Raw genomic sequence first — 121,797 nt, 5'->3', positions numbered from 1 at the left:
TTCAAGGTTAGTGATTAATTTTATCTCTATTTTGTCGGTTTTGTGAAAGCTATTTTGGCGGGGAGTAAATGGCATTGTGTGTTTGGCTATTGTAGTGAGCTAATAGAAATATATATTATGTTTTCGCTGTAAAACACTTTTTAAAAAAATCGGAAATATTGGCTGGATTCACAAGATGTTTATCTTTCATTTTCTGTACACCATGTATTTTTCTTAAATGTTTTATGATGAGTATTTATGTATTTCACGTTGCTCTCTGTAATTATTCTGGCTGCTTTGGTGCTATTTGTGATGGTGGCTGCAATGTAAAACCAGTATTTGTAGCTATAAATATGCACATTTTCGAACAAAACATAAATGTATTGTATAACATGATGTTAGATAGATAAAGATATTTATCTTTCATTTGCTGTATTGGACTTGTGATTTCATGAAAATTATATTATATGATATCCCTGTCCCGTTAGGCTAGGCTATGCTAGTCAGCTTTTTTGATGAGGATGCTCCCGGATCCGGGATGGGTATTAAGTAAAGGTTTTAACAGTGGAAATTATTATGGTACAGCAATATTGACACTTAATCATCATTGTGCTTTTTAATGGTAAGTTTACAAACATTGGTTGTGGTAAGTATAATTGAAACTGGGTATCATTATGGTAAGTGGGGAAATAAGTATAGCAAGTTATGAATGTAATGGCTTAGCTGCATACCACCCTGCATCCCACTGCTGGCTTGCTTCTGAAGCTAAGCAGGGTTGGTCCTGGTTGGTCCCTAGATGGAAGACCAGATGGTGTTGGAGGGCCAGGAGGAGGCACTCTTTCTTCAGGTCTAAAAAAATGTCCCAGGGACACTGCCCTGTGTAGGGTGCTATCTTTCGGATGGGACGTTAAATGGGTGTCCTGACTCTCTGTGGGCACTAAAGCTCCCATGGCACTTATTGTAAGAGTAGGGATGTTAACCCTGGTGTCCTGGCTAAATTCCCAAGCTGTCCCTCATACCATCATGGTCACCTAATCATCTCCAGCTTACAATTGACTCATTCATCTCTGTAACCATACCCCAAATTGTTGCTGTAAATGAGAATGTGTTCTCAGTCAATTTACCTGGTAAAATAATGGTAAAATAAAAGATACATTTTTACATGGCTAAAAGAGAAAGAATATAATATCTATTGTTTACAGGAAAATCATTCAACAAATATAGATGAGTTTGGGTGGAAAAAGACTGGAAGGGAGAAATATATTTTTGTCATGGTCAAAAACTCAAAAGGGGTGATTATACAAAATAATATAAATTTTTATCCGATTGTGCAAACTGATCCGCAAGGAAGATGGATTATTTTAAATTTGCTATTGGGTCAAAAACAGATCTGGCTAATTAATCTATATGGGCCAAATAATGATCCACACTTTTTCAAAAATATATATATAATAATCTATTGAGCTCACAAGCAACGGAAGAATCTATTATTATGGTGGGAGATTATAATACGGTTTTAAGTACCTCAATGGATCGCAAAGGAAATCATTCTACAAACTATCACCCTCAAGCACTTAAGGAGATAAAGATCATGGATACATTAGAACTTGTGCATAAACAATTGAAAAACCCTGACCTCGTGAGATATACATGGAGGAGGCTTAAATCAAGCTAGCCGTCTTGATTACTTCCTAATCTCGTTCTTGCTGGCATCAAAAGTTTAAAAAAATTATTATTAGATCAAATGAGATCGGAACACCATCTAATTGGCCTCCAGTTAACTCTTACAGAATTTCCACGTGGACGGGGATATTGGAAATGTAATCAAAGCCTATTGGATGACAATTTGTTCTTAACAAAATAATTCAGAATTTACTTTTTTTTGTACAACATAGGTACAGCAGATCCCCTTATTGTATGGGACACTTTCAATACAATACTCATGAAAACAAAAGCAGTTTAGGTCAAAAGAGAGACTAATAAAGGAAATAGAGGAAGTAACAGCGCAAGTAGATGGTAATGGAAACTGTACTATAGAGGCACAAAATAGGTTAGAGGAATAACAAAAAGAAATGGATGTAATGTATTACAAAAATAAAGCGAATTGGATGGAAAATGGGGGGGGGGGGGGGGGGGGGGGGGGAAATGGGGTGCATTATCTTTTACCAGATCTAATGTGTTATATTCTCCTACAATAATTTCACATTTCCACAAACTTCAAAGTGTTTCCTTTAAAATGGATATATGCATTAAAATATGCATATCCTGGCTTCAGGTCCTTAGATTACAGGCAGTTCTTCTGTGGTAATTTCAGTACTTCAGCATGACGTTTCCTACAGGTTTCCTCATGTTTCTATTTAGAGTCATGTTCTCAAATTTTTCCAAGAACGTTATTAAGAAAACTTTCCATGGAAACCACAAGAAAACTTTAGTAATGTTCATAGACCGTTCCAGTAATGTATATCCCGGTTTCAGCATCAACAAACTATCCTGTTATGTGTGTTCAGGTGTGTTGGCCTCACTCCCTAATTGGCCACAGCTGAAATTAGTGCTTGTTTCCTTTGAAATGGGGTCTGTTTGAATCATAGAAAATGATAGAGGCCTCTAGTGGCCCAAAGGACATTTTAGCATGGGCAACGCCATTGAGGGCTTCGACCATTTAAATATAGTCAACTGGGTGGGACTTCCAACTTCTTTGGCTGATCCCTCCTGGTGACCCTGTTGGTGTCAACCGGGTCATCAGGAGGGATCAGCCAATCGTGAAGAAAATTGACTGCTTCAAAATGGAGATAGACTCAATGGCGCTGCCCGTGCTGTTACAGACGCTATAAATGGCACAGATAAAGATTAGTCCTCTATCTAATCTCTATGGTTTGAATAAACTAAAATGAGCAGTTTTCTTATGAGTTTAAAAAAACATGGCATACTTGCTCCATCCTGGTGGCATAGTGGACTAGTTCCATGGACAGACAACAGAATATCATAGGTTTGAATCTCACTGATGCAGTGTCACAATCCCCAAAACAATGTGTTTGTATGATTAATGCCTAAGCAAAGGAATTTCCATGTCTGCTTGGAGTTCAAAACAGTTAACCTAAGCTAGCAGTATTATTAAAAGTCTTGCTGAAACATGATGTTCACTTCCATTCTCAGAACATTTAAAAAAAAGTTATCGGTGAGGAAACTTACGGCTTCATTCACAGAACCAATGGGAAACCAAAAACATATGTTCCCACAACTTCCAAGGAACCAAATGTGTTAGCTGGGCTCTTAAGTTAGTAGCACATTACTCAAACTCCTCATATTGGGCTATTAAAAGCAATGGAAGATTTACATGTACGCAGGAGTTATACACACTCATCTCAAGTCAGAAAAACCATGCTGTTCATAAGTGTGACGCTTCATTCTTTAGCCAAAACAACTAAATGGTTTACAACAGCACAAGAATATAATTTTTATTTTATTTAACTAGGCAAGTCAGTTAAGAACAAATTCGTATTTACAACGACGGCCTACACCGGCCAAACCTGGACGATGCTGGGCCAATTGTGCGCTGCCCTATGGGACTCCCAATCACGGCCGGTTGTGATACAGCCTGGATTCTAACCAGTGTGTCTGTAGTGATGCCTCTAGCCTTCAACCGCTGCGCCACTTGGGAGCCCCAATACTGAATCACATCCTAGGTAAGCCATGAAAATGATCTGGAACTCCCTTTTGTGATTCTATCAAGTCCAAAAGCACAGGCACAATACATACATTAACAATTTATTGCTGGATACACAAAATTATTTTACAAATATCTTCTAAAGTACACATGCCGTATCTTAATTTGACCCAGTTTTTCACAGCAGGAAATGGGAATTATGTGGATTATAATTCATGGATGTTTTTTGTAGGGGTTAATACACTTTTCGTTAGGGCAAATGATGTCTGAAATTTAAAGTGGAAATTACAAACCATAGAAGTCTTTTTAAACCTGGAATACACTACAAGTTTGCATTTCCTGCAACAAGGATCAAATTAATATACAGCATCTGTAATATCTGAACATTCGGCTTAGCTAATACTACTTTGCTACTGGGTCGTTCCATACTTGCGGGTAGTAGGGGTGCTGAGGGTGCAGCACCCCCTGAAAAAGTAGTGCACTAGGCCTTTACTAGTCCTGTATTAGCAGACCGATATAGCTGTCTTTAGCCCGGGTAAAACTCCCCCACCCCCAAACGTAAGTGTAGGTGAACGGATGATCTCTGCATGTGTGGTTCCCACCGTGAAGCATGGAGGCGGCGGTGTGATGGTGTTTTGCTGGTGACACCGTCTGATTTATTTAGAATTCAGGGCACACTTAACCAGCATGGCTACCATAGCATTCTGCAGCAATACGCCATCCCATCTGGTTTGCCCTTAATGGGACTATCATTTGTTTTTCAACAGGACAATTACCCAAAACACACCTTCAGGCTGTGTAAGGGCTATTTTACCAAGGAGGAGAGTGATGAGTGCTGCATCAGATGACCTGGCCTCCACAATCACCCGACCTCAACCTAACAGATGGTTTGGGATAAGTTGGACCGCAGGTATGAGGAAAAGCAGCCAACAGGTGCTCAGCATATGTGGGAACCCCTACAAGAATGTTGGAAAAGCATTCCTCATGAAGTTGGTTGAGAGAATGCCAAGTGTGTGCAAAGCTGTCAACAAGGCAAAGGGTGGCTACTTTGAAGAATCTCACATACAAAATATATATTGGTATGTTTAACACTTTTGGTTACTACATGATTCCATATGTGTTATTTCATAGTTTTGATGCCTTCACTATTATTCTACAATCTAGAAAATAAAGAAAAACCCTTAAATGAGTAGGTGTGTCAAATCCTTTGACTGTACTAATATATAATCTCTCTCTCCTGACAATGGATACAATCAAATATACTTGGGGAAATTCAACAGAGCCACATTGACTAATCCCATCTATACAAATTCTGGTTATGTAAACAAAATGAACTCATCACCATACACTATATTCAACAATCCCAAAATGTTAGCATTGCTGCTTACATTAGAGGAACTTCTTATATGACAACTCAGCATTAAAATATGCTCTCAGTCACAGGTTAACACGATTACTGATATATGAAGTCAATATCAAAAACCATTGTCTCCTTGTCTAAGAGCAATCAAACATTTACATACAAACACACCTGAGAATAACTAATTTAAAATCTCTCACCACTACTACAATAATAAGTACCTTTACATCTAAATCACAGGTTAACACTATTACTGTAATACAAACAGAAAGCAAACAACGCTTTATATAGAAACACACCAGAGCTCTACTTTAAACTGTGTCAGCACACTAGTCTAGAGTAGCTTTACCGCTACCTGAGTAGCTTTAGAGTAGCTTTACCTCTACCTGTCTCACAAGCCCACATGCCACCCATTGTCAATGTACCTGTATCAGAGCAGTTGTCCGTAGGCCTTCCTGACGGTGATCTGACTGTTGCGACTGTCGGTGTGTGTGAGACTCAGTATGGGAACCTACTGTCTTGCCTTACATGGCAGGGTGAGGCTCAGTCACCAGCCCAGCCCTGTTCCACCAGACTATGCAGCTCCCACCTACAACCCAGACAGGACTAGCTCCCCCTACAGGGAGAAGAATGACGGTGCACTGGTGAACACAGTAGATGGGAGAAGAAATAGCCAGCCTCTTAAGGATCGGTGTCCCACCCTCAGGACGGTTGAAGTAACAACATTTCCCAGGACATATACATCTTATTTGGGCAGAAAGCTTACATTTCTAACTGCACTGTCCAATTTACAGTAGCTATTACAGTGAAAACATACCATGCTATTGTTTGAGAGGAGTGCACAGATATGTACTTGAAAATATATATATTGACTAATTAGGCACATTTGGGAAGACTTGATACATTTTGAACAGAAATACAATGGTTCTTTTTTTCATAATTGAAAAAAGGGTTCTATCCTTAAGGGGATTTAACGTGGTTATAGACTGGCCATATTCAGATAGGCCTGGTAAAGATAAAGGTCAGGGTTGGAAGGCCACTAAAGGCAAGGCTTTTCTTTTTCTGTCACGTTGTCAGCGGAGTTGAGTGTCAGAGGGACTAAATGCACCTGTCAAATTATTTGAGTCCATGGTGTTTCTAAGTGTCCAATGTATTAATAATTCAAGAGGAGCTTTCATACTTGGTTTCGGACTTTATTGACGTGAAGGAGTGCGTAGGTGCCTTTGTTTGAGAGCGTCTGTGTCTCTTAAAACATCCCTTGAAACAAGCTGTAAATTGGCTCGTTAGGCTGTTTTCAGTTGTTATACCTGGTAAAAGAAGAGTTAAAACGTGATCAAATCAAAGGTGTTCCATCGCTACATGGTGGCAGTGGTACCGCCATGGTGCAGAATGTGGTTCTGTCACATACGTGATTAATGAAGCATCTTTATATAATAGCCCTCTGTCGTGAGATGTGCAGTGTAAACAGGACTGTGCAAGCAAAACATGTCGTCACGGTGTCCAAGAATGTGTGTGTACCAGTATGTGAATTTAGTCTGTCTATGCGTTTGCATGAGTTTCTTTGAATCTGTGTTGAACTTTCCATTCTTGCATGTCTGTGTGTTTAAGCATTTTATCACTTGTTAACATTTTAGCTGACTACACTCAACAACATACGTTGGAGTTTAGCAGCGACAAGTGTGGGCGGATTGCACCTCCGACTACATTGAGTCGCTGTCAGTCGATACTTGTAAATATTTCCATTCTTTAATAATTTCCTTGTACCTGTTTGTAAATAATGCAAGTCTACAGCAGAAGCACCGTTTAAATATTATCGAATGACCACCTACAGTAATCGTATCATGCAAATGAATTCTAGGTAGAATGTTCATCTTGGCACGTGACCATATGCCACGTAGCAGTGTAGACCCAGCCACCCTAGTGTGGATGCAGGGACAGATAGAGAAGCCGTCAAAGCAGCGCCGACGCGAAATGAATGGCTGGGTATAGCTCAGGAGATACCCCGCAGCGTCAGCAGAGACGGAGCTGTGGCGAAAACCAGTATCTCGTCATTAGTGATGATTAAATGGATCGCCTGACGTGAACAGCGGTCGCCATTGCAGGTAGCGTAACATGGAAGACAGGACAGAAAGCAGCGCTAGTTTGAGCAATGATACCTGGCCTACCTTTACCCTTCCTATTAGTTTGGGAATGCTTTACCAACAATGAACATGCGAGTGGCCATAAATCAATAAAAAAATCGTGAGATCATGCAATTATTAAAGAAATTAATATGAATTGTATTCCCCAACCGTAAAATACCAGGAGAAAGCCATAAGCAGCTGCTTCTAATTAAAATAATTGTACGAGCCAAAACGCCCTTCCCTCAACATGAATATTTTTTTTTTTGCATAGAGTGGGTAACCTCTTGTCATTGCCCGAAGATTGCAATTTTGAAGCCCATGAGGTGGAAGAAGCCGTCATCTTGGTGTATGAGGATATTCTACCTATGCAAAGTAGCTAATGGTCCACTGGCTGACAGAATCATGATCATATAGCAATCCCGCAAGAACTCCGGTAGGTTTCGCAATCCTCAGAATAAATTGTAACACCAGAGGATCAGAGTGAAGCCAGGATCAATTGAGGAGCAGTAGCAGATGCAGAATTGGGCGCCAATAGCTCAGAGCTAGCCGTCAGCGCTGACGAAGGAACCAGAGCCGTGATCCAGTATCTTGTCATTGGTAACCAGCATCAATGATGGACAGAGGTTCGTCGAGTGCTGCCCGAGCTCAGCATGCAGGCAGCATAACATGAGGACAAATCAGTGTTAATTATGGTGATGATGACAATGTTCCACATGTGAGAGGCCATAATGCAAACAGAATTTAAGAGATCATGCAAAATAAAAAAAGGGAAGGAACATTTAGTGTATTCAGACTGAAGAACGCCTAAAGCCATCATATGGACCTCTGGAAAAGAGTAATGTAAACTCAACACCGTTGCCTTAAACATGCTCAAACTTGTGCTACCGAGAGAGAGGAGAGATACTCTGAAGTGCATGTTTGTTCCTTCTCCGTAGGCCATGAAGAGTAGGCAGGCAGATGGATTCTTGAACAGACTGCACGCTGAAGGGTCCTGACGCCCAATATGAACTGAATCCCTGCTATTTGAGCCTGATAAGCCATAATTTGCCTGACTGAAATTAGAATAGAAAAGGCACGTGGTTCTATAACAGCCTGCATAGTACAGAGAGAAGACAATACAGTAGACTGATGCAGAGCGGCACAGCTCAGCCATGATATACCATCACATAGTAATAATGTATGTTTTATGCTAACAAACTGGAATTGCTTAACAGTCAGTAGCAGATGCATCTTCAGCATGCACAGTGAGAGTGACCTGATAATCCAAACCTAGACCTACAAAGTCTACTTGAGCTAAAGGCTAATGTTTATTATTATATCCTGGCAAGCCATGAGAGAAGAATAAATTATAACCTGATCATGAAATAAATAGACCCCATAGAGTACTAGATAAGCTTGCATATAAGAGTGTCTGAATAAGCTCTAACAGATCTTTCCATAAGAGGCAATGAACGCTTGATCGCCAACACTGATTGCCATGTGGGTGTTTAGCAAGCGGGTGTAGGTAATGCTAGTATCAACAGCCCATCCAACACGCTGAAACTATAGTAAGCCTTGATTAGTCATCGAACAGCTATATGCGTCAGCTTCCCCACTAAGGTCCAGGGTGACAACTAAAATATGCTCGTCATAAAAAGACCCAGTAAATGTTTAGCCGACGACAGACTAACGCCATTTGAGAGTAGCACAAGATATCACGCAACTTGACTGCTGAACATTTCATGTAGCGCCCACACGTTTGGACCAGCACAAGTTGGTAGATTTGAGTCAGGCTCAGTGAGCTGCATCAGGATATAAGATGCCTGCACACGCACTGTACAAGCATGCATGATAAACGCACATAAACTTGCTTTCCACTCTCCTAAAATGATGTGCTGTCGTACTGCAATGCTCCAGCATATGCTATGGAAGGAATAGCTAGTGTTGCCCTCTAAGTACCCACAACCTCACTGTGTGCTCTTGCAATAATAGCAACCATGCCATAACACTATGTGCAGATGATACAGAACATAGTCAGCCAATGCATGAATAACACAACATCCACCTAGGTGATGTATACGGAGCCTAACCACCATGTGCTCCCATGATGAAATATTGGCAGCCATGCCAGAGGCATACTGTGTGCAGAAAATGAAACATGGAATATCATCTTACACCTGAATGTGCCAGCATTCACCACAACATTAAGAATTGCAGCCTAAACACATAACTAGTATTTAAGACATGAAAATAACAAAATTAATTAATACCAGTACTAATATATGATTAGAGTGAAGTGAATGCCCAGAGCGCACTCGAAGTGCACTCTAGATTGAATTTACAAACACACTTTTCGTCTCGGGCCTAACATCTGTGCCAATATCCTCCAAACAGCGGCTTCTCAGGCGTTATCACTTAAAGGGAAACTGGTGACAGTTTTTCATGGTCATGGATAGCGTAGAAACTCTGATTAATTTTTTAAATTGTATTTATTTCACCTTTATTTAACCAGGTATGCTAGTTGAGAACAAGTTCTCATTTACAACTGCGACACACAGAGTTACACATGGAATAAACAAGCGTACAGTCGTGGCCAAAAGTTTTGAGAATGACACAAATATTAATTTCCAAAGTTTGCTGCTTCAGTGTCTTTAGATATTTGTCAGATGTTACTATTGAATACTGAAGCATAATTATAAGCATTTCATAAGTGTCAAAGGCTTTTATTGACAATTACATGAAGTTGATGCAAAGAGTCAATATTTGCTGTGTTGACCCTCTGCAATCCGCCCTGGCATGCTGTCAATTAACTTCTGGGCCACATCCTGACTGATGGCAGCCCATTCTTGCATAATCAATGCTTGGAGTTTGTGGGGTTTTGTTTGTCCACCCGGCTCTTGAGGATTGACCACAAGTTCTCAATGGGATTAAGGTCTGGAGAGTTTCCTGGCTATGGACCCAAAATATCAATGTTTTGTTTCAGAGCCACTTAGTTATCACTTTTGACTTATGGCAAGGTGCTCCATCATGCTGGAAAAGGCATTGTTCGTCACCAAACTATTCCTGGATGGTTGGGAGAAGTTGCTCTCGGAGGATGTGTAGGTACATTCTTTATTCATGGCTGTGTTCTTAGGCAAAATTGTGAGTGAGCCCACTCCCTTGGCTGAGAAGCAACCCCACACATGAATGGTCTCAGGATGCTTTACTGTTGGCATGACGTTGGGGACAGAGAATAAAAGGAGCAGGTTTCTGGGCATGGTAGAATAGATTCAGGGCATAATGTACAGAAAGGGGTATGGTGGGGTGCGGGTACAGTGGAGGTAAACCCAGGCATTTTGTAACAATAGAAGTTGCATCTCTGGATGTACTAGTTATGCTGGGTCAGATCACCGCATGTGTGGGAGGTGGGACAAAGGAGGTATCTGAGGCATGTTGAGTGGGACTAGGGGCTCCGCAGTAAACTAAAACAATGATAACTATCCTTAACAACAATATACAAGACATATTGACATTTGAGAGACTTAAAGCGAGGCATAAAGCAATCACAGGTGTTGATTGGGAGAGCTAGCTAAGACAACGGGTAAGACAACAGCTAATCAGCTAAGACAACAACAGGTAAAATGGCGATGAATGGGCAGAGAGGGTCAGTTATCTACACACAGGGCCTGAGTTCGAGGCTGGGGCCGACAGATAAACAAAGAATAAACAAAACAGAGTACCGTGATTAATGAACAGTCCAGCAGGCATCAACTATGTAGCCAAGTGATCATAGGGTCCAGTGAACAGCAATAGATGAAACAGGGAAGCCGCTGGGTATTCGTTACTACCTAGCAAGCGGGAGATACAGCGTTTAAAGTTAGCAGGCTGGGGCTAGTAGAAGCGCCTGCTCCGATGGCAAAGGCCGGTTGGTGGCACAGCGGATGGAGTTACGTCTGCAGACCAGTCATGGTGGAACGGTGGCGCTTCCTGTCGACAAAAGGGTCCAGGCCAGTTGGCAAAAGAGGTATTGCGGTTGTAGTAATTTCGTTTGCTAGCCGGGAGATGCGCCTGGCTCGCGGCTATCTTGGCGTAGCAGTGCAGCCATCTCTATTAAATTAGTTACACTTTATGGAAAAATAACTTATGGTCACATCCACACAAGGTCCAACATTTATTTGAAATACCAAAGTGTCAAAATACTGGTAGAACTCGAGCAGATTTCTACCACATCAAGTGTTACAATAAACAGTAGAAACTTCATAACCTGGGCAAAGTTGCCCCAGAAAGACATCTGAAAACTACCACATTCAAAGTAAAAATCTCAGCAAATGTACTTAAGGGAGAAAAGTTCATTGTACATTCACTAAAAAGGCAGACATAATGAGAAGAAATGTACTATTGCACTTCCAATCATATGATTACTCTGTTGGTAGGAAAGCAGATTCAAGCACTGACAAGTTACTCTTGAAATAACCTTTAGCTGCATCTGAAGGAAACATACAAACGCTACAAACGACAATAGTAGCAATTACAGCATCAGTATTAATAAATAACCACAACAATTACGGTAATAATTTTAAGGCATTCGAGTGAAAACATTAGCACAGACCAGCGAGATAAATACTTAAAGGAACAGGATAGAGAAAGGCTATTAAGTGAGAGGTAATGGAAAGAATAGAGATGGAGTGGGATTCACCCACAATTCAAACCATTGTGCATGTAAGCAGATTGTCATAAATATCTGATGTATACAGCAGGAAGAGTAGGAAAGTGTAAGCCCCAGAAAAGTATACAGCTCTTTGTTACAGTAGTCAATAGTAAAAATAACCACAAAGAATACCAAAACCAAAGGAAGGTGAATGTGAGCACCTGCATCTACCACCTGAAGCCACTGTACGATAAAGTACAGCTTAACATGCCCATGTAAATACAACAACATTGTACCGAAAATATCTCAACGGTCATAACAGTGACCAATATGTTTGCCACCTTTTGGTTTGAGAGTAGCATGTATCTCTTTGGTCTATCTATGTGTTGTCTCTCGATTTATGTGTGTTTTGTCCTATATTTTTATTTTATTTTTAATCCCAGCCCCCGACCCCGCAGGAGGCCTTTTGCCATTTGGTAGGCCGTCATTGTAAATAAGACTTTGTTCTTAACTGACTTTCCTAGTTAAATAAAATAAAAAGTATCGAGAGAGTGCGTGTGAACACGCATGAGCATGTGAAAAAGCTTGCCTAGAATTTAAACTATGTACTGCATTGAAACACTATTTCTGCTGTGTTTAATATCCCACCACAAGTCATCAGTGTAAAGGTGCCGTAAAACACTCAAGCAAGTATTCTTATAAAACATCAAAGTCAAGTTGAGGCACAGCAAAACCCTGTGATTCCAAGTTCATGAGTGTGTCCCAAATGGCACCCTATTCCCTATACAGTGCACTACTTTCGACCAGAGTTCATTTGGCCCTTGGCTTAGTCAATCTACAAAAGATCTCATATTTCATATTTTAACTGACAAAAGAAAATAAGAAATGATGGTGCCAGGATGACAGTTGATTGTACTGGCAACCAACCTCTGACACAGCAATCTAGTTCTCATAAAACCAGAAAAATAACTGCAAATCAATTTCGTAGTGCTTGGCATGTTAGCTACTTCATGTCGAGTCCTGAGTACCTCCCTCTAACCAGCTATATTTCAATCTATTAATTTACTATATGAATAAAAATCTCTCCCTAGCAGTTGGTGGTATGTAATTGTCCCTCAGTGAGGATGGATGTGATGCTGTTGTCGTAAAAACCGTCCTCGTCCTCAGAACTGAGGTTGGAGGCTCCCAGGACAGGTCGACGCGTCTGATACACCTTCCGCCTGAGCGAGGAAACAAGACACGGTTGTCATTAGCTCATTGACTGTAGTTGTTACTAAAAAAAAGGGACACAGTTCCTACTGAATGTACTGGAATTTGAGTGTTTTTTTTGTTGTTCACTGAACCATTCCAATGTCTGCTAATGCATTTCAATAGAGGACTAAAACAAGAAATAGGTATTTCTAAATTTGAGCAAGTTTGAGCAGTGGGCTGAGTGACATTGAAGCACCACCTGCTGGCACCGAGGGGTTTGACAACACTGGTGAAGGTGTCTGTACAGGAGTGTGGATTATAATACACTGCTCCAAAAAATAAAGGGAACACTTAAACAACACAATGTAACTCCAAGTCAATCACACTTCTGTGAAATCAAACTGTCCACTTAGGAAGCAACACTGATTGACAATAAATTTCACATGCTGTTGTGCAGATGGAATAGACAACAGGTGGAAATTATAGGCAATTAGCAAGACACCCCCAATAAAGGAGTGGTTCTGCAGGTGGTGACCACAGACCACTTCTCAGTTCCTATGCTTCCTGGCTGATGTTTTGGTCACTTTTGAATGCTGGCGGTGCTTTCACTCTAGTGGTAGCATGAGACGGAGTCTACAACCCACACAAGTGGCTCAGGTAGTGCAGCTCATCCAGGATGGCACATCAATGCGAGCTGTGGCAAGAAGGTTTGCTGTGTCTGTCAGCGTAGTGTCCAGAGCATGGAGGCGCTACCAGGAGACAGGCCAGTACATCAGGAGACGTGGAGGAGGCCGTAGGAGGGCAACAACCCAGCAGCAGGACCGCTACCTCCGCCTTTGAGCAGGAGGAGCACTGCCAGAGCCCTGCAAAATGACCTCCAGCAGGCCACAAATGTGCATGTGTCTGCTCAAACGGTCAGAAACAGACTCCATGAGGGTGGTATGAGGGCCCAACGTCCACAGGTGGGGGTTGTGCTTACAGCCCAACACCGTGCAGGACGTTTGGCATTTGCCAGAGAACACCAAGATTGGCAAATTCGCCACTGGCGCCCTGTGCTCTTCACAGATGAAAGCAGGTTCACACTGAGCACGTGACAGACGTGACAGAGTCTGGAGACGCCGTGGAGAACGTTCTGCTGCCTGCAACATCCTCCAGCATGACAGGTTTGGCGGTGGGTCAGTATTGGTGTGGGGTGGCATTTCTTTTGGGGGCCGCACAGCCCTCCATGTGCTCGCCAGAGGTAGCCTGACTGCCATTAGGTACCGAGATGAGATCCTCAGACCCCTTGTGAGACCATATGCTGGTGCGGTTGGCCCTGGGTTCCTCCTAATGCAAGACAATGCTAGACCTCATGTGGCTGGAGTGTGTCAGCAGTTCCTGCAAGAGGAAGGCATTGATGCTATGGACTGGCCCGCCCGTTCCCCAGACCTGAATCCAACTGAGCACATCTGGGACATCATGTCTCGCTCCATCCACCAACGCCACGTTGCACCACAGACTGTCCAGGAGTTGGCGGATGCTTTAGTCCAGGTCTGGGAGGAGATGCCTCAGGAGACCATCCGCCACCTCATCAGGAGCATGCCCAGGCGTTGTAGGGAGGTCATACAGGCAAGTGGAGGCCACACACACTACTGAGCCTCATTTTGACTTGTTTTAAGGACATTACATCAAAGTTGGATCAGCCTGTAGTGTGGTTTTCCACTTTAATTTTGAGTGTGACTCCAAATCCAGACCTCCATGGGTTGATACATTTGATTTCCATTGATAATTTTTGTGTGATTTTGTTGTCAGCACATTCAACTATGTAAAGAAAAAAGTATTTCATAAGAATATTTCATTCATTCAGATCTAGGATGTGTTATTTTAGTGTTCCCTTTATTTTTTTGAGCAGTGTACATAATCATATCTGGCATAACTGGTATGACAAGATGCAACGCTGTACAGAACAGCCATATAGAGGGTATGGGATACTAAAGAATACATTTGGTGTATACTGCTTGTATGTACTGTAGATAGATATCTGTCAGGGAGGGAACTCACTTTAGCTCACTCTCCAGTGCTGTGACTTTTGCCTGCAGATACTAAGGAATTTGTTTGTGTGTATATATTTATCAGGGAACTCACTTCTCAGACTCCAGTGCTGTGACTTTGGCCTGCAGTGCTTCCTGCAGCTCCTGCTGCTCCTCCAGGTCCCTAAGAGCCTTCCTGCGGACCCCCTCTAGTCGTTCCACCTCGCCTTCGCTCTCGTCCAGCTGACGCTTCAGGGCCTTCACACGCAGGGACAGCTGGGGACAGAGGTGGACAGGTGGTTAGGATACTGTCACACAGCACAAGGGACCAAGGAAAGGTAAAAAGGTCAGCAGGACACAGCAAGTCCGCTATTAAATGCATAGAAAAGACAACGTCCTGAAGAAATGTGCGCCTGCTTGACTAAGTATTTATGGTATGTAGTTGTAGAGTGAGGAAACAATAGGAATCTCCACCAAAAACCACCTAGTTCTCTGTCATTACATTCATTTTCATGTTATAGTACACATACTGTATGTACATAGACATGAATGTACTAAGGGATAATCAACAAGGGGCTATGCGTTCCCTGGAAAATAATGAACATGGAAGGTGTGCTCCATGACGCGCTAGCTTTCAAAAGCAACTCAAACATACAGTAGAACATGTAAGAACTATAGCCATTGAATTCTACTGTGTGTTATAGGGAAATAATGCACGTTCAAGAATGCCCTTCAAGCCAAGCAAAAACTAGTATTCAACAATGTCATGCTTTGAAATAATAATATAAAAAAATAAATACCATTTAGCAGATACTTTTATCCAAAGTGACTTAGTCATGGGTGTATACATGTTACATAATGGTGGTCCCGGGAATCGAACCCACTATCCCGGCGTTGCAACCGCCATACTCTACCAACTGAGCTACAGAGGATCAACCATATCCATTAACATGTACCTGTTCTAGTTGCTTAGCATGCTGGTTCCTCTCAAACCGTTGTGCATGAAGCAGATTGTCATAAATATCTGATGTATACAGCAGGAAGAGTAGGAAAGTGTAAGCCCCAGATAAGTATATAGCTCTTTGTTACAGTCCAGTCAATAGTAAAAATAACCACAAAGAATACCAAAACCAAAGGAAGGTGAATGTGAGCACCTGCATCTACCACCTGAAGCCACTGTACGATAAAGTACAGCTTAACATGCCCAAGTAGATACAACATTGTACAGAAAATGACTAAACCGTTAAACATAAGTCACCAATACGTTTGTCACTTTTTGGTTTGAGAGTAGCATGTATCAGAAGGAAGAGTGCATGTGTGTGAACACATACAGTACCAGTCAAAAGTTTTCAATGTGTAGGTGTGTCCAGAGTTTTTATTTGTACTATTTTCTACATTGTAGAATAATAATGAAGACATCAAAACTATGAAATAACACACATGGAATCATGTAGTGACCAAAATAAATAAATTAAAATCAGAATATATTTTATATTATTCAAAGTAGCCACCCTTTGCCTTGATGACAGCTTTGCACATTCTTGGCATTCTCTCAACCAGCTTCATGAGGTAGTCTCCTGGAATGAATTTCAATTAACAGGTGTGCCTTGTTAAAAGTTAATTTGTGGAATTTCTTTCCTTCTTAGTGTGTTTGAGCCAATCAGTTGTGTTGTGACAAGGTAGGGGTGGTATACAGAAGATGGCCCCTATTTGATAAAATACCAAGAACAGCTCAAATAAGCAAAGAAAAACAACAGTCCATCATTACTTTAAGACATGAAGGTCAGTCAATATGGAACATTTCTAAAACTTTGAACGTTTCTTCAAGTGCAGTCGCAAAAACCAAGCGCTATGATGAAACTGGCTCTTGTGAGGACTGTCATGGTCGAATTGCTGCAAAGAAACTACTACTAAAGGACACCAATAACAAGAAGACACTTGCTAGGGCCAAGAAACACGAGCAATGGACATTAGACCAGTGGAAATCTGTCCTTTGGTCTGATGAGTTAGAATTCGAAGCACACTTAACCAGCATGGCTACCACAGCATTCTGCAGCGATACACCATCCCATTTGGTTTGTGCTTAGTGGGACTATCATTTTTTCCCCAACAGGACAATGACCCAACACACCTCCAGGCTGTGTAGGGGCTATTTGACCAAGAAGAAGTGATGGAGTGCTGCATCATAAGACCTAGCCTCCACAATCACCCGACTTCAACCCAATTGAGATGGTTTGGGATGAGTTGGAAAAGCAGCCAACAAGTGCTCAGCATATGTGGGAACTCCTTCAAGACTGTTGGAAAAGCATTCCAGGTGAAGCTGGTTGAGAGAATGCCAATAGTGTGCAAAGCTGTCATCAAGGCAAATGGTGGCTACTTTGAACAATATAAAATATATTTTGATTTGTTTAACACTTTTTTGGTTACTACATGATTCCATATGTGTTATTTCATAGTTGATGTCTTAACACTATTATTCTACAATGTAGAAAATAGTAAAAATTAAGAAAAACTCTTGAATGAGTAGGTGTGTCCAAACTTCTGAGTGGTACTGTATGTGCATTTGAAGAACCTGGCCAAGAATTCAAACTATGTACTGCATTGAAAACACTATTCCTGCTGTGTTAATATCACACCAAAATTGTCATCAGTGTAAAGGTGCTGAAAATCGAATTCAACAATGATGTTTTCAATTCGACTTTTGCTTTCAAAAGCAGCTCAAACACAGAACATGTAAAAACTATAGCCATTGAATTTTACCATGTGCTATAGGGAAATAATGTACACTTACAATGCCCTTCAAGCCAATCAGAAACAAGTATTCAACAATGCCATGGTATAAAATAATAATATATGCCATTTATCAGACTATTTTCTCCAAAGCAACTTACAGTTATGCGTGTAAACACTTTACATACTGGTGGTCCCGGGAATCGAACCCACAATGCTGGCATTGCAAGTGCCATGCTCTACCAACTGAGCTAGAGGACCACCAGTATATATTAACATGTACCTGGTCTCGTTGCTCAGCGTGCTGGTTCCTCTCCTGGTCCAGAGTGACGATTATTTCCTTCAGCTTTCTCTCTACTCTCCTCTGGGAGGCCTGGATACTCAGCTTCTCTCTGAACACAGAGACATATCATTACACACAATACTCATACTATTCAGATCAACTATAGTATCCACAAAGCCAGGACTACTGCTAGTCAATATTATGGTGCTTGGCATGTTAGTACTTCATGCTGTGTCCATAGTACTTGAGCAGTTACTGTACACACCTCTCTTCACTGTGTAGCCTCTCCTCCAGCTCCTGCACTTTACCCTCTAACAAAGTGATTCCAGCGGAGGGACGGGACTGTGTCTCCATGTCTGCCACACGGGACCTCAACTCCTTCACCTGAGGAGAGCGCGTTGGCATATCAAGATGTGTTTGAGCAAAAATGTTTGAGGGTGATGACACTTAGAATTAGGCATTTTCTGTTACATAAAATGTTGGATATGAAAAGTGAAATCTGTACCTGTCTCTCTAGGACACTCTTGTCCATCTCAAGGTCGTGTACGGTTGAGCGCTCCTTCATCAGTTCTCCACGCAGCTGGTCAATCTGAGAAAGAATGGAAGAAAGAGAATAAGCAAACATTCTGAGTGACTTAGTTTGTATGGAAATCAGTACCTGCTTGTGTGTGTGTATTAAAGTACAGTACCTGTTCTCGACTGCGTGCAACACGATCATTGAGAAGCTCCACGCTGCTCTTCTCCTCATCCAATTCAATTTCCATCGTCTTCACTTTGTCCTGACACGCATCCACCCAAGTTGTAAACAAATTAGTTTGACCATGTCTTTTCAAGCTCTCCTCCCCTTCCCAACATCATATACTCCATGCTGATAGTCCCAGGCTAGAAGTCTTTCACATACAATTCCCAAAGCTCTCAGAAGAACCCTTGACCTCTAACCTCCATTTCCCAGACATACAGTATTTCCACACCTATAATTCACCCCAAAATCTTTGACATTTAAAGGTAATGACCTTTGACCCCTCACCTCCAGGCCTCTGAGTTCCCTGTTGCGGTCCGTCTGAGAGCTCCTCCCAGAGTCCAGTTCGCTTTCCAGATGTTTGAGGCGGCTGCTGAGCAGGTCTCTCTCCAGCTGGGCGCTGTCCCTCTCCTCCCCACACACCAGCAGCTCTTTCTTCAAACGAGAAACCTGGACCACGGAATGGGGATGGAGTCAGTGGTTCAACATTTGGAAAGGGGACATAAAATTCCCAATATATTGATAAGCCACATAAGGATCACCTCAAGTTTGTCTAAACAACTGTAACTCACTTCATACCGTATCTTTATATTTTCTTCCTTCTCTTCCCTCAATCCTTTTACTCTCCTTCCTGCTTTCTCTCTAAAATACACCTGCAAACTCTCTCTCTCCACTGTTCTCACTCCTTTCTTTGTACCTGAACACCATCTTCCTGTCATTTCCTTTGCTCTGCTCTCCCTCCCCTCATCCTGAAGTGTCCTTAGGTTGGCCTGGGGCCTCTGCAGTTCAGCCAGTCTGTCCATTCCCTCTCCCTACATCTCCTCCTCCCGCTCGCTCTCTCCCTCTCACCTCTTCCTGCAGTGTCTTCAAGTTGGCCTGGGCCCTCTGCAGTTCAGCCAGTCGGTCTTTGCCCTGCCGCTGGGCATCCTGTAGGTCTCTCCTGGAGCGCTCTCTGTATTCATCCATCTGGCTCTGCAGGGCCTGCACCGACTGACGGGAGTCCCCCAGCATCACCTCCATCTGACGGGTAGAGAAAGGGTGGGTGGAAAGGGCATGGATGGGAAATAAGGTTAGGGTGATCTTTGTTAATTCAGTTTTAAAGCAATCCAAAACTCATACCAGGGCAATAGGAAATAAATACATAAAAAAGCAGATGTGCGCACACACATGCGATGCCGCACCTCCTTGCTAATCTTCTCCAGGGCCCGGTCTAACAGTCTCTTCTGCTCCTCCAGGTCACTCTTGCCCTTGCGCAGCGCGTCTCTCTCCAGATCTCTCTCCTCCAGCCGTTGGCCCAGCACCTCCCTGTCCTTGCCCAGACGGGAGAATCCTCGCCTGGCTTCCTCCAGTTGGGACCTCAGGGAGCGGTTCTCATCTTCCAGTGCCTGCTCAGCCTCTGAGCTCTGGGGCACGCTGGAGTGAAGCCTCGTCTGTGGAACAGAAAAATACCCATTTATTTAGGAGTATGTGTATTTAGGTATACCTTAACGTAATAACAGATCAGAGTTTATGAATCCATGCATTACTGTGTAGAAATTATGTGTCCTTTTCTAAGATATAAAAGTCTCACACTTGCATTTGTGCCTAGTGGTGTAGCTTATGTTTGCCGAGTGTTACTCCTGTGTGTTTTTCCATAGCTATACATGCATGCTGCGGTTTTGGTAAGTGTATTTTACCATGCGAGTCAGTCTTTCTCTCAGCCTTGTGTTGGCTTCCTGAAGCTCCAGACTCCCCTGATCCAATGGTGAGGACCCACCTGACGACTAGAGACCGCGAGAGAGAGGTAAAAGAGTTCAACCTCACATCCATCCCACACTCAGTCAAAGTTTAGATGTATCAAGTTGATGACACCTCACCTGCTTTGCCTTCTCAAGTGCCATCTCGAGCTCATCTTTCCCCTGCCGTGATTGGTCCTTCAGCCTGTCATTCTCTGACCTCAATTCAGACTCCCGTACTTGGCTAGCCCTCCTCAGGGCTTGAAGCTCCTCCTCCTTCTCATTTAGCTCAACCTTTTGTCTGTCGACCTCCGTGCGAGCCTGCTTGATATCATCATTACAACGCTGAAGATCCTTGGAAAAAGCAAATCGTGACCAAGATGAATAAAGAGGATGAGGAACAGAATGTGTGCAACTGCCTTTTGTGCGTGTGTGTGTGGGAGAGAATGAGTTAGAATGTGGGTGTATTTAATTGTGTACAAAAAAAAGTATTCATACCCCTTGACTTAATCCACATTTTGTTGTGTTACAGCCTGAATTCAAAATGGATTAAATATACACTGCTCAAAAAAATAAACGGAACACTTAAACAACACAATGTAACTCCAAGTCAATCACACTTCTGTGAAATCAAACTGTCCACTTAGGAAGCAACACTGATTGACAGTAAATTTCACATGCTGTTGTGCAAATGGAATAGACAAAAGGTGGAAATTATAGGCAATTAGCAAGACACCCCCAATAAAGGAGTGATTCTGCAGGTGGTGACCACAGACCACTTCTCTGTTCCTATGCTTCCTGGCTGATGTTTTGGTCACTTTTGAATGCTGGCGGTGCTCTCACTCTAGTGGTAGCATGAGACGGAGTCTACAACCCACACAAGTGGCTCAGGTAGTGCAGCTCATCCAGGATGGCACATCAATGCGAGCTGTGGCAAGAAGGTTTGCTGTGTCTGTCAGCGTAGTGTCCAGAGCATGGAGGCGCTACCAGGAGACATGCCAGTACATCAGGAGACGTGGAGGAGGCCGTAGGAGGGCAACAACCCAGCAGCAGGACCGCTACCTCCGCCTTTGTGCAAGGAGGAGCACTGCCAGAGCCCTGCAAAATGACCTCCAGCAGGCCACAAATGTGCATGTGTCAGCATATGGTCTCACAAGGGGTCTGAGGATCTCATCTCGGTACCTAATGGCAGTCAGGCTACCTCTGGCGAGCCCACGGAGGGCTGTGCGGCCCCACAAAGAAATGCCACCCCACACCATGACTGACCCACCGCCAAACCGGTCATGCTGGAGGATGTTGCAGGCAGCAGAACGTTCTCCACGGCGTCTCCAGACTCTGTCACGTCTGTCACGTGCTCAGTGTGAACCTGCTTTCATCTGTGAAGAGCACAGGGCGCCAGTGGCGAATTTGCCAATATTGGTGTTCTCTGGCAAATGCCAAACGTCCTGCACGGTGTTGGGCTGTAAGCACAACCCCCACCTGTGGACGTCGGGCCCTCATACCACCCTCATGGAGTCTGTTTCTGACCATTTGAGCAGACACATGCACATTTGTGGCCTGCTGGAGGTCATTTTGCAGGGCTCTGGCAGTGCTCCTCCTTGCACAAAGGCGGAGGTAGCGGTCCTGCTGCTGGGTTGTTGCCCTCCTACGGCCTCCTCCACATCTCCTGATGTACTGGCATGTCTCCTGGTAGCGCCTCCATGCTCTGGACACTATGCTGACAGACACAGCAAACCTTCTTGCCACAGCTCGCATTGATGTGCCATCCTGGATGAGCTGCACTACCTGAGCCACTTGTGTGGGTTGTAGACTCCGTCTCATGCTACCACTAGAGTGAGAGCACCGCCAGCATTCAAAAGTGACCAAAACATCAGCCAGGAAGCATAGGAACAGAGAAGTGGTCTGTGGTCACCACCTGCAGAATCACTCCTTTATTGGGGGTGTCTTGCTAATTGCCTATAATTTCCACCTGTTGTCTATTCCATTTGCACAACAGCATGTGAAATGTACTGTCAATCAGTGTTGCTTCCTAAGTGGACAGTTTGATTTCACAGAAGTGTGATTGACTTGGAGTTACATTGTGTTGTTTAAGTGTTCCCTTTATTTTTTTGAGCAGTGTATATACATGTTTCTCACCCATCTACACACAATACCACATAATGACAGTGAAAACATGTTAGAAATTTCAGCAAATGTATGGAAAATGAAATATGTAAAATACATTTTGTATATCTATTCACACCCCAGAGTAAATACTTAAAAACATTTTTTTTAAATTTTAAATATTTTTTTTGCACCTTTGGTAACAATTTCTGGGTAAGTCTCGAAGAGCTTTACACACCTGGATTGTGCAACATTTGCCTATTATTCCTTTCAAAAGTCTTCAAGCTCTGTCAAATTTGATGTTGATCATTGCTAGACAACCATTCAGGTCTTGTAGATTTAAGTCAATTTTAACTCGCCCACTCAGGAACATTCACTGTGTTCTTGGTAAGCAACTCCAGTGTAGATTTGTCCTTGTGTTTCAGGTTATTGTCCTGCTGAAAGGTGAATTAATCTCCCGATGTCTTACGGGAAGCAGACTGAACCAGATTTTCCTCTAGGATTTTGCCTGTGCTTAGCTCCATTCAGTAAATGTTTTATCCTGAAACTCCAGTCCATAACGATTACAAGCATATCCATAACATAATGCAGCCACCACTATGCTTGAAAATATGGAGAGTGGTACTCAGTAATGTGTTGTATTTGCACCAAACATAACACTTAGTATTTAGGACAAAAATGTAATTGCTTTGCAACTGTAGTGCCTTGTTGCAAACAGGATGCATGTTTTGTAATATTTTTATTCTGTACAGTCTTCCTTCTTTTCACTCTGTCAATTAGGTTAGTATTGTGGAGTAACTACAATGTTCCTGATCCATCCTCAGTTCTCTCCCATCAAGCCATTAAACTCCGTAACTTTTAAAGTCACCATTGGCCTCATGGTGAAATCCCTGAGTGGTTTCCTTCCTCTACGGCAACGGAGTAAGGAAGGACACCTGTATCTTTGTAGTGACTGGGTGTATGCTCAAAGTTGTATTCAATGTCTGCCGTTTTTAGTTTTACCCATCTACCAATACCAATTCTTTGTGAGGCATTGGAAAACCTCCCGTCTTTGTGGTTGAATCTGTGTTTAAAATTCACTGCTCAACTGAGGGACCTTACAGATAATTGCATGTGTTGGGTACAGAGATGAGGTAGTCGTTCAAAAATCATGTTAAATACTATTATTGCACACAGATTGCATGCAAGTCATTATGTGACTTAACCTTTTGTCAATAGGGGGAGCAGTTAGCATTTTTTTTTTTCTGGGTGTCGCCAAATTAAACTGCCTCGTACTCAATTCTTGCTCGTACAATATGCATATTATTAATTCTATTGGATAGAAAACACTCTCTAGTTTCATAAACCGTTGGAATTATGTCTGTGGGTGACCCAGAACTCTTTCTACAGCGAAATCCATGACAGGTACTGCGAAGGTCTGAGAGCGAAGCTCTGGTCTCAGATCAGTTTTAAAGGTCTGTGTGTATCCTATGGAACGACATGAACTGCACCCGCCTTCCCCTGGATGTCAGTAACCAATGAGAAGTGGAATGGGCTTTATACGTAGCTCTCAGAGGTTATAAAAGTCCAAGGAGTGAGGTGCGCCTTCTTTTCGACGCTGACCATTGCGCAGAGAGGGACCTCAGGATGCCATTTTCAAACGCTCAGTTATCAACGTTAGATGTATCCGTCTGTAATTTAATTCGATATAGGTGTTAGACACATCATAACGAAGCTATTTTAAACCGAGTTATATCAGATTATGCGAGTATATTGCTATTTTTCGGAATTTCCTCAGTATTGCGTCTTGAGGATTTGGACACGTTGGGGCAAAATAGCTATTGTTAGCTATTGTTAGCTGCTATATCAGAAGTTGAATGCAACGTTTTACAACCAAGCAACGATTCTTTTGGACAAAGGACCACTTGGCCAAGATTCTGATGGAAGCTCGTCGAAAAGTAAGAGCTATTTATGATGTTATTCCGTTTTTATGTGGAAAAATGTAAACTCAATAATGGCGACTAGTGACGCCATTATTGCGGCACTAGTCTGGCTGTAACGCACACTGTATGTCTAGTAACGTTAATTTTAAAAATCTAACTCAGCGGTTGCATTAATAACTAATGCATCTTTCATTTCATGTCCAACCTGTATTTTTTTAGTCAAGTTTATGAATAGTTTTCGATAAGATTAGGTGCCTTTCCAAAATGGCGCCGGGCAAATTGCTTGATTTTTTGCCCACTAATCACGTTGTGTAACCACGAATTGTGCGGCTAAATATGCACATTTTCGATCAAACTCTATATGGATTGTGTAATATGATGTTACAGGAGTGTCATCGGAAGAATTCTGAGAAGGTTAGTGAAAAAATTAATATATTTTGGCGATGATAACGATATCGCTCTCTTTGGCTTGAATCAATGGTCGGGTAACGTTTGCATATGTGGTATGCTAATATAACGATTTATTGTGTTTTCGCTGTAAGACACTTTGAAAATCTGAAATATTGTCTGAATTCACAAGATCTGTGTCTATCCATTGCTGTGAGCTGTGTATTTTTAAGAAATGTTTTATGATGAGTAAATTGGTAATACACGTTGCTCTATGTAGTAATTCTAGTCGCTTTGGGGAGATTTGTGATGGTGGCTGCAATTGCAAACTATGATTTATACCTGAAATATGCACATTTTTCTAACAAAACCTATGCTATACAATAAATATGTTATCAGACTGTCATCTGATGAGGTTTTTTCTTGGTTAGTGGCTATCAATATCTTTATTTGGCCGAATTGGTGATAGCACCTGATGGAGTAAGAAACTGATGGAGTTAGAAAAGTGGTGTCTTTTGCTAACGGGGTTAGCTAATAGATTTACATATTTTGTCTTCCCTGTAAAACATTTTAAAAATCTGAAATGGTGGCTTTATTCACAAGATCTGTATCTTTCATTTGGTGTCTTGGACTTGTGATTTAATGATATTTAGATGCTACTATTTAATTGTGACGCTATGCTAGCGATGCTAATCAGTGTGGGGGGGGTGGGGGGTGATCCCGGATCCGGGTTTCTGAGGCGGTAAAAGTTAAGCAATTTTTTTACTCCTGAACTTATTTAGGCTCGCCAGAAAAAGCATTCTACTTTGACATTATGGGGTATGGTGTGTAGGCCAGAGACAAAAAAAAAGGTCAATTGAATCCATTTTAAAATTCCAGTGTCAACAACAAAATGTGGAAAAAGTCAAGAGGTGTGAATACTTTCGGAAGGCACTGTGTGTAAGAATATGTGTATGCTCGATCTGTGACATTGTGACCATGAAGAAGCTTACCTCTGCATAAGAGTCTGCCTCGTCAAAGCCAGGCATCTGCTTCTTCATGGACATCAGTGAATCCTGAAGCTCCTTCAGCTCCCCCTCAAACTCTTCCTTCTCCAAACGCGCTCTCATGAGCCTACACAAACACAGCCAATAATTATTAAAACACACAGCATGTACGATCATCATGTGAACACAACAGCTAATGCGCAACAAACAATGAACACTTTTTTGAATCTTCACACCGTCACAAACCTGTTGCTATCTAGGAATCTAAACAAATCTCAATACATAGGAAATTGTATCATGTTTCATTTCAATAGTTTAGATCATATGTCGGTTTATAACATAGTTGATATGATTACTTAGATGAATCATTTGTCAAGATGGCTTGATTAATAAAAATAGCTTGAGATTCATTTGAGAAGTTATAGAAATTGGTAAATAAATCTTGATTGATCATTTGCTCAGTAGATTGTAGTTAGTATTTATTCTTCTAATGATCAGATCATTAGTCACATCAAAACTTCAGATACGAGCATGTTATTTGAGTGACGTGTTATTTGAGGAACAGAACTCAAGTTAAAGATTTGGCCCCATGAGACTAAACTATTCTACTCAAACAGAGTCCGTTTGAGTTTCTCGCTCACGTTGGTGTGTTGCTCTGCTCCCCGTTCCTGCCCAGTAAAAAAAAAGTCAGGGATAAAAAATAAAAAAGGTACATGCATTAAAGGGAGGGAATAGAATAACATTTAACATTTCAGGTCAGAACCAAAGCCACATTACAGTTTCAACAAAAAATTGAAGTATTCAAATGCAATCCAAAATAAATAAATGAAAAAGGTGTGACCATCGGCAAACATCTTAGGAAAGTGTGACAATGCAAACTCTCTCGTGTTCTGAAACTGAGACTCCTATTCAAATGAAAATACTCGGGAGCAAACGGTCTCCCTTTAGCAGGGCTGGGAATTGCCAGGGACCATACAGTATTATCACAATACATAGGTGCCAATACGATACGTATTGCGATTCGCATGACTCACGATTCTATATGTACTGCAATTCGATACTCCGATTTTGTTGCAATTTTATGCTACAAACATAGTGGTTACTATGTCTGCTGGAGAGAGAGCATGAAGAAATTTGTTTTGATCAGTCCTGGAAACAAAAGGTGCTGAAACATATGGGCTCACTACTTAGAAGACGGAGAACAAAGCTATAGGATGAACATTACAGGTGTTTTGGAGCAGGTACAGCAGACTAGCGCTAGCTGAAAAGATACTATCAAATCCAATTCTATTTGTCACATGCACCGAATACAACAGTTATTCACCTTAGTGAAATGCTTACTTACAAGGCCTTAACCAGCAATGCACTTAAGAAAAAAAATATATAAGAAATATACAAATAATTAAAGCGCAGCAGTAGAATAACAATAGCGAGGCTATATACAGGGGGTACTGGTACAGAGTCAATGTACGGGGGCACCGGTTTGTCGAGGTAATATATACATGTGGGTAGAGTTACGAAAGAGGGGGGGGGGGGGGGGGGGGGGCAATATGGAAGTAGTCTGGGTAGCCATTTGATTAGATGTTCAGTAGTCTTATGGCTTGGGGGTAGAAGCTGTTTAGAAGCCTCTTGGACCTAGACTTGCCCTCTGGTACCACTTGCAGTGCGGTAGCGGAGAGAAAAGTCTATGACTAGGGTGGCTGGAGTCTGACAATTCTTAGGGCCTTCCTCTGACACCGCCTGGTATAGAGGTCCTGGATGGCAGGCAGCTTGGCCCCAGTGATGTACTGGGCCGTACGCACTACCCTCTGTAGTGCCTTGCGGTCGGAGGCCGAGCAGTTGCCATACCAGGCAGTGATGCAACCCGTCAGGATGCTCTCGATGGTGCAGCTGTAGAACCTTTTGAGGATCTGATGACCCATGCCAAATCTTTTCAGTCTCCTGAGGGGGAATAGGTTTTGTTGTGCCCCCTTCACGACTGTCTTGGTGTGTTTGGACCATGATAGCTTGTTGGTGATGTGGACACCAATGAACTTGAAGCTCTTGAACTTGAAGCTCTCAACCTGCTCCACTCTCAACCTCTCCGTTGATGAGAATGGGGACGTGCTCGGTCCTCTTTTTCCTGTAGTCCACAATAATCTCCTTTGTATTGATCACGTTGAGCGAGAGGTTGTTGTCCTGGCACCACACGGCCAGGTCTCTGACCTCCTCCTTATATGCTGTCTCATCGTTGTTGGTGATCAAACCTACCACTGTTGTGTCATCGGCAAACTTAATGATGGTGTTGGAGTCGTGCCTGGCCGCGCAGTCATGAGTGAACAGGGAGTACAGGAGGGGACTGAGCACGCACCCGAGGAACCCCCATGATAAGGATCTGCGTGGCGGATGTGTTGTTACGTATCCTTACCACCTGGGGGCGGCCTTTCAGGAAGTCCAGGATCCAGTTGCAGAGGGAGGTGTTTAGTCCCAGGGTCCATAGATTAGTGATGAGCTTTGAGGGCACTATGGTGTTGACCGCTGAGCTGTAGTCAATGAACAGCATTCTCACATAGGTGTTCCTTTTGTCCAGGTGTGAAAGAGCAGTGTGGAGTGCAATAGAGATTGTATCATCTGGGGCTCTGTTGGGATGGTATGCAAATTGGAGTGGGTCTAGGGTTTCTGGGATAATGGTGTTGATGTGACCCATGACCAGCCTTTCAAAGCACTTCATGGCTACAGACATGAGTGCTAGAGGTCGGTAGTCAATTAGGGAGGGCAGGGCAGGCCCCCCCAAAATCAGTACTCTTTAGCAATCATATGTGTAAGTTTGCCTTAGAACAGTGTTTCCCAACCCTGGTCCTCAAGTACCCCCAACATTACACATGTGTACTGTAACTCTGGACAAGCACACGTGATTCAACTTCTCAACTAATCATGAAGTTCTCAATGAGTTCAATGAGGTGTGTTTGTCAAGGGCTACAACGAAACTGTGTAATGTTGGGGGTATTTGAGGACCAGGGTTGGTAAACACTGCCTTAGAATACCAGGTAAGGAGCTGCCACTGATAAGGTGCCACAATATCTCTGGTATTTCAGATCATAGGGCAAGACAATATAAAACTGACCTGACAAAGACTACTAGTTTAAAGCTAATATGAAGACAACTTCACAGGTGTAGAGACATGTGTATGACGCACCATTGATATACTACAGCCAATGAAATAATTATATATTGAGGCACTCACTCCTGCTTGGTGCTGTGAAGCTCCTCTGTGGTAGTTTCCAGCTGCTTCCTCCACTGGCCTCCCTGGTCCCTGCAGCTCTCTAGCTCCTCCTCCAGGCAGAGCATGGCATCATTCACCCTCTGCCTCTCCTCCTCAATCTGCTGCTGGGACTAACACATAGCAGGGAGAGAGCAGACATATGGTACATACATGCAGCTGAAGTCGGAAGTTTACATACTCCTTAGCCAAATACATTTAAACTCAGTTTCCCACAATTTCTGACATTTAATCCTAGTAAAAATTCCCCGTCTTAGGTCAGTTAGGATCACCACTATTTTAAGAATGTGAAATGTCAGAATAATAGTAGACAGAATGATTTATTTCAGCTTTTATTTCTTTCATCACATTCCCAGTGGGTCAGAATTTTACATACACTCAATTAGTATTTGGTAGCAATGTCTTAAAATTGTTTAACTTGGGTCAAACATTTTGGGTAGTCTTCCACAAGCTTCCCACAATAAGTTCGTGAATTTTGGCCCATTCCTCCTGACAGAGCTGGTGTAACTGTGTCAGGTGTGTAAGGCCTCCTTGCTCGCACATGCTTTTTCAGTTCTACCCACATATTTTCTATTGGATTGAGGTCAGGGCTTTGTGATGGCCACTCCAATACCTTCACTTTGTTGCCATTTTGCCACAACTTTGGAAGTATGCTTGGGGTCATTGTCCATTTGGAAGACCCATTTGCGACCAAGCTATAACTTCCTGACTGATGTCATGAGATGTTGCTTCAATATATCCACATAATTTTCCTCCCTCATGATGCTATGTATTTTGTGAAGTGCACCAGTCCCTCCTGCAGCAAAGCACCCCCACAACATGATGCTGCCACCCCTGTGCTTCATGGTTGGGATGGTGTTCTTCGGCTTGCAAGCCTCACCCTTTTTCCTCCAAACATAACGATGGTCATTATGGCCAAACAGTTCTATTTTTGTTTCATCAGACCAGAGGACATTTCTCCAAAAAGTATGACCTTTGTCCCCATGTGCAGTTACAAACCGTAGTTTGGCTTTTTTATGGCGGTTTTGGAGCAGTGGCTTCTTCCTTGCTGAACGGCCTTTCAGGTTATGGCGATACAGGACTCGTTTTACTGTGGATATAGATACTTTTGTACCTGTTTCCTCCAGCATCTTCACAAGGTCTTTTGCTGTTGTTCTGGAATTGATTTGCACTTTTCACACCAAAGTACATTAATCTCTAGGAGACAGAACGCGTCTTTGTGAGCGGTATGATGGCTGTGTGGTCCCATGGTGTTTATACTTCCATACTATTGTTTGTACAGATGAACGTGGTACCTTCAGGCATTTGGAAATTGCTCCCAAGGATGAACCAGACTTGTGGAGGTCTACAATTGTTTTTCTGAGGTTTTGGCTGATTTCTTTTGATTTTCCCACGATGTCAAGCAAAGAGGCACTGAGTTTGAAGGTAGACCTTGAAATACATCCACAGGTACACCTCCAATTGACTCAAATTCTGTCAATTAGCCCATCAGAAGCTTCTAAAGCCATGACATCCTTTTCTGGAATTTTACAAGCTGTTTAAATGCACAGTCAACTTAATGTATGTAAACTTCTGACCCACTGGAATTGTGATACAGTAAATTATAAGTGAAATAATCTGTCTAAACAATTGTTGGAAAAATTACTTGTGTCATGCACAAAGTAGACATCCTAACCGACTTGCCAAAACCATGGCTCGTTAACAAGAAATTTGTGGAGTGGTTGAAAAACAAGTTTTAATGACTCCAACCTAAGTGTATGTACACTTCCGACTTTAACTGTACATACAGTGCATTCGGAAAGTATTCAGACCCCTTGACTTTTTCCACATTTTGTTACGTTACAGCCTTATTCTAAAATGGATTAAACTGTTTTAAATCCTGTCTCGGACCTCTACAAACAATTCCTTCGACCTCATGGCTTCGTTTTTGCTCTGACAGAGTCTCTTTCCAAATCACGTCCAAGCAATTGAATTAACCACAGGTGGACTCCGTTCAAGTTGTATAAAGACCTCAAGGATGATCAATGGAAAAAAGATGCGCCTGAGCTGAATTTTCAAGTTTCATAGCAAAGGGTCTGAATACTAAGTAAGGTATTTCTTTTTTTTATATATATTTTTTTTAATTTTATCCCCTTTTCTCCCCAATTTTCGTGGTATCCAATCGCTAGTAATTACTATCTTGTCTCATCGCTACAACTCCCGTACGGGCTCGGGAGAGACGAAGGTCGAAAGCCACGCGTCCTCCGAAGCACAACCCAACCAAGCCGCACTGCTTCTTAACACAGCGCGCCTCCAACCCGGAAGCCAGCCGCACCAATGTGTCGGAGGAAACACCATGCACCTGGCCCCCTTGGTTAGCGCGCACTGCGCCCGGCCCGCCACAGGAGTCGCTGGAGCGCGATGAGACAAGGATATCCCTACCGGCCAAACCCTCCCTAACCCGGACGACGCTAGCCCAATTGTGCGTCGCCCCACGGACCTCCCGGTCGCGGCCGGCTGCGACAGAGCCTGGGCGCGAACCCAGAGACTCTGGTGGCGCAGCTAGCACTGCGATGCAGTGCCCTAGACCACTGCGCCACCCGGGAGGCCAAGTAAGGTATTTCTGTTTTTCATTTGTAATACATTTGCAAAATGTCATTATGGGGCATTCTGTGTAGATTGATGAATTTTTTTTTAAATTAAATTTTAGATTAAGGCTGTAACGTAAATTTGTTTGGGAAAAAGTCAAGGGGTCTGAATACTTTCCGAATGCACTGCACATACTACAGGAGGTTGGTGGCACCTTCATTGGGGAGGACGGGCTCGTGGTAATGGCTGCAGCAGTCAGTGGAATAGTATAAAATAGGTCAAACATGGTTTCATGTGTTTGATGCCATTCCATTTCCATTATGAGCCATCCTCCCCTGATACACAGACTGAAATAAATAAACCAGTCCCTGTTTCTCAGGGACCTCCAACCAATGCATATACTGTGTTGTTCCATTTCAGCACTACCATACCGGATTTAACTAATGAAGATGTAAATTGGGATTGGATAGCTTAACACTGAACATTTGACATATGAAGAGTTTATTTCCAAAACGCTATATCCACCAATTTCTCATGTGTTTTTTCATCAGAAATTATTTCTTATGGGTACCTTCATGTGTGTAAAATATTACTGTTCAGTTTTTTTTTAATCCATAGATTTTAGATGTGTACACATTATTTTTGGGGGGCAAAACGTTATATATCCTTTGTTTAGCTGGAATGTAATGTTTGTATCCTGTATATTCACTGTGATATGTGGTTGTCTAACCTAGCCATCTTAACCTGTCTAGCCCCGGGGTTCCGCTAGCGGAACTCCTCCCACATTCCACTGAAAAGGCAGAGCGCGAAATTCAAAACATATTTTTGAGAAATATTTAACTTTCACACATTAACAAGTCCAATACAGCAAATGAAAGAAACATCTTATGAATCCAGTCAACATGTCCGATTTTTAAAATGTTTTACAGCGAAAACACCACGTATATTTATGTTAGCTCACCACCAAATACAAAAAAGCACAGACATTTTTCACAGCACAGGTAGCATGCACAAAACCAACCAAACTAACCAAGAACCAACCAAACTAACCAAGAAACAACTTCATCAGATGACAGTCTTATAACATGTTACACAATAAATCTATGTTTTGTTCGAAAAATGTGCATATTTGAGCTATAAATCAGTTTTACATTGCAGCTACCATCACAGCTACGTCACAAATAGCACCGAAGCAGCCAGAGTAATTACAGACACCAACGTGAAATACCTAAATACTCATAAAACATTTCTGAAAAATACATGGTGTACAGCAAATGAAAGACAGGCATCTTGTGATTCCAGCCAATATTTCCGATTTCTTAAGTGTTTTACAGCGAAAACACAATATAGCATTATATTAGCTTACCACAATAGCCAGAAACACAAGCCATTTACCAGCAGCAAAAGTTAGCGATCGTAACAAACCAGCAAAAGATATATCATTTTTGACTAACCTTGATAAGCTTCATCAGATGACAGTCCTATAACATCAGGTTATACATACACTTATGTTTTGTTTGAAAATGTGCATATTTAGAGCTGAAATCAGTGGTTATACATTGTGCTAACGTAGCATCTTTTTCCCACAACGTCCGGATATTTTTCTGATACTCACATTCTGACCAAATAACTATTCATAAACATTACTAAAAAATACATGTTGTATAGGAAATGATAGATACACTAGTTCTTAATGCAATCGCCGTGTTAGAATTCTAAAAATAACTTCATTACGACATGCAGTTTACGTTATGGCGAGAGAGTGCCCAAAATCTGGGCGCAAACTATTAGTAAACATGTTCCGACAGATATATGAAATAGCATCATAAATGGGTCCTACTTTTGTTGAGCTTCCATCAGAATGTTGTACAAGGGGTCCTTTGTCGGGAACAATCGTTGTTTGGTTTTAGAATGGCATTTTTCCCTCTCGAATGAGCAAGCAAAACTAGCTAAGTGGCGCTAAGCTCTCCTTCGTCACCAAACGCAAAGAACGCAACACGTCTAAACCCCCGAAAAAATTTCAATAATCTAATAAAACTATATTGAAAAAACATACTTTACGATGATATCTTCACATTTATCAAATAAAATCAAAGCCGGAGATATAAGACGTCTATAACGATTGCTTTTCAGAAGCCAATACTGGTGACCTTTATGCGCTTCCTGAACAAACGAATTCTGGGGTCATGTCATTTTGACCATAGAAAGAAATTGAGACCCCATTTCACCTCTCACAGCCTATTGACATCTAGTGGAAGGCGTATGAAGTGCATGTATAGTCATAAATCTCAAGCAAAATGATAGGGAGGGCCTGGAACAGAGCCTCGATTTGAGATTTTTCACTTTCTGACAGGAAGTTTGCTGCAAAATGAGTTCTGTTTTACTCACAGATATAATTCAAACGGTTTTAGAAACGTGAGTGTTTTCTATCCAATAGTAATAATAATATGCATATTGTACGAGCAAGAATAGAGTACGAGGCCGTTTAAATTGGGCACGATTTTCCCCCAAAGTGTAAATAGCGCCCTCTATCCTCAACAGGTTTTAAGATGAATGCACTTTATGTAAATTGCTCTGGATAAGAGCATCTGCTAATGACTAACATTTCAAATGTAAATGTTTTACATACAGATCTCATATTACTGTATTGAAGAATTTTAAAAACATTTTTAAAATAGTGATGTCACAAATGTATACTTTGTACAGTTCCTTAAAATTTCGTTGTTTGTTATATTTGACCGTGTAAAACCTAGCGTACAACTTATTTCTCTGAGAGTGAGGCGGATATGTCAAGTGATAGATTTGAAACAAATACATGTCATTGAACAACCCCATGCCATGCTTAGATCGTTTTTTCACTCAATTTCTTTAAACAATAAAAGCTCATTTACCAACATTTCTGAAAATGGATATATAGCATTTTGGAATGAAACTTCCACACACACACCAACGTATCTACCTGTGACACCTGTTCCATGGTGCTCCTCAGGGTTTCCATGTCCTGGCTGTACTGCTCCCTGAGGGCCTCCATCTCCTGGTCGTGGCTCCCCACCTCTTCCTTCAGCGCCCCCTTCAGGGCCGTCAGCTCTCTCTCCCTCTGACGCAGCACCTCCTCCTGACGCTGGCGCAACATTGCCGCCTCCGCCAGGTCCGCCTGCAACGACATCACATCCTGCAAGGGAGAGAGAGGAGAAGGGGAGAGAGAGTGTAGAGTGTGTGTAAATAGCACTGAATGGCTGCCGTTCATCACCTGGGAGTTCATAAAATGCCACCATACAATGTTAAGCACTTTGAATAGTGCTACATAAATGCAAGACATCATAATGGTTAGAGTTCTGGGCCAGTAACCGAAAGGTTGCTAGATCGAATCCCCGAGCTGAAAAGGTACAAATCTGTCATTCTGCCCCTGAACAAGGTAGTTAACCCACTGTTCCTAGGTCGTCATTGTAAATAAGAATTTGTTCTTAACTGACTAGATAAATAAAGGTTAAATAAACATTTTAAAATCATCCTTGTCGTACCGTCTGCAGTGACATGGAGTCTGTTTGTGGTGTGTTCTCTGGAATTCCCCTCAGCTCCTCCTGAAGCTCAGCCAGCTGGTCTTCCTGTTGACGCACCCGAAACTCTGCCCCCTCTCTGGCCATCCGCAGCTGGGTCAACCTGACAGGGAAGACACCAATCAATATACTCATTAACGTGTCAGTCAATTAGACAATCAATCCATCAACCGAACAATTAAAGAAGCAGGAGATTAAGGACCCTTTAATGGGCTGCTTAAAGGTGCAATCCATAGGTTCTCTATATTTTGACAACAAAACGTAGACTAAATACATACGGTGACATCACTTTTGGGAGTCTTAACACACATACACTGCAAATGCACACAGATTCCTGACACAGATTAAACCTAGTCTATTTAAATGTGCTTTTTAGTCCAGGGCTAGGCCTAATCTGTGACAAGCAAAACCAGCCCTAGGTGTGTGAAGCCTAGCTTACTCTTCTTGGGCCATCTGTAGTTCGGTTTTGTTGCGGTCCAGTTGTTCCTGAAGCTGGTGGTTCTCATTCAGACGCTGCTCCAACTCCTTCTTCAGATTCCCATGAGACCCTTGTTTAGGAGGAACCTGATAGAGGAAACAAGTCAATATACAAACAACTGTACCTACTATATATGGTACAGCATTCAGCGGTGTACTCATGTATCCTAGTGGTTAGAGCATTAGGCCAGTAACCGAAAAGGTTGCTGGATCGAATCCCCTGAGCTGACAAGGTAAAAATCTGTCGTTCTGCCTCTGAGCAAGGCAGTTAACCCACTGTTCCCCGGGTGCCGAAGACGTGGATGTCGATTAAGGCAGCCCCCTGTACCTCTCTGATTCAGAGACTGACTAGGTATCCCCCTTTCAATCTACAATTCACTATCCTATCAGAATTGCCTAGAAACCTGCATTCAACACTACATTGTTGGCAACAAATAAATTGATACAGATTGGCATCAATGTTATCGCCAAAGCGCAGTATCTACAAAATACACCATCAAATAGTGCTAGGGGGTGTCATTCACAGGAGGTTGGTGGCACCTTAATTGGGGAGCCTGTGCTTGTGGTAATGGCTGGAGCGGAATAAGTGGAATGGTATCAAACATGGTTTCTATGCGTTTCATGCCATTTCATTAGCGCCTTTCCAGACATTATTATGAGCCAGCGTCCACTGGTGTCAATCAAATTATTTGAAGAAATGACAATATTTCTCACATTGCTCAGTATAGTAAACATCTATCAGCGTGTCCAACTATCTGAAAGGGTAAAAAGCACCCGTATGTCTTATCCAACACCCACCCCAGCCCACTGTTTGTCAGGAGAGGTTTTTAAAACCTTGAATAAATCTTAGTCCAGTCACGTTATACTGTATAATGGCTCTGCGTCCCAAATAGCACCCTATAAAGTGCACTACTCTTGACCAGGGTCCACAGTAGGGTACTATGTAGGGAATAGGTTGGCATTTGGAACACAGCCTGGATGTAGCTCAGTGACAATACGGATGGAGGGTAAAGTTTTGCCCTGCGGAACTAACATTCCTCTGACAATTTCCTCTCACATATTATCAGTGATAGATTATGGTCTGTGCTGCAGAGATTCTGCTCTCCTCAAGGCAACTGGCAAATCACTTTGTTTTGGTTTTATCTGTTTTTAAAGAGGGGTAATGTAGAGTTGAATTGACTATGAACTGGACATTAGAAATAAATATCATTTAGTCAATGGACAGGCCAGTTAGCTGCTAGCTATACCCTTGAGGGAAATCTGAATAACCATCGGTATAAATGAATAGTACATGAAATACTGAATATCATACAAATTAGATAACAGGTGGCCGTAGGAGGCGGGCAAGCACACCACCTGCTTCAAGTAACCCAACACACCAGCTTATGTTCCACCACACAGGCAGCAGAGAAACTCTATACGTCTGCTATTTCACACTGATACCAGTATACCATTTAACACTGCTCTAGAGCCAGCCAAAACAATCTACTGATGTTCAGAGAGCACTTAAACATGGAGTTGAACCAACAATCATATCTAGTAGAGTGAAGAGAACACGTTATACTATATTTGTACTAGGATTGTCAAATCTCTGGCTGCTTATACTGTATGCTTAAGCAGAATTAAACTATTACTAATGGTACCAAGCTATTAAGTAATGTTGATACACTACTTGATCAAAAGTATGTGGAGACCTGCTCCAACGAACATCTCATTCCAAAATCATGGGCATTACTATGGAGTAGGTCCCCCCTTTGCTGCTAGAAAAAGCCTCCACTCTTCTGGGAAGACTTTCCACTAGTTGTTGGAACATTCCTGGGGGGGGGGGGGGGGGGGGGGGACGACTTGCTTCCATTCAGCCACAAGAGCATTAGTGAGGTTGTGCACCAATGTACTACATTCACCAAAATACAAAGTATACAAGCAGTAGACAGTATTTCCATGCTTTTAGGGTCCATAATGAAATTCTTCAGAAAATGGGCAGGCTTCATAAGATTTTCAGATTTGAAGAACATTTCGGAAAATATGCAGCCTAAATCCGACAAGAGCGGCTACAAATTCTTGCTTTAACTAATTATGACAAATGTTAAGCAATGTAATAAAGTAATGACTTTTCAATAAGTTAAGATGGCTGACAATTTGTAGGCTAAGCTAGCCTTACGAACAGCATAGCAGATCATTACAGCAGTTGCTTGTATGTACTGTTATGTTAGCTAGCTACCTAACGTTAGTTGGCTACTAAGACATGAAAATTGCCAGTATATTAACTATATGCTATCTAACTAAGTACCAAACGTTTATTAACTTGATTATTCATGTCATTCTTAGCTTAGCTAAGTGGTATAGTTGTACTTTCTCAATGGACATTGTTAATGAAGTCGTAAGATGTCTAGCTAGTATTTGTTATGGTAACAAGCTTGGAAGACGTTGCATAGCAACAGCATCAACTTTCGGTAGACAGGCGAAGCGCTAATACACTCAACTGAAAGGATACTGTTCCTTTACAGTATACTAAAATGAAATAATAGTATATATTAAGTGTTATACAGTATATTAGTATGGGTATTCAAACAAAGCACTAGTCTTGAACCAGAACTAGCCTTGGGGAACAGTGGTGTTAGAAAATGGCATCTCATTATTAGAACAGTCCTATTACGGTGCCAGTCCATTTACCACCCCCTCAGCCATCACAGGCCAAAATGTCTCAAGAGCCACCACTTGTGGTGATGAGTTAAGATGGCCACCCTTCACAGCATCACCATGGATACCACCGTAACACTGGGCCCCACACAATTATTGATAGATCCCAATGACTGAGCTCTTCAAACAAACACTGACTGGGCCCATCCTAATCAGCTTTTCTCTTCAGATGCTGTTGTCAAGATACCCCACAGATGATTTACATGGTTAGTAGCTACAATCACACTAAAGGCTATATAATGAGATATAAATGACAGCTCATATACATAAGTGGTCATACCTGGAGGTTGCCATGTGCACACATAAAATGAATGTCTGCATAGAATTAATACTAGGCCAAGGCTGTGGATCCGTAGGTAACTGCCCTGTCCTGCCCGCCTGTATCCCTTTTCCCTACAGCTAAATTCTGAATCAAGTTCTGTGCATGTGTTTCTTTACAAAAAATGTTGGTCATCCTCCCTTCACATTTCTCACTGTCAATCATGAATGGTACGTTTTACAGGTGAAATATCCATGCAGCATCTGCATACCAACCACTTGATCTCAATCAGTTTCATGGGGATATGATTTTAGACCTTGAGTCATAGTGTTGTTTCAAAGTAGTGTTGTTTTGAATTATGTACAGTGTGCAAAATTTAGAGCAGATGGTGTTAAAGGCCCAGTGCAGTCAAAAACGTGATTTGTCTGTGTATTATATACATTTCCACCCTACGAGGTTGGAATAATACTATGAAATTGTGAAAAGTATGCTAATACCATTTTCGTATGAGAGCTTTTGGGGAAAAAACACCTGAAATTTCAGCTTGTGGGATGGAGTATGGCCTGCCTGGTGACATCACCAGAAGGTAAATTTGTTAATAGACCAATAAGAGAGTTCCAAACCCCTCTGCCAATAACAGCTAGTTTTCAGTTTTCCCCTCCCCACTCAGACCACTCCCACAGTTCTAACTCTTCGCTAAGAAGCTATTTATATATTTTTTTTAAATACAGTTTTAATTGAAAACAATCACAGTAAGCTACATAATTGTTCCCCGAAAATTTGATATTGAGATCAAAATGGCTGCATTGGACCTTAAACTGTAGAAATACCCATGTTGAGTTTCAAATCAAAGAACAGACTGAACAAAACTATAAAAACGCAACAAGTCCCATGTTTCATGAGCTGAAATAAAAGATCACAGAAATGCTCCATATGCACAAAAAGCTTATTGCCCACAAATCTGTTTACATCACTGTTAGTGAGCATTTCTTCTTTTCAGTTGTCACACAACATATTGCCACACTTCTCTCAAGTTGAGGGAACGTGCAATTGGCATGCTGACTGCAGGAATGTCCATCAGAGATGTTACCAGATAATTGAATGTTCATTTCTCTACCATAACCTGCCTTAAACTTTGTTTTAGAGAATTTGGCAGTACGTCCAACCGGCCTCAACCACAGACCACGTGTATGGCATTGTTTGGGCTAGCGTTTGCTGATGTCAACATTGTGAACAGAGTGCCCCATGGTGGCGGTGGTTATGGTATGGGCAGACATAAGCCACAGACAACGAACACAACTGCATTTTATCGACGTGCAATTTGAATGCACAGAGATGCCGTGAACGAGATCCTGAGGCCTACTAAGGTATCTGACCAACAGATGCATATCTGTATTCCCAGACCTGTGAAATCCATTGATTAGGGCCTAATGCATTTATTTCAATTGACTGATTTCCTTATCTGAACCAGAACTCAGTAAAATTGTTGAAATTGTTGCATTTATATTTTTTCTAGTGGTGCGCGCTGTTAAGTTTTGGCAACATGTGAGAAATTTTACCATTTGCACAATCATCCTAAAATATCATAAGAAATGAAGTGATGTTCTGTCTTACAGTAACGTTATACTATTATATTCAGTTATGTAGAATACCATCTTTGTGATCTTGCAGACATTGATTCAGCTTTGATCTAACTTTATTAAAACGAGCACCATTTGCCAGACTAGCCTGTTCTCTACGAGCAGAACAGAAACTGTGCGTGAAGTAGAAAAATCCACAGCCACTCTGTAAATACCATATGCATAAAGAAAATAGGCCTATACAAAGACCGCTGTACACAAATATAGGCTACTGACCGCAGGAACAAACTGTACAGAGGAGAATACAATTTTGACAGTGCAAAAATGCTGACTGTTGCCAAAACTGACCGTATCATTTTGAATACCCTGCGAGCCGCTTGATCTAATCTCCACATTTTTGGGGTGTCAAAACGGAGCTCTTGGAGACACAGAATATTACTATAAAGGTTATACAAACTCCCTCTTATATGTACAGAGAACACACACATCCTCAAGCTGTTACTCTTACATACAAAGATCAAACACGCACACACACATTTATAAACAAAAACACTTTTTCTTTGATATGAGCACACTAAAAGGGGTCAATCTCAGCTGAATAAGCACACAGTAGTACAAACACTTTCACCCCTTTTTCGTGATTATCCAATTGGTAGGTAAAGTCCCATCGCTGCAACTCCCTTATGGACTTGGGAGAGGCGAAGGTCGAGAGCCAATGCGTCCTCCGAAACACGACCCTGCCAAGCTGCACTGGTCGCTTAACCCCGAAGCCAGCTGTACCAATGTGTCGGAGGAAAACCCGTCCAACTGGCGACCGAGGTCAGCTTGCAGGCGCCAAGCCCGCCACAAGGAGTCGCTAGAGCGCGATGGGACAAGGAAATCCCCGGCCAGCCAAACCCTCATGTTGGGACCAATTGTGCAGCGCCTTATGGTCTCCCAGTCACAGCCAGCTGTGACACAGCCTGGGATCGAACCCGGGTCTGTAGTGATGCCTCAAGCATGGCAATGCAGTGCCTTAGACTGTTGCACAACTCGGGAGGCCATCATTTCCTTAAAAAAAAAAAAAAACTTTCATTCTTACCTTAGCACCACTGGTCGTCTCGTAGACAAGGTTGCCTTTACGTTTGATGGATACATCACTCTCACTGGTCCTAATGCAGAGGGCAGAAAATTACATGAAGTTGTGCTTTAGTAAGATAAGGATACCTATGAATGCAAGTGATCTCCAGTGGTAAACATTAGAATTAAGCAATAAGGCCCGAGGGGGTATGGCCAACATACCACGGCTAAGGGCTGTTCTTAGGCACGACGCAAAGGTATATTAGCCATATACCACAAACCCCAGAGGTGCCTTATTGCTATTATAAACTGGTTACCAACATAATTAGAGCAGGAAAAACAAATGTTTTGTCATACCGTGGTATACGGTCTGATATACTACGGCTGTCAGCCAATCAGCATTCAGGGTTCAAACCACCCAGTATATAATTACTGATATGAGTGTAATTGCTTTCTAAGAGTACAGGACATTTTGGTACAGGAGTAACAAAATAAATAATTTACGGTGAAACATTGCCCAATTCAAGCTTCAGTGTAGGATCTCTTGGTTTTTACCACTACCACAATAACATCTATCACAATGTAACTGCAGAGACTCGGAAACAACAGCCTTCTAGGTCACATGTTTGTAACTTTCTTTACCCCTCTTTCAGGATGGTGTAGACAGCTTGTTTGGTTGGTGGTTCCTCTCCACTGATGACCTCTCCAATCTGATTCCTCAGAGGGTCCGGCATCCCCTTCAAATGGTAAAAGACATTGAGGGTCAGAACAGATACATTATACTGCTCACACACACAAAACTCAACTCTGTTACTTACTGTCTTCTTTGGTGGGATGGCAGGAGGGGTTTCCTTGACTAACTTCCCAGGTGACTTTATGAAGCTCAGCTTGGGGCCAGGGAGGGCTGTCACCTTGGCAACTGAGGCAGTGCTCATCCTTAGGCTACTGTATGAAGGTGTGGATGACGTGGATGAGGAGGTGGAGGAGAAGAGCAAGGAGGTAGTGTTGGGAGTTGGCGAAGGAGGGGAGACCTCGGGATGAACGTCTTTGCAAGCATCCAGACTTCTGGAGCGTCTGCGTTCGTCGTACTTGAGCCGCAGCCTTGTTCCGGAGCGCCCCCTGGTCTCTCCAGTAGGAGTGCCAATGTTGAACTTGCTGATCAGCTTGTTGATAGGCGCCAGGGAGGTCTTGTCGATGGCAGGAACAATCGCCTCATTGAACGACACTGGAGGAAGGGGTTCTGGGATGGACAAATCAAGTCCATTTCTGCCCAGCAAACCACCGAGCCCCACCCCATTCTGCCTGGCCCCTCTGGGACAAACAGGTTTGAGCCCTGCCTCATTCAATTCCTCCCCATTGACCCAACCTCTCTCCTTCATATCCAATCTGTAGGGTTCTGCTGCTGTGGGACTGGGTTCTTCCTTGACCTTTACCTTCATCTGTCCTTCCCTCCGGGGCCCACCCTCACCCTCTCTCTGGCTCCCAGCCTGGCCATCCCCAGGAGGTCTCTTGAAAGGACTCCCAAAGTCCTCCCTGGCCTCGCCCTCTGGTGTGGACTTTGGAGAGACCGGAAAGCTGAGTCCTGCAGGGGCGTAAGGGTTCTGGACGTTCCCCCCTTCCTTCCTCTGGGGCAGACTGTTGTAGGGCGAGGAGAGGCCTGAGTTGGGGTTCTGTGACTGGGCCTGCTGGGTTTTCAGCTGCACCCCATACGAGTCTCCCTTCTCCCCATCCTTCAGCACCACGTAGGGCTGGCCGGAGATGCCCTGTACCCGCACGGCCACCCCGTACTTGGAGGGGGGCATGGCGCCGCTGCCCCCTCTGGTCTTCTCGGGGTAGCCCCCGCCAGTGTCATGGAGGTCCTTGATGAAGCGGATCTGGACGCCGTAGTCAAGCGGAGGCTTCCTGTCTGTGGAGAGCGCCATTTTGACTTCCTGGTTGGGCAGAGGGGGAAATTCTAATCAGTCCACACACCACACACACGTTGCAGTTGACAGCCAGCTTCACAAGCAATTTTTTAAAGAACAGTTGTACAGAAGTCAAAATAATATTTGTTCTCTTTATGCTAACAAGTCTCTCCATTTCTATCAAAGCCATTGTGTTTCAGGTTCTACACCTGATAATGAGCAGGTTACTGGCACAATGCATTCCCTGAAACTGACTCGCATCACACGGTTAATCATCCACTTAGTGCACCGCTTTCATTCTCACAAAGACATACTGTACACTACACATGAAATTCACATCTCATTCTGGTGTCTCACTGTTTCTCTACTAGTCTAGAATTTGCCTGGGGCTGTTTAGTTTCCTCTTAGTCACTGCTGCCTGCCACCACAGGACAGCCATTGATGGGGTTTGCATATGACCTCCATTATACGGATTGACATCCGCTTGGATCTTTTTCATATTTCTCCTACTTCATTTCCCAGACCTTTCCTTATACTTGCACAGTGTATGACCCACTGTTGCTTAAGGACAAAAAGTATGATGCAACTGGTATAGTATGAGATATGGCATATCTTCATGATACCCTATCATATACCCTATTCTGTACAATTGCTTTTCTCACAGGATGTAAAGTATTCATTGAGACAATTATGCCACTGGGCCACTGAGCATTTCTTTGTGCTGATGTAGTCCTTTCTGTGTGGGCGTAATGTGTGAGAGAGGAGGAGAAAGATAATGACTGAAGAGAGTGGGTTTAGAGGGCCTGCGGGTCCGACAGCGATCATTGTGATGTAGTCGGAATTTTTCATGCTGCCCGCTCATAAAAGATAAGCTATATCCTATATGCAAAACGTAGCTCAAGAGAAAGTGCAAGTGTCCACGCTCATCATTCTTGGTGCTTCACGTTCAATAGCCATAGCCTACCTCTGCGTGCGAGATCAGGTGTGCATGTAGTCTCAATTAAATTGAATAATAGGCTATAGCCTATGCATTGGCGGAGAAGCATACACAGTTATCTTTCTAAATAGGTTTACTACATTGCCTAGAATTAAATATTGATCACCTGTATTTGTCTCCATCTGAAAACCATCCCGCTCCTAAAAAAGGTAGGCTATATGCAAAACATAGCTCAAGAGAAAGTGTCCGCTTTCTCTCCAACTTTGTTATGTCCACGACCCCATTTTGATATCTGAAATTTCCCAACAATGTGAAAAAAACTACCTAATTTAACAGCCAATGTTAACTTTTTTTATTTGAATCTATGGCAGTCACTGTTAGAATGTTTCTCTATTATTTCTGATTGTCTCCTCCACTCACCACCACATACTTTTAATGTGGAGCTATGACAGTCAATTGCAAATTAGTCTGACATAAGGTCTCATCTCACCACCACTAATGAGATGGGTCTGCTTGATGCATGTCGCTTGGGAGATTCTCAAAGTCAAGGGGCGTGGTCGACAATGAGAACACTGAATCCAGCGTCATACAGATATGGTAGGCTACCCTTCGCCAGCTTATGAGTTATATGGTGCTTTGAAATCAACTGGGAAGTCGGGAAAAATACACAACGTCAAATCATGAAGTCAGTGAACTTTTGGTCGGAAAGTCAGAGCTCTATATAGAAGCCAGAGTTCCGAGTTCCTAGTTGCATCACATGTCTAAAATAACAATGCAGGACTGAGGTTGGTTTCGGGACCAGTTCTTGCATACAGAAAAATAAAGGCAGTCAGATAGTAATGAAAAGCTGCGGGTGTGGGTGAGATGAAGAAATCAGTGCCGCGCAGACCTCCAAGTGGGTACTTGTTTGTGCGTAGCATAAATTACTAGCTAGATATACGACTTCAGGTGTGTTAATATACTGGCAAGTCCGATGTATTAGTAGCCAACTAACTTTACGTTAGGTAGCTAGCTAACGTACCAGTACATACTGCTGTAATATGCGTTTAAGACAGCTAACAAATTGTCAGACAACATAACGTGAAACGTAACCTATTTGAAAAGTCATTACATTGCTTTAACTAATTATGACAAATGTTGAGCAATACATTTTCATCCACGCTCATCGGACTTTGGCTGCATATTTTCCGCCATTTACTTAAAATCTGAAAACGTTGTGAAGCCATGCCCATTTTCTGAAGAATTGCATTATGGGCCTTAAAAAGAACGGAAATAGTGTTCACTACTTGTATAATTCATATTTTGGCGAATTTAGTACGACATCTGGGAACTTTTGGCATACTAACTATTAGAGGTCGACCGATTATGATTTTTCAACACCGATACCGATTATTGGAGGACCAAAAAAAGCCGATACTGATTAAATCGGACGATTTTTATATATATTTGTAATAATGACAATTACAACAATACTGAATGAACACTTTTATTTTAACTTATTATAATACATCAATAAAAATCAATTTAGTCTCAAATAAATAATGAAACATGTTCAATTTGTTTTAAATAATGCAAAAACAAAGTGTTGGAGAAGTAAAAGTGCAATACGTGCCATGTAAAAAAAGCTAACATTAAAGTTCCTTGCTCAGAACATGAGAATATATGAAAGCTGGTGGTTCCTTTTAACATGAGTCTTCAATATTCCCAGGTAAAAAGTTTTAGGTTGTAGTTATTATAGGACTATTTCTCTCTATACTATTTGTATTTCATATACCTTTGACTATTGAATGTTCTAATAGGTACTTTAGTATTGCCAGCCAAATCTCGGGAGTTGATAGGCTTGAAGTCATAAACAGCGCAATGTTTGAAGCATTGCGAAGAGCTGCTGGCAAATGCATGAAAGTGCTGTTTGAATGAATGCTTACGAGCCTGTCTCTGCCTACCACCGCTCAGTCAGACTGCTCTATCAAATCATAGACTTAATTATAATATAATAACACACAGAAATACGAGCCTTAGGTCATTAATATGCTCAAATCCAGAAACTACCATTTCGAAAACAAAACGTTTATTCTTTCAATGAAATACGGAACAGTTCCGTATTTTATCTAACTGGTGGCATCCATAAGTCTAAATATTGCTGTTACATTGCACAACCTTCAATGTTATGTCATAATTATGTAAAATTCTGGCAAATTAATTACCGTCTGTTAGGAAGAAATGGTCTTCACACAGCTCGCAACAAACCAGGCGGCCCAAACTGCTGCATATACTCTGACTCTGCTTGCACAGAACGCAAGAAAAGTGACAATTTCCCTACTTAAAAGAAATTCATGTTAGCAGGCAATATTAACTAAATATGCAGGTTTAAAAATATATACTTGTGTATTGATTTTAAGAACGGCATTGATGTTTATGGTTAGGTACACATTGGTGCAACGACAGTGCTTTTTACGCGAATGCGCTTGTTAAATCCCTCGTTTGGCGAAGTAGGCTGTGATTCAATGACAAATTAACAGGCACCACATCGATTATATGCAACGCAGGACAAGCTAGATAAACTAGTAATATCATCAACCATGTGTAGTTAACTAGTGATGGTTAAGATTCATTGTTTTTTTATACGATAAGTTTAATGGTAGCTAAAATAGATTTGGGCCTAATACATTTATGTAAATTGATTTCCTTATATGAACTAACTCAGTAAAAATCATAGAAATTGTTGCGTTTATATTTTTGTTCAGTGTATATAATACATACACAATGCACACTTACAATAACCCCTAATGACAATTAATTGATGTCAATGTATCAATCATGCAATGATTTGGATTAGTAGTAGATAGCACATTGGACTGGAGTATGCATTGGCTGTTATAAACTGTTGTGAATGCTTATTGCTTACGACAGGTATCATGCTCTGGTTAAATTGCCGTTGTACAAGCTTTATGACACAGTTTCAGTTACATGTGGCCCATCAACCATGTAGCCTCATGTAACCATGAGCAGGGGGGGGGAAAGGTGGACAGGATACTCCTATTGTCCCAACTCCTTGGAGCATGATCCACCAGTGGCTATGCTAGGAATGGGCCTTTCTCCTCTCATCTACCACAGAGCCATCTCCCACAGACTTCATAGACCCATCAGTCAGAGTGTGCACACCCTCCACCCATCTGTCTCAACACAGAAGCTGCCTCACTCCTCTTTCCTTTAATTTTCTTGCTAGTTTCGGGCTACAGATGCTGCCAAACTGCTCAAGTTTATCCCACAGCAGTTGAGTGAGGGCCGTTCTCTCGTTTTCTGATTAATTGGTAACCCGGGGGCAATGAATCAATAACCAGAGGTAATTAGCTATTGGTTTACACTGTAACAGCCCATGCCTTGACCATTAGGCATTAGGTGAGATTAACAAGTCAGCCTTTGTCTTCCAAAAAATTCTCAGGATTCCAGACATTCTCTCTATACTAAATGTTCTGCGTGAGTTTCCATTGGTTTAAGAAGCCGATGAGGAGGAAGCTGTACAATTGGAGAATTGGGGCATCTAATGTATGAATAAGGGAAGTTTTAGTTTGAGGGTTTAAACAGAGTTGATCGGAAGGGGTTAGTTAGTAAGGCTAACTGCCATCTCATTCCAAAATCATGAGTATTAATATGCAGTTGGTCCCCCTTTGCTTCTAACAGCCTCAGTAAAGAGTGTTGCAAACGAGGACAGATGATTTTTACACGCTACGCGCTTCAGCACTCCCATTCGGTGAGCTTGTGTGGCCTACCACTTTGCTGCTGAGCCGTTGTTGCTCCTAGACGTTTCCACTTAACAATAACAGTTCTTACAGTTGACTGGGGCAGCTCTTGCAGGGCAGAAATTTGACGAACTGACTTGTTGGAAAGGTGGCATCCTATGACAGTGCCATGTTGAAAGTTACTGATCTCTTCAGTAAGGCTATTTTACTGCCAATGTTCATCTATGGAGATTGCATGGCTTTGTGCTCGATGTTATACACCTGTCAGCAACGGGTGTGGCTGAAATAGCCAAATCCACTAATTTGAAGGGGTGTCCACATACTTTTGTACATAGTGTACTATAGGACAGAAAGTAAACATATCTATATTAAGTTAACTGGCAAATGTTATTACAAGGGAGACTCCTTGTCAAAACATGGATGAATCAACTGTGTTGTGGTACTTTGCCATTAGAGAAACTACAGGATTTTCAAAAATGGGAGACATAAGCCCGGATGGCAAAGTTTGGTGAACGTATTGGGAGGCTACGCCGTTACAACCCAGTAGCAGGCCAGGGTTTTGCTCCATTGGTCTCACTCTATCCCACTCTCTCAGACAAGGCCACGTCACAATGCATTACTATGTCAACAGAGAGCGGAATGTCACCGAACAGGACTGTTTGCCAGCCAGCCATCGTCCTTCCCTCTCCCCACGCCCCTCCCACTCGCCCTCTCTGCCCCACTTCCTCACCCATGCCGTTTGCCCTATATGTGAAAAAGCACCACCACTGGAGTTAAAATACTTTTTTTTTTATCCATCCATACTGTATGGGGGTTTGAATGACTAAATTACATATAAAAAATATCACAACTACTTTATAATCACAACCCTTGGAACACAAGGGAGTAAACTAATTCAAATCTACACAACCCTAAAGCCTGAAAAGGTGAGAATTCGTTTTTTTAAATTCAAAGAACACCTGGATTGTACAATATTTGCACAAGCTCTCAAGTTGGTTGTTATTCATTACTTGACAGCCATTTTCAAGTCTTGACAGCCATTTTCAAGTCTTGACAGCCATTTTCAAGTCTTGACAGCCATTTTCAAGCCGATTTAGGTCCAAACTGTAACTAGGCCACTCAGGAACATTCAATGCCATCTTGGTAAGCGACTCCAGAGTATATTTGGCCTTGTGTTTTAGGTCATCATCCTGCTGAATTTGAATTTGTTACCCAGTATCTACTGAAAAACAGAACCAGGCTTTCCTTTAGGATTTTGCCTGTGTTTAGCTGTATTGTTACTTTGTATCCTTTTTTCTTTTTTTTTTTTCTACTCCCGGAGTCCTTGCCGATGACAAGCATGCCCATAACATGATGCAGTCACCCCCATGCTTGAAAATATGAAAGCGGTACTCAGTAACGTGTTGGATTTGCCTCAAACATAACGCTTTGTATTCAGAACATAAAGTTAATTTCTTTGCCACATTTCTTGCAGTTTTACTTTAGCGCAACAGGATGCATGTTTTGGAATAAAACATTCTGTAGAGGCCTCAACTACAATGTTGATCCATCCTCAGTTTAATTGCTGTGATAAGAGAAAACAAACTGTTTTAAAGTCAGTATTAGGCTGATGGTGAAATTCTTGAGCACTTTCTTTCCTCTCTGGCAACAGTTAGGAAAGACCCCTGTATATTTCTAGTGACATCTACCGATAGGTGCCCTTCTTTGCGAGGCATTGGAAAACCTCCCTGGTTTTGTGGTTGATTCTGTGTTAGTTGAACAGTGTATTTCAGAGGGACCTTGCAGCTTGATGTGCACCCACACTGCCCGTTCATCATGACACAATTAATAAGAAATTATGGATAGCACTGGGAGTCATTACTTGAATGTGTCACCCCTGTATGGGATTGTCCCTTATTGCCCGTTTCCACCTAAGTGGAAAACCTGAGTCTCATTGCTCAACTTGCACACATAATTATCTGAGAAGTTCATGTGGAGGACCATCTAATTGTGCTTAATATTCTCTTCGATGTATCTGAACTGAACTGGGGAATCCAGTTGTAGTGTTGACTGCCATTCTCCTCTAGCTATCAGTTGAACTCTAAATCAACTCCCCTATGATTCCTATTTTGGTTCTTTACACAGTTTTTATAGTTCTTATCACCAACAGTGCTCCCATGTGGCCTTTATTAGGGTTGTGATCAGCAAACTGTACTTCATCGAAGCAACATTCAGTGCATTCACGGCGCATGCATCTTTGGTCCTCTTTATTACACGTTATACTTGACAGGAGTGGGGACAGACTTTTAGTAGGAACCATGTCTCTGTTTACCAAACTGTCAATGAGAAGATTCTGGTACTTATGTGGATGGCATGCACACGTACTGCGGTCACTAGGCTTAGTCTCGAACATAGAATGGCCTGTATCTTCTGAACAGTCTGTAGGACAAGCGGTGTTGCCTCTTAACACTTTTGAGTGTAGTCCTTGTGCAGTATTCTCCTATCTTTCTTCTTTCCTTCCAACAGTGTCTCTTCCCTGAGAGCAGAATTATGTTTTTTTTGCTTTTCACTGGTAGATTTATTTTTCTGTTGCATGACGGGCAATGGTATTCCTCACTGACCGTTGACGTTAGTTCTGTTTTTGTTCTGTATTCCTTTTTTCTGTACCTCAGCCGTTCATCTCTAATTCATCTCATCAGCATCTTATTTTTGCTCTAAGGTTTTTCCATCTCCGCTTTGAGTTTCACTCGCTCTGCCAGGGCCTAGTGTTGATCTTTGTCTGTTCCTTGGTAGGATAGGTGAATGCTCTGGTGTGCTGCATTGTACAAGGGCTCGGTCTCCCTGGATTTCCTGCTCTTAGATTAATTAGTTCATGAAGGTTCTCTTTTCACTACACCTCTTCTTTGAGTTTCTCCATTTCTCCCGAAGCTTCACTTTACATTTCTCAACTCGATTTCTGCTCTGGATATCCCCCCAAAAATGTTTTTATTACAATCTCAAAAGTAGGACTAATATTCAATTAGGACAACAATTTAGATTTGCATAATGACTTCCTCTCTCCTCTCAGGATCAGCATTTTGTCTCTCCCTGTATCTCAGTGTTCTCTCTGCACTCAACATCTCACGTCCTCAAGCTGACATGGATAAAAATAAAATTAGTCTATAGCCAACCTTTTTTTCAAGTACAACAGCGCCTCTTCAACCTCAGGAGGCTGAAGAAATGTGGCTTCCTGTCGGGCTGTATCACCGCCTGGTACGGCAACTGCACCAACCGCAACGCTCTCCAGAGGGTGGTGCGGTCTGCCCAACGGGAACAAACTACCTGCCCTCCAGGACACCTACAGCACCCGATGTCACAGGAAGGCCAAAAAGATCATCAAGGACAACAACCACCCGAGCCACTGCCTGTTCACCTCGCTATCATCCAGAAGGCGAGGTCAGTACACGTGCATCAAAGCTGGGACCGAGAGACTGAAAAACAGCTTCTATCTCAAGGCCATTAGAACGTTAAACAGCCATTACTAGGCAGCTTCCACCCGGTTACGTAACCCTGCAGCTTAGAGGCTGCTGCACTACATACATAGACTTGAAATCACTGGCCACTTTAATAAAGGAACACTAGTCGCTTTAATAATGCTGACATTTTTGCTTTACTCATATGTATATATACACTGTATTCTATTCTACTGTACTTTAGTCTAATCCTAATATTTATTTATTCTTTAAATCCATTATTTTACTTTTAGGTTTGTGTATTGTTAGATATTACTGCACTGTTGGAGCTAGAAACACAAGCATTTTACTACACTCGCAATAACATATGCTAAACACGTGTATGTGACTAATAAAATGTTATTTGATTTATAACTATACTGAACAAAAATATATAAATGCAACGTGCAACAATTTCAAATATTTTACCGAGTTACAGTTCATAAGGAAATCAGTCAATTTGAATAAATGCATGTGGCAGTAATCTATGTATTTCACATGACTGGGAATACAGACATGCATCATTTGGTCAAAGATACCTTAAAAAAGGAAGGGGCGTGGATACATTTTTATAAAGTCAATACCTGGTGTGACCACTATTTGCCTCATGCAGTAGGACATCTCCTTTGCATTGAGTTGATCAAGCTGATGATTGTGGCCTGTGGGAAAGATGTCCCACTCCTTTTCAATGGCTGTGAGAAGTTGCTGGATATTGGCGTAAACTGGAACATGCCATTGTACACCTTGATCCAGAGCATCCCAAACATGCTCAATGGGTGACATGTCTGGTGAGTATACAGGCCATGGAAGAACTGGGACATTTTCAGCTTCCAGGAATTGTGTACAGATCTTTGCAACATTGGTTTGTGCATTATCATGCTGAAACATGAGGTGACAGGGGCAGACGAATGACACGACAATGGGCCTCAGGATCTCATCACGGTATCTCTGTGCATTCAAATTGCCATCGATAAAATGCAATTGTGTTTGTTGTCTGTAGCTTATGTCTGTCCATACCATAACCCCACCATGGGGCACTGTTCAAAGTTGACATCAGCAAACTGCTCGCCCACACGACGCCATACACGTACGTGGCCTGCGGTTGATCATGATTGGACATGATTTGGAAAGGCACACACCTGTCTATATAAGGTCCCACAGTTGACAGTGCATGTCAGAGCAAAAACCATGCCATGAGGTCGAAGGAATTGTCCATAGAGCTTGTTCAATTGTCCACACAGGATTGTATCGAAGCACAGATCTGGGGAAGGGTACCAAAAAATGTCTGCAACATTAGTCAAAGAACACAGTGGCCTCAATCATTCTTATATGGAAGAAGTTTGGAACCACCAAGCCTCTTTCTAGAGCTGGCCGCCCGGCCAAACTGAGCAATCGGTGGAGGAAGGCCTTGGTCAAGGAGGTGACCAAGAACCCAATGGTCACTCCGACAGAGCTCTAGAGTTCCTCTGTGGAGATGGGAGAACCTTCTAGAAGGACAACCATGTCTACAGCACTCCACCAATCAGGCCGTCATGGTAGAGGTCAGACGGAAGCCACCCCTCAGTATAAGGCACAACGGCCCGCTTGTAGTTTGCCAAAAGGCACCTAAAGACTCTCAGACCATGAGAAACAAGATTCTCTGGTCTGATGAAACCAAGATTCAACACTTTGGCCTCAATGCAAAGCGTCACGTCTGGAGGAAACCTGGCACCATCCCTAGGGTGAAGCATGGTGGTGGCAGCATCATGCTGTGGGGATGTTATTCAGAAGCAGGGACTGGGAGACGAGTCAAGATCGAGGCAAAGATGAACTGAGCAAAGTACAGAGCCGATGTATTTACTGCTGAACCTCAGGACAAAACATCAATCCAGTGGAGGCTGGTGACTGGAAAATTGAGGAGGATGAGAGACCCAGGATATAGGCTGCGTCATTATGGGGTATTGTGTGTGTGTGGGGGGGGGGGGACTAATCAATTTTAGAATAAGGCTGTAATGTAACAAAATGAGGAAAAAGTCAAGGGGTCTGAATATTTTCTGAATGCACTGTACGGCTACTATATCTAGGGAAACCAAAGTTCCAAAGGCTGGGCCTTATATAGTGTATAAGAGGTCATACAAGACGTTTTGTAGTGATTCCTATTTTGTTGATGTAAATAATATTTGTTGGTCCGTGGTGTGTAATAAGGAGCAAACAGACGTTGCAGTTCACATGAAATTGCTTTCCCCAGTTACTAATAAGCATGCACACATTAAGAAAATGACTATAAAAACTTGAATCACTGGATTGATGAGGAATAGAAAAACTACGGTTGAAAGGGATGAAGCAAAATAAATGGCAAATAGGTCTGGCTGAACAACCAATTGGCAAACGTACTGCAATTGAGAAATCATGTGACTAAACTGAATTTAAAAAAGTAACTACACTATGAAACAAAGATAAATGACATCGAGAACGATATTAAAAAGTGTTGGAGCACCTTCAATATGGGGCGGCAGCGTAGCCTAGTGGTTAGAGCGTTGGACTAGTAAATCCCCGAGCTGACAAGGTACAAATCTGTCGTTCTGCCCCTGAACAAGTCAGTTAACTGTTCCTAGGCCATCATTGAAAATAAGAATAGTTCAATAAAAAATATATAATTTTGGGAAAAAAGGCAGACTTCTGATTCATTGAATCAGAAGGCTCATTTGTTACAAAACCGACTGATATTGCTACTTTAATTACTTTTTCATTGGCAAGATCAGCATAATGAAGCATGACATGCCAGCAACAAATGCTGACACTACACATCCAAGTATATCTGACCGAATTTTGAATTCCGTAAAGTGAGTGTGGAAAAGGTGAAACAATTGTGTATCAACAATGACAAGGCACACAACTTGGATGGAAAATGACTGAGGATAATAGCGGACGATATTGCCAGTCTTATTTGCCATATCTACAATTTAAGCCTACATATATCTACAATTTAAGCCTCCTCTCAGGCCTGGAGAAGCAAAAGTAATTCAATTATCCAAGAATAGTAAAGCCCCCTTTACTGGCTCAAATAGCCAACCAATCAGCCTGTTACCAACCCTTAGCAAACTTTTGGAAAAAATGGTGTTTGACCAGATGCAATGCTATTTTACAGTAAACATTTTTTTTAAATTATTATTATTATTTTTTTTTACAAACGTTCAGCATGCTTATAGGGAAGGACATTCAACAAGCACAGCACACAAATAACTGATGATTGCCTGAGAGAAATGAATGATAAAAAGATTGCGGGGGCTGTTTTGTTAGACTTCAGTATGGCTTTTGACAATATTGATCAAAGTCTGCTGCTGGAAAAATGTACAGTTGAAGTCGGAAGTTAACATACAATTAGGTTGGAGTCATTAAAACTCGTTTTTCAACCACTCCACAAATGTATTCTTAACAAACTATAGTTTTGGCAAGTCGGTTAGGACATCTACTTTGTGCATGACACAAGTAATTTTTCCAACAATTGTTGACAGATTATTTCAGTGGGTTAGAAGTTTACATACACTAAGTTGACTGTGCTTTTAAACAGCTTGGAATATTCCAAAAAATGAGGTCATGGCTTTAGAAGCTTCTGATAGGCTAATTGACATAATTTGAGTCAATTGGAGGTGTACCTGTAGATGTATTTCAAGACCTACCTTCAAACTCAGTGCCTCTTTGCTTGACATCATAGGAAAATCAAAAGATATCAGCCAAGACCTCAGAAAAATAATTGTAGACCTCCACAAGTCTGGTTCATCCTTGGGAACAATTTCCAAACACCTGAAGGTACCACGTTCATCTGTACAAACAATAGTACGCAAGTATAAACACCATGGGACCACGCAGTCGTCATACCACTCAGGAACAAGACGCGTTCTGTCTCTTAGAGATTAACGCATTTTGGTGCGAAATGTGCAAATCAATCCCAGAACAACAGCAAAGGACCTTGTGAAGATGCTGGAGAAAACAGTTACAAAAGTATCTATATCCATAGTAAAAGGAAGAAGCCACTGCTCCAAAACCGCCATTAAAAAGCCAGACTACGGTTTGCAACTGCACATGGGGACAAAGATCGTACTTTTCGGTGCTCTGGTTTGATGAAACAAAAATAGAACTGTTTGGCCATAATGACCATCATTATGTTTGGAGAAAAAAGGGGGAGGCTTGCAAGCCGAAGAACACCATCCCAACCGTGAAGCACAGGGGTGGCAGCATCATGTTGTGGGGGTGCTTTGCTGTGGGATGGACTGGTGCACTTCACAAAATAGATGGCATCATAGGCAGGAAAATTATGTGGATATATTGAAGCAGCATCTCAAGACATCAGTCAGGAAGTTAAAGCTTGGTCGCAAGTGGGTCTTCCAAATGTACAATGACCCCAAGCATACTTCCAAAGTTGTGGCAAAATGGCTTAAGGACAAAGTCAAGGTATTGGAGTGGCCATCACAAAGCCCTGACCTCAATCCTGTAGAAAATTTGTGGGCAGAACCGAAGAAGCGTGTGCGAGCAAGGAGGCGTACAAACCTGACTCAGTTACACCAGCTCTATCAGGAGAAATGGGACAAAATTCAACCACCTTATTGTGGGAAGCTTGTGGAAGGCTACCCGAAACGTTTGACCCAAGTTAAACATTTTAAAGGCAATGCTACCAAATTGAGTGTATGTAAACTTCTGAACCACTGGGAATGTGATGAAAGAAATAAAAGCTGAAATAAATCATTATCTATTATTCTGACATTTCATTCTTAAAATAAAGTGGTGATCCTAACTGACCTAAGACAGGGAATTTTTAGTAGGATTAAATGACAGGAATTGTGAAAAACTGAGTTTAAATATAGTTGGCTAAGGTGTATGTAAAATTCCGCCTTCAACTGTATGTGTTATGGCTTTAAATCCCCTGCTATATTGTGGATAAAGAGTTACCTGTCTAACAGAACACAGAGAGTGTTCTTTAATGGAAGCCTCGCCAACATAATCCAGGTAGAATCAGGAATTCCCCAGGGCAGCAGTTCAGGCCCCTTGCTTTTTACTAACTACATGCCTCTGGCTTTGAGTAAAGCCAGTGTGTATGTATGCGGATGACTCAACACTATACACGTCAGCTACTACAGTGAGTGAAATGACTGCAACGGTTAACAAAGAGCTGTAGTTAGCTTCAGAATGAGTGGCAAGAAATAATTTAGTCTTAAATATTTCAACACTAAAAGCATTGTATTTGGGACAAATCATTCACTAAACCTCAACTAAATCTAAATGTGGAAATTGAGCAAGTTGAGCTGATAAACTGCTTGGAGTAACCCTGGATTGTAAACGATCATGGTCAAAACATTGATACAACAATAGCTAAAATAGGGAGAAGTCTGTCCATAATAAAGCGCTACTCTATCTTCTTAACAGCACTATGAACAAGGCAGTTCCACCAGGCCTTTGTCGCACCTGGACTACTGTTCAGTCGTGTGGTCAGGTGCCACAAAAAGGGACTTAGGAAAATTGCTATTAGCTCAGAACAGGGCAGCACAGCCGGCCCTTGGATGTACACACAGCGCAAATAATAATATGCATGTCAATAAATACACACCTTATGTAACAGCGGGGACTGTGAAGCAACACAAAACACATGCACACACGATAACATACAAACTATACAGACGTCCACATTAATTTTGTGTTGTAGATATGTGGTAGTGGAGTAGGGCCTGAGGGCACACAGTGTGCTGTGAAATGTTATGAATGTAATGTTTTTTTTAAATTGTATAACTGCCTTAATTTTTCTGTACCCTGTCTTGGCAGCAGCTAATGGGGATCCATTATAAATACAACCGGAGTGACTTGACAACACTGGCTACAACAAAATGGTTCCAGTCTGGCTAGCTACATTGTCAGATATACATTTCTAATTGTCAGATAGTACACTTGAACTTGCAATGAAAATGACTGTTAGCTAGCGAAAGTTATCTTGCTGACTAGCTACTTGTATGATCTGTGTAGTAATATTGTTCGAATCAGAAATCAATTTGCATTGCTAGTTATAGCCTAATGTTAGCTGGCTAACATTAAACCTAGTTAGCTAGCTCTTTAGCTACCTGCAGATGCATACTACAGCTATGACAATGTTTGTATTGGTAGTAGTATGAGTTGGGATTATGCCGGTTCATTATAGCTATCTAGATGAACCGACACACACAAGTTTCTACTTTAATCCAATGTAAAAAAGACAACTTCAAATTTAAAGACCAGATTGAGCCGGTCGTTCACACGAGATGGGGAGACAGGCAAATGGGAGAAACAGTGGTTGAAGTAGGGATTGCTCCCTGTTCTCAGGTGGAACGTTGTATGTGACATGTGCCGGAGATTGTTAGCACTACACCAAGGCTCTGCACAGGAAATTCTAATATTAAATGGTTGATGGCAGTGGGTAACTAAATCATAGATTGCATTCGCCTTGTCCAAACATTTTGGGATGGCTGATCTACGTTTCCCAAGTGCTGGGTGTTTGAAAGCATTCTTATCACAATTTCTCCCAACAAAAAAAACAATAAAAATCACCCAACCTTCAAGAAAAATCAAATGAATTACAATATTCAGAAGGTTTGTGCCTACTAGTTGAAAATCCTTGCCATCTTCTTACTCTACATAGACAAAATATGCGTTTGAGTTGTGCACAATAATAAATTGTCAAATTATATTTGAGGCCTGGAGCATTTAATATCCAATGATTATTTGTATGACTTATTTAACTGTCCATGGTGAATGGCTGGAAAAATACAGCCGCAATTCATTTTCAAAGTATGTAATCAAATATGATTACACTTGCAGGCGCTCTGATTTAAAAATAAATACAAATGTACGCATTGACAATGGACTAATTAGACAAATAAAAGCAGTACTTTCAATGCGTGAGATATAAGAGGTGTTGAGTGAGAGCATGAAGAGTCAAATGTGTGTCTCATGACCAATGTGTGAGAATTGGCAGCTCTGAATCCAAGCACATATTTTACTTCCTTCTTTGCACCAATGGGTACACTCGCAATGGCCGCCAGTCCACCCATTACGCCATCGGCTTGAATGGGGACGCCCGTTCTAGTCATATGGCAGCACATGCAGTCAGGAGCAGAGGAGGATAAAGTGTGCGCCTTTTTGCTATTCAAAACGGTTATTACGGTGACCATGGTCATTTGGCAGGCCAAAATTCCATGACTGTCAGAGCGCCCTTTTCCATCCCTCTGGAAACTGTAGTTCTTATTGACAGATTTATCAGGTGGGTGAGAAGCCTGACCAATGTCACAAAAATTACTTTAAAAATCCTGTGCCTAATTGAATTTAAGAATTCTGCATGACCTACTTCTAATCTTGAAGCATCATTTTCTACACTGATCTCTGAGTGAAGCAATTTAAGGATCCTATGGTTCTAACAATGAAATTAGCTTTAATAAGATGCATTTGGGAAACCGGCCCCGGGCCCGTTGTGCTTTCCCATGAGTACCTTTCCACATGTTTGATACTTATTGACAATTTGTCCTATAGGAGGGAATCATTTCATTAACAACATGAATTGATATGTGACCTGTTTCAGGAAACTAGGCATATGTCGCAAGTCACAAATTCACAGGAGCCATTTGAACATAAAATAATCGTTTTCTTGAACATGTGAACTTTCATGTGCCTTAATACATTTTTATGCCATCTGTACAAGACTGTAACTACTACCAATTGGATACCACGAAATTAGGGAGAAAATATATAAAAATAAACAAAATAAAAAAAGAATTCAGAGCCTAGTTGGTTTAGCCAAAGAAAAAGGAAGGGACCTTCCTGCTAGCCATGATTGGCTGAGATAATGAGTGGGCTGGAGTTTCAGATTGGTCTGTGGTGTAGCATCGGGTCTATAAAATGAGCTGCTCGTTATGTGTACATAATCCTTTCTACTGCAGTTTTTTGAAAAATATAACGTTAGCCATGGACAACTGCAAATATGTTGCTACTGCTCTCAAATATATTGCTGCCCTGAATTTATCAGGCGCTAATCGACAAAGCTCAGTGGGAAAAATGTGATTGACTACCTTCTGGAGGAACGATTGTGCCATGCACAATCCCTGATTTAGGTAAAAACATTTTAAATCGAAAACATTGTAGTACACAGTACACCCTCCATATAATTCATAACATAGGCCTAATAGTACTGTATAGTTATTTTTACTTGCACACATTATAGCTGGGTCACCCCGTCCTGCCCCAACACACCCCAATCAGCTTTAGGATCTTAGTGAAACATTCATTGGTTTCAGGTGTGTTAGGCCAAGGCCAGAGTGACAACAGTACGGCAGACTCCCAGGGAAAGGACTGAGCAGCCCAGCAGCTAGGGATTGCGTAAATAGGTATCGCCACTGACGTGGGCATGTCTTCAAATACAGACTCCTTTTGTTGCACAGTATTCCATATAAGGCATCCAGCCAGACCTTATGAAAGTTGCACAGTATACCCTTAATCTTTAAAACAAATCTAGTGATATTGTACATAACTTTATATTTCTTCCATGCATTGTGGCTGGATAACCAATAACCTTCCAATCAATGGCAATTCATTTAATAGCCAACATAAATGCTATGTTGTACAATTTCTTCTGATAATTGCATAAATAAATCCTTCTCTACTATTATTCTGACATTTCACATTCTTAAAATAAAGTGGTGATCCTAACTGACTTAAGACAGTGAGGCTCTCCAGTATCAACATTTCCCAGCAAACAAAAACTTGGAGAAGAGAGAACCTGTAGACATGCTGAGAAAAGAACTTACTCTTTGCCGGAATTCAGCCAGCCTTCACAAGAACACAACATACAGTTGAAGTCGGAAGTTTACATACACCTTACCAAATACATTTAAACTCAGTTTTTCACACTTCCTTACATTTAATCCTAGTAAAAATTCCCTGTCTTAGGTCAGTTAGGATTTCCTTTGATTTTCCCATGATGTCAAGCAAAGAGGCACTGAGTTTGAAGGCAGGCCTTGAAATACATCCACAGGTACCTCTCCAATTGACTCAAATGATATCAGAAGCTTCTAAAGCCATTACATAATTTTCTGACATTTTCCAAGCTGTTTAAAGGCACAATCAACTTAGTGTATGTAACTTCTGACCCACTGGAATTGTGATACAGTGAATTAAGTGAAATAATCTGTCAACAATTGTTGGAAAACTTACTTCTGTCATGCACAAAGTAGATGTCCTAACCGACTTGCCAAAACTAGTTTGTTAATTAGAAATTTGTGGAGTGGTTGAAAAACGAGTTAATGACTCCAACCTAAGTGCATGTAAACTTCCGACTTCAACTGTATGTCCCCTTGTGCTTTACACCTCCAGCAGAATAATCATATTTCTGAGTGCATGATTTTCAATTTCACTGGCATATAGAACGTTCTATGGAGGTTCTTAAACTGCAGTCATTTACAGCTGAGATTATATGAACATGTCTGGGCATTCTAATATATCTGTACCCATTCATCATCAACAGCGTCTCCCAGGTCTTCCTCACAGGTTTTGTTTTACATGGTTTTGTGTCATCGGGAAAAGCCTCGATCGACCCTTCATAAAGTTTGGAAATCAACTTGAGGTTTGTCAAGACTTCCATAAAATAGGATCTGGACAATCCAGCAAACATTGGACAGACTGGTCTTCCCTGGCTGCCTGACCCTGCTGAGACCCCTATCAACATCTAATCCTCCTAAAATGAGGCGTGACAAAGAATGACCTTGGTGTACATTTATACATTATATTAACCCAGAACAGAATCAATGGTTCAATAATTGAAATTACCATTAATCCCAGATCCAGGACCGTAGCTTTAAGCTTAAACTGCTGTCCTGTAGCTACTGAATGTCTACCCATCAATGCAAGATGGAACTTTGTTTCATTTCACTGAATATACTGCACAATCACATTGCAGTTACCGTGAATATGAAAAAACTTAAATATGATTACTAGTGTCTGTAAATAAATATGGATAATGAAAAGAAGTGAAGGGTGCTCAACCAACGTAAGTCGAAGTGCAATCAAAACATTTAATCATTGAAAACGGCACAACGCGCACATAGGTTAGGCTACTATGGTGAGCGAGCATTGCGCCTTTTCATTTTCAATAAGTATTTATTACCCATTCATTTGTCTTTGCCTGCAAATCGTCCTCCTAAAAAATGTAGGGTATATCCTATAGGACTCTGAGCTGTGTCAGATATACATAAAATAACATTGCAGGACTGCGGTTGGGTTTGGGACCAGTTCTTGCGGAAGCGGGTGGTAGTCGATAGAAATCCAGCAGGTGTGGGTGGGATGAAGATATCGGTCTGCGCAGACCTCTACTGTGCACCATGACAGTGAAGCCTGCAATGTTAGAGCTGTTTGTTACTGTGTCAGTGTGAAAAGAAGGGAATTAGCTAGGGAAACTGACAGATCAATCACGTTACATTGACATAATGACTAATACAACTAACATTGCACTGAGAAAACAGAAAATCAATCTTCAATCGTTACACCGATGGTTTCATCGTTTGATTCAGGTCTAGTTTGATTGAGGAAAAAAAATAATAGTTAATGTAATCCCAATTTTTGGCCAGCTCTCTCCCACTTGCCAAGTTAATTTACTTCTGAAACAGGACAAAACAAAGTTCAAACATTTCCATAAATTTTCTAACTACTGTTAGATAGGGATGCTAGTGCTGACCTGGCTGTGGTAGTTACTCACTAGCATAGCTTGTCATTCATCTCAGTCGAGAAAGGATGAAACATTAGCTGACGTCACATGTCAGTTACAATTCTAGCTCAGCACTGCGAATAAACACTAGTTAACAGAAAAAAATTAAGTTAAACAGCAGTTACATGGCCAGCTACATCAGTCAACTAAAGAGTAGCCATTTTCTGTTCTGCATCCTTTCACTACTTGGTGAAAGAGCGCAATGCATTCACACTGAACTATGCTCAACTCTCCGGTGCTGGTCCAGCCAGCCTTCCAGAAGTTGCCTTCACACAGCCCGGTCCTAAATCCAGTCAGATAAACACGCCAAACAGCCTACCCGACCGCTCAGAGGCATCCACATGGTCCTAAAGCACACTGTCCCCCCATCCCCAGTGAAAGATGCACGCCTTTGTTTTTGTAATTCAATCCGCTCAGTTTGTGAATATCAAATTAATCTTTGCCTGGCTATTTCTGGTGGGCCCATGAACCATTTGACAGATATCTAGTTTTGTCATGACTGCTTTAAGCCTACTTTTGCCAGGGTTGTCCATCCAGTTGATATTGAAGTCCCCAAAAACCAGCCATGCAGACTTGGATTTAAGAGATTTAAGTAGTTCTTCTAATTTTGCATAATATTGTACATCACATCCAGGGGGATTATACCCAACTAGAATATAAAAATGCATTTGTGATGACAGGAACACATTTACACCAAGACATTCCATAGGTGGCTCACTTCCCAGGAGCACTTCTTTGCACTTAATGGAGTCCTTGATGTATATCAAAACACCCCATTCTCTCCCAGTGGTTCTCTCTCTTTAAAACATTTGTATCCAGCAACATCAATCATATTAATTAAAATGTTACTATGAAGCCACTTTTCTGTAAGACAAAACAAATCTAGATTCGACCCAGGAAGCAATGATCTAATCTCATCACTACTTATATTCAGATGTCCTCCAAATACGCCTTTTGGATTTACTCTGGGATCCCAGACCACTTTTGCACAATTAAACATATCGATCTAGCAGTGTTCTTCAACCATGACAACCGTACTGTCAATCCACAGCCAATCAATACTGTTCACACTACTTCAGTACTGGGAGAGAATGGGTTTGGGCAAAGTGGGATGGGCAGGCTGGGTTGTGTAAAACAACATTGCAGTGAAAGTTTCACATTGTAGCTCTACGTATCTGTTTAACCAGTTTCTCATTGTAGCTCTACGTATCTGTTTAACCATACACTTTCTATTGAGCTATGAATGTCAGCCCTTAAGCACAGGTTTTAAGCCAAGTTCACTGTACTAACACAATTTGCTTAGAATTTGTGTTAAAATGTAGCCTACTGGTAGCAACACTTCACCCTCCAACACTGCACCCATTCTCCTATCAGATTGGAAGAGATATGAAAGGAAGATTAGAAGAGGACACAGGTATCATCATGCCCAGGTGATAGTGAAGTGTTGTGGTGAATTTTTACAGGGAAACTATATTATCATAATACAGGCTACACCAGCAAATCAAATCTTTGTCACATGTGCCGAATACAACAGGTGTAGACCATACAGTGAAATGATTACTTACTAAACTTCTTAGGGCTAGGCACCTTTTTCTCTACTTCCTGCCTGAATGACATGCCCAAAGTAAACTGCCTGTAGCTCAGGCCCTGAAGCCAGGATATGCATATAATTGGTACCATTGGAAAGAAAACACTTTGAAGAAGTTTGTAGAAATGTTTAAATAATGTAGGAGAATATAACACATAACACTCCCTGGATGCAATTCATATGGCTTCCACAGGGTGTCAGCAGTCTATGTTCAAGGTTTCAGGCTTGTAAATTCAAAAACGAACAAGAAATAAAAGTTTTAGTAGAGGGTAGAGGTCGACCGATTAATCGGGGCCGATTTCAAGGTTTCATAACAATCGGAAATCGGTATTTTTGGGCACCGATTTGCCGATTTAAAAAAAAATATATATATTTGTATTTTTTTACACCTTTATTTAATCTTTATTTAACTAGGCAAGTCAGTTAAGAACACATTCTTATTTTCAATGACAGCCTAGGAACGTTCTGCCTCGTTCAGGGGCAGAAAGACAGATTTTTAACCTTGTCAGCTCGGGGGATCCAATCTTGCAACCTTACAGTTAACTAGTCCAATGCTCTAACACCTGATTACATTGCACTCCACGAGGAGCCTGCCTGTTAGCGAATGCAGTAAGCTAAGGTAAGTTGCTAGCTAGCATTAAACTTATCTTATAAAAAACAATCAATCAATGACTGTCATTGCTCCAATGTGTACTTAACCATAAACATCAATGCCTTTCTTAAAATCAATACACAAGTATATATGCATATTTAGCTAAAAGAAATCCAGGTTAGCAGGCAATATTAACCAGGTGAAATTGTGTCATTTCTCTTGCGTTCATTGCACGCATAGTCAGGGTATTTGCAACAGTTTGGGCCGCCTGGCTTTTTGCAAACTAATTTGCCAGAATTTTACGTAATTATGACAACATTGAAGGTTGTGCAATGTAACAGGAATATTTAGACTCATGGATGCCACCCGTTAGATAAAATACGGAACGGAATAAACGTTTTGTTTGAGGTGATAGTTTCCGGATTAGTCAAAGGTATATGGTTTAGAGAGAAATAGTCGACGCGTTATAATTCCTGTAATAACTTGCGGCTGAACTTGACAGGGGTTCCTTCGTTATTTCACCGTTCATGTCTTCCATAGAGAATGTCTTGATCTACTTCAAATAAGGTCTGTGTTTCGTGCAGGCTTAAACCGCTTCGACGTTTTGATACCCGTGTAAATCTCACTAGGATAAGGTAACGTTTGTCAACATATTTTCATAAATCCACTCTACACATTTTTTTAATCTTTGCTTATATTTAGCCAATGTTGATCAGAGTTACCTTGTCCTATGGATATCTACACAGTTATAAAATTGGCACGGTGATGTAAGCCTACACGAAACACAGACCTTATTTTAAGTGAATCTAAAAATATCCTATGGAATAAATGAAGGAACCGCTTTTCAGATTTTGCTTAGGTGTCATGGGAATTATGACTCGCACTTTGGTTGTCAATTCTTACCATGCCCATTATTAAAATAGGATTTCCTGCATATAGAAATTAAAGTTTGTTTTCAACACTCATCACAGGTAACTTAAACTCTATTTTTATTCAAACAGTTGAGAGTATTTGTCTCCTAAGCAGACTCTTCAGTATCATTGTCACTTCAGAGCTGTGTGTGTGTATTTATATATTATATTAAGTTAAAATAAAAGTGTTCATTGAGTATCGTTGCAATTGTCATTATTACAAAAATGTGTGTGTGTGTGTGTGTGTGTATGATATATATATAAAATTATTATTATTTTTTTTTTTTTTAAATAAATCGGCCAATTAATCGGTATCGGCTTTTTTTGTCCTCCAATAATCGGTATCGGTATTGAAAAATCATAATCGGTCGACCTCTAGTAGAGGGGCACAGCTACTGTAAATTGGAGTTAGCAGTTAGATTAACAAGAATTTAAGCTTTCAGCCGATATAAGACACGTGATGATTTATGATTTATGATTATTTATTTGAATTGCGCGCCCTCCAGTTAGCGGGACACCTAGCCTTAACCAACAATGCAGTTTTAAAAAAATGAGTAAGAATAAGAAATAAAAGTAACAAGTAATTAAAGAGCAGCAGTAAAATAACAATAGAGAGACTATACACAGGGGGGTACCGGTAGAGTCAATGTGCAGGGGCATCGGTTAGTTGAGGTAATATGTACATGTAGGTAGAGTTATTAAAGTGACTATGCATAGATAACAACAGAGTAGCAGCCATGTAAAAGAGGGGGGGGGGGGGGTAATGCAAATAGTCTGGGTAGCCATTTGATAAGATGTTCAGGAGTTCAGGCTTGGGGGTAGAAGCTGTTTAGAAGCATCTTGGACCTAGACTTGGCGCTCCGGTACCGCTTGCCGTGGGGTAGCAGAGAGAACAGTCTGTCTAGGATGGCTGGAGTCTGACCATTTTTAGGGCCTTCCTTTGACATCTCCATGGTGTAGAGGTCCTGGACGGCAGGAAGCTTAGCCCCTGTGATGTACTGGGCCGTACGCACTACCATGTGTAGTGCCTTGCGGTCGGAGGCCGAAAAGTTGCCATACCAGGCAGTGATGCAACCAGTCAGGATGCTCTCGATGGTGCAGCTGTAGAACCTTTTGAGGATCTGAGGACTCGTGCCAAATCTTTTCAGTCTCCTGCGGGGGAATAGATTTTTTTCTGCCCTCTTCACAACTGTCTTGGTGTGCTCGGACCATGATAGTTTGTTGGTGATGTGGACACCAATGAACTTGAAGCTCTCAACCTGCTCCACTGCAGCCCCGTCGATGTGAATGGGGGCGTGCTCTGTCCTCATTTTCCTGTAGTCCAAAATCATCTCCTTTGTCTTGATCAAGTTGAGGGAGATGTTGTCCTGGTACCACACAGAATACAGCTCATTCAGTGTGGTCTTAGTGCCAGCATCAGTCTGTGGTGGTATGTAGACAGCTATGAAAAATACAGATGACCACACTATCTACCTAGAGAGTTTTACAGCTTATCATGAGATACTCTACCTCAGGCGAGCAAAACCTCGAGACTTCCTTAGATGTCATGCACCAGCTGTTATTTACAAAAATATAGTCAGCCACCCTTGTCTTACCAGACGCCGCTGTTCTGTCCTGCCAATACAGAGTTGAACTTCTTCTGGCTGCAGGGGCAGTATTGAGTAGCTCTGATAAAAGGTGCCCATTTCAAACGGCCTCATACTCAATTCTTGCTCGTACAATATGCATATTATTATTACTATTGGATAGAAAACACTCTCTAGTTTCTAAAACCGTTTGAATTATATCTGTGAGTAAAACAGAACTCATTTGGCACAAACTTCCTGACCAGGAAGTGGAAAGTCTGAAAACTATCCTCTGTTCTAGGTCCTGCCTATAAATGGGCATGATACGTATTAGTATACATGCACGTCATACACCTTCCCCTAGATGTCAAGAGGCAGTGAGAGAAGAAATGGAGTGTTTATCTTGGTCTGAGGTGGAATAAATCCTCTTGGAATGACGTGTCACCCATTTCCTGTTTTCTGGAAAGCACGAGGATGGACCTGGAATTGCCTTCTGAAAAGCTGTCGTTATAGGCGACTACTATCTCCGGCTTTGATTTTATTTGATACATGTGACAATATCATCGTAAAGTATGTTTTTTCAATATAGTTTTATTAGATTATTGAAATTTATTCGGGACGTTAGGCGTGTTGCGTTGTGTGTCTTTGTTCAGGAAGGAGAGCTTCGCGCCACTTGGCTAGTGCGCTTGCTAATTCAAGAGGGAAAAAGGACGTTCTAAATCCAAACAACGATTGTTCTTGACAAAGGACCTCTTGTACAACATTCTGATGGAAGCTCATCAAAAGTAGGACCCATTTTATGATGCTATTTCATATATCTGTCGAACTGTGTACTATTAGTTTTGCGCCCAGGTTTTGGGCACTCGCTCGCCATAACGTAAGCCTTATGTCGTAATGAAGTTATTTTTAGAATTCTAACACTGCGATTGCATTAAGAACTAGTGTATCTATAATTTCCTATACAACATGTATTTTTAGTAATGTTTATGAATAGTTATTTGGTCAGAATATGTGAGAGTCAGAAAAATATCCGGACGTTCTAGGAAAAAGATGCTACCTTAGCACAATGTGTAACCACTGATTTCAGCTCTAAATATGCACATTTTCGAACAAAACATAGATTTATTGTATAACATGTTATAAGACTGTCATCTGATGAAGTTGTTTCTTGGTTAGTTTGGTTGGTTCTTGGTTAGTTAGGTTGGCTTTGTGCATGCTACCTGTGCTGTGAAAAATGTCTGTCCTTTTTTGTATTTGGTGGTGAGCTAACATAAATATACGTGGTGTTTTCGCTGTAAAACATTTTAAAAATCGGACATGTTGGCTGGATTCACAAGATGTTTATCTTTCAAATGCTGTATTGGACTTGTTAATGTGTGAAAGTTAAATATTTAAAAAATATATATTTTGAATTTCGCGCCCTGCACTTGAGCTGGCTGTTGTCATAAGTGTACCGACGTCGGGCTTGCAGCCAGAAGAAGTTAACCAGCCAGCCATGTTGATAATTTCGTTGTTCAGAGACGACTCCGCAAAGCATCAGATATTACAGTTTTGAATGTCCCAGTCGTAGTTTAATTTTCTGCATAGGTCATCGATTTTATTTTCCAAAGATTGCACATTTGCTAGCAGAATGGAAGGAAGTGGGGGTTTATTCGATCACCTACGAATTCTCAGAAGGCAGCTTGCCCTCTGACCCCTTTTTCTCCACCTTCTCTTCACACAAATGACAGGATCTGGTCTGGGCCTGTTCCCGGGGAAGCAGTATATCATTCACGTCGGGCTTGTCGGACTCAATAAAGGAAAATAAGGATTCTGCCAGTCCTGGGGAGTAATCGCAGTTCTGATGCCCAGAAGTTATTTTCTGTCATAAGAGAAGGTAGCAGCAACATTATGTATCAAATAGGTAAAAAAAGTTAAACGCAAAGAAACAAACAAAAAACACTATTGGTTAGGAATATGTAAAATGTCAGCCTTGTTCTCTGGTGCCATCTTAAAAAGGTAAACTTCAAAGGAGTCATTGTTAACATACAGAGTAGGCCTAACTCAATTTGACCTGAATTATTTTCATATGTTCAAAATCTTTATAAGGTGACAGGAATAACCACATGCAAACTCTGCTAATTAGGGAAACAATAATAATTTCTCAAATTTCCTCAGAACATCCACACGTAGCTTATTATTTAGCAGACAGTTGCTTTTAGATATATATAAAAATGCTGTTTATGTTATAGGCCTATGACAAATAAAATAAGCATTATTGAGGGCCTAAAGACTAACTGTCACCTGACCTCATCGAATTAATTGCGTCACACCCACCCACCCAGTATCCGTGTGAACGAAACTAGGGATGCGTGTGTGGCACGATGACCACAAGAGAAGCGGGAAGAGACTCTAATATGACCAGATATATCAGCCTGTATCACGTAACACTTGCGACCTACACGGAGATATGTGTTCACTATTCTATCTACAAAATGCTCAGGGTAGGCTGCTATTGCCTATCGACCCCTATATGCGGTTTATAGGCTACGTGTCAATATGCATACAATTACAGCTCGATAATACGATTTCTATCACCAGTCTGTAGTTGTGGCCAGGAAAAGCGGAGTATAAGTAAGACTGCTGCCAACGCACCACAAAGCCACAGGTGTCCTCTCTGTGCTTATCCCAAATGAACGCTCGCTCTCCAAAACGCTGATCAGCGAAATGCAGAGAGGCTATTTAATACGAACGATTCAACAATTCCCTTTGGCGTTCCTTTACTGACCCCGACCGACGCCAATAACAAATAGACAATAACCTAAGCAAATAATAAGTAGGCTACCCCAGTATCTGTGCGTTACAAATGTCGACGATGAGTAGGCTATGACGCGTAGGCTATCGTTGACGTCTCTAACGCATATACTGGAGCAAATAAGTAGCGTCGCTGAATGCAGGCGCGTTGTTATACTCTTACCTGCTAGAATGGAGGAAGGTCCAGGCGAGATATCAGAAGCGACGTCTAAAGTACCCTTTGATTATCGAGAGATGCGTGTGCTCACTTGCGGTGTTGTAGCCCAGAATATGTTTCACAATACACTGCAGACATGAACAAACTCCTCCTGGTCCGGCTGCTGCTGCCGCTGCTAAAGCAACCTGTTTGCCAGTAGGCTACGTCAGATAATATCGCCCCGCCCTCGAAACAAGCCGATTGGCGCGGCCCATATTGAATGTAAGGTCTTTTCTATATCGGCGGGACAGTGCTGCCAATCAAAGGTCTATCTATTACGATTATTTAACGCCCATTTGCGCTCCATGGCTCCATTTGCTACAGGCTACATGAGTACATTAATGCGGTTCATTTGCATTAGACTAAAGTAGGTTGTAGGGCTATTCTCAGATAGTCTAGAGATATATGATCATGTATTGATCAGCAATGATCATTGATTGATCACAATTCATATTGTAATTAAATATCACAGTTGAATACAACAGGAGAAATCTGGCAGTAGTTTAACATGCGTGTTTACGCTACACAATTATATAAAGTGTCCTGTACTCCGAGCATGCGCTGACCACCTGGCAAGTTGGGCGGCAGGTAGCCTAGTGGTTAGCGCGTTGGGTCAGTAACCGAAATGTTACTAGATCGAATCCCTGAGCTAACAAGGTAAGCATCTGTTGTTCTGCCCCTGAACAAGGCTGTTAACCCACTGTTCCTATGCCGTCATTGTAAATAAGAATTTGTTCTTAACTGACTTGCCTAGTTAAACAAAAAAGTGTCTTCACCTACATTTTCAACTTGTCCCTGACTGAGTCTGTCATAACAACATGTTTCAAGTAGACCACCATAGTCCCTGTGCCCAAGAACACTAAGGTAACCTGCCTGTAGCCTTGAAAGGCTGGTCAAGGCTCACATCAACACCATTATCCCAGAAACCATATACCCACTCCAATTTGCATACCACCCCCACAGATGATGCAATCTCTATTGCACTCAACACTGCCCTTTCCCACCTGGACAAAAGGAACACCTATGTGGGGATGCTATTCATTGACAGCGTTCAACACCATAGCACAGCGTTCAATGTAGCAGTATAACTTTAGTCCGTCCCCTCGCCCCGACTCAGGCGCGAACCAGGGACCCTCTGCACACATCAACAACAGTCACCCACGAAGCGTCGTTACCCATCGCTCCACAAAAGCCGCGGCCCTTGCAGAGCAAGGGGAACCACTACTTCAAGGTCTCAAAGCGAGTGACGTAACCGATTGAAACACTATTAGCGCGCACCACCGCTAACTAGCTAGACATTTCACATCCGTTACACTCACCCCCCTTTCGACCTCCTCCTTTTCCGCAGCAACCAGTGATCCGGGTCACGGCACCAATGTAACAGTATAACTTTAGTCCGTCCCCTCGCCCCGACCCGGGCGCGAACCAGGGACCCTCTGCACACATCAACAACAGTCACCCACGAAGCCGATTGAAAGGCTATTAGCGCGCACCACCGCTAACTAGCTAGCCATTTCACATCCGTTACATAGGCATGATCACCAACAACGATGAGACGGCCAGGTCTCTGACCTCCCCATAGGCTATGTGGTGCCAGGCACACAACCTCTCTCTCAATGTGAATCCTCAACAGGTTCTACAGCTGCACCATCGAGAGCACCCTGACTGGTTGCATAACTGCCTGGTATGGCAACTGCTCGGCCTCCGACCGCAAGGCACTAGAGGGTAGTGCGTACGGCCCAGTACCTCACTGGGGCCAAGCTTCCTGCCATCCAGGAACTCCATACCAGGCTGTGTCAGAAGGCGGCCCTAAAAATTGTCAAAAACTCCAGCCACCCTAATCATAGACTGTTCTATCTGCTACCGCACGGCAAACGGTACCGGAGCGCCAAGTCCAGGTCCAAAAGGCTTCTTAACAGCTTCTACCCCCAAGCCATAAGACTCCTGAACAGCTAATCACATGGCTACCCAGACCCTAGTTTTACACTGCTGCTACACTGTTTATCTATGCATGGTCACTTTAACTCTACCTATGTGTACATATTACCTCAATTACCTTGACTAACCGGTGCCCCCGCACATTGACTCTGTACTGGTACCCCCTGTATATAGCCTCGCTATTGTTATTTTACTGCTGCTGTTTATTATTTATATTTTTTGTCTATTTTTTCCTTCTCAAAGTATTGTTGGTTAAGGGCTTGTCAGCAAACGTTTCACTAAGGTCTACTACACCTGTTGTATTCGGCGCATGTGACGAATACAATCTGATTTGATAAGTTTGCAGTTCCCCTGTGACCATATCAGGTATGGATTTGAGGTGATTTTTGCATGAATGCAACTAAGGGTTCATTTAGTTTTTGGTCATGAATGGTAATATAGTTGTTGGAGTGCAGATTCTCCTGGCCCATAGACTACTTACATCATGCCATGGTAATAAACAAATCTCATTAACATGATGACATTTCTTCATAGCTCGCCTATTACCAAAAATAAATTCCGTTGGATTGTTACGCATCAGTGGAAAGTTATGAACTCATACATTTCCGCAGAACAAAATTCTGTTTCTCAGACATCAAGAGTGCATTTAGATGGTTATAATCCCCAAGATAGACACTGAAGGATGGAAATAGCATAATGGTTATCAATGCTCATGTGAGGGTTGGTCAGTAACGTCCAGGGTTTGGGTAAAAAAAAAATATATATTCACTCAAATCACTCTCAGAAATCCCAGACCTAGGGCAACAGCACTATATGTACTGTATGTCAGAACATTGTGGGAGGCAACCCATCTGCCTAGGGCTGGGTTCCCGTACTGGCCCCCCAAGTTCTTTGAGCAAAAAACATACTTAAATTTTTTTGTTGTTGGACATAAGACTGTAAGGAAAACATTTTAATTTTGGAAATCTTTTCCAAATTATTCCCATGGATAGATATGATCGTATGCCAATGTAGGATTTTTTTTAAAGGAAAATGTATATTTCAGTTTACTTCCTGAATTGACTGATTTGAAAGGGAAATGACTCAACCCTGGTACTGCCATTAGACAATTTGAAGTAACTAGACTAGAGTAGCAGCATATGTTTTAGCAGGTTTAGTGTATCCTCATGTTTAATACAACAAAAGCCACAAATAAAAAGATTTGACAAGGGCGAGTACAAAAACAATTCTCTTTACTTCTTCAGAGTTCAGTACCTTCCCCCCCCCCCTGTGTGGGCTGCTGGTCAGTCCCTCAGGTTCCCACCAGAGGGCGCCTGAGTAGAGCACATTATTATACAGCAGATAGCAGTACAAAAAATGTGAATGGGGTGAGAAAAAGGCAACTTGGACAGAATGTTTTTTTGTTTTTTTTTAAGAAGGAAAATTACAAACACCTGACATGACAATAATATGAACATTGATATTTTTCGCTCTGTTATTTGGTCTACTTCGAGGCCTCTAGCAGAGACCAAATTACAAATAAAAACAGATTGGACAAAGTTACTGCATTTGTTCACATGCATTCCCAAAAGACTAGTACACACATTGGATATGACCATGATGTCACTACTTGTAGCTATTCCAACACCATCCAACAGCACTGATATCACAACTTCTGTGTCCAGTGAAGAATAGATATAAAAATGGTTGATTCAATGTATAAAAACAAAAAGTCCATTGACATATCCAAGACATAATATAATTACATTTTTTTGTTCATTGGTTGATTCTCCTGCATTCCAAGATGGACAGAGGCGTGTTTTGGGCAAACGTTCAGGCTGCATATCTACAAATTTTTCTGTGGCGCCATTCTTTTCTCTCTGGAGGTGTGGGTGGGAGGACAGTCTAGTACATTGAGGAGTGGCCTGGGTCTCCTTTGGATTCATCTACTCTGGGTCAAAACCAGGTATGTATGCATGTATGTATGTATGTAAGTAAGATGACCACGCTCCCACCAGGGGTCAGTCAAGTCAGTCTGTCAGTGAGGAGTCTGTGTTGGTCAGTCACAAAGTATGAGGTAGTGTGTTGGTGTCAGTGCTTTGCTTGTCGCCAGGCCAAATGTCTGGGGGGGGGGGGATAATGTGGACAGGGCATTGTCATGTATGGGGAAATCAGTTGTTCAGTCCAAAAGAGTCACTAAAAGTGCTTCATGTACTCACTAGCCAGTTTATTAGGTACACACATCTAGTACCGGGTCGTACACAGCTTTGCTTCCAGAACAGCCTGAATGTTCCATGAAATGTTTTCCACTCAATTGTCCAATGTTGGTGATCACGTGCCCACTGAAGTTGCTTCTTTTTGTTTTTAGCTGATAGGAGTGGAACCCGGTGTGGTCATCTGCTGCAACAGCCCATCCTTGACAAGGATTGATGAGTTGTGGGTTCCGAGATGCCATTCTGCACTTCACTGTTGTACTGCGCCGTTATTTGTCTGTTAGTGGCCCACCTGATAGCTTGCACGATTCTGGATGTTTTGTTTGTCACACCATTCTCGGTAAACCCTAGACACTGTTGTGCGTGAAAAGCCCAGGAGGGAGTCTGTGATCCTGGATCCGGTGCGCCCGGCACCGACAATCATACTACGCTCAAAGTCACTTGCTTAGGTCACTTGTTTTACCCATTCTAACGTTCAATCGAACAGTAACTGAATGACTCGATGCCGGTCTGCCTACTTTACATGGCAAGCCACGGCCACATGACTCATTGTCTATAGGAGCGATCCGTTTTCCTGTACCCAATAAACTGGCCAGTGGGTGTAAGTGTGTTTATGTATGTAAAAGAGAGATTTGGGCATTGTAAACGGCTTATCAGATAAGGTTGGGTGAGAGAGATCAGAGCAGTCATTGTCTCTTCCCCTGCACCCCTCCCAGTCTCTCCTCCTCCGCCTCCAGTTCCTCAGCCTTCATTGGCAGCCACCAGCTGGCCCAGGCCCTGGCGGACGTACACAGCCTGGATCTCCTTGGTTTTGAGGCAGAAGTCGCAGGCCCAGACGGCAGAGCTCTCCCGGGTCAGCAGCCCGTAGGCCGGCTCAGTCAGGCCCGTGCAGTCACGGTGGAACCAGCGCTGGCACGAAGCCTCGCACAAGATGGCATCCTGGTCATCGTGCACCTCTGACAGGCAGAAGCCACAGGGGAACACCATGCCCGGGCCCCCCAGCTTTCCTGGACCGGCGCCTGGGCCCGTGGAGGTGTTGGCGGGGCCGGGGGGCAGCGGAGACTGGGTGTTGGGAGTGGAGTTGGAAGGGGGGTTAGGGTTGCTGGCGGGGGTGTTGCCCCCACTGTTGGTCAAGTTGTTCTGGGCAGAGTTGGGGGGAGCATTGGGCATGGGGCATCCACCAGGAGCGTTGTTCTGCTGGTTGTAAGGGGTGGAGCCGGGGGCAGAATTGGGCAGAGTCGACTGCTGCTGGGACGGGTTATTGGAAGAGGGAGTGTTGGTAGAGTTGGGCCCCTGCAGCTGATTCGGCGGCAGCTGCTGAGGCTGGGATCCGTTGAGGGGGCCGGTGGGGGAGGAGTTAGGGTTGGGCTGGGGCGGTGCTGAGGGGGGCTGGCCGGGTGTGTTGGGGTTGGGATGCTGGTCAGGGTGTCCAGGGAAGCCTCCTCCAGGCTGGGGAGGGCCAGAGTTGGGAGGCCCGGGGGGAGTGTTGTTGGGACCTGGGGGACCAGAGGAGTTTAAATTAGGCTGCTGCTGCTGAGGAGGCCCAGACTGGGGCCCGCCTCCACCAAAGTTCTTCCCATCCTCATTTCCTGGGCCCGGGGGGCTGGGGCCTGGGTAGGGCCCATCTTGTGAAGGAGGGAACTGTCCTTGAGGGGGTAGACTTGGCGTCCCTCCCATGTTTCCTCCGGGGCCACCTCCCATGGCCCCCATCATGTTCATCCCTCCAGGCATGCCCCCCATGGGGTTCATGGGGCCATGGGGGGGTCCCCTGGGGCCTCCGCCACCTGTTAAAGGGGGGCTGTTGAAGGGGTGCCCACCCTGTCCGTGCTGTTGCTGCGGGGGCATCCCAAACCGAGGGTGCGGTGGCCCCCCTCCTCCAGGACCCCCCATACCACCAGGGGACAGCATGGGGTTGAACGCCGGTCCAGGGTGCATGGGGGGACTGAAATTGGGGGGCATGTTAAATTGCGACGGACCCCCAGGCCCAGGGAAACCTCCTCCACCACCTCCACCCCCGAAGCCAGGCATTCCCCCAAAGCCCAGCTGGTGGTGCGGTCCTGCGTTGGGTGGTCCTGGGCCGAAAGGCGGTCTCCGACCTGGACCTCCAGGGCCTCCTACGGGTCCTCCGGGGCCCCCCATGAAGCCCATGCCCCCGGGGCCCATCCTGCCTCCACCCCCATACGGCCCTCCTCCTCCACCTGCCCCGGGGCTGGGGAGGAAGGGACCCCCTCCTGGACCTCCAGCCCCACCGGGTCGGGACGGCAGTGACGGGGGGCCAAAGTCATCGTCAAAAGGGTTGGAGGCAACCAGGTGGTCCACCATGGGGGTGGGAGGTGGCGCAAACTCAGAGAGGTGGGAGAACGCACCACCAGGCCCCTGAAACACACAATGAGTAGAGACAAGAGAGAATGGATTATTGAGATTGAACGAGGTGAGTTTGGTAAGAGCAGAGAAGCTACACATAGTGTAGAATGGTTGAATAGTAAACTAGTGAAACCACTGATCGATGTAACAAGTGGTCAACTATGTTACCACACATTTTTTTTTACTTAAGTTTAGATCATGCTTAAATGTGTAACAAATCATAAGACCAGCACAAGAAAAAGTGAACACAACAAGTAAAACCTTCTCCCAGACAAGCCCACCAGTCAAACACGGCAAACATGTTTACATTAAGGAAGAATGTCTTCAGATCAGAATCGCCAAGGCAGTCGTTACCTGAGCATTGGATTTCCTCTTCTTCTTCTCTGGGCTCTTCATCTGTCCACCTAAAGAGGGGAAGACAAAGAGGAGAACATGAGAGATAAAGAGGGACATTCTAGCAGTATCTTTCCGGTTTACAGATGAACATACACATTGTCTATTTTTCCTCATTCCCTAAGAAATGCTTTTTGTGAGGGTGGGTTTGGAGTAAGTAGTGTGAAGATTAACCATGTTGACATTGCAATAAATACAACGCAATACTGTACATTTGTAACACAGAAACCAGATGTAAAGATCAAAGTCCAGAACCAGGAGTGGACAGAAACAACATTCCTGACTGACTGGCATGAGGACAGTGTGTGGAGGTGAGGACCACAGTCACCCAAGCCACAGACTGTTCACTCAGCTACATTCAGACAGATGGAGTCAGCACAGGTGCATTAGAGCAAAGACAGAGAATAAAAACAGCTTCTATTACCAGGCCATCAGACTGTTGAACAGCCATTACTAGCCGTCTACCAGGTGATGCACTCACAAAAAAAAAAATATATAGATATACATAAAAACACCTCATACTGCTTAACATACCATTAGTATCTCGTGTAAAAAGACAGAACAACTGACTACAGTCCTGTAGACACGTGGATTTGCAGCAGTGGTAACTATCTGAGACAGACGGGATGGATAAATGATCAAAATCCTACCTTTGCCTCGCTTTCCTTGGCCTTGTCCTGCCAGGAGTCTCCCCGATTCGGCAGCCATTAATATGACTGTTGGTGCTGTGCAATGTCACCGTTCATATCATGTAAGAAAAATGTAAAATTACGAATAGTCTTGAGAATTTGGACCCGAGCAATACTAGAAAGTGGAGTCAAACAGTCTTTGGATTTGAGGACAGTTTCTATAGATAGATAAGTAATGTGCGTCTTCCCTTGCAATTTACAACTCGATATCTTGTTCCCCACACTTTGACTGTCACGGGGTCTGCTGGCCAACACACTTGCTCAAAAACTGTGGCTAGCCAGGGTTACTTTCAGCAGCCAGCTTGTACAAAATGAAGAGCCGGGCTGAATGAAACTGAACACTCCCCCCTCCTCCCTCTAAAAATGATCACTTACAGATGTGTAACGTTAGCAATTAAGCTAGCTAGCTGGATAGCAACGTTAGCTATCACATTTGGGTAACATTAGTCGTTAGTTAACTATGTTTTTTTTTATAGATTACATGTAGATTATGATTTACAACAATGAATAACCTACATTCAATTTGTTTAATTTACACATTTCGCCTCTATGATAGCCAGCGGCACAAAATAACCGGTCTCTAGTTAATAAAATGTTGATTAACGTTAGCTAGCTAGCCTGTTAGCGTTATTGGGAAGCAAACTATACCCTTTCTCCGTTGCTTGCTCTGTAGTCGTTAATATGAACCTCTCCAGTGTGTCATTGCCGATATACCAGTCCTCACACGGTATATGCTTTCTGTTGTGGTACAGCTTAAAATAATAATTGATACAAACACGCACATTTTGCCATATTAATCACGGCCTACTGTCGCCGCCGGACAAAGAGGGCCAGGCAGGAGAGACGCGCATCCGGGAACATTACAACTCAGAGGGAAAGTAGGGTTGTCCTAAAACGAGTTTCCTAATTAAAGTCACTTTATGCATCTAGATTAACAATAGACGTAATAACACTTCTCAATCATTTTAAGTGTAGTTTAACTGATTTATTTTGTGTAGTAAATAGCACACATGATATAATTAATTTGTTCATTTCTTGATTAGCACCCCTTTAATTTCAGGTTATGGAGCAGTCTAGAACGGACCACTTTCAACGCTGAGGTAGGGATGGACACACAAGGCGTTCCGTTTTACAATGCAATCTGGAATCTTTGGGACGTCCCTAACCTAAACCCCAACGCTAACCTTAAAGGTAGCTGTTACTGTAACCTTACCATTAACATTTCAACTTCAATGGGGCCCAAGGGTCCCGGATAGCAAGGGCCATGGGGGTGGCTATCAATCATAGGGCAAGGTATCAAGTGGCTCCTGCAACTTATACTTAGTCTACTCTACTGTCCATACATTGAATGAAACATATATATATATTGTTCACAGCATTTTAAGTGTTCATAATTATTTATCTGTTTTGATATATTCTCTTTTTTGGGGTTAAAATTGGGTTAAAATTTGGGTTTGAATTTTTCAGAAAAGCTGTGCCACCTGGTACCTATGTCACGCAATGCTGCTATGTAGCTTTTTTCATAGGCTACTGTGTATAAATCATAAAACTGCATAAGAATGTCATATATAGGCCTATTCATGACTGAGTCTGTTTTTCGCTGAGGATTATAGGCCCAGGTCAGCCTGGTCTCATAGACTAGATGTAACATAGTAAACGCCAATCTGAGACACTAAAATGGGGGGTCTGGGTAGCCCCCTTTTACATTGCTGGGGGAGTGGCAATGCAAATAAGTCAGAAGGTTACATTAGGGTTGATGGGTGGTAACATATTGTACAAATTGCAATTTGTAACATATCATACAAATTGTAAATAATAACACATCATACAAAATGGATGATGGACATCCACAAATTAAAACATACCATACTATGTAACTGTAGTGTCCTGGATTTACATTTACTATGTTTTGTCTACCCCTGAGTCCAGGTTGGCCTAGTGAAGACAACACTGCAAAACAAGGTTGTTGAGAAGGATGAAGTAGTCTAGCCAATCTTTTGGTCCAAGCTATAAACATCATGGACAAAAAATTAAAAAAAAATTGGTTCCCCATCTTGCATCCATGACACAGGCAGCCAGGATAGTAGACCACTCTAGAAAAAATCACCTCCCACTGTAGGCTAGTCTGTGTTCCTGCTATGTTACCCCACCCCTCTTTCCCACCCCTCTCAACTTCTGGCCACAGTCAGTGGGCTACATTGTAAGAATAGACAGCCACAAGATTTGACACTCTGGGAATGGGATCACTAATAAGAACCAAGAAAAACTTTCGATTCTTTCGAGTTTTCCCACTCCAAAGACTTCTCTTCATTCAAAGGGAATAACTCTACATGCAGCTAAATGGAAGAGGGATAATACCTGACTTAAAGAAAATCACAAATGGGATAAAAGTAGGAAGAAATCTTCCAATATAGGCTACAGCAGGTTTTTATTTTGTTATAAGCTATCACATGTAGGCTATTTGTTATTTATTTCATGTTGGTTTTATCTTGTGGCCTTTATTAGAAAATGAAATTTAACATGCCTATTAAGTTAGCCTAATCAATGTTTCATCGGATTATCAAATGAAAAAAATCATATTCTATTTAATTTGGAATTTCTTATAGCCTATAATTAGACAATTTGACTATGATAACAATATCCGCTTTTTTTCAAAGTAAAAGATAAGCCAGTGAAGGCTTTGGACTACATGCAGAACATTTCAAAAAACAGCCTTGTGTTGAAGCAACGGAAGTCTTTTGTGTCAGAAAGCCTACTCTGATTTCTAAAGGTGCGTCTTTGGGGCTGGCACAGTGCATGGCGCATAAAGGTGTTGGACCAAAGAGAGTATTAGCTTTATACAGAAACCATGGCAAAGTGGTTCAAAGAATTCCCCATCAATTTGAAGAACGGTACTGATAGGATCCGCTCAGCTTCAGAATCAGGTTCCCAATCCAGGGGTAAACTTGGACTGGTAGCTGGCATTGGCACCAAAGTAACCAGCTCCAAAGTGAGTTCGAGCAAAAACTCGGGAATGGATAGTAGTGGCGGTGGTGGAGGCGTTGGTGCTCTACTGTCTGGAAGAAATAGAAAAAATTCTGCCATCGAACTGGGAAGGAATGGCACACGTTCGATAAAGGATGGAAACGTTTGGGATAGCCTTATAGGTAAAAGTCGCAAAAATTCCAAAGCAGAAACGCCAGTGTTTGATGAGCACCAGCCACTGAAAAGTTCCAGTTCTGCGAATGCCTACATCAGTCGTCTGATTAAAGTCGATAAGAAGGACAAGAGCCCAAACTTCAACAGCAGCCCAGTGGTACTCGATACAGAGAAATCACAGCCACTGTGCAAAACAGAGACGGTAAGAAAGGTTGAAGCACTTTAGAAATTGTAGACTATTTCTAGTTTCAACTGGATGTGATGCTGGACTCAGGGGTAGACCTAACATTGTAAATGTAAATCTGTCTCCCTACATTTAGTATGATATGTTACGTTTCGTATGGTATGTACAATGCCTTCAGAAAGTATTCACCCTTTACCCTTTCCACATTTTGTTGTGTTACAGCCTGAATTGAAAATGGACTAAATTGAGCTTTTGTGTCACTGAGCAACACACAATACGTCATAGTGTCGAAGTGGAATTTAGTTTGTAGAACATTTAAGAAATTAATACAAAATGAAAAAACTGAAATGTCTTGAGTCTATAAGTATTCAACCCCTTTGTTATGGCAAGCCTAACTAAGTTCAGGAGTAAAAATGTGCTTCACAAATCGCATAATAAGTTGCATGAACTTATTCCGGGTTCAATAATAGTGGATAACATGATTTTTGAATAACTGCCCCATCTCTGTACTCCACACATACAACAATCTGTAAGGTCTGTCAAATCATCAAATCAAATCAAAGTTTATTTGTCACATGCATCGAATACAACAGGTGTAGACCTTACAGTGAAATGCTTACTTACAAGCCCTTAGCCCTTAACAAACAATGCAGGTTTAAGAAAAATAAGTCTTAAGAAGTATTTACCAAAATAAATAATGTAATGTAATAATGATGTAATATATACATGTAGTTAGAGGTAAAGTGACTATGCATAGATAATAAACAGAGTAGCAGCAGGGTAAAAATGGGGGTGGGGGGATGTCAATGCAAATAGTTCGGGTAGCTATTTGATTAGCTGTTCAGGAGTCTTATGGCTTGGGGGTTGAAGCCTTTTCGACCTAGACTTGGCACTAGGCGTGCGGTAGCAGAAAGAACAGTCTATGACCAGAGTGGCTGGAGCCTTTGGCAATTTTTAGGGCCTTCCTCTGACACTGCCTGGTACAGAGATCCTGGATGGCAGGAAGCTTGGCCCCAGTGATGTACTGGGCCGTACTCACTACCTGTATGCACTATCCACTAGTGCCTTGCGGTCGGAGGCGAGCAGTTGCCATACCAGGTGGTGATGCAGCCAGTCAGGATGCTCTTGATGTTGCAGATGTAGAACGTTTTGAGGATCTGAGGACCCATGCCAAATATTTTCAGTCTCCTGAGGGGGAATAGGCATTGTCGTGCCCTCTTCACGACTGTCTTGGTGTGACAGTCTTTCACAATTCCTGACATTTATTCACAGCAAAAATTATTTATTTATTTATTCCCTCTCTTAGGTCAGTTAGGATCACCACTTTATTTTAAGAATGTTAAATGTCAGAATAATAGTAGAGAGAATGATTTACTTCAGCTTTTATTTCTTCCATCACATTCCCAGTGGGCCAGAAGTTTACATACACTCAATTAGTATTTGGTAGCATTGCCTTTAAATTGTTTAACTCGGCTCAAACGTTTCGGGTAGCCTTCCACAAGCTTCCCACAATAAGTTGGGTGAATTCCTGGCCCATTCCTCCTGACAGAGCTGGTGTAACTGAGTCAGGTTTGTAGGCCTCCTTGCGCGCACACGCTTTTTCAGTTCTGCCCACAAGGTTTCTATATGATTGAGGTCAGGGCTTTGTGATGGCCACTCCAATACCTTGATTTTGTTGTCCTTAAGCCATTTTGCAACAACTTTGGAAGTATGCTTGGGGTCATTGTCCATTTGAAAGACCCATTTGCGACCAAGCTTTAACTTCCTGACTGATGTCTAGAGTTGTTGCTTCAATATATCCACATAATATTCCTACCTCATGATGCCATCTATTTTGTGAAGTGCACCAGTCCCTCTTGCAGCAAAGCACCACCACAACATGATGCTGCCACCCCCGTGCTTCACGGTTGGGATGGTGTTCTTCGGCTTGCAAGCATTCCCCTTTTTCCTCCAAACATAATGATGTTCATTATGGCCAAACAGTTCTATTTTTGTTTCATCAGACCAGAGGACATTTCTCCAAAAAGTATGATCTTTGTCCCCATGTGCAGTTACAAACCGTAGTTTGGCTTTTTTATGGCGGTTTTGGAGCAGTGGTTTCTTCCTTGCTGAGCGGCCTTTCAGGTTATGTCGATATAGGACTCGTTTTACTGTGGATATAGATACTTTTGTACCTGTTTCCTCCAGCATCTTCACAAGGTCCTTTGCTGTTGTTCTGGGATTGATTTGCACTTTTCGTAACCCAAAGCAAGTTCATCTCTAGGAGACAGAACGCATCTCCTTCCTGAGCGGTATGCGTGGTCCCATGCTGTTTATACTTGCGTACTATTGTTTGTACAGATGAACGTGGTACCTTCAGGTGTTTGGAAATTGCTCCCAAGGATGAACCGGGCTTGTGGAGGTCTACAATGTTTTCTGAGGTCTGGGCTGATTTCTTTTGATTTTCCCACGATGTCAAGCAGAGAGGCACTGAGTTTGAAGGTAGTCCTTGAAATAAATCAACAGGTACACCTCCAATTGACTCAAATGATGTCAATTACCCTATTAAAAGCTTCTAAAGCCATGACATAATTTTTTAATTTTCCAAGCTGTTTAAAGGCACAGTCAACTTAGTGTATGTAAACTTCTGACCCACTGGAATTGTGATCCAGTGAATTATAAGTGAAATAATCTGTCTGTAAACAATTGTTGGAAAAATTACTTGTGTCATGCACAAAGTAGATGTTCGAACCGACATGAAAAAGCTACTTTGTTAACAAGAAATTTGTGGAGTGGTTGAAAAACGAGTTTTAATGACTCCAACCTAAGTGTATGTAAACTTCCGACTTCAACCGTAGGTAGGAATAAAGTATAAATATATCAATGATGTCGCTCTTCCTTCTGGTGATTCTCCGATCCACCTCTACGCATACGACACCATTCTGTTTACTTCTGGCCCTTCTTTGGACACTGTGTTAACAAACCTCCAGACGAGCGTCAATGCCATACAACACTCCTTCCATGGCCTCCAACTGCTCTTAAATGCTTGTAAAACCCAATGCATGCTCTTCAACCGATCGCTGCCCGCACCCGCCCACCCGACAAGCATCACTACTCTGGACGGTTCTGACTTAGAATATGTGGACAACTGCATATACCTAGGTGTCTGGTTAGACTGCAAACTCTCCTTCCAGACTCACATTGTGCATCTCCAATCCAAAATTAAATCTAGAATCGGCTTCCTATTTCGCAACAAAGCCTCCTTCACTCATCCTGCCGAACATACCCTCGTAAAACTGACTATCCGACCGATCCTTGACTTTGGTGATGTCATTTACAAAATAGCCTCCAACACTCTCCTCAGCAAAGATGTAGCCTATCACAGTGCCATCCGTTTTGTCACCAAAACCCCATATACTACACACCACTGCGACCTGTATGCTCTCGTTGGCTGGCCCTCGCTTCATACTCGTTGCCAAACCCACTGGCTCCAGGTCATCTAAAAGTCTTTGCTTGGTAAAGCCCCGCCTTATCTCAGCTCACTGGTCACCATAGCAACACCCGCCCATAGCACGCGCTCCAGCAGGTATATTTCACTGGTCATCCCCAAAGCCAACTCCTCCTTTGGCCGCCTTTCCTTCCATTTCTTTGCTGCCAATGACTTGAACGAATTGCAAAAATCACTGAAGCTGGAGACTTATATCTCCCTTTCTAACTTTTAGCATCAGCTGTCAGAGCAGCTTACCGATCACTGCACCTGTACACAACCCATCTGTAAGTAGCCCACCCAACTACCTCATTCAAATGAATTGTTATTTATTTTTTCTCTCTTTGCACCCCAGTATCTCTACTTGCACATCATCATCTTCACATCTATCACTCCAGGGTTAATGCTATATTGTAATTATTTCACCACTATGGCCTATTTATTGCCTTACCTCTCTAATCTTACTACATTTGCACACACTGTACATAGATTTTTCTATCGTGTTAGTGACTGTATGTTTGTTTATTCCATGTGTAACTCTGTGTTGTTTTTGTCGCACTGCTTTGCTTTATCTTCGCCACGTCGCAGTTGTACATGAGAACTTGTTCTCAACTGGCCTACCTGGTTAAATAAAGGTGAAATAAAAAAAAAGTGAATAGGCAACAGGATATATAGTAAACAGTAACAGCAGCGTATGTGATGAGTCAAAAGGGTCAATGCAGATAGTCCCGGTAGCTCTTTTAACTAACTATTTAGTAGTCTTATTGCTTGGGGGTTGAAGCTGTTCAGGGTCCTGTTGGTTCTAAACTTGGTGCGTTAGCAAAGAGAACAGTCTATGACTTGGGTGGCTGGAGTCTTTGACCATTTTTAGGGCCTTCTTCTGACACCGCCTGGTATAGAGGTCCTGGATTCCAGGGAGCTCGGCCCCAGTGTGATGCTAATGATAAATTCTAATAATGCATTTGATAATTAGTCTTTATTTGTTTGTTTGTTTAGCTTGCAATACGTTTTATTTTGGGGGTATAGGCCTATGTAGCAGTAATTGTATGAGGGCCGGGGTGTATAATGACTACAAATTCAAAGTATAAACTTGAACTTCATTTGGATAACTATCAATGAATGAATGAAGCATAACTATTATATTATATTAACAGCCATGAGTATTATAAGCCATAGTAGGCTGCAACACAAATCCTACTCAAAAATAACATGTGGTGTCATTAATACTGTTGACACTGAAAAGCAAAGGAACAGTCGAAGCTGTGAAAGTTGATATCATTGTTTCAGTTTTCCTCCCTCCCCTTTGTCTCTGAATCTCATTGTATCCACTCCTCCTTGTCTGCCTCTCTTTCCCTTCCTTTCCATCTCCCTCTAAGTTCAATTCAATTCAAAGGGCTTTATTGGCATGGGAAACATATGTGTACAAGTGAAATAGATAATAAACAAAAGTGAAATAAACCATACAAAATGAACAGTAAACATTACACTCACAAAAGTTCCAATGGAATAAAGACATTTCATATTTTCACCCCTATTGAAAGTTATCCCTCCAATCCCCTCTGTTCCTGGCACAGTTTTCCCCCTCTCTCACCCCTCCACCTCCACCTCATCCTTCTCTTTTCTCTCTTTCAAGCCCCAGGTGAAGGCTATCATGTTGTAAAAAGCATTGTGTGCTAATCCAGGTCCCCTCTGGCTAGGCTTTGAAAATAAAAAAGCGAGTGAAAACGATGTAGAGAAAAAAAAACATAAAAGAGGGAGGAGAAATAGAGAGTTTTATGTTTTGAGGGGTAAATCCCTTCCCTGACTCCTGAGTGCCCCAGTCGCTGGGGTTGTCAATCTGCCTGTCTTTGTTTGGCTTTGAAAGGGGAATCTCTCAGGGGCCTCAGAGGAAGCTACAGTTTTGCAGCATTTCCATTATAAGACTTTATCCCGGTGTTTGGCATAAAGACACAGACTTTTGTGTTTCCACCTATGAGGCCTGGCCCCCAAAAAAGTATACATGGCCCTAAAAAGACCTAACCTGACATGGGGCTGAGTAACTCAGGGTGTGATAAATTGTAGCCTATATATAATTTTGCTTATCCTACGCACCATATTGTGGTCAGGTCACAGGAAGTGCTAAAGCATGTGTGTGTGTGTGAGCAAGAGAGAGACAGAGATTGTGTCTGTGTGTGTTGTTGGAGTTGTCCCTAAAAGTGCTAAAGCAATCACCAGTTGAATCAGATTTGGCATACTCTGTGCTATTAGATCCTGGTAGAAGGATGGATGGACGCATTGGGGCCTACAGATGTAGGATCTTAATTTGATCAGTCTTTTGTTGATGAGAATTTTCCAGGCACAGCAGGAAATGCACACTTGTAGTGTATTCAAGTTTTTAAAAGTTTGTAATTTCCACTTTAACATTTCAGACTTGATTTGCCCTAACGTAAAATGTTTAATTTCCCTACAAAAAATGTCCATGAATTATGATCCACATAATTATTCACATTTCCTGTTGTTACAGGAATATTTTCCTGCTGTAGAAAACTGTCTCAATTTAATATCCTACATCTGTATCAGTCATTGACCATCATCATGCTTGCAAGGCAACATGACTAGAGATTACTTGATCTTGTTCACCAGCCGGCTCGCTATATATATATATGTGTTTTTAAATAACCTTTATTTAACTAGACAAGTCAGTTAAGAACATATTCTGATTTACAATGACTGCCTACACCGGCCAAACCCAGACGATGCTGGGCCAATTGTGCGACGCCCTATGGGACTCCCAATTACAGCAGGATATGATACAGCCTGGATTCAAACCAGGGACTGTAGTGACGCCTCTTGCACTGAGATGCAGTCCCTTAGACCGCTGCGCCACATGGGAGCCCAGGTTAGAGATGACAGAACAAGAACACTTATTACAGCAAAACGACCCCCTGTACAGACACTGACCTGGTATCTATAGGCAGTGAGAAACTTGAAAGGCCTTGGCACTAATAAAAAGACAGAGCAGAGCAGTCAAGTGTGAATGAATTCCTTTTGCAATGGTGGAATTTAACAGATACTGTAGGTGGTGTTGTTAGGATAATGGTTCTGGGACAAAGAAGATGCTGTCACGTTCGTCATAAGGAGTAGACCAAGATGCAGTGTGGTATGTTTCCATCCTTTTATTATGGAATAGAAAACGTCAAACAACAACAACGAACAAACGAACCGCTATAATAATGCTGACAGGCAACTAAACATAGACAAGATCCCACAAAGCACAATGGGAAAATGGCTACCTAAATATGATCCCCAATCAGAGACAACGATAAACAGCTGCCTCTGATTGGGAACCATACTAGGCCAACATAGAAATATAATTCACCTAGATAACCCACCCTTAAATCACACCCCTACCTAACCAACATAGAGAATAAAAGCTTTCTATGGTCAGGGCGTGACAGATGCAACAATGATACCGCTGTACTCTCTTTGAACATTGACAATAGATGGGCCTGATTGGGTACTGCTTTGTATCACTGATGATATATGTATGTTTGATCTCTTTGGGAAGCAGGGCAATTTAGATAATATATAAGATAATGTCACCAAAAACCCCTTGATGTCTCTTTGTTGTTATCTCACCTCTTCCTTTCCCTCTAGTGAATCATACTTCTACTCTGTGGGCACAGATTAAGACTAGTCTTGGACTGTAAAGCATGCTCAATGGATAATCTCAATTGAAATAGTTTTGAAATCTAGGACTAGCCTTAATATGTGTCTGGGAAACCAGAGTCTTTGAGTAGTTTTCATGCGTATTCATTTTGCTGTGCTCCTTTGCTTCAGGTGATCATTCTTGAGGACTATGCAGATCCCTTTGACGCCCACAAGACTCGGGAGCAGAGGGATGCGGAGAGAGAGGGGGAAAATGATGGATACATGGAGCCTTACGATGCGCAGCAGATGATCACAGGTGACACATACTATTCAGTATTTTAGCCTACTAAAATTTGGATAACAAGCATTGATTTTGGATCAGGTCCCATCTTTGAGGATGAGGGATTGGCCTTTGGTAATCTGATCTGATATCAGTGGCCAGGAAAGAGCAGAGTTTGTGGCTGTTTTTTTAATTGTTGTTCGTATGCATATTTTTTGTTTTAGTTCTATGTGTGTTGGTTTGTGCAGGCATGTGTGCGCCAGGCCTCATTGGCTGTATTCTATGTATGTGTGTCTTTCATGGGTGAATGATTGGACTGCCATTTTTAGTCTAGCCAGAAAAGAGCGATTAGAAATGTTGAAGAACGTGAACTCAATCGCCTAGCACTGGAGGTTGCTATGGCAACTGTGTTGTGCTAGGACAATGGGTGAAGTTTCCTGTCTCTGCTTCCTTTTTCCTGTCTCTGTTTCCTTGTACTTTTCTCCTGAAAGGAAGTTTTCCCTCAGTGACTACTCCCCCTCCGCTCTCCTCAGACAGAGCCCCTGCATGGCCCCCTATATGCGCAGGCTCTGACCATTTCTCAAAACATCCAGGAAGACAACTGGTCAGTCGACCAATCACTTGCTCTCTTGACCTCCTTTGATTCTGTCGCTTCATTGTTTTACCCAAAATGGTACAATACACTGCTGTGACACTGAAAATGGCCTGTTACTAGGGTGACCAGACGTCCCCGTTTTCCGGGGACAGTCCCTGTTTTTGGTGGCCTGTCCCCGGCTGGAGCTGTCCCCGGAAATGTCCCCGTTTTTAACTGTGCGTTAAAAACAGACTGCAAAGTGAAATAATATTTTACGTGGCAAGAAAGACCGGGCAGCAGAGCCTACCGGTTTACGTCTCAATCGGTTGGGCTTGTTTTGTCCAGCAGAGGGGGCTGCTCGCTATATCAGCTTCATTCACTCTTCTTCGACTAACTACTTGCTCGCGCTAGTTTTAGAAAAAACTGCTGTGGAAAACTTTGCTAGAAGCTAGCAAGTGTCAAGTGAATCTATAACATCACCACAAAAGTCTTTTCAAGCCAGGTAAGTTACAATTGTTTGAGATACTAGCTAATGATGTTATAATGTCACAATTTATTATATAGATAGATGATCTGCTTTATAAGGTTTTAAATAGGTTATGCTAGCTAACATTAGCTATGTCGACTAAGTTAACGTTATCTAGCTAGGTTAGCTAGCTACTTTCATGGTAACGTAAACTCGTACATCGCCTTGGTCCATACAATTGCCCTTATTTTAGCGCCCCAAAAACGTAATACTTCCAGATCAACTGTAATGTCAATACCATTGTAATGCACAATTTCTCCCCTTTCCAACAAAATCAATTACATGACCTAAACACTGCCTGTTTCTGCATAATTCAAGCAGGCAATGAGCCCCGTCGGGTCTTTTTAAAAATGGCGGGTGGGGAAGCGAAACTAATGCGTTATAGTGAGAAGGACAGATGTCGTGTGGGAAAATGGCTTTTTTCACTCGATCTGTCCAACTTATCACCTTATCGCCTCTAAAATTTAAATAAAACACTATAAAGAGTTTATATAATGTGTCATTACATACCTATTTGAAGGTTTGTGTCGAATTTGAATCGGGTTTTTAGGGCGGTGCTAAAGTGATCTTGAGAATGATGATCACATGCAATGATGACGAAAAAAATGACTAGGTATCCCCCCCTTACCCCCGTCACTGTCCATTTCTTGTTTTTAAACGATGAGAGAAGTGCTACACCTGGTGGAGAGAGATTGTAAGACAGAAATAGTTGCTTTATGCGTGCTGTACGTTACGACATGACACGTCAAGATGTAACGGAGGGTCAGTTTTTTCAACTTTTCTCCAATACTATAGAGCCATTACCATGTCGATCAACGCTTGAATAGAAACCTAGTTCACACCCCCGATTTTGAAGTTAACATTAGTTGACAGTCCCATTAGTTTTCTTTGTAGCCTCGTTTGAATGTCGCGGTTACGCACATTTGTACAGAATGGGGTGAGTTTACGTTAGCTAGGTTAAAAAACGTTCACATGTAAACATGCAGTGGACGGGCTATTTTGAAAATATGATTATATTAAATTAATGCATAATTCTGAGAATATTTATTTGTAGATTACAATTTTAATGGTTTGGCATTATAAGTAGTGTGAAAATACATTTAGAAATTTTCATGGATAACATTAGCATAATGTTTTCTGTTAGAGAGTGGAGAGGAGGAAGACTGGAAAGGAAGAAGAGTGAAAGAGAGAGAGGAGGAAACGTAAAGATACGATTGCCAATTTATTATTACAAACAATGTTTTTGAGATAAAATACAAAAATGAGGCAAGCAATGCGAATCTGTTAACCAAAGTATTTTATCTAATAGTGTACTATTTATTATTAAAGATTAGAGAGGAAGGAGAAGGAAAAATGAAGGGACTAAAAAGAGTGAAGCGAGGAGAGTGTGGAAGAGTGAGGTGGAAAGAAAGAAAGAGCAGGAAGACGAGTGAAGAAAAGAGGAGAAAGATTGGAGGAGAAGAAAAAGTTAAGAGAGTAAGAAGAGTGACACAAAGAGAGTGAAGAAGAGCAGACAGGAGGTACAATGGCTCTTTCCAGGAAACGGAAATGCCATTTTAATGACAACATGATGAGAGAATGTCCATTTATACGCTCAGGTCAAGACGATAGAATGGTTAACTGCACCCTTTGTAATTCCTCTTTTTCAATTGGCAGTGGGGGAAGAACGGCAGTGGTAGAACATCAACAGACGAAAAAGCATAAAGCCTCTCTGGTTGCCCGTGTTGGTATGCCCTCTGTCACCACATTCTTCAAGTGCCGACAGAGATGGCCGCCTCGTTTCGCGTTCCTAGGAAACTATGCAGTATTCTGTTTTTTTATGTGTTATTTATTACATTGGTACCCCAGGTAATCTTAGGTTTTATTACATACAGTCGGGAGGAACTACTGGATATAAGAGCAACGTCAACTCACCATCATTACGACCAGGAATATGACTTTCCCGAAGCGGATCCTGTGTTTTGCCCACCACCCGGGACAATGGATCGGATCCCAGCCGGCGAACCAATACAACGACGCCGTAAAAGGGGCAGACGAAGCGGTCTTCTGGTCAGGCTCCGGAGACGGGCACATCGCGCACCGCTCCCGAGCATACTACTCGCCAATGTCCAGTCTCTTGACAACAAGGTTGATGAAATCCGAGCAAGGGTAGCATTCCAGAGAGTCATCAGAGACTGTAACGTTCTTTGCTTCACGGAAACATGGCTCACTCGAGACACGCTATCGGAGTCGGTACAGCCAGCTGGTTTCTTCACGCATCACGCCGACAGAAACAAACATCTTTCTGGTAAGAATAAGGGCGGGGGTGTATGCCTTATGATTAACGAGACGTGGTGTGATCATAACAACATACAGGAACTCAAGTCCTTCTGTTCACCTGACTTAGAATTCTTCACAATCAAATATCGACCGCATTATCTACCAGGAGAATTCTCTTCGATTATAATCACAGCCGCATATATTCCCCCCCAAGCAGACACATCGATGGCCCTGAACGAACTTCATTTGACTCTATGTAAACTGGAAACCACATATCCTGAGGCTGCGTTCATTGTAGCTGGGGATTTTAACAAGGCTAATCTGAAAACAAGACTCGCTAAATTCTATCAGCATATCGATTGTGCTACCTGGGCTGGTAAAGCCCTGGATCATTGTTATTCTAACTTCCGCGACGCATATAAGGCCCTCCCCCGCCCTCCTTTCGGAAAAGCTGACCACGACTCCATTTTGTTGCTTCCAGCCTATAGACAGAAACTAAAACAGGAAGCTCCCGCTCTCAGGTCTGTTCAACGCTGGTCCGACCAATCTGATTCCACGCTTCAAGATTGCTTCGATCACGTGGATTGGGATATGTTCCGCATTGCGTCAAACAACAACATTGACGAATACGCTGATTCGGTGAGCGAGTTCATTAGCAAGTGCATTGGCGATGTCGTACCCACAGCAACTATTAAAACATTCCCCAACCAGAAACCGTGGATTGATGGCAGCATTCGTGCGAAACTGAAAGCGCGAACCACTGCTTTAACCAGGGCAAGGTGACCGGAAACATGACCGAATACAAACAGTGTAGCTATTCCCTCCGCAAGGCAATCAAACAAGCTAAGCGTCAGTATAGAGACAAAGTAGAGTCGCAATTCAACGGCTCAGACACAAGAGGTATGTGGCAGGGTCTACAGTCAATCACGGATTACAGAAAGAAAACCAGCCCTGTCGCGGACCAGGATGTCTTGCTCCCAGACAGACTAAACAACTTCTTTGCTCGCTTTGAGGACAATACAGTGCCACTGACACGGCCCGCTACCAAAACCTGCGGACTCTCCTTCACTGCAGCCGACGTGAGTAAAGCATTTAAACTTGTTAACCCTCGCAAGGCTGCAGGCCCAGACGGCATCCCCAGCCGCGTCCTCAGAGCATGCGCAGACCAGCTGGCTGGTGTGTTTACGGACATATTCAATCAATCCTTATCCCAGTCTGCTGTTCCCACATGTTTCAAGAAGACCACCATTGTTCCTGTTCCCAAGAAAGCTAAGGTAACGGCTAAACGACTACCGCCCCTTTGCACTCACTTCCGTCATCATGAAGTGCTTTGAGAGACTAGTCAAGGACCATATCACCTATGTGAGAATGCTGTTCATCGACTACAGCTCAGCATTTAACACCATAGTACCCTCCAAACTCATCATCAAGCTCGAGACCCTGGGTCTCGACCCCGCCCTGTGCAACTGGGTACTGGACTTCCTGACGGGCCGCCCCCAGGTGGTGAGGGTAGGTAACAACATCTCCACCCCGCTGATCCTCAACACTGGGGCCCCACAAGGGTGTGTTCTGAGCCCTCTCCTGTACTCCCTGTTCACCCACGACTGCGTGGCCATGCACGCCTCCAACTCAATCATCAAGTTTGCGGACGACACTACAGTGGTAGGCTTGATTACCAACAACGACGAGACGGCCTACAGGGAGGAGGTGAGGGCCCCCGGAGTGTGGTGTCAGGAAAATAACCTCACACTCAATGTCAACAAAACAAAGGAGATGATCGTGGACTTCAGGAAACAGCAGAGGGAGCACCCCCCTATCCACATCGACGGGACAGTAGTGGAGAGGGTAGAAAGTTTTAAGTTCCTCGGTGTACACATCACGGACAAACTGAATTGGTCCACCCACACAGCAGCAAGAAATAGGTTCACTGTTCCAACCATCAAGGCCATGCTTATTGTGAAGACAAACTTCAACCTCCCCTGCCAGGAGTTCACGGAGAAGCTGGCCAAAGACAGAGCAATCCTGAAGAAGATACATTCTTCTGAGAAATATACAGATTAGGTTGGTATAAGTATACAATGTAGGTACGAACCTCATCATCGTCTTATTTCTTTATTATGTTGTTAACTATTTCACATATACTATTGCCTGTTTTTTTAAATTTTGCTCATGTTCTCTTCTGCTCTTATTCTACCCAGACTACCAGGACCACTGAATGGCTGTTCAGATTGGACAGTTCTGTCTTGTCTGTAGTGTTTCTGTAATATAGTTGTTTTCTCTGTCTATCACAGTGTGCCTGTTAGACTAAATACACGAAACTGGAATTGTCCCCCTTTTTTATTTCATAGATAATAACATTGAATGATATATTGACCGCCGAACTGGAAATGTCCCCGGTTTTAATTTCAGAAATCGGGTCACCTTATGTTACACACGAATCATCAAGGCTTTACCAATGTATATCTTTCTACCTGGCTAAGTTGGGAAAGCCCGTTTATAGTGCCCTGGGGAATATGGCTGACCGCAGATAACAACATTTTAGTAGTGTGTCATACTTAAGTACATTCTCATATTGAAGTGGTGCAGGAACAGATGTGACCAGTGCATTGTGACATACAGTATTAAACAGTGGTTTAAGTATTTTGTGACAGTCCAAGCTCAGCACATAATGTTTTGGCATTGACAACATACAACAGCTGACATCACTCATCAGCTGCATGCTATGTCAAGTGAATAACTCAATTGCTCAACTGTTCAAAGCCCATTTACGCTTATTATATTATTATTTATTACATTTTATAAACACATGTTTTCTCTAAACACATGATGCTTTCTCTATTCCTCATTGTTGCACTGACCATAATTGGTAGTTCTGTTCTAGGATCAGTTAACCAACATTTATCAGATACTGATATGGATGTGTGAGGCAAAATACTGGCCTAGGATCAGATGTCTGGGAATGGTAACTCTAGCTGTTGCCTGAATTGTTGGGTTGGACACACCGTGACGACGAACAGCTAAAAGCTGGGTGCCAGCGAACGGTGGCTCCTTGTTACTGATTCAACATGTAGAATAATCTGAAAATGAACAGAAAATGGCGGCCAATACTCTAGTCAGAGGCACTCTGGTGTGTTTCCTCTCTAACAAGAGTCGCTGCTTTTTTTAAAACAGAGATCAGACGGAGGGGTTCCAAGGACATGCTGAAGATGTGTGTCCTGCTGGAGGGGGTTGAGGGGGAGGTGGAGGAGGGGCGACCCGTGCCCCCCCAGATCTACGACATGACCTATGAGGGTGGTGTGGAGGGTGACGGAGGGAGCGTGAAGACCCCGGTCACCAGGCCAGAGTTAGATCCCCGGCTCCCTGCTGAGAACCAGCTGCCCTGGGAGTGGAAGAAGGAACAGACTGTCAAGGCTCTGCCTGGTACTATAGTTGAGACAAGACCTACTGCACAATCATACACAATTCTAGCACACTACCACTGGCTATGCAGCTATGCAACCCCTATCACAACAATCTGCTGATGCAATGATGCATCTATTAAGTGGCTGACCCCTCAAGCTCTAAAGTCTATAATGTAATTAGACATTCTAAACCAGTACACCAGATCAATATCAATATAGAGTATTTGCTACACAGAAGTTGACCACCCATTTTACATATTTTCTCCCTCTGCTCTGACTCCTCCTCGTCCCCAGCCCAGTTTGACAGCCCTGAGCACTCCACCCCAACCAAAGAGGACCCCCCCGCCCTCACCCTCACACGGCAGCCCCAGCAGCAGCCCCAACAGCAGCAGCAGCAGCATCTGCGACAAAAGAGCTGGAGCCAGAAGATCCTGAAGTCCTCTCCTACTTTCTTGCCCTCCCTCTCCTCCCCGCCCAGCATCAGCCCTGAGGCAGAGGTGTGCCGGGTGGACCCCACCCTGCCCCTGGAGAAACAGAGGTGAGGAGGGGAGACAAGGGAGACAGGGTTTATAGGTCAACGGCAGGGACAGATGCAATAGATTGTTGCTTTAAAAAAAACTTCTCTTCAGTTTTTTTTCTGCAGCACATAACAATACATTTGATATGTAGATATGTACCTGTCACTCTTTCCATGTACCGGTAGGGGAGAGTGGGGTAAGTTGAGTCATTTTTACATTCAGCATCACCATGTCAAGGGAAATATAGTGCTTTTTCTAACAAAGGTATCTACATATATTTCAGAATGTTGTGTATCTCTAGAAATAATCAGAATTCATGTGAACATAACAGTTTTGAAAACATATCTTACCCCAGGTATGGGGTAAGTTGAGCATAGGGAAAGGGTAGGTTGAGCTGACTTGGGGTTGTTGTCCTTGTGCTTCTGCTACTCTATCATAGCCTTTTTTCATATTTTTTTTTCTTCTTTGTCAATGTGTCTCTTCCGTGTCATTCAGTCAATTTCTTTCATCCCTTGCTGCTGCTCAAATGGACTTCTTCCCTTCTCTCACTTCCTTGGCTGCTCTGGACCCCTGCTTGTTTTATGTTTGTGTATACAGGGCATGATGATGTCTGCTCTGTAACAATACATATTTTGAGTTCATATGCCTATGCTATGCATATACTATGCATAAACTGGACAAAATGTAATCACCCATTGGCTCAACTTAACATTTTGACTATATTAGCCCACACAGCTACAAGGATGCACTTGAATGCTATTTTTAGGACCTCATATTGTAGCTTATAGAGACCCCAAGTGATGTATAAAACAATCTTAAAATTATCTACTTTGGTTTAAATACAAGCATCATGAAACCTATAACACAAATTAATTTGACTTTGTGAAAATCCGTATTTTTTTGGACCTAACTTGCTTACCAATTTTTTTGTATGTGTTTTTTCTGTCACAAATGACATGAAATGATGATCTCTTCCTAAATCTTTGGTCACATGATTCATTTAGTGTTGGGTTTCCTAGGAACAAGTGGTGGCACATCCAGGGGAGAACGACGGCCCCCTCTGATTGAAGCCACGGAAGTTCAAGGCCAACTGCGGTACTGCAGGCATTGTTGGCAGAAAACAGGACTCCCCAAATATAGTGAATAGAAAAATGGCAATCTTTGAGTAAATATTTTTTTTTACAAAGACAATCACGGTACCAATAATTTATTCGAATACAGCAGATGTATGTAATTGAACAGACTATTTAAAATTGCACACAGAAGGATAATTATAAGGATAATTTAGTTGGTAATGTCAGCCTGCAGTTCCCCGGTCGGCCTTCAACTTGAGAGACTCAATTAGAAGACGAAGCACTGAGATAGCCTGCAACGACACTTCCTGGAGTAGGTCAAACTGTGCACGTTATCTTTCCATGAGACGCCATCTTTAACCGACTTCATTTGGCTTCAATACGCTATAGTCTTCATATAGGAATGAATGGTGTCACGTGACCGATGGCTTTGTCCATTCATATATACAGTCAACGAACCCTTTAGCTCAACCTACCCCACTCTCGCCTATACCTTGCAGTTATACCTTGGTTTGAATCCAGGCTGTATCACAACCGGCCGTGATTGGGAGTCCCATAGGGCGGCATCCGGGTTTAGCCGGGGTAGGCCGTCATTGTAAATAAGAATTTGTTCTTAACTGACTTGCCTAGTTTAATAAAGGTTCAATATAAAAATCCTCCTCTCATTTCTGACCCCTGTGCCTTCCGTTCCCTCTGTCCTTCGGTTGCTCTAGCTGGTACCATGGCTGTGTAACACGCCAGGAGGCAGAGTCTCAGCTCCAGTCCTGCAAAGAGGCCAGTTTCCTGGTGAGGAACAGTGAATCAGGAACCAGCAAATACTCCATTGCGTTAAAGTGAGTATACTAGTCACTAGTACATCTGTTTATTCTCTTCAGAGCTGATACCATACATAATATGTCCAAAAATAATTGCAGTTGATGCATTGGATCCCTTAATGCTAATTTAAGGCTACATATTATGAATTGTGTGGAATAGCGAGCCAGGGTTTGAATTTGAGATTTCAATTAAGTAATCAATCCTTTTTACCTCTGTACCTTTTTTTACTCACTCTCTCTCAGGACAAGCCAGGGCTGTGTTCACATCATTGTTGCCCAAACAAAGGAGAATGGCTACACGCTGGACCAGAGTAGCTGTGTGTTTCCCAGCATTCCAGAGGTGGTGCACCACTACGGCACTCAGCGGCTGCCTTTCAATGGGGCCGAGCACATGGCCCTGCTGTACCCCGTGCCACGCCTTTACTGACTCCACCCCCACCACACTCAGGTGTACCTCAACAACCCCATGCCTCTGCATCTGCATGAAATCATCCTCAACGAACTCCAATCTAATGCTGGCCCTCAACAGCCTCAATACATATATCTCTTTATCTATTATCATTCACTCTTCAGTCCCTCTCTCTTTAATGTTATTTAATCCATATCAAAACTACTTATTTTCTCCTGGATCAACAGAAGACAGCAAGCTCAGAGACCTGGGTATTGCTCTTGCTGTACAATCATTCCCTCACCTTTCATATGCAGCTAATGCAAAACACCCAGGCTTTTGTTTTGCATGTGAAACTTGGGAGAAACTCAACTCATGCCTTGATTGTACAAATGGGGCAGAAATGAATGATCAAATGAGTCAGAGCCCTGCCAGTTAGAATTTAGTCAGAATTTCTACTCTCAATTCAAGAGAGAATACAGTATCATTAATCATAATTTTGGTTTAAGCTGCAAAGGGATAAAGCTAGTGCTTTGTTCGAACGAAAAACAGTAAAGTGACTCTCTCACCCTCTGGTGGATGTGCTGGCTCACTGCACCAACTGTACACAACCCTGTGGAGAACAACAACTACTGTACCTGACAAAGACTACTATAGGGAAAGGGTAATACCTAGTCAGTTGTACAACTGAATGCATTCAACTGAAATGTGTCTTCTGTATTTAACCCAACCCCTCTGAATCAAAGAGGTGCTGGGGGCTACCTTAATCGACATCCACATCATCGGTGCCCGGGGAACAGTGGGTTAGCTGCCTTGCTCAGGGGCAGAACGACAAATTTTTACCTTGTCAGCTCGGGGATTCGATCCAGCAACATTTCGGTTACTGGCCCAACGCTATCCAACACTGTACACAGACTACTTCAACGTCTACGCTCACAGCAAACATTTAAGTTATGTTCTTAGCCTTCTTTTTTATATAAAGGAGATATATCCTCCCATCACCCAATTTTCCTCATCTTATCTACTGTACAGTGAACAGTGACAGTTGTGTGACTATCTGTACCACCTGCATTGTGAACCATTGAGTGATTCACCCTAATGTAATGCGCCATGGGTTAGGCTAGCGTCACCCTACGGGATTGAATATCCCTTGATAATTAGATTAAACCGCAGGCTCCTAATCCTGGTCTTCAAGTACCCACATGTATGCCGGTTTTCACCTCATATGATCTCTGCATCATTAATAGAATTGTTGTTTGAGCACTCATATGACTGGTTTGATTTTTGTGGTCTGTCGCTGTAAAACCCTGACCGTGGCCAATTTTCCATAAAGTCAGTGACTGTAAAATTGAGCATCAACAACTAGTTAAGATGTTGTTGGAAAGCTGATGGGGTTGTTCCATGTGTTAACTGCTGACTGAAACAAACCAAGAAACAAAATACTTGATTTAGATGCACAGCGCTATGGAATATGACTGAAAATGTGTCAACAGACCCCATGTTAATTTCCAATGTAAATTGGTGAGATATTTGGTGGAGGAAAAAAATCTGACGTTTGATCTGTGCCTTTACCTTCCCTGTCACATTGCACCACCTGGTGCTAACAAATGGACCAACAAAATAAAAAGTGGCGATGCATGTTTGCTTTGATTTGATACTACGTTATCTCGCTCACCTGCCGGCTCTCTCTACAATTCGAGCCTGGGGACGAGGTTAGATACCATGTAACCCTAGATAATGACTTGTGTGTGTACTCGTTATGAAAAGATATGCTAATACCATTGTCAATCCTACTTTGTCTTTTGGTGTGAAACAAGAATGAGTTTCTGATGTGGCTGATTTAAATAAAATGTCCTTAGATAGTCAGTGGTTGTTTACCTATATCCTGTGGACATTTGTAGTCTCTCTTTTATTATTATTCAAGTGGAGCATACACGTAGGAATCTCGAATGATTATTATACACTTGGTTAAATAGCCAATTGTCTAGTTGCTATTATTGACAGCTCTGATCGACATGTTCAATTGGCATGGCTGGTGTGACGTTCCCCTGTGGGGTTATATAGGTTCCTCCCAACTTGTCCTACTCAAGGCTCTGATGTAGGCGAACTCCACCGAAACGTATGCCTGTTTGTTTGTCCCGTTAATAAATCAATCAGATCTTTATTTCCCTGCATAGTCATCTGTTGAAGTGTCCTGGGGTAAGGAATGTTTTTTTGGATTGAGTGGTCTGTGTTTTTGGATTTTACTGCCTTAAAAGCGGATCATACGTGAAGAAAGTCATACTGTATGGGATCAAGATGTTGTGATGGTAGTGCATGCGGCCATATGGAGGCGTGCTATGGGATGATCAAGGTCAGCACAGGCAACTCTATACACATCTGTGAATCCAAATGCACACAGTTCATTAGTGACTAAAGTTTTGTCTGTAAACGTTTCAAAGATCATAGGCATATTGTAATATAATCTGCTTCATTTAAAGAATACAGCTATTTAGACGTTGTCCACTTACTATATTTCCCACACCAATTCTCTTTAGGCTTTTGTATACCCTTGCCCCATCACTGCTGCTGTCTATGTCGCTGAAAAATGTATAACTTTGTCAGTATCGGGTGTGCTGCAGAGTGCATTCAATTGGTCAGCTTTCAAGCAGCTTCTATTGCCGTATTTAAATGTGTAGTTCAGAGTGTAAAGGGAAAGAGTCTGGGGATAGATTGGGTGTAGCGTGGACTCAGCAGAGTGAGGATCGGGTGTAGGGTTAGGCCTGGGACAAACCGTTAAGGTAGAGGTTAAGAGCAGGGGCACCCAGGCCACTTTGAGTGCAATTGAGGTAAATGCATCACAAAGAAATGCATAAGTGTAAGTGTACACCCAGTGGTATCAGGGATACTTAACGAGAAGGAAGGAAGAACACCATCCCTCTCTCTGTCCTTGACTGTCTGTTTCTCCCCCTCTCCTTTATCACTCCATCACTGTGATATCTGAGTCTGATAATCTATCAACAGAATCACCTTGTCTTATTGAGAGGGCATTCCATATGTGTTGGTCCTGAGTCAGGTTGACGTGAACATTGAGATGGTTAGAGTTTCAAGTCCACTTGTGAATGCAAGTCCTGGGACCTAAGGTTGGGTATACTATTCCTGAAAGAAACACAGACTAAGCACAATGTTTTTGTACCTCAGTTGTCTGGTACCTCAATTGTCTGCATTCTTATAATACATGCCATTTAGCAGACGCTTTGATCCAAAGCAACTTACAGTTATGCGTGCATCCATTTTTTTTACATATGGGTGGTCCCAGGAATCAAACCCACTATCCTGTCGTTGCAAGAGCCATGCTCTACCAACTGAACTACAGAGGAACACTTCTTAGAAAATCCTACATCTAGCTAGTTAGTTCAGGTTAACTTAATAAAGCAGGTAAGGTAACCAAAGCACCATTTTAAAAAAAAATCAATACAGCAGTTATGGTCCTAAATTGTCCTGGTCATTGAGTCCTTTGGCACATCATTATAGTGCACAACTCAAGTGGCCATAAGAGACATCGACATGTTCTACTTATGGACTGCTTATACATGATCAAGGTGTGCCTTTTTAAATTCTACTTGAGTGATACAGTAAGATAAGTGCTAGATATATTAGGATGGGGTCCTAGTCTAGAGCGGTAGTTGGGCTACAGTTGGGTGAATATACAGGATACAGAATATCTATTTTCTTTGTGTTTGATTCCATCTTTCCCTCACGCTATCTCAGCCCCTCCGGCTCCTTCGGCTTGCGTGACGGACAGGACCGTCTGACTGTGACTGATGGACGGGGCAGTTTGTCATCTTGTTGTCGCTTGACCTGGCCCGCCGGTAACCGAAGTGTCCCTATCGTCCTTATCTGCCTGTGCTGTCTGCTTCCCCAGTGACAGGACCAGGATCTGTGTCCCACTTCTCCTTACCTTACCCAGGCTGGCCCAGCCATGTGTGTCTCATAAAGGCCGAGTGAAAGGTCCAAGGTCAAATGTGTATTTGATACAATTATTTTGTATGAGGCGCTGGTTCAGTTGTTTTGGTTTGTAAAATAGCTAGGCAATCGCTCTGTGTGTCCAAGAGATGTACCATAAGACTTCAATTAATAGCCCAGGTGTTTATTGGCTTCAATCACTGAACACAACCGGTGCTAATTAGAGACAGGCTGAGACAGGATTCTATTTCCTTAATGCACACAGCTTTTGCAGAATAAAATTGTGAAAGACTACCACACTGTTTATTGTTACCAGTGTGACCGGTATAAACATTATAATAACAAATCCATCACAGACTTGCAATGACTAGGAGGCCCATCATACCCTCACGATTTTATGCTTCAGCACCATTCTCTCACTCGTTGCGCTTCTTGTATACACCGTAGTTGCGGTGACCATGTCAAACTACACTGCTGTCTCATCCATGGCAGTGACGTTGCTCTCCTCTCACTGAGCACACAAAACGTCCTGTCACTGGGCACACACTGTTTGAATCAACGTTGTTCCCCACGTCATCGCAATAAAATCATGCTGAACTAACGTGAAATTGACATTGAATTGACGTCTGTGCCCAGTGATCTGTATCTTCTTTTGCGCAATCTTTACCATACTCGCTGAAGTTCACTGATAAACAATTAATTCCAGTGTTTATTTGAAACAAAGTATTTATTTGCTAAACTGTCTGCCGATGCCCGGCTATTAAAAGGGACAGGCGGCTATTTAGACTATTTAGAATTTAAGTTTTACAATATTACTCAACTTATCACTTGTAGATTAAGACATATGTGTCCTATACACAATTACAGTGTCTCCTGATATCATAGTGGTTGGCTAAGGTATACTATGATCAAAGTAAATCTGTCAATTCTGTGTTATGTACAGTGGGGCAAAAAAGTATTTAGTCAGCCACCAATTGTGCAAGTTCTCCCACTTAAAAAGATGAGAGAGGCCTGTAATTTTGTCTGTAACTATGACAGACAAAATGAGAAAAAAAAATCCAGATAATCACAATGTAGGATTTTTAATGAATTTATTTGCAAATTATGGTGGAAAATAAGTATTTGGTCACCTACAAACAAGCAAGATTTCTGGCTCTCACAGACCTGTAACTTCTTCTTTAAGAGGCTCCTCTGTCCTCCACTCGTTACCTGTATTAATGGCACCTGTTTGAACTTGTTATCAGTATAAAAGACACCTGTCCACAACCTCAAACAGTCACACGGCCAAGACCAAAGAGCTGTCAAAGGACACCAGAAACAAAATTGTAGACCTGCACCAGGCTGGGAAGACTGAATCTGCAATAGGTAAGCAGCTTGGTTTGAAGAAATCAACTGTGGGAGCAATTATTAGGAAATGGAAGACATACAAGACCACTGATAATCTCCCTCGATCTGGGGCTCCATGCAAGATCTCACCCCGTGGGGTCAAAATGATCACAAGAACGGTGAGCAACAATTTAGAACCACACAGGGGGACCTAGTGAATGACCTGCAGAGAGCTGGGACCAAAGTAACAAAGCCTACCATCAGTAACACACTACGCCGCCAGGGACTCAAATCCTGCAGTGCCAGACGTGTCCCCCTGCTTAAGCCAGTACATGTCCAGGCCCGTCTGAAGTTTGCTAGAGAGCATTTGGATGATCCAGAAGAAGATTGGGAGAATGTCATATGGTCAGATGAAACCAAAATATAACTTTTTGGTATAAACTCAACTCGTCGTGTTTGGAGGACAAAGAATGCTGAGTTGCATCCAAAGAACACCATACCTACTGTGAAGCATGGGGGTGGAAACATCATGCTTTGGGGCTGTTTTTCTGCAAAGGGACCAGGACGACTGATCCGTGTAAAGGAAAGAATGAATGGGGCCATGTATCGTGAGATTGAGTGAAAACCTCCTTCCATCAGCAAGGGCATTGAAGATGAAATGTGGCTGGGTCTTTCAGCATGACAATGATCCCAAACACACCACCCGGGCAACGAAGGAGTGGCTTCGTAAGAAGCATTTCAAGGTCCTGGAGTGGCCTAGCTAGTCTCCAGATCTCAACCCCATAGAAAATCTTTGGAGGGAGTTAAAAGTCTGTGTTGCCCAGCAACAGCCCCAAAACATCACTGCTCTAGAGGAGATCTGCATGGAGGAATGGGCCAAAATACCAGCAACAGTGTGTGAAAACCTTGTGAAGACTTACAGAAAACGTTTGTCATTGCCAACAAAGGGTATATATGTAACGCTCGTCTTTCTCCTCATCTGAAGAGGAGCAAGGATCGGACCAATATGCAGCGAGGTATGAAGACATAATGATTTATTTGAAGAAAGACGAACACGAAGCACACTTGATAAATGACAAAACAACAAAACGACGTAAACAGACCTGAACTTGAGAACATATAACAATGAACGCACGAACAGGAAAGAACAAACGAAACGAAACAGTACCGTGTGGTGCAACAGACACAGCAACAATCACCCACAAACAAACGGTGTGAACAGCCTACCTTAATATGGTTCTCAATCAGAGGAAACGTAAAACACCTGCCCCTGATTGAGAACCATATCAGGCTAATTAACAATGAACCTAAACATAGAAACACATAACATAGAATGCCCACCCAGCTCACGTCCTGACCATACTAAACAAAGACAAAATAAAGGAAATAAGGTCAGGAACGTGACAATATAACAAAGTATTGAGATAAACTTTTGTTATTGACCAAATACCAAATACTTATTTTCCACCATAATTTGCAAATAAATTCATTAAAAATCCTACAATGTGATTTTCTGGATTTTATTTTCTCATTTTGTCTGTCATAGTTGAAGTGTACCTATGATGAAAATTACAGGCCTCTCTCATCTTTTTAAGTGGGAGAACTTGCACAATTGGTGGCTGACTAAATACTTTTTTGCCCCACTGTAAGTGTTCATCCTCACCGAACAGACAGTGACTTTATGCTACATTCTCCAGAGCCTGCATTTGAGTGTAATGCTATGTTTCACCTATAGTGATATCATACCTTTGAGGCTAAATATTTGCTTTTGAAGGAATGAATGTCCTCTATATTTTTCACTGAGCAAAACACAGTCTGATGTATTTGAAACATCCAATGACTAAAGACCTCTGAACACTCCTGTGACCAAGTGGAATGAGATTGAGATACTCAAGCAGGAAGGGGAGGGTCTGTCTCTGTGGTCAAAACATGTTTTCACTGCACACCATTCCTTTCACATACACACCTGGACAAAAGGAACACCTATGTGGGAATGCTATTCATTGACGACAGCTCAGCGTTCAACACCATAGTGCCCTCAAAGCTCATCACTATCAATCAATCAAATGTATTTATAAAGCCCATCTTAAATCAGCTGATGTCACAAAGTGCTGTACAGAAACCCAGCCTAAAACCCCAAACAGCAAGAAATGCAGGTGTAGAAGCATGGTGACTAGGAAAAACTCCCTAGAAAGGCCAGAACCTAGGAAGAAACCTAGAGAGGAACCAGGCTATAAGGGGTGGCCAGTCCTCTTCTGGCTGTGCCGGGTGGAGATTATAACAGAACATGGCCAAGATGTTCAAATGTTCATAAATGACCAGCAGGTTCAAATAATAATAATCACAGTGGTTGTAGAGGGTGCAACAGGTCAGCACCTCAGGAGTAAATGTCAGTTGGCTTTTCATAGCCGATCATTCAGAGTATCTCTACCACTCCTGCTGTCTCTAGAGAGTTGAATACAGCAGGTCTGGGACAGGTAGCACGTCCGGTAATGTCACGTTCCTGACCTGTTTTCCTTGTTTTTGTATGTGTTTAGTTGGTCAGGGCGTGAGTTGGGGTGGGCATTCTATGTTATGTGTTTCTATGTTGGGTTAAATGTGTTGCCTGATATGGTTCTCAATTAGAGGCAGGTGTTTGACGTTTCCTCTGATTGAGAACCATATTAAGGTAGGCTGTTCTCACTGTTTGTTTGTGGGTGATTGTTCCTGTGTCTGTGTCTGTTGCACCACACGGGACTGTTTCGTTTGTTCGTTTGGCTAGTCTTACCTGTTCGTGCGTTCTTCGTGTCTATGTAAGTTCTCAAGTTCAGGTCTGTCTACGTCGTTTTGTTGTTTTGTAATTTTCCAAGTGTTTTTCGTGTTCGTCTTGTCTTTAATAAATATTCATTATGTCATCAAACAACGCTGCGTTTTGGTCCGACCCTTACTCCTTCTCCTCATCCGAGGAGGAGGAATTAGACAGCCATTACAGGTAACTTCCGTAATAGGAAGCCAGTGTAGAGAGGCTAGCGCTGGAGTAATATGATCAAATGTTTTGGTTCTAGTCAAGATTCTAGCAGCCGTGTTTAGCACAAACTGACGTATATTTATTGCTTTATCCGGGTAGCTGGAAAGTAGAGCATTGCAGTAGTCTAAAGCATGGATACATTTTTCTGCTTCATTTTTGGACAGAAAGTTTCTGATTTTTGCAATGTTACAAAGATGGAAAAAGTAAGTAAGCATTTCACTGTTAAGGACTCCACCTATTGTATTCGGCGCGTGTGACAAATAAAATTTGATTTGATCAGATTTACGGACAGCTATGAAAGCCAATGAGGCATAGAGGGATATGCTGATTGTAGTTTAGATGTAGACTATAGTATGAAAGCATCCATTAGGCAATTATACTATAGATTTCCAGACAATATAGTTCACTGATAGGCTGAAGTTTTCACGCCTACATTTATACCTTTTTGTTATCACCCAACACACACGATCTTCTGAGGCAGTTTATCCGCCGCAGGTCCAAGTCAAACATCTGGGTCAACTTACAGTATATCTGGTCGAGCAGGACTTGCAGGATATAGTTGGCAGGATGTGTGTGCTGGAGCAGTTTACTCTGCGTGAATCCCCTCTCCGCACGCACACACACATGGGGTGGCAGGTAGCCTAGTGGTTAGAGCATTGGGCCAGTAACTGAAAGATCAAATCCCCAAGCGGACAAGGTAAAAAAATCTGTAATTCTGTTGCTGAACAAGGCAGTTAACCCACTGTTCCTAGGCTGTCATTGTAATTAAGAATTTGTTCCTAACTGACTTGCCTAGTTAAATAAACATGCGCAGGAATGTTTTGGGTCATGAGAAGTTGAAGGACAGATAGGTGGTGGACGGGTTGAATAAAGAGAAAACAATGTATTAAAAATCCATGAATGTATCATTCTTGTGCAATTCATATCTATATTGAGGTTTTTCTTTCGTTATTTTTTATCTGCCATTAGTGTGTGAGCCTAAGCTTGCCTAGGTCACACCTACAGCGTCATTGCGTTTTGGTACACCAGAAGTAAGCCCTACATTAATTTCCAATGGAACGCTGCATTTGCGTTGCGTTGCAGAGGCAGTGGCGGTGTGTTCTGTGTAGTGCATTCGTTGGATTTATCCAATGTACAGTGCCTTCAGGAAGTATTCATACCCCTTGACTTATTCCACATTTAGTTGTGTTACAGGCTGTATTAAAAATTGATTTAAAAACAATTCTCACCCATCTACATACTATACCTCATAATGACAAAGTGAAAACATATTTTAGACATTTGAGGCCAGTTGAGGACTTGTGAGACGTCTGTTTCTCAAACTAGACACTCTAATGTACTTGTCCTCTTGCTCAGTTGTGCACCGGGGCCTCCCACTCCTCTTTCTATTCTGGTTAGAGCCTGTTCTGTGAAGGGAGTAGTACACAGCATTGTATGAGATCTTCAGTTTCATGGCAATTTCTCGCATGGAATAGACTTCATTTCTCAGAACAAGAATAGACTGACGAGTTTCAGAAGAAAGGCCTTCGTTTTTGGCCATTTTGAGCCTGCAATCGAACCCACAAACGCTGACGCTCCAGATACTCAACTAGACTAAAGAAGGCCAGTTTTATTGCTTCTTTAATCAGAACAACAGTTTTCAGCTGTGCTAACATAATTGCAAAAGGGTTTTCGAATGATCAATTAGCCTTTTAAAATGATAAACTTGGATAAGTTCGCACAACGTGCCATTGGAACACATGGTTGCTGATAATGGGCCTCTGTACGCCTATGTAGATATTTCATAAAAAATCTGCCGTTTCCAGCTACAATAGTCGTTTACAACATGAACAATGTCTACACTGTATTTCTGATATATTTGATGTTATTTTAATGGACACACTTTTGAACGGTAGTGTAAATACTTTCTAAATATATTTTAATCTAATTATAAAATGACTAACTATGAGATTTCACATTCTTTATAATTGTAAAAATGAAACATCTGCCTCCTTCTCTGTGAATGGCTTCCTGAAGTCCTTAGGAATTCGCCTTTTATCTCATGAATCTTGTCTGTCTATGACAAACAGAACGTTTTTTTTTTTTAAATTGCTGGCTATAAATCGATCTCTGAATGTGCCACAGTGATGAAACCACTCTCTCCTTCTGGCCTCTGGTGTAAGGATTACAGGCGTGTGTCAGTGGCTGTGAAGTAGGGTTCGGCCAGGAGTTGACGGAAAGTCGGAAGAGCGAATGAAATGGTAGGAGGGACATCCCAGCTTAAAGTGGTTTAAGATTTCACATCCTACCTCACACAGGCTCAGAAAATATATAACTGTGTCTGTGGGAACCAGGGCTATTGCTCAATGCAAGCCATTTCGGTGTCCACAGATCAAATGTATAAGCTAAAATGTCAATTGGAACCGGTACCAGAACCACGCAGGTCCCCTTAACAGAGGACTTTACATCTAAGAGGTTTTAAATAGGCTATGTCTAAATACAGTTACAGGCACCATAATTGCTCCCCGTGGGCATATAATACAGACAAGGCAACTATGGAGGGTTTTACGCACATCCAATCTTTTCACAGGAGCTGGATAAAGAACCATTATAAATTGAAAGGGTGAACATCCACTCACCATTATACCGCTCACAAATGTAATGTTTATAAACATCATGGAACCATCTTACAGATCCTATTTGCACTTCTAGCTGACGAAATTGCATTGCATGTAGCCTACGTTCTGACCATAAACCCATGGACAGGGAATTTATTTAATAAATATGTTTTTTAAATTAAACAGAAAACATTCAACCTGTTTTTTAAACAAACAACAATATTTATAAATAGGATCGGGTCAGAAGCATGATATCATAAATTGTTTCTCTCAATCCATGGCACTATGTGCACACTTATGCCTACCTGGTTTTGCTCATAACATCATACTCCAAAACAAACTACTAGGCCCCTGTCAATTGTATCGTTGCCTGAGTGTGAGCCAGGTTCTCAAACAGAAATCTGCCGTTAAGGCATTGTCGTTTGAAAATGGGGATGGATAGCTTACTCGAACAAGCAAAATGAAGTATGCAGGTATGTGAATTGGGAATAATGAAAAGGCATGAGGGCAAAACATTTCGAAGCACTCTCAATAGACCATTTCAAACATTCAAAGGCTAGTTGGTTTAGGGCCAGGGAAAAAAAAGAGGCACTGCGCAGAAATCAGCCTGTTGTTGTGATTCTGGATGGCCAGATTGCTAGCAAGAATGACAAGAAACTGCTATGTGGAGAGGGGCTCATTTCAGCTTGTTTCATCTTTGTATTGATACCAGATGTGTTTTGACTGATTTCATGGCAATGTTAATATGGCACAAAATGCACATCTCTCTTCCATGGGCACTGTGCATCATGGCTGGATAGGCTGCACTTCCGCTCTCAAAGTACATGCCATTATCAACTGCTCAGTAGCGGTGTGTGGGTAAAATGGCTTGGGAAGCCTTGCCAGAAAAAAAGCCTTATTACAACCTATGTGTTTGCTCTATAACCTGTTAGTACATATGCCTTGCCACGGTGATATACAGGCCTAAGGCCAAGACAATTAGAAGACACGGTAGCAGAATAAATTCAACCACACCTTTGTTTCATCACAAAACGGGAGAGCAACCTCTGTCAGGTGAAGTCCACAAAGCATATTGCAGGTAACAAACAGTTACATGACCTACAGCATGGTCAAGCAAGTTAATGTTTCTGACATTTTCGGACTACAAAACAACTATTGATTTAGAACCACGGAGAGTTACCGCAAGTCACAAAGAAAACAGGAGCTGCCTCCACTATTCCATGCACCATTTCAACATCATCAAATCACCTATGCTTAGTCTAATAGTGACAACTGAAAGATACCCAAAACAATTTAGTTCAGTCAACGTAAGCTAAATATGATGTGGCTGTCCATGGTTCTGATTCCTCTGTGTGTGTGTGAGTGCGTGTTCGTGCAAGAAAAAACATGCTGACTCACCCTACTTGTAGAGAAATGCCAATGCCATCCTCCTCTCTTTCATGTTGATGAAACGGTTTGTGGCTGTCATACAGTACACGCTTTTAGTTTTAGTTTTCCTAGGCTACCTGGCTAAAATGCTTGCTCGCTAGTCTAACTTCCTTTCATGGGTAACGATGATTCAGCTAGTTAACATTAGCCTACTACATCTAGCTTCATATTGAATTTCCATGCTCTCAGGCCAGGGGCACGACATATGAATTTATGGTTGGAACAGAATCACTGTTATAATCATTGGCCTGTACGAAGAATTAAGTAAAACCAGTCCAAATCCCTATCTCCATCCATAGCTAATTTAGGAAAGGACCAATGTTAGCTAGCTAGCTAGCAACCAGAGGACAACAACACAACGAGATGAAAAAAATGCATGTTTTTTCTGTCAATTTTGATGTTGTGATTGGCGTGAATTGAAGGACAATTATGAAACACGGACAGACGAAAGATACATTATTTTATATGTTTTGTATTTTTGTATAATTGGTCAATTATTTGGTAAGCCTGGCTTCCCTTGGCAACTATAAATACATGGCACTGCAACTACTGTTAAGACCAGATTTTTGTGGGTCTTAAAACATAGCGCTGCATGAAATTATCACTTTTGTGCATGTTTTTAAGGACACACCTCAAATGAGATGATGTTAGACAGGTAAATTGCCGTACCTGGCGTTAGGGCTGGAAAATGCCAGTGTCACGACTTCGACCGAGGCAGGCTCTCCTTCCCGTTCGGGTGGCGTTCGGCGGTCGTCGTCACCGGCCTATTAGCTGCCACTGATCCTTTTCTCCCCCTCCCTATGTGTTTATTGGGTGCACCTGTTTTGTATGAGGGTGTAATTAGTTGGGCTTATTTAGTCAGCCGGCCCGCACGTTTCTTTGTGCGGGATTGTTTGTATGTAAGTGTGGTGTTGGTTTTGTGCTTCACGTTATTCTGGACTGTGTTCATTTTCCCCCGTGTCTGGGGTAGTTTATAGTGGACTCCCAGTGTGTTAGTAGGGTGGCCTATTTTGTTACGTGTTCATTAAAGAACATTTGTATTTGCACCTGCTGCTCCTGCGCTTTTCCTTCACACTCCGACACCCAGGCCTTACAGCCAGTGCACCAGTTTTTACATGACAAGATTGGTGCGTTTGACACCAAAAATAGAGCCCTGAGAGTTGAAAATAAAGAGAAGCGAGAGCAAGAACAGTACCCTAATGTTTGGGAAAGATGTAACGTGTGATGATTGTGAGGCGCTATACCGGGGCTCTCCAGCGATGTTCCTGGAGAGCTACCCTCCTCTAGGTTTTTGCTTCAATCCCAGTTGTAACTAACCTGATTCAGATTATCAACAAACTAATTATTAGAATCCGGTGCGCTAGATTACAGTTGAAGCGAAAACCTACTGGATGGTAGCTCTCCAAGAACAGGGTTGGAGAGCCCTGCACTATACACATTTGACAGTCACAGGGACTTCAAATATGGCACGTCAAGGGAACTGTACTGTTCAGATGGGTTAAATGAAATAGTAACTGAAATCTGGACGCTGACTGTAGGCCTATAACCTCTAACATAACCTAATATTATATTAACTCCTGAAGAATTAAGCAGTTTTTGCAGTAAAATGATACATGCACATTTTGACTCGGGAACAGGAGGGGAGGAATATGATTTATTTCTTTCAGCATCTTGAGAGAATGTGAACGGGCGCTTAGAGAACGTCTGTAAAGGTGCAGTCTTTATCAGCATCATAATAGATGATATTAGGCCTATTTCATGGTGTTAAGAATTTTAAAAATTCAGGTGAGAGGAATAGACTTGAACGCAAGACTTAACTAGATGCCTTGAACACAGCTCCTGTAACGGCATTCCTCCTCCTCTTCATACGAAGAGGAGGAGTAGTGATTCGACCAAAGTGCAGCGGGTTGTGAATACATAATGATTTATTAAAGCAAACGACGAAACACGAAAACAAACACTTGGAAGGATTACAAAATAACAAAAACGAATGTAGACTGACCTAAACCATGAGAACTTACATATAACACGAAGCACGTAGGAACAGGTACAGACTATAACAAACGAACGAACAAACGCTACAGTCCCGTGTGGTGCGCAGACACAGACACGGACGACAACCACCCACAAACAAACAGTGTGAAAACACCTACCTTAATATGATTCTCAATCAGAGGAGATGAAAACCACCTGCCTCTAATTGAGAACCATATCAGGTACCCAAAACCAACATAGAAACAGAAAACATAGACTGCCCACCCAAAACTCACGCCCTGACCAATAAACACATACCAAACAACAGAAAACAGGTCAGGAACGTGACAGAACCCCCCCCCTCAAGGTGCGAACTCCGGGCGCACCCCTACAACTCAAGGGGAGGGTCTGGGTGGGCATCTGTCCGCGGTGGCGGCTCCGGCGGTGGACGAGGACACCACTCCACCACTGTCTTTGTCCCCCTCCTTAGCGTCCTTTGAGTGGCGACCCTCGCCCCCGACCATGGTCCAGGAACCTTCACTAAGGCCCCTCCTACATAGAGGAGACAGCTCAGGACAGAGAGGTAGCTCAGGACAGAGAGGTAGCTCAGGACAGAGAGGTAGCTCAGGACAGAGAGGTAGCTCAGGACAGAGAGGTAGCTCCGGACAGAGAGGTAGCTCCGGACAGAGAGGTAGCTTAGGACAGAGGGACAACTCTGTACTAATGGCAGCTCCGGACTGAGTGGCAGCTCCGGACTGGGTGGCAGCTCCGGACTGGGTGGCAGCTCCGGACTGGGTGGCAGCTCCGGACTGAGTGGCAGCTCCGGACTGAGTGGCAGCTCCGGACTGAGTGGCAGCTCCGGACTGAGTGGCAGCTCATGACTGGAGGGCAGCTCATGACTGTAGGGCAGCTCATGACTGTAGGGCAGCTCATGACTGTAGGGCAGCTCATGACTGGAGGGCAGCTCATGACTGTAGGGCAGCTCATGACTGGAGGGCAGCTCATGACTGGAGGGCAGCTCATGACTGGAGGGCAGCTCATGACTGAAGGGCAGCTCATGACTGAAGGGCAGCTCATGACTGTAGGGCAGCTCATGACTGTAGGGCAGCTCATGACTGTAGGGCAGCTCATGACTGTAGGGCAGCTCATGACTGTCTGGCGGTTCTGGCAGCTCCTGACTGGCTGGCGGCTCTGGCAGCTCCTGACTGGCTGGCGGCTCTGGCAGCTCCTGACTGGCTGGCGGCTCTGGCAGCTCCTGACTGGCTGGCGGCTCTGGCAGCTCCTGACTGGCTGGCGGCTCTGGCAGCTCCTGACTGGCTGGCGGCTCTGGCAGCTCCTGACTGACGGACGGCTCTAGCGGCTCCTGACTGACGGACGGCTCTAATGGCTCGGGACAGACGGGCGGCTCTAATGGCTCGGGGCAGACGGATGGCTCAGACGGCGCTGGGCAGACAGATGGCTCAGACGGCGCTGGACAGACGGATGGCTCAGACGGCGCTGGGCAGACAGATGGCTCAGACGGTGCTGGGCAGACAGATGTCTCTGACCTGCTGAGGCGCACAGTAGGCCTGGTGCGTGGTGCCGAAACTGGAGGCACTGAGCTTGAGACACGCACCACAGGGAGAGTGCGTGGAGGAGGACCAGGGCTCTGGAGACGCACTGGAAGCCTGGTGCGTGGTGTAGGCACTGGTGGTACTGAGCTGGGGCGGGAAGGTGGCGCCGGATATACCGGACCGTGCAGGCGTACTGGCTCCTTTGAGCACTGAGCCTGCCCAACCTTACCTGGTTGCATGCTCCCCGTAGCCCGTCCAGTGCGGGGAGGTGGAATAACCCGCACTGGGCTGTGTTGGCGAACCGGGGACACCATGCGTAAGGCTGGTGCCATGTACACCGGCCCGAGGAGACGTACTGGAGGCCAGATATGTTGAGCCGGCTTCATGGCACTTGGCTCAATGCTCACTCTAGCCCTACCAGTGCGGGGAGGTGGAATAACCCGCACCGGGCTATGCACACGTACAGGAGACACCGTGCGCTCTACTGCGTAACACGGTGTCTGCCCGTACTCCCGCTCTCCACGGTTAGCCTGGGAAGTGGGCGCAGGTCTCCTACCTGCCCTAGACCCACTACCTCTTAGCCCCCCCCCCCAAGAAATTTTTGGGTTGTACTTGCGGGCTTTTCGGGCTTCCGTGCTAGACGCGTCCCCTCATAACGCCACTCCTGGGCTGTGGCTGCCTCCTTCTCCTCCCCAGAGCGACGATTAACTCCAACCTTCGCCCATGGTCCTTTTCCTTCTATGATCTCCTCCCAACTCCAGAAATCCTGCATTCGTTGTTTCCTGGACCACTGTTCGTGGTCCCGCTGCTTGATCCGGGTTTGGTGGGTGGTTCTGTAACGGCATTCCTCCTCCTCTTCATACGAAGAGGAGGAGTAGTGATTCGACCAAAGTGCAGCGGGTTGTGAATACATAATGATTTATTAAAGCAAACGACGAAACACGAAAACAAACACTTGGAAGGATTACAAAATAACAAAAACGAATGTAGACTGACCTAAACCATGAGAACTTACATATAACACGAAGCACGTAGGAACAGGTACAGACTATAACAAACGAACGAACAAACGCTACAGTCCCGTGTGGTGCGCAGACACAGACACGGACGACAACCACCCACAAACAAACAGTGTGAAAACACCTACCTTAATATGATTCTCAATCAGAGGAGATGAAAACCACCTGCCTCTAATTGAGAACCATATCAGGTACCCAAAACCAACATAGAAACAGAAAACATAGACTGCCCACCCAAAACTCACGCCCTGACCAATAAACACATACCAAACAACAGAAAACAGGTCAGGAACGTGACAGCTCCCTAAAATCTCAACAAGCACCAGCTGCTAACCATTGCCAAATCAGCTTCTTCTACTGTTTGCAACACTTAACTAGTTGCCATGAATGTAATGTAACAGGGTTGGTTATGTTTCCACTTGCCTCTAAAGAAATGTGTATTTAATGTTCAAGCATTCTTATTGGTTAGTTCAACTCTGATGACAATAAGGTGTGATGTGATTGGCCCCGCTTGCAGATAGGGGGAGATCGCGAACGTCAGGTCTTCCCAGTAGGAAAATGTGATGCAAGGGGTAGGTCACGTTCTGAATACTGTTTTCTATTTTCTATTTTACAATGTGTACAAGTTTGCTGTACGTTACTGATTTATACATGTGTGGGTATATGGTACCTGTTAGGGATTGAGGGGCTTTCTGGGATGTGCTTTGGCATATGATTGCTGTAAATAAGTGTGTTAGCTAGCATACACCGATGTCATGGTCAAATAAGCCACTGCTAACACAGTTGTCTTCATGCTACAGATTTTGCCATCGACAGCCATCAATACTGTTAAGCCCTGCACAACTAACGTGCTGTTTCCCATTTAACAACAGAAATAAATGATGCTCAACTGGGACCACTGGCCGAAGTGATTTATTTTGAGAAAACACAACGCATGGAGAGTACATTATACATCTGTTACAGTAGCTCCTCAAACAAGCTACAGGTGCTATTAACTGTTAATCAGCCTCCACATTGGTTCTCACTCTCCTTAATCACCACTACCACCCTATTTAAACCCAACCAAATACTCATTCTTCCTCCTGGTTTTGCTTCTCATGCGAGACGAGCCTTGATTTACCAAAGGTCTATGCAAAGGTTAGTTACTTAAGAGAACTTCCTTAGTTTACAATGGCAATTGATCTCACCGCCTCGGATTCTGAGATGTTTTCAGAACGTCTCCCCTCTTTTCCCGCTTCCACCTCTGAGGCACCCAAATCCAGGCCTCCAGTGCTGTCGGACTGGACTGTTTCCAGGCTACAGAAGAAACTCTGGGAAAGTGGTATCCGTTTCCGTCCCAATGACAACGTTGAGCTGTTCTGCCTGTACGTGGGCTCTCTGGGGGGTAAATATCCCGGATGCTATGTCTCTGCCACCTGCCAAGGGCCTTCCACCTCTCTGTGTCCTCCTATCCCCCCCAACCCCTTGTCTACTTTATCTTCAGCTTTTCCCACACTCCATCCTGCCCTCCCTGCCCTTGTCTCCTCCTCTGCCAGCAGTGGCCTCCCCACATTGTACACCTCTACTTCCTTTCCTCTTGCTCCTACTTTCTCTCTGGCCTCGCTGGCTCCATGACCCACTCTCTCTGCCCTCTTGCTCTCAGCATAATGCTTCCTTTATTCCCCACCTCTCACTGTCTCCGCTTGCATCGCAACTGGTCTTCCAGTTGCCCGCTCTGGCCTCCTGGCTATTTGCCCCTTCCCTTCCCCACCATTTTCCACTTTCAGCCACCTTGGTGTACCTCTCTCCAAGGAGAAGACGGAAGGCCCCTCCACTCACCTCAATTTTCTCGGCATCATGCTGGACAATCTCCTTTCAGGCCTCCCTGCCTCAATCTTCAGCGCACTTCCCTCCTGACCAATTACTCGGAAACGCCCAACTGCACTAAACATAAGCTGCTTTCACTGCTGGCCACCCAAATTATTCCATCAGGATCATCACTCAAGGCTGCTCCCTCCTGTCCCACCTTCTCTCCCAGGCCGTCTCCATGCTGCCGCTGCTTCACACTGTGGTCTTCAACCTCGTGTCACTCAGAGCTCAGGTTTTGGCACCTCAGTCATTGGAACTGTATCACCTTTTTCTATGATGACTGTCTCTTCTCTTGAATACTTACAGCTGTTCTTTGACACTGTCCCTTCCATCAAGTACGGGGGGTTCTACAACGGTTGTTGGTTTGCTGCCGCATGGCCCCCAACTTGCCTCTCTGTGGCCTCCTCCGCCCTGTTGGAGTTGTACCCCATCGTCGTAGCTGCCCTTCTGTGGTACACATCATAAACGAGGGCTATTCTGACTCCCTATTGATTTTCCTAAGACGTTCTCTGGCTATCCGGCACCCATCAGTTCCTTCTCAGAGCTGCACATGTACAGTACCTGGCCAATGTAACTCAATCGCTGATTCTTTGTCCCGTCTCCAATTTCAGAGAATCAGGTGCTTGCAGAACCCCTACCAACCGCGGCCCCTCCTTATTCCATGATAACCTTCCAGGCAACCATCCACTCCTTCGCCTCATCTCCCAGTCATGAAATTACATCCTATTAGCTGTTGCACCAAGTACCTAGTATTCTTACTGGACGACCTGGAGATGCTTCCAGATGCATACCTTCTATCACCTGCCTTTTCCCTCTGATGACTTGGTCATCATGTCTGCCTTCAACACCCATATCAGGTCATCCCTCCCCATGCAGACATCCTCCCTTCAGACTTACCTGGCCGAGATCAGTTCCTATCTAAAGTTACTTACTGGGTCTCCATGTTACTCCTCTCACCTGCAACTCTCCCTTTTCCTCAAGTGTCTCCAACGCACAAGTCCGCCAGCCAATCACACTCGACATCCCGTCTGCCTGCGTCAAAACGGTTTATGATTGGGCCCTCCCACTCTGGTCTGGTTACATATCCATTGCATTCTCTTCCACGCTACAGTCAATGTTATTTTTTGGGGATTCCTGAGATGTTCAGAGTTTACTTCCTCATCTACAACATTCTTGTCATCCCAATGTGTCAGATGTCACCATCCTCTACAAATATATCCTCATCTTTACCATCAAATACAGCAAAACCGATCAGTTTGGCAGAACCACACCAGTCTACCTGTTCCGGCTACCTTCTACCCTCAGCCCTTACGAACCATTTACCTACTTCCTGCAGCTCAGAATCTCAACAAGCCTCACCATCCGATCCACTATTCACCTACGATTCTAGTTCCATCGCCTCTTGCCAATGGTTCCGTTTCCCTCCATGGCATCCAGACCACACTGCAACTCCTCGGCCGGTGGTCCTCTCAAGCCTATCATTCCTACATCCGCTCTGACATCAACATCACGACAGCCCACAACATGCTTGTCTCTCAGAACCTGCATTAACACAAGCACAGACCAGTCTCTGCCTCATTTACGGACACCATCTACCTCTCACATTGTATCCTACCCAACCAGCCATAAGAGGATTGGCTCCCTAGCTGAGCCTGGTTCCTCAAGGTTTTCTTCCTTCAAGGGAGTTTTTTTTTCTTGCCATCAGTCCTGCTTGCTCTCCTGGGGTCTAAGGTTGGTTCACTCTGGGCATCTCGTCCGTATGCCTGTACTACCTCCACTATATCGTATATCAACTATTCAGTACCTGCAGTCCAGAACAGCTCACTTCCCCTCCAGGGTCAAACTAACTTGGACTTCTCTTTTTGGGGATTGCCTTCACCACAGCAGCCTAACTACCACACCATGACAGGGATACCTACCTGAGACTCCAAGCCAAACCCTACAGTCAACCCTTCCGGATCTTTCATCTGCAGCCCTTGGCTTCATCCGGTCCATTTCCATTCCTCTCCTGGATCCTCATTCTCACATCCATTTCCTTAAATATTCTACATTTCATGTCTGGTCCCTAAACTCGTGAAATGGTGTTAAGAATGATCAAACATTCAGCAGCGAGGACCAGACTTGAATGCAAACCCTTAACTAGTTGCCTTGAACACAGCTCCCTAAACTCAACAAGCACTAGCTGCTAACCATTGCCAATCAGTCTCCGCTACTGTTTGCAACACTTAATTAGTTGCCTTGAACACTTCTCCTCAAACAAGCTCCAGTTGCTACTAACTGTTAATCAGCCTCCACACCTGTTCCCACTCTCCTTAATCACCACTTCCACCCTATTTAAACCTGACCAAACAGTCATTCCTCTGTCACATCCCTTCTCCACCTAACTACCATGGCCTGATGGTGATGTCTACCTGAGACGCCATGCCAAACCCTACAGAGTCAACCCCTCCGGCTCCATCTGTAGCCCTTGGCTTCATCCGGTCTGTTCTCCTCCTGGATACTTATTCACACATCCATTCCATTTCCTCAAATATTCTACATTTGTTTAATCGTCTGGTCCTTAAACTTGTGAGAACCACAAAATATGCATCCAAGCTGAAACGAAATCAGAAACATGTTGGGTCGTTTTCACAGCTTTTTGGGTTATGGGTGTCACATGGAATGTGGGGTTGGTTTTCACAATCAACTCAATTATAAAACATTTTGGGGGCTGGTTGTGTGACGTTCCATGGTAACAGAACTACATCATTGGTCCCTGATCTGTAATATACAGAAGTGCATAATTATGAATGTCATCATTTTTATGGTGATGTATCCTGAATAGGTATACAAAACAGAAATGTAGAACTCTCCTTTGCATGTTTGAGTATCATTCTACACATTGGCTATTATTCTAATGAGCATTCAAGACCAATTTTGGTTGGACCGGACCAAATCTGTACCAATCATAGACGTTTGGACAGCACAATAGAGCACAGTAGAATAGAGCTCAGTACAGTAGATTTCAGTACAATACAGTAAATTCTACTGTCATGCTTGAGCTGACTGTTCCATGGGAGGAGATGATTGAGGAAGCCAACAAGGAAGCTGTTAAAGTACCATGCACTTGTGGATGAAGAATGTACTGACAAGGGATGGAAGGCCAAGTGTCTATACCGGTGGAGGTTGGGGCAAGAGGCATCCCAGGCCAGTCTCTGTAAAGTGCACTAAGTATCCTTGGAGTAAAAGGAGCTCAAAGGAAGATCTGTCACACAGCTGGGCAGGAGACAGAGAGGGCATCACAATGGCTGTGGAGGGAGGAGCAGTGGTTAAGCCAACCGGGTTGAGATCGGGCCTGATCAACACGTTCGTCGCACCCTTCAGAAGGAGTAGTGAGCAGCGCTGAAACACCTACTGAACAGTGGACCTCACCTGAGGATGACCCAGGAGCAGCACAACCATTGTTTGCAGGTAAAAGTGTGACAACAAACCCCGGTCTACCCTGCTGTGTATAACGCAGTGCTGACCCACTCCATCCTGTGGATCATCTTACACATCACTCCTTGCTTCCTTGTATTCGATGTTGTCTGTTTACACTCTGCAGCCCTGGGATGATGAAGGCTTACATCTGATTTGTAGTTAACCCAAATCCATCAACCATTTCACACTTAATTGGTGTGTATCACTATCGTGCTAGGAAGGTTCACAGTTATTGACGCAGAAAAGACCAAGCAATATTCATAGCTGATTAAATGTCATGTTTAATGTTTGGAAGAACACATTGGTAATTACCAAAAACAGATTACAAAATATGTGCAAAGAAATGTAAATTATGTTCAACACTGAGTACATAATAAATATCTTAAATATTTAGAATAGGTTATCTTTGATATCATCTTTATATTCATGACACTCCGAGTATCACCCTGTTCTGCTTTAGGCCCCGACCTTACTCCATTGGTTGTAGTGTGTTACAATAACATCCACTGAAATAATTCATATTTTCAATTAAATCCATCCTGAATATGCATCCAAATCATTTAAACAGTTGATTTGGAATTTGAGACTGAATAGAGAACACAACTGAACTCACACATACTACCCTGTATACCAGGGGTAGGCAACTAAATTCAGCCGGGGGTCGATTTTTGTTGGAGAGGATGATCAGAGGGCTGGAACATAATTATAATAATCTGTACACTGCAAATGTACTACAACTAAGCGCAAAAAGAGATTGTATTTGAATAATTTCATACATTGATTACATTGAGACGTGATCACATATTTAAAAAAAAAAAAAAAAAAACTTTGTGTGAATACTTGAACAGGTTTTCTAAAATAAACACATTTTTGCTGAATTCCTGGTGATTTTACAGTAAAAAACTAAAATCACCAGAAAATATTTCTTTCACCAAAAAGTTCGGGGGGGGGGGGGGGGCAAAAAAAATCACTCGCATGCCACAGGACGCCTGTTGCCGACCCCCTACTGTATACGGTGCCACTCATGCATTTGAGGACACAGAGTAACTGACTCCGAATCTGTGACTTAACTATGGTATGAAAAGTATTTGGATAGTTGCAGATGGAACACACTGTTCTTCCATCAGCCAAACCTTACTTAGTGAAGTTCCCTCAGCCTCTTTTCACACATTTCATTTGCACTGTTTAGAAATTTGCATAAGATGACCATATTGTACCCTTTCACTGTTGCTCCACAGTTCACTGCCCCTTTCCATCCATCTCCCACTTCCCTCCTCCCAGTCCCGCCCCACTCCTCCCATTTTTTCCTTCACTCTTTCTTCTCCGCTGTTGCCTCCTTTTTCTCAAAGGGTGTGTGGACAAGTTTCTCGGGCTTGTATTCCATGAAGAAGTCGTTGCAAGCCACTGTCAGGGCTCCCATCAGGATGATGAACTCTGTGAAGTCCACCTCACCGTCGCTGTTGGCGTCCAGGTCATTCATCACCTTCTCAACCCCTTCTCCATCCCGGGCGTTCTGGATTAGAAGAGGGAGAGGGGAGGGTGGGGCGGGAGGTTAAAGATTGTGTGTGTGTGTGCGCCAGTCTCTCGTGGTGTACACTCGTCTTACCCCTAGGTAACTCCCCAGCTCCTCTGTTAGCAGCTCTCTCAGCTCTCCCCGGCTCAGAGTATACTTGTCACCCTCCTTCCCTGAGTACTTGTGGAAGGTTTTGATCAGCATCTGCATGGCATTCTCCAGGTTGGAAGAGGGTTCCTTGGACATACTGGAGGGAAGGGCAGAGGGCATAGTGTCAGACACTATGACAGTTTGCACGCTCCATCCCAGCCGCATGTGCGGTCACATGACGAACATGGGTGTGAAGCCTCCACCAAGACAGAGTGAAACACACACACCAGACAGAAGAATATCAGCAAATTAGAGGTGTCCCAATTATAGGCCTAGGTTACTATATGCAAAGTTTAAATTACAGGCCACACATGAGCTATTCCTTCTCAACATACAGTGGCTACTGGACAGTGTTTTGTAACTTTAATTGGTTGACGTGTGAAAGATGTGAGGGATATGAGATGAAGAGACGGCTTTTGAAAAGCAACAGTCTTACACACATTGTGTC

General features: G+C 42.9%; 4 protein-coding genes across 5 annotated transcripts; 1 reads left to right on the top strand and 3 right to left on the bottom strand.

Moving 5' to 3' along the window:
* Positions 1-11,242: 11,242 nt before the first annotated feature.
* cgnb (cingulin b) lies at positions 11,243-69,827 on the bottom strand. Its single transcript, XM_038966857.1, has 20 exons — positions 69,670-69,827; positions 42,075-43,187; positions 41,899-41,993; positions 41,279-41,348; positions 35,621-35,745; positions 35,146-35,284; positions 34,584-34,796; positions 29,021-29,169; positions 25,804-25,924; positions 20,541-20,753; positions 20,361-20,447; positions 19,866-20,114; positions 19,534-19,704; positions 18,973-19,134; positions 18,635-18,724; positions 18,451-18,534; positions 18,211-18,329; positions 17,946-18,054; positions 15,048-15,208; positions 11,243-12,952 (listed from the first exon to the last, which is right to left on the bottom strand). Exons 2-20 carry the CDS (start codon positions 43,176-43,178, stop codon positions 12,820-12,822), a joined length of 3,594 nt encoding a protein of 1,197 aa, XP_038822785.1. The 5' UTR covers positions 43,179-43,187; positions 69,670-69,827; the 3' UTR covers positions 11,243-12,819.
* A 2,973-nt stretch (positions 69,828-72,800) lies between these two features.
* LOC120022493 (pygopus homolog 2-like) lies at positions 72,801-78,101 on the bottom strand. Of its 2 annotated transcripts, XM_038966418.1 has the most exons (4): positions 77,927-78,101; positions 77,240-77,314; positions 76,551-76,600; positions 72,801-76,208 (listed from the first exon to the last, which is right to left on the bottom strand). In XM_038966418.1, the coding sequence occupies exons 2-4, from the start codon at positions 77,295-77,297 to the stop codon at positions 74,574-74,576; spliced, it is 1,743 nt and encodes a 580-aa protein (XP_038822346.1). In that variant the 5' UTR covers positions 77,298-77,314; positions 77,927-78,101; the 3' UTR covers positions 72,801-74,573. The 2 variants fall into 2 exon arrangements, with proteins under 2 accessions (XP_038822346.1, XP_038822347.1); XM_038966419.1 differs by having other exon boundaries at positions 77,240-78,101.
* Positions 78,102-79,485: 1,384 nt separating this feature from the next.
* LOC120022504 (SH2 domain-containing adapter protein E-like) lies at positions 79,486-98,294 on the top strand. Its single transcript, XM_038966444.1, has 6 exons — positions 79,486-80,618; positions 87,886-88,012; positions 94,507-94,755; positions 95,031-95,274; positions 97,041-97,160; positions 97,386-98,294. Exons 1-6 carry the CDS (start codon positions 80,127-80,129, stop codon positions 97,567-97,569), a joined length of 1,416 nt encoding a protein of 471 aa, XP_038822372.1. The 5' UTR covers positions 79,486-80,126; the 3' UTR covers positions 97,570-98,294.
* Positions 98,295-120,995: 22,701 nt separating this feature from the next.
* On the bottom strand, positions 120,996-121,445 carry s100s (S100 calcium binding protein S). Its single transcript, XM_038966301.1, has 2 exons — positions 121,293-121,445; positions 120,996-121,199 (listed from the first exon to the last, which is right to left on the bottom strand). The coding sequence occupies exons 1-2, from the start codon at positions 121,443-121,445 to the stop codon at positions 120,996-120,998; spliced, it is 357 nt and encodes a 118-aa protein (XP_038822229.1).
* Between the last annotated feature and the right edge of the window lie 352 nt (positions 121,446-121,797).

This window comes from Salvelinus namaycush, chromosome 27, assembly GCF_016432855.1.
Source record: "Salvelinus namaycush isolate Seneca chromosome 27, SaNama_1.0, whole genome shotgun sequence".
In the NCBI taxonomy this organism is placed as follows: domain Eukaryota; kingdom Metazoa; phylum Chordata; class Actinopteri; order Salmoniformes; family Salmonidae; genus Salvelinus; species Salvelinus namaycush.
Note: the sequence above shows the minus strand (reverse complement) of the source record. Positions and strands in the feature narration are given on the sequence as shown.

Excerpts from the sequence above, each read along its gene's own strand:
- cgnb (XM_038966857.1), bottom strand. The coding sequence starts at position 43,178 with ATGGCGCTCTCCACAGACAGGAAGCCTCCGCTTGACTACGGCGTCCAG. Across the intron at positions 18,535-18,634 it reads TTGCACGCAGTCGAGAACAG|ATTGACCAGCTGCGTGGAGA; the intron begins GTACTGTACTTT and ends ATTCTTTCTCAG. Across the intron at positions 18,330-18,450 it reads AGAGTGTCCTAGAGAGACAG|GTGAAGGAGTTGAGGTCCCG; the intron begins GTACAGATTTCA and ends CGCTCTCCTCAG.
- LOC120022493 (XM_038966419.1), bottom strand. The coding sequence starts at position 77,297 with ATGGCTGCCGAATCGGGGAGACTCCTGGCAGGACAAGGCCAAGGAAAG. Across the intron at positions 76,601-77,239 it reads CCAAGGAAAGCGAGGCAAAG|GTGGACAGATGAAGAGCCCA; the intron begins GTAGGATTTTGA and ends TCCCCTCTTTAG. Across the intron at positions 76,209-76,550 it reads AGAGGAAATCCAATGCTCAG|GGGCCTGGTGGTGCGTTCTC; the intron begins GTAACGACTGCC and ends TGTGTGTTTCAG.
- LOC120022504 (XM_038966444.1), top strand. The coding sequence starts at position 80,127 with ATGGCAAAGTGGTTCAAAGAATTCCCCATCAATTTGAAGAACGGTACT. Across the intron at positions 80,619-87,885 it reads CACTGTGCAAAACAGAGACG|GTGATCATTCTTGAGGACTA; the intron begins GTAAGAAAGGTT and ends CCTTTGCTTCAG. Across the intron at positions 88,013-94,506 it reads TGCGCAGCAGATGATCACAG|AGATCAGACGGAGGGGTTCC; the intron begins GTGACACATACT and ends TTTTTAAAACAG.
- s100s (XM_038966301.1), bottom strand. The coding sequence starts at position 121,445 with ATGTCCAAGGAACCCTCTTCCAACCTGGAGAATGCCATGCAGATGCTG. Across the intron at positions 121,200-121,292 it reads AGCTGGGGAGTTACCTAGGG|AACGCCCGGGATGGAGAAGG; the intron begins GTAAGACGAGTG and ends CTTCTAATCCAG.